We start from the raw sequence: 142989 nt of genomic DNA, 5'->3' as shown, positions 1-142989 counted from the left end.
CCAGAAAAAAAATTGAATGAAAGAAACAGCCTCTAGAGTCTGAATAAATCATTACAAACATGCCCAGTCTCAAAGCACCTGAAACCCAGTTAACAGTTTTTACAATTTTCTGCAGGTAAAAAGACATTTAGCCTAAAAAAATACATTTGGTGGAAAAATGAAAGTTTTGCAGGTGTCTCCATGTAACTTGTTTACGTATAATGATTGTTTCAGCTGCACTACAGTGAGTTTATTTGTCTGTGGCATGTTGCTCAATTAAAATTAACTTAAAAGCTAATCAGCAGCACAGTGTTTGCTGGGAGAGAGTGGTGCAATATTTAGTAAGAAGAGAAAAATGTCCACATAAGTATTTATTTGACTTCTGTACTTCGGTACACGTTGGGGAGACTTTATCCTTTCCTCCAATACATTTATCTGAAGCCTGGAATTAGTTCTTTTATATTCAATACAAGATAAGCTCAGAAAATGTCACTGTTGCCGGGTAGAAAATCTATTTGTCTCCGAAATGTCAACTCTTTGGGTATGAAGCAATGGAGCCTTATTTTAGTTTGATGGAAACATATTTTTGACAGTTTCAGTGAATTCCTCTAACTGTTTTAAATGAAGGAAAATTACCAAAACTGGTGAAATCTCATGTGTAAAAATGTGAAAATTTCATCTGGATAAAGAGTTGAGATGATAAATGAAATGTGAATATTTTAATCCAGTTGTTTTTCCAGTTTTAGTAATATCATAAAATTTTCACTTGGCAAATTTAGTAATTTCTACCAGTTAATTTGACTCTGACAGGGGCTGTTGTTGACAATGAGCACTTTGAATGCTGGAGTTCATTTTACTGCTTCTACTTTAAGTAGACCTGACCTCGTCTCCACCGCCTGTCTTCCCCACAGGGTGAATGTCGGCTGCGGGCCAGCTGAGGAGCGGGTACTCCTCACAGGTTTACATGCTGTGGCGGATATCTACTGTGAAAACTGTAAAACCACCCTGGGCTGGAAATATGTAAGTCAGTCGGTCCTCTAACTTTCACCCGAGCCCTTTTACTTCCTCGTCTTAATGTTTCCTGATGCACCACTTACACCTGCTGCTGTGTTGTTGTGCAACTGTGCAGTTACTCGGCTTCCGAGTAAAAGGAAAAATTATGCAGTTACAGGTCAAAGGAACAGGGTGGCTCTCATTAAAACATTGCTTGTTAAAACCATGGTGACATTTTTTTTGCTCAGGTTTGTATTTAGGCTCAGAGATTGAGCACACTGTGGTCTCCTAGTGCGCAAGATAATTACAGAGCCGAAAGGTTGGCTGCAGACAGCCAGACTGGTACCTCTGAGAGTCTACAGTGATTAAATGTCAGGCCATTTTGAAGAGGCCTGTCCCAGTAATTGTCTGAAATGACTATAGATGGGTGTAAAATAAGTGAACAAAGTATAAGACGGGCACTCACTTAAAGCAGCTCATTGGGTAACAAAAACAATTAGAGCTGGTTTACAAGGCAAATACTCACAGACACAGACGCTCGTTGACGTCCCGACTCTCCAGACGCTCAGCGGGACTGTGGCACATGCAGCTCTTCACTCTGTCAGACAGACGGTTTAGACATCTGAAAGAGGTGATTTCACTGCATCTCTAAAATCCTGCTTTTCTCAGATGGTAATGAGGCCAGAGAACGTGTTTGATCAAACTGCTGCAAGTGAAAGATTAAAGTAGAAAACCTTTTACTTTTATTTTACATCAGGAGTAAGGAGTAGACACTCAATGGCTGCACCACACAAACAGAGCCAAACACACCTCTGATAATAATGATATTAAAATAATAATAAAAATGATAATTAGATGAAGAGCAGACTGTGCACCAGCAGAATATTGATCCCATCTTCCAGAGTACTATAGGTGCATCATTTTAGACGTATCACCAAAGAGTTTGTAATGAGTGATCCACTGGCAGGTCACCAGGAGTTTTAATATGTGTACTCGTGTTTACTATCTCCATCCTAATATTCTTAGTTTATGTGTTTTTGTAATTAAAGCCTAATCAGCCTAATCATTAATCAGCCTGATTATTATTGTCAGATTTGTATTATTCTCAGGTTTCCACGTCAGTATCAGTATTGGTCAGGTTCTGAGTGAAAGTTGTTCTTGTAACTGAGGTTTTTCTCTTCCTCTGTGTTTTGTGTTTTTCAGGAGCACGCGTTCGAGAGCAGTCAAAAGTACAAAGAGGGAAAGTTCATCATCGAGCTGGCTCACATGATCAAGGACAATGGATGGGAGTGACGCTCCGGTCGCTCTCTTTTATTTTTCTGACCTTGGAATGCTCTTTATTGAACTGCGTGGAGCGACGACCATCGACCCTCCCCTTCCAACAACCACTCCCTCAGAGAGAGAGAGAGAAAAAAAAAAACCAACCCTCCTCCACCAACCTCCACCCGCTTGTCTCCTTTACGTGCACACACCCACCTGCTCATCGTGAAACTGAACAGAACAAATGAAACGAAAGAAAAAAGAAAAAAAAAAACGACGACTAGGAAGGTGGAGCGACTCTTGAAGAATCACGTCACAGGAGTTTCTTTGTCGTCACTTTGAAGATTCTTGCGTTCTCCTTCACAGCTCTGGAGCTTTTGGGTTTGACCCCGCCCCACCCACTCACACTCACCTCGCCTTCCCCCTCCCACCTCCACCCCCCCCCACCGAACCACGCTTACAAGTGATTGTGGTGATATGGCGACCACTGTGCATAAGGAGATAAACTTCACTGAAAGAACATTACTTTGTTGTCCTTATTCCGCCCGCCCAGCGAGACGGACGACTCTGATGACTTTGGTTATTTTAATGTTATTTGCGATAGTTTTAACTTCTGGGTTTGGTAAGGTTTTATGGTTTGATGGCAGATGGATGTTACTGGTTAGCATTTTATTTCCCTGTCAAGTCTGTCATGTTTTGTTTTGTTTACTTGTCGTTGGCTTGTCGTATCTCTGCCTATAGCTGAGCATGCTTTTCTTTGCTAATGTCCAAATGAGCAATCAGGGACGGGTGAGGAGCGGAGGGGAAAGGGAGTTTATTGTAGTTACAAATATGTAGCAGCATTTTGCTTTTTTGTGTGTGTTTTTTTTTAAGTGGCAAAGGATGGGAATTGCAGTAGTGTGGGATTTTATACCTAATATTTTTTTCTGTTTTTATCTTTATTCTTTCTTGTGAATTTCCATTATTTCCCCCCTTCTGGTACTTCTCAGCACTCAAAAAAGCATTGAAAGCAGCACCTAGTATTTGTTTGATGTAAGTATATATATATATATATATATATATATATATATATATATATATATATATGTATGTATACACAAACATATATGTATATATATGAATATTTGTAGTGTTTGGCTAAATGCGATTGTGGCTGGTCCCATTTTGCAGCAGAATCATAAATGAAAGAAACGTGAAAAGGAGCAGAAATAGTTTCTAGACTGGGGAACCTGACATCAGTGTCCACTTGTCATAAAACATTATGGCACACTGTATTATTTCATTGTCTAGTAATGAAATAAAAAAGAGACACAGATATATATATATATATATATATATATATATATATATATATATACATATATATATATATACACACACATACTATGATTACATATCCATAAATACTATGAAAACGTTCGTAGTACATAGATATTGGAACATGGATTCTATATATTTGCTGTCATGCACATATGTATATATGCATATGACTGTGTGTATATATGCACTGTGTGCGGTCAAGCATTACACAGTGGCATACTTGAACAACGCTACTTCGTTTGCACTTTGCAGAGGCCTTCGGTTCATCTCAGTTTAGAGGCAAAACAAAATTTGCTCGCTCTCGTCTGTTTAAAAAAAAAAATGGCCTTCTCACAGATGAACGACAGATTGTTGGAGACGGAGAGAGAAAAATTTTGAGCTTTGACGGTTTGAGGGTTTCGTCGACTCCGTAAGGGACTGTAGTGTGTTTAGCAGCTTTCTGATCATTTGGTTTGACGTCAACAAATTCTGCTTTTCCTCTCAGTTTCAGCTCGATTTCGGAGAGAAACATGTAGTTTCCGATTCTTTGCTACTGTCCTAGAAATCCCGCCATTTCCTCCCCCTCGTGTAGGTCTTTTGCACTTTATGCTTATCCGTCTCTCTCTCTCTCTTAGAGCGTTTGAATTGTCTCATTGTGGATGCCGTCTGCGATTTGCCTCTAAGCCGTATGAATCTTGTGCCTCTTCAAAACATAAACGGCCTCCCCTCTTTTTTTTTTTTTTTTCTGTTGTGCAGTGCATAACTCCGAAACCATGTGAACCGATGTGTCTTCCCCCCCCGCCACCTCTTCTGGTTCAAAGTGGCCCTCGAAATAATGATATTCACCAAAATCCTCATAGAGCTCTGCCCTGTTATTTTGGACAACAGAGACTTGGTATAAATAAACGCATATATTTTCTATGTTAAGATTTAGAGGTGCAAAAACAGATGGATATTCAGTATATTATTTCTAGAAGCATAGAGGAAGGAGGTGTGGACTGTGAGGGAGGCCCAGGGCTTGTTGTTTGACTTTTTTTTATTGGAAGGATAAAAAAAAAGATGGCAGCAGGTCGAGATGGGGCAGGGTGAGATGAGATGAGAGAGATTTAAAAAAAAAAATCAGCAGTGATTGATTACTTTGCCGGCAAGGTCAGTCAGATCACACGACCTTTTATCCTAAAAACAATGACAATGCAAACCCTTAATAGTCAGCAGTGATACCTACTTGAAAATATAAAGGCGTAAACAGCTGAGATATTGGCCCGTGTTACAGTTTTTGTACATAAAGTAACATATTTAAGGTTTTATACGTATTTCTACTGGGTTAGTTCTTTTACTTCCCCAACTTGAAGCACTTTTGTTCACTGTACCTCTGGCTGTGTGCGTGTATGTGTGTGTGTGTGTGTGTATGGGTGCGTGTGGGTGGGGGTGTGTGTGTGTGTGTGTGTGTGTGCATGCATGTGTATTAGCCCACATGCATGCCTGCACACCAAAGTGAACGTTTACTTCCTTTTCCTCAGACAGTTTTATTTCTCTTTTTTTCCCTCTCTTACGTTTGGAAATTTTTATTTTTTTTGTCCTGTTTTCTTTTACAGCTGTTTGGTGTCACTGTCTCTCCCAGTGATCTGAGAGGTCGAGAGCCAGGTTAGTTTGTTTGGAAGTGATTTATCCCCATTTTGTTTGGTTTGTTTTTTCTGTTAGCTTGTTTATTTAGCTTGTGTGGTGAGAGCCCGTTAGAGGGCCGGTGTTTAGGTCTCTGCTGAGCCATGTAGACGTTGAGGGCGAGCTGGAATCTCCCACCATGTCGCAGGGAGAGCCTTTACAAAACCCTTTCACCACCGCAGTCAGTGTCTCCTGTATAGAGGGCTTTCAGACTGATGAAATGCGCCCTCTGGCAGCCACGTTGGAGGTCCTGAGCTGTTGGCAGCGCTGGCTGTGAATATCTGATTGTATTTCCTGAGAACTTTCTCATTTTTGTGCTGGTTTGACGGAAAATTAACTGTTATTTCTCTGATCTATCTGACTTGATTGATTTTTGTGATTATGTTAGCTTCTTTGCTACATCCCAGTTGTGGAGCTGCACCAAGATTCCTTCAAATGCAGGTTTCTCTTGCCCTTATTTGCAGTATTCGGTGTCCCACAATCCACTGCACATCCCTTGTTTAAAGAGCACCTCAGCAGCTAGAGAGGACACTGAGATAAAACCTTTCAGCCTAGAGTTAGGTTAACTCTTTAATGGTGCATTCAAGTGGTCTTCGTCAGTTCGTTAAGTCGGGAACTATGATGTGACCTCATCTGTGTTCCTGTGGTCATTGGTGCTGGTAAACCGGCTACATTTCATGAACAGGAGTTTACTGCTTGGTATCCACCACTCTGTCGGCCATTTCCTGGTGATAAACTTGAAAACTGCTGAGACTGAAAGTTCATTCTTGGCCTTGGAAACAACAACTGACAGAATAATCTTTGTACCAAGGTCCATTTGGTGGCTGTTTCGGAGTGTTAAGTCATATTACATGAGTCGCTCAGTAATGGAACTGTAGATGTTCAAAGTCTTCAAGACTTTTTTTCCTGAGCACTTGTTTGTGTTTGCTTAGAAATCCTTAAAGTGCTCAGAGGAATAGAAATGTGAACATCTATAGCTCTGTGACAACTGTGCAGCTCTGAAAGGTGTTGACTTTAGAAGCTGTTGAGGATCACCTGAATGCACCATTATGGGAGGATGTTGGTCCTCCAAGAGACACACTTTCAAGTGCTGTTAAGGTTGCAGCTCCTGAACTGGGATGAAGCTTCTTGCATCAACACTAACAACAATCAAAACCTTGATGTTTGTCCCAAATCCATAGAGACCACAGCTAAATTTGGAATCTGATCTGCCTTAATATGCAAGTCGCAATTACCAACCAGGCAAGGCGGGGAACTACAGAGGGGCTCTAGACTCCTAGGGGGCCCTAAAAGCCCCAGGTTCATTCCATATTATTTGGGTCTACATACCTTGATTAATCGCATATTTGTCCAAAATTTGAAACTATGACTGGTATGACTGGTATGACTGGACCTCCATCTGGTCTAAAATGTTTAAGCTCGATATTATTTTGTCAGATTGCTTCCATTTTTTCTGCATGTCAAGTAATTAATACACAGAAAACCTCAGGCAAGGCAGCATTAATCTATTGTCTGACAACAACCTTTTATTTTTATTATCAATACATCTGACAGTTATTTTCTTTAATGATTGTCTGGTGTATAAAATGTGAGAAAACAGTGGAAAAGGCCCATTTTTATTTCCTGAAGCCCAAGTTAGCATATTCAGAAAGATATTAAATTTATTATCATAAAAAAACTATGAAAATAACAAATATTTATATTTAAGAAGCTGGTACCAGTGATTTTTTTTGGCATTGCTTAAAAATGGCTGATTAAAAAAACAAAAAAAAAACAATAAATAACTAATCAAAATTGTGTCCAATAGTGGCCCAACAACAAGTCTTTGCCCCAGGGCCCCTAAGACGATAATCCTGCCATGTTACCAGACCATTAATGTCTACTTAAATCGTTACTGAGTGGGCCTACACTGGTCCGACTTTCTTCTCATTACACGCACACAGCCAGTTTCTCCCAAGGGCCTCCAACGTGGCACCAGCAGTGGTTGCTGGGAGATTTGTGACCCGGCTGCAGATCCTCTATACACTCCCTTCAATCAGTCAGTCCAAGTTGAACCAGCAAAAAGCAGTTGCCAGTGTCACCGCCAGTGTGTACCAAATAAGAACCAGGTTCTATCGAATGCGTCAGTGTCATGTGTTAGACGGCAGGAAGGAAGCCAGGGGTTATGTTTGAGTGTCTCCTGGAGATTCAACTGTTAAACCAAAATTAAAGAGGAGAAATCCTGTCACTAATGACATTGTCTTTCTGTAGAATGTTTTGATTCTCTGAACTTAATAGCGTCAAAGCAGCCTGGATGAACAGTGTAGATACTTGCTGCTGAATACTGTTTACTTTTTATTGTTATTTTTGTTTTATTGTGACACTGGCTACCTACTTTTTGAGCTCTGTTACTGTCTAAAACATACCTGAAAGGATGTTGATCAAAGGCAAGATGGTTATACAGGGGAAAAGACTGTACAAGTTCTTTTCTTAGGACTGTTAAAATACAGTTTAAGGTCTAAAGCATGTTGTATTTATAATGGCTATATGTCGTGCCTGTTTTATTATTATTTTTTCCTAAATTTAAAAACAAAAATATTATATGCTTTTTATTTGACTACATTGCTTTGCATTCTGTCTTAGTAAAGCCATGTCACATGTCTGTTTTCACTCTAATGTAAACTATCAAATATCACAATAAATTTTCAATGGCATTAAGTTGTGGATTGTGTGAAGTTGTCATTCATTTTTAAGGTTTTAGCAACTATTTGGGGTGTCTGGTCTTTTATTGAGGGACTGGTTTCTAAAGATGTTTCTCACTCTGTGGTACAATAAAGTTAATCTTGAATAAAGTGAACTAAATAACTTTGTCTAAAGACATATTTCAACTTTTATATTTAATTTAGATTTTTTATGTATACATTTTATATTTTTTATTTATACATTTTCATATGAATTTGCAAATATATTTAAAATCATCAAATATCTTAAGTTCATTCTGAAGATTACGCAACCACGCTGATACTAAGGTTTTACATTTATTTTGTTTTTACAATCATCTTAGATAACTTCAGTACACAGGCATGTCAGTAAGTGTTTAAACGGCTATTACACAGACTTTTCTTTGATTTTGTGTGGTAACTAAGCAAAATGTGTCTGCCTTAAAACTGAATCATTTGTCTTCACATAATTTTAATTGCACAAATAAACAAAAACAAACTGACCAAAAAGTGGACCCTGGATATATAATTTTAGGACATTATGTTATTAGATGTGAGGAGTCATAATGAAAATAAAACAAGAACATCAACATGTTACAGTTTAAAAACAGGAACACAGAGCGGAAAAAAAGAGGAACTTGTCTGTGGCTGTCGTGATAAGTGTGAAAAGGTGATGAAAACTACTTTGACAGTTCACCACAGAGGCTGAACTTCTGATTAAATATTACAGGCCTGGCAGAAAATGTGCCAGAAAATGCCCTTTAAATGTAAAACAATTACTGAAGCATGAAATTCACTGGTTGCCCTGCTGTGTAAGTCTCAGACAGAAAGTGGAGAGAGTGTCAGGCTGTCAAGTAATTACTTTAAAACTGAGAGACTTGCAGAGTTTTTCCACTGATGGCATTTTTTGTTATGTTTTTTTTAGGACTGACCTAGAAGTCATGAGTCAGCTGTTGTGTCCTTCATTGACTGCAGCCAGACTTCCTCTTCACCAAGGCTGTCGCTTTGGATTAATGCCAAAAATAATTGTACAGTGCTATGTTTTTATATTTTGATTAAAGATTACTGGGCTTTAAAAATAATCTTGGTGCCTAAATGACACCTGAGGTGTCAATAAATATTTAATATTTATTTTTTAACATACTAGCATATGCCAAAACTGTTCCATGTCTGTTCCATCAAATAATATACAGTCTATAATATGTTAGAGAAGATTCCTTATTTAGATTTCAGCATTCAAAAAATATTCAAAATTTATATATTTGACATTCTTGATGCTAAAAACAGTTTTCTGTCATTTCTCAAATCTCTAGTCCAGTAAATGTCACAAAATCATTTCATTATTTGAGACTGTCTCTATGTGCTGTTTAAATAAAAAATATTTCAGGTGCCACCTCCAACATAAACAATGTTCTCACAATGCATCATATGAATTAAACATCAGAGCACTGTGGCCCTGTGATTGTCATCTTGCCTTTTTGATCAGTCTGCTCTTATATTTTCTGAGCTTTGTAACATGTGGTGCACCTCAGGGCTCGATTCTTGGCTCCTTTTTATTTTATATCTGGTAAACAATGAACACACTGTAATATTCACAGACATATTTAATTTCTCTGCGGATGATGCCCAACTGTTTCTCTCACTTTAACATCACTTTAGTTAAAGATAAAACACTGTCACACTGATAAAATAAAATAAATGTCCCCAAACATCCATTAGAAAAAAAATTAAATCTACACAAAGCATGAAGAGTCGGTACCAAAAATATCACTATTTAATTTCTGCATATAATGTAGACAAAGTTATTGAGAAGAAAAAAGGAACTAATCCGTCTCTACTGTTGGTTGTCTACTTTGTACTGCATTCATTGCTTTTGATTCAATTCTTTTTCATAATTCAGTTTATAGTTAAAATCTTTAGAAAAAGCTAATAAGTTGAACTTTTTGTTTTGTTTTGATTCACTTTGATGTTACAAAGTGAATCATAACCAGACCAACAACCAAAACCCACCAAGAAAATCTGAAATTCACAGGTGAACAGGTTTAACTTTGGTTTGTTCAATTAGATTCATATAAGTGACACTTATATCTCGTCTGCTGTAAAATGTTTTAAAGTCTGCTTTCCTTTCATTACATCACTTCTGGCATTTATTTTCCTGGTTAATGATTCTGTATTTAGAGGAGTTAGTGTTGCACGCAGCTCCCAAACCAAACAGAGAAGTTCCTCTTTGATAAATGTGATATAAACTTGTCTTAGAAGCCTTTGTACTTCAAATGTCTAACATGATCAGTCATGTTACGTTTAATCAAATTCAACTGCATCTGTTGTTAAGGAACTCAATGAAACTTTTTACATGTTTTTAAATAGAAACAGCAATTTTAAAATAAATCATGTGATTTTAGTTGTATCTACACTAAAAAAATTTCAATTTTGAATTAATGGAAATAGGGGGAACAAATTTGATGGCATCACATACAGATTAAAACTGAGTGGCGCAAAAGATTGAACAAATATATTTCTCCTACCTGATGAAAATGTTCTCTTTATATTTTTATCACAGTGTGAAGGCCTCGGTTGACGACTGAATCTCACCTCTGATTTCCCGGGAGCTTCTCAGTCTGTTCTCATTCTGCTTAACCTGCAGCTGCTGTAAGAGGAAAGTTGAATATTAATTTCTGTATTATGAGAAGATCTTAGCATTGTTTACATGAGGTGTGTGAGGAATAAAGCAGCTGGGCAGCCTTAGGGGTTCACAAGTTCACACATCACTCTTGATAAAGTGAAAACAGGAATAGAATTGCAATTAAAAATCATTAATATTCCATTAGCTTTTGCAAGATAAGAGTTTAAAAAGACTTATTAATACCATAAACCTCACTGAGTGACCACAAATAGTATTTGCACTTTCATATTAAATCTTCTTGTTCATGTTTACGCGTAGGTTTCTTCATTACCTTTAGCTCTACCTTTCCAGCCTCGGTCTTGTTTAGTTCTTGCTTGCTTCGAAAGGTGACCAGCTTCACACCGGCCTCTCTACGAGCCTGAGGCCTTTGGAAGAAACACATAGAAATATCACTACTTTGATCACAGGAAGCTTTCAATTTTCTCTACTGGTTATACAGCATGTCAACAATAATGTCTCTTGTGTCTTCTCAGGAAGTCCCATTGAGATTAAAACAAAAAAAAATAATAATAATCTTTTATAAGAGAGACCTGGCCAAGATAGCAGCCATACGAACACACCACATATTAATTAGCATTAAACATAAAATACCACATATACGGTCAATGATGTCCAGTCCACCAATTCACAAGGAGTGCAATGGTGAGTAAGAGACTTATAATAATATTGATGCATGGTACACTGAATCATATTTGATGTTCTACATTGGACAAAAGTAATTCATAATATATAAACGTTTAATCTTATAGAATCTATTCTCAGTTGCCAGTTTATTAGATACAGGTGTATTCATTTCTACCTCCATGTTGATTCAGTTATGGTCGTTTTTGAGACTGGAGCTTGTGGTGCTGTCAATGAACTGAATTGCTTCATACTGAGAGGTGTTTCTAATATTTTGACCACCCAATTTATATAAGTGAGGGCAGGTATTATAAGCATGTTACTATTTATGGTAATTAAAAAACATGGATAGTTAGGGTAAGGGTTCTTGTAGGGCTGTTGTATTTGACCCCATAAGTTTTGGCCAGGTAATAAACAGGCAACTGAAAACCAAATCATGATGTGACTCAAGTATTATTATATTATATACCACAGCAGCTCAAAGTCGGCTGAGACAGAGAAGACAAAACGTAAACAGTTCAAGGGTTCGTTTAGCCAAATTACAAAGCAGCTCCAGTGAAAACAGTTTGTCCGGGAGGTCCGTGGAATATCCAAAATAACTGAAAGACACAGTCCAAAGACAAAACACAGTGTAGAATACACATCCAAACAAGATGAGAATCTGCAGCCATGTATAAGGTTAGCTCATGCAACACAAAGTACAGCTAAGGCAGGCAGTTTTCCACAAAACCTCATGGTGACGCAAGAGGAAAAGGTCAGGGGATCACCAAAGTCAGTAGGATTCATCCTCTGGGAATCATGACTGTCTGTACAGAATTTAACACCAATTCATCCAGTTAATGTTGAGCTACAGCGCTGTGCAAAGGATTAAGCCACTTTAGATGTTCAGATTCTTACAACAAGGAGTCCTGCAACAGATGGTCTGGCCCCCACAGAGCCCTGATCTGAGCATCATGGAGTCAGTGTGGGATCACATGAAGAGACAGACTGAATCCACAGAAGAACTGTGGCAAGCTCTGTTATAAAGCATCTTCACTTTACTTTTGCACAGTATTTCACAGGAAAAGTGACAACTTCAACCTGCTGGTGGGGCTACATGAAAAACCAGTAATGAACAGAGTCAGTAGGAGTCATCTTCTGGCGATCATGAATATCTATAACATATTTCACGGCAATCCATTGGATAGTTTTTGAGGTATTTCAGTCTGGAGGAAAGCAGTGGAATGACATTGACCTACACTGCCCCCCATAGGTGCAAGCATGGCTGAAAAACCTTTTTCAGAACAGAGACTGAAGACAGAAGTCAGAGAAAAGATTGGCAACTGGCTGTGTTGTGGCTCTCAAAGAATTTAATTTAATAGAGCAATGCTTCGAGATGTTTGTTGGGCATCGTCAGGTGACTTGACTTGATTTTCCAAATAGCATTTTGTTCCTGCATCACAAACAAGGTTATAGCAGAAAAATTCCTGGAACAACCCTAACCATAAATAACTTTAGCCTAATTACTTGCATTGCTAGATGCCACTAAGGATAAGGGACACAGTTTTGGGGTTTTTTTTGGGGTGTTTTTTGGGTGCACTGACCCTTTACAAGGTGCCACTGTAGATGAGCTCTGCAGCTGTTCTCATGTCTGATTCATTCTCTCATGTGAACATGTTTTACAGCGGTGAGCAAGAACGTGATGTACGGTATGGTGAAACATCTATAACTGTAAATTCATGTTAAGCTCTGTGATCATCAGTCAGCACAGAAATAAACAATTTCACTGAAGGATTATCAGACCTGCCGCAGGAGCAGCTAATCAGACATGAATCATTTTGATAAAGTACAGAGTGTACATTTGTTGTATGGACCGGAGTTGCTATGGCAGTACACACTTAGATGATTCTTTTCTGCACACTGCTCTTTATCCGACTCCTTGCTTGTGATGCTGATGCCCACACAGCCTCGTGTTTTGATGTCCTTGAGGTGGCTGGCTTGTCTTCAAGCACAGCGCAGCCTGTCAGCCTCTAATTTATCTCACACTCCCTGCCTCGCTCCTAACGCTGCAACATGCAACATTTTATCGTGAGCGCGGTGAATAAACAGTAAAATGTATTTTTTGTCAGTCTGTGTGGACATACTGGACCTACATAGAGCCCCTGTTTCCCTGAAACAGACAAACTTGCTGCATTCAGAACCTGTGGTAGCCTTACACACACTTATTACTTAAGCTTTAGAATTAGACAGGTACTCTTCCTGATTAATCCATAATCATTGCCAATGAGAAGTAATTGTTTTGTAATTTTGTTTTTGTTCAGCCTCACAAACACACGTCATCTTCAGACTGTTTGCAGTGAAAAGATAAACTGTACACTACCTGCTCAGCACCAAACCACACACAGACGCAACTAGAGACTCCTTTTTAAATGGAACTATTTTGGCTGTAATGCTATAGCTACAGGTACGCTTCCATTTTGAATTTCAAACTTTGTATGTTGTCCACAGTGTAAACGCTCTGCTTAAGTTATGCATGAACATACAGGTTGATCTTCTTGGGTTCATGCTGAGTATATGTGATGAAGATTACTGAGGAGGCCCCGGTGCCCCAGCATTTATCCGGTGTGCAGGTGCTGTTTTCTAGAATTGACATTGGCATCTTATAAATAAATATTCCTCTCTTGATATTCATGCAGGTTACAGATGGTTGAGTGCAGACGTGAGAAACAGAGCTTATTCCTCATGGTGGACGCTTTTATCCAGCACACCTCATTCTACTTTTAGTGCATACATATTTCAGAGCGGCGGGCCCCAGTGTGAATCAAATCTAACCTTTACTTTGTAAGGTCTATTTCCTGTATACTCACAGTGTGACGGTGTGCGGGGGGGGGGGGGGGGAGTAGGAATGAGTTTGTTATTGGTGTTGTGACGGCTGCAGATAGACAGGATGTAGTGGCATTGGCTGTTTATGTCGCTGTGTGTTATTCTCATGCTCACAGTCCTCATGTCTCCTGACCTACTTCTTTGCGACGCTCGGACACACAGGAGGGTCTCTCTCTCTCTCTCTCTCTCTCTCTCTGTGTTTGGGGGGGTTCACACTGGGAGGGGTGGTGGTGTCATGGTTCAGGCATCCAGTGGTTGGAGGACCATATCGTCTTTGCTTTTGTTTTCTGTTGTTCGCACTCCATCAACACAGACAGGTCCTGAGTGTGAGACAGGAAGTAGACAGATAAGGATAAACAGTAAGTGCCTGGGTGTGAGGGAAGCATGAGGAGTGAGAGGTAAACTGAGAAAGGGAGGGGGAGAGGGGTGAACCAGTGCTCATCAACTGGCCTCATTTAAAGTCATCTATACTAAATATTTTAGCTACAACAGTAAAATGCTGCTTATACATTAATAGATGAGTAATAATGATCTAATGATATAATATATAATAGCATAACAGTTACTTTTAATACTCTCAGTACAATTTTCTGATTATATTTACATACTTAATTTAAGTAAGATTTTAAATACAGGACTTATACTTGTCATAAAGTATTAAAACATTGTGATAATAGTGGCTAAAGGATCTGAATACTTCCCCCACCGCTTTTAAAAGCTGATCTCTGTGCAGAAACACTTTGTAAAATGTGCTACACACACTAAAAACATATTTTTGAGAACGTTTTTAAGAGAAAAAGGACGTCAAGATTAGCAGTTCAAAGACATTTAACATTCTACAGATTAAATGAATGCAATTTCTTCCAAAGTCGGTTAAAGTTGATTAAAGACCCACACAAACTGCAGGAAACCACCTACTGTACACGCACAGCTACAATATGTGTCATATATATTCTAAGCTTTGATTATACAGTAAGAAAACATGCGAGACAGAGGAGATCCATTGGTGAAAAATGCAAATTATTCATGCCCAAGTACTTCATTTGACAGAACATAATTGCTGCTCTCGCGTTGTGCTCCCCCCGTACGTGTGATATTAGCTCTCAAAGGATGTCGAGCCAGTGACCCCCTTTGACTTGTTGCTCCTGTCACTTCATTATCTCCTCTGTCTCTTTGTTTGTTTTGTTTTTTTTTTCCTTTCTTTCCACCCCCATCCGTCCCTCCCGTCCTCGCTCCCCCTCAGCTGGAAGTGGCTGCCCTGGGTTGCAGGCCTCGCAGCAGGCTCCCATGACTGGAAGCTTTAATGCTGCTGCTATTTCAAGCCTTCTGATGTCATCTGAAGGAGGGGCTGGCCATCATCCCCGGAGCAGTGAGTCAGAGCCAGAGAGGGAGGAGAGGAGAGTCAGTGAGGAAGAGGTACACAGCATCCAAACAACAATGGTGGTACACTATTTGTTCCAATGTAGTCACCTGGGAAATGGAAAAAGTGAACATGTTGTGAAAAACAGCCACACAAAAGACAACCAGTAACTACACACTGGTGTAACTGGGCTGATATTGGCCTTTTGTCAAATGCTGGAAAAATCTGTTTTGTTTATGAAACAGTCAGTAAAGCTGAAATGAAATGTTACTTTCTTAAGCTTTATTCATTAATTATTTATTCATCTTGATATCGATCTAAACATTGTCTAAAATATAGCAAAACATACCAATTTTTTGGGATATATTTGTGATTTTTTAAAAAGTGTTTTATATATTTCTTTCATGAAAGTTCTTCCAGTGTTTTTTTCCGTATATTTGTGTTTTTCATGTTTTAAAGTGAGTTTTTCCTTTAAATTTTGTTTTGTTTTTCTTGGAATTTGTAATGTTGTATTAATTCTACATTTAACAACTGAAGCTTTTCCATCCATTTAATTTGTGTTATTTTGATGCTTCCATTTCTAATATCTATAAATCATTTTTGGCATATTTTGAATTTTTACATTTTAAAATGTATTTATAAATACATTAATCTATTTAGTTTGGTATTTTAAAAATATTTTCTGGTATATTTGTGACTTCTTTTTTTAATGTTCTTAAATTGAGGTTTAATCTATAATTTTTTTTATATTTCTACATGTAGCCTACACAACCAAAGCTTGTCTAAATATCAGGACAAAACCAGTACACAGAATAAAAATATCAGGGCTGGATTTCATAAACTGTCACTGCTTAAACCTTTGTACACACTACATGATCTGTAGAGATAAACAGTTGTTGTCCTCTTTAGCCCATTTAATTTCCAGGTATTTCTGTTCAACAAAACAAATGTCTTTGGTTTTGCATCAACCTCCAAATAACATTTGGTGTTATTGTCACTGGCAGAAGAACAGACACAGGAACTGAAAGAGATGTTGTTTTGCTCTTGTCTCCCTGAGTGATGTCATCCCCATTCAGACTCTGCCTACACAAAGTCGTGGAAGTGCTGAGCATCCACTGTCACCATGGTTACAGCACTGCATCTCCCTCGCTCCCCTCATCCAAAACCACCAGGCGCCCGAGCAGGAAGCTATTGGTCAGTGAGTCAGACTGACAGGCGCTTTATCCAACGAGAGAGGAGGTGAGTGATGTCATCGAACGGACGGTACTGAAGCAGAGATGTGTTTCCAAACGCAGAGTGTCAGAGATCTTCTGCTGACGCACCAACTTAACAAGGGAGGCTGTCACATTAGCAGTCATCTGTTTGAAGGAAACAGGTGAGGGCGGACGTCAGGGTCTGGGATGTGTTGCAGCTGTCTGGGGATGCTGCCAGTCCTCTTTTAGTGCTAATATCACCAGTTAACCAAAGGCTCATCATGGTGGGGGGGGCATTTCTGGGTGGGGTTTAGCACTGTGCTGGAAAGTCCAAGACTTGAATGTCCAAAGCTTTTCTGAGGCCAGATCTATAAAAAAAAACCTTTTACACCCAAACAAATGCGATGCAAAAAACAAAGTATGTGGTAAAACCTATGATTTTAGATATGATGTGTGGGGGTGTGATTTTTATGGATGGTGCAAACATGAAACATAAGCTTAAAAAAGCTACTCAAATCAATACTTTTGAATTAAAGTGGATGTGAAGGGCATCACTCATGACTCAGCAGTTTACTTCAGCCCTATGGAGCATTTTAGTGTCCTTAACTTATTGTTTTGTTTGTCTGGCCCACAACTTTATCGTATGGCAGGCAGCTGTTGTCAGTCACACAACTTATATAAACCCACTGTACATTACCTGTTGAGGATTTCCTTATTTTATTCCTATAATCCCTAATTTGGCTCAATTCTCTAAAATCTTTGTTAAAACAAATTTGCAATGGCCCCCCCAGATCTTAAATTTTAGTATAGTTCCTCAAAAGGTTGTTGTCATGGATTTAGTGCCAAATTTTGGACCCAAAATTTTGCATAGGTACCCTAAATTTGTTATGTGTTACAATCCTGAAATTTATTAACCTTTTAAAACATATCGTCTAACCTATAAGATGCCTTGGTGGTACTACTTTAGGTGTGTTTTGGTCTGTACCGAACCCAAACCTCACATGACCATGACAAATTATACATTGTCAGGAAGCTCTAAGTCTCCTGATTGTATCTCTCCATGTGTTTTCAATACACAAAAGGTCCTACTACAGGCCTTATATTCCTTTTTTTTATGCCAAAAAATAGGCAAAGCAAAAATTAAATTTACATTTCTACCATGTTTGTGCCTCTATATATTTGGTTCAGTTGGTTATCTCTTAAACTCTTTCTGACTTTTTGGTTATAAAATTTAAGTAGCCGAACCTTTGAAAAGAGGACTGTATGAAGAATAGTAATCTTTTTATTTGGGTACATTATGATTGGGCTTGTGCACAAAAATGGGGGTGTATGGAAACTGGTTAAAGCAAACCTAGATCCTCTCAAATGATTTAAGCATTTGAAGCTGCCATTGAATGCCATAAAAATACTGTATATGCATATAAATAATGGCAATAACCATTTTGTTTAGGGCCTGTCCTAAGTGGTGATAAAGGGGCTCTAAGTATCCATTTATAATATCTCTGTTTATTGTACAAAAAAAGAGGACAACAACTGAACTACTTGGGTGAGTAAGAGGTCTAAACATTTCTCTTCCGATGTTGCATGACAATAGGAGCGACAAATCAAATGCCATCCACTGGCAATGTATGCACATGGTGGCAGACAGCTCAGTAGCCAGATATCACTAGGTCTGAGTGGGGAAATTTCCATTCGTTGCTTTCTTGTTTCTAATCTTTTATCTCCTTTTGTTTCCATTTACTACTGCAGCTGCCAAATTTTCCTGCAGTAATCATGATCCTTTTGTTTGATCTCCTTGTGTCTGATGTGTGGAAAGGTCTGGTGAATTATGTTAGAAGCGTCCGTGACCATTTTGATAATTCCCTACAGTCCCTTTCACAAAGAAAAGCCAGTAAAATATCATATTTGGAAATGCAGGATTGTTAATTTCAAACCCTTTCATGTTGTCCCTTGAAAGCCAGCAAATTGCCTGGATCGTCTCTTTCACACACAAAGCCAGCTGCTGCCTTTGTTGCTTAGCGACACAGACGAAGCATCAAGACCAATTCTACTTTCTAGTAAAAGTGAAGTGAAATTCACAACAACAAAAAAAAAGCACTGGAACAAACAGGAGAGCATTTAAAGTTCATTTTCAGAGAAGAGCCACCAGTGAGGCCGCGTATGATTCAGTCCCATCTCTGGAACAAATTGTTCCATCTGTGAAATGTGATGTTACATAAAAAGACGTGCTCCTTACTGCAAAAAGTCAACATACTCGAAAGCATTAAAACGATTTAGAGACATCTGGAAAAGACTCACTACAAAATATTCATTAATAAAAACTTGTATCTCCTTATAACTACATTAAAGAGTGTTATGAACACTGCAATATTAAATGTTTACTGTTATAAATGCTAAGGGACTTCAAGTGGAGATTTAGGACATATTACTAAAATAAAACTGCCTTCACTACACGTTGGTTAAGTAGAGATTAGTTGTTACGAATTTGCAGCCATGAAAAGTTAGCTTGCTAATATTGTCTAGAGCGAATAGTAAAAAAAAGTAATGGGATACGGTTGACACATATGACCTTAATTAAAATGCTACTAAATAGTGTTGTACATAGGAATGTTAAAGAAATGCCTCCTTCTTCTAAACTGTGTGAATACCACCAACTTTGACAAATATACGAATGTAGAGATTAGTAAATATATATAGAGATGAGTTGTTACTAAATAATTTGAGGTCGTGATGTTGTACTGAATATCAGCGCAGCTCGACCTGCGGCCTCATTTATATCATCATTTATTAGGCTACGCAAACAAATAGTTCCACATCTGGACTGGTACTGGACTGTTAACGCCTGTTAATGTAAAGCTAATTAACGGTTAAGAGAACACCTGTAAGGCGGAGTGATACATGTAGTTGGAAGTCCTAGAGTCCTCTATATGAGCACTCATGGCCTCTAGTCCAATCAAATTTCTTGGTCGGAACTAACTGTTGTACTTAACAGTCAGTGACTGATCAGCCAACGCTAGCTTGCCAATATACTGTCAGTTGGGTTAGTGCAATCGTATATCTGAACTAACTGACAAAGCTAATGTTAGCTTGGTAATAATATCACCTTGTGTAATGAGATATTTATATCTTAGCTGACTGCTGACTGCCAGCAAGATTTTCTGTGTGTGCGCCAGAAGTGGTCCAGATGTGGAAGTAGCAACTAACAGTCATGTTGTACGTGGGCCAGACTCGGGGGACGGAACCAGGCGTGTACTGAGCCAGAAGAAACCCAAACAAGTATTTTCTGTCTGGGATATTTCCATTATTATCCATGTGCGCATATTAAAAATTTAGTGAAATTCAAGAAACCATGTGGCTTCATAAAACTGTTGTTTTTGGAAGTTATGTTACAGCGTGTGATGCTACTTTTACCCCTCTCCTGAGAAGCTTTTATCACAAATATGACTTCATATCAGCAGAATTCATACAGCTGTCGTGTTGTAATCAGATCACTATATGATACTCCGTTAAAAGCTTTTAACTGCGCCTGCAAACGACTCAGGACAGATTTTTCACCGGCACGTATTTCACAAAAGTATCTGTATGGGAGCTTTTCTGGTAGGGGAGAGTTTCTGTGGCTCACTTCAGCAATTCTCTCTGGACTGTGTAACATCATAAATGTTTTAGATTAAAAAGCTACAGCTCAGATGTAGCTAAAATAAACCCTTTGCCCTTGGTGCGGTGCAGAGAGGAAGGGAGTGTTGAGAGTCACGGATTACCTCCTTTTCCAGGATGGGTGATTCATTTCCACGTCTTCAAAAGTAACAAGTGATCTCTATTACTTTCAGAACAATTTCAGTGAAATGGTTGCTGCATATAAAATGGAGGGCTGCCCTGTGAAATGAAAGCAGACAGACAGCTGATGGTTGTAATTTTAAAGAGGGGAGATATAAAAAGGCCTGAACACTGGTGTTGACAGCAGGTCCCCCAGGGGCCGGTAAGACTGAAGGTTGGATGTTTGTTTGGGCTCTGGAGGGAACATTTCTATAAAAGACAGGCGGTTTTGGCCAAATTCACAGATGAGAGAAATTATGTCGTTCACTGTTATAACATAATTAGCTTACAGTCGCTACACTTCAAATTAAAATAAAATCGGTGTCCAATGAAAGGCTGTTTACCAGGTTTCAAAACAGCAACATTTCTCTGCTGGAAAACCCAAAATTAGTGTCGACATAATGTATTTTTGGCAGGTAAAAAAAAACAACAAAAAAAAACCATAAATATTCATCCTTGTTGTGTTAGATGGGAAAAATGCTAAATTACCTACGGTACATAACATGCAGGTGATGTTAACCTTTTGGAGAAGCTAAAATTCATGATGGCCTCATGAAACCATGTGAAACACATTTTATTATAATATCTATCATATAAAACGTTTCATTTTAGAATTATAGCCCATTTTTTTCAACCCTAGCTAATTAATAAAATGAAATGCTTAATGTTAAACACCTTTATAAAAGGTTAAAGATAAAGTTCTATCTGCCCAGTCATACCTGCACATTTCACTCTTTCGGTACATTTTTTGACTTTTATTTCACGTCCAGCTGATGTTTTACACAGAAGATACTGTTATTCTGCACAAAAATCAACTGTAAAAGTAGAGGCCTATTTACTTTATGCTTTTGTGGCAGAAAAGGAAGGGGACTACTTTATCTGACTTGATAATGGTGCTAGAGGTAAAGTCAGACGATCACCAAAGTCAGTAGGATTCTTTCACTGGGAACAATAAATGTCTGTATGACATTTCATGGCAGCTCATCCAACAGTTGTTGAGATATTTAAAACTAAGTCCTGCATCAGGAGCATTAGAGAAAGAACATTGAGAATAGTGGAATGACAGTATCATGATTTATATTGTCAGGTAATGATTACACTTTGAATGTCTATAAATCTGGAGGAGGATGCTGAACTAGTAAGAAGCTGACCGCTGAGTAACTCCACGCAGCGTACACCCACTCCCTTTCCCTACAGTATCTCTGCTGATGTCTATTCTCAATGGCCGACTTCAAAGGGAGGCCTGAAAATAAAAAGTGAGAACTGGAGTTGAGAGATGTGCACAGATTCACATTGCAATTTTATGCACGCACGCTTAGAGATTTCTGCTCATTTTTTATTACAGCTCTGAAGCGCTGGGGTGATGACTTTATTAGGAGCGTGTCCTCTACTTGGCCTTTTCTATGAGATAAAACTGGATCCAAGCAGGGCTGATGATTATAAGTCCCACATTAAAAAACTGTGTACATGATTGCTAATAACCGCTTTGATTGTAAACAGCTGTTAGCTACTTCTATCAAAGCTAGAATTTGCCTGGGGAGCAAATGCTAAATAATTTTCTCGCCTGGCTTAGTCCAGAGGTATCACAATCTGCCTACCAGCACCTCTAAAGCTCACTAATTAACTGGTTGTATCTATTTTGTTTAATCCATTCAATTAAATCTATTTCTTTACCTTGCAAACAATAGAAATTACTCTTGTTTATTAGCAAAAATCACCTCTTAAATAGTTGGGCTCTGGGCTTATCTGCCCAACAAATATAAAGCAAATGTGTTCATAAAGTATTGACATATCCCACCGACAGAGACGGGCACAAATCATTACTAGTCTTCTAGAGAGGAGACTGAATGAACAAACTTTTAATAAGAGCATCAGGACCACTGCAACAAACACACTTATCTATAGTAATACACTAAAAACTGGCACTTGAAGTTTTAATCTGTCTGGAAAACAGCCAATCAAGAAGAAGTGCTGTCTGTGTATAAAAAAACGAAGCTGCAAAGAGCAGGACAAGAGCAAAAAGGGGGTGCTTAAATGTTGTGCAATAATCACCTTCATTTGTATTAAAAAAAAAGACTGGTTGTGCTAATTAAGACTTTAATCATTTAATGCATTAATTAGCAATAACTTTTCTTAAAATTGAGCCATTGTGCAATGTGTAAATTAGATGTGGTCAGACTTTGTTCTCGCAGGATTTTTCTTTAAAAAAAAAAAAAAAAAAAAAAAAAGTTTATTTAATTAAAAGTTGTTGTTTTGTAAACTACAAATGCTCAGTGGCTCACAAGGCTTTATTCTGTAGGTAGACAAAAACTCAGGTTTACCTTGCTGATAAAACACCACATGCTAAATCACAGCACCTCGGGCACAAACTGGCCACTTTACTTAATTAGTTTTTCAAATTAATGTGAGTGAACTTCTAATACCTATCCGCATAGACTGTACAAAATCAAGTGAAAAAAAACTTACCTAAAAAAAAAAAATCAGACTTTTGTCTTTGAGATCAGCAAACGTGCCACAGGTTTGGATTCCCCTCGGTGTCCAAACAGGGAGGAGGAGGAAGAGGAGGAAGAGGAGGAGGAGGAGTGAAAACACTAATTTGCGAATGGAGAAAATCAAAACGTTAAACAGACAGCTGAGCAATCTTCATCCACAGAGGAAGACAGTGGGATGTGGTTGAAAGCTCTGGAGTTTACCTTTCCAAGGCCAATATTCAAAATATCTCTATTCAAGTCATTTGGGTCGAAACAACAAATCTAATGAACTACATCTCACCTGAAGACGGGGATAAAAGTGACCACGAAATCTCATCAAAACAAAACAAAAACCTGCAAAAGCATCACAAAGACAGAATAAAGTTTATTACACGGCTGCTGCATCGAATGACGCTTTATCAGCTCGTCTTGGTTTGAACACTTGAGCACATTATGTGAGCAGCTTACCGTCTAAAGTTACTGTTTGCTTGTGACTCCCTTGTTTCAAATCACCCATCTGATGCTTGTAAGAACCGCAGACTTCAATTATTCATTGAATTAGCAACTTCAGTGTCCCGCGGCCTGTCTGAACCCATTTCCTGCCGCTGCGCTGACAGGACAGTTCGACAAACGACTGACTCTCCTCCCCGCCACCATGCCACAGCTCGGTTTTTTGCACTCCATGTGTGAAAAGGCTAACTGTGTAGGTCAGGAACTTCAGTTTTGGAGGACACCAACTTAATGTTTTTCACCTCTGGCTTCCACATCACTCAGGCAGCGGAGACGCTGAGGACACTGAAAGGGCGCCTTTCAGAGGACAGCTAAATAATGAGGCAGAAGTGGAGAAGCATCAGGGCCACAACCAAGCATCCAATAAATTATGGGTTATGTGACACGAGGGTGCTATTCACCAATACCACAGTTTCACCAGAGCGATGAGGATCTAAAAAAGGAAACGCTCCCACACAGCCTCGTGTGGGAAAGGCCTGAAAGGCCTGTTTTGCCAAACAGTTTGCACAACAACTTCAAATTTGCTGTCCTGAGCACCTGCCCCTTTTCTTTTTAGGTGAGTGATGCCTTTCAATGAACAAGAGATTGTTTGGAAATGTGTGTCATGTTCATTGTGGCAGTTGGAAACTCCACATGGAAGGGTTGTTGAGCTCTGACACTAACGGGTCTCTTACACAATCTTTAATCCCTCCTTGTTTTTTATTATGAAAACAGGGAAACGTTAGCAGCTTCTCATTTAAAGCTGGCCCTGACTTAAAATGATCACTGGGAGCTGTTTGTAGTGTAACAGCTCCACTGAAAGGTTAGTCTGTTGGTTAATGTGCTCTCCCCCAAGCCACTGACTGAACACTTGAACCCACATACAATGAGTTTCTACTGTCTTTACCTTTTCTGGATCATAGCATTATTCCTATGGTACAAAAACAATGGCGGTCTAACATTATAACATTTCCCTGACAGTGACGGGAGGATTGCTCCAGAGGAGCAGAGGATGAGAGCAGATCTAAAAACTACTGAAGAAAGAAAAAAAAAAGATGTGATGCTGGTTCAACACAGACATACAGACTATGAATGTAAAAGGAAAGAGAGCGACAATCAATGCAAACAATCCCACCCTTCACTGCATGCCACAGTCAGCGACAACAATAGCGCAATTTCTTTCATTGTTGTTCATTGAAACTGGAAAATTGGAAGCATTTTCACATGATTTTGTCACTTTTTCTTTCTTTTTTTTTTTTTTTTTTAAGTTCAGTGACGTGGAATGAAAGTTAAGAATAAAAACAGCCTTTGTTCTGGTAAAACAATCAAACTCTGAAGTGCGCCTCAGAAAAAAGTTGTTTTTTTTGAGAAGGAACAATGAGGGTTTACGTTAGGAGAGGAGAATCAGAGTGTGTCCTAACATAACCAAACCACCACTGTGGACATAAAGTGACCAATCTTGAGATTAATTTTTCATGTGTGGGCCACCAACTCAAGCTTCCTGTGAAGCTCTGTGCTAAAGGATTATGGAAACGTGACAAGCACATCCATTAAAACACTTGGGAGTCGAGCCAAAGTGTCCGGCTCAGAGCTGCAGTGGCTGCATGTCATCATTATTTACCAGAAAATAAACCTTTACATCCTAAAGCCTCTCCCTCTCCTTCAGTCTGATGTTTATCATGTTCACAAATTCTGATTCGCCCGTCCTGGATCATACATCGATTAAACTGCCCAGGACCAAAGATATCAATCAGATGGTTTTAGCCCACATATTGATTAGACTGTCTCGGATGATGGAGATAAGATTAATTACTTCTTACACTGAGTAGTGTTTCCTCTTAATAAGTGCTGAAATCTTTACACTGCTGCTTCATCGCACCAAAACTTTGTCAATACACAGTCACAAAATCAATAGTCACACGGTGTCTTTGAAAGAGGAAATGAAACGGTCACACTATCTTTGAAAAAAAGTAGCTTTAATTTATAGTTTCATAAGACACCGAAACTACTGAGAGATGATAAACAATACAAAAAAATCGAAGTGTGAATGAAATTAATTTTGCCTGCACTCAGCCTGACCAGTAAAAATACACAGCTGCTACCAGGAGCTGAAGTCTCCGAAGCTGGTCTTGCCTTTGGACTTCTTGGCTGCCGCCGCTCCGCTGGTGGACGGTCCGCTTTCATCTTCAGCGGCCGAGCGTTTTCTGAAAGAGGGAGAAGCAGAACATCAACGCACCGAGGACCTCCACAATCAGCTGTTTCCTCGCAGACGTGTGGGTCTTGCTTCTGGTAGATTGTGGGTTTCTCTGATCTGTTCTAGTGTTTGTCTGAATTCGCCCTCACAACTCTATTCTCTTTGTAAATGATGTTGTTTTTGCCTTTGTGTACACACAGTATCTCAGCTTTTCAGATATTTTTTCTTTTCTTATTGAAAGTAAAACAAAAGTCCTTTTATATTATGCTATACTAAATTATATTATATGACATTTGCTCAGAGTGTACTGGACGTGTAAATAAGCAACTGAATATAAAGAAAACCATTCAAAAATATTAACAATCTAAAATTTTATCACTTCAAGGGTTAGATCATAACATTGTGGAAACTAGATATTCGGGCTTGGCAGGACAGTCACAGTTCATCATGACCATCAACCACTTGAGTTTGTTTGTGGTAAACCACTCAAGGTGCTCCTGGGAAAATAAACCAATGAGCTAAAAGGGGATGAAAGATGTTAAATTGATTAAGTGTCAAATCCAAGATTATCGACTAATGCAAAATAGAAAATGTTTAACAACAAACAAAAACTCTTTAAGCCAGAATCATGAGTTACTGTAATTGCACAGCCTGGTCTCTGATCCACTGTATCATATCAGTTCAGAGCTCATGTCTACTATGACTCATATGTTTTAAGCTAAAAGGCAAATTTTAGACAAAATTTGTGTATTTCACTAAGTATCAATAGCCATTTTCCTACGACTGATACCTTTAAAAAGGACCATTAACGACTGCTGAAACAGCCCTCATGCACAGGTAATCAAGGAAGCATTGACACTGACGCGCTCTTCGTAAGACTAAACATGTGAACATGACGTGATGACAGGAGAAGGATGAGACGGGTTCAGTCAGAAGACAAAACACCAGCAAGGAGAGAAAAATCAGTCTAATTATCTCTTAATACACACTTCAGCTACAGTACATTAATTTTCAATTTAGTTAATGCACCTTAATTGTGATAATGAAAGTAATTTCAGTATTTGGTCAAATGCTACAGGGTAACACATTGTGTAAAGTAAACTCATTATTTTATTCCACTTTACTGAACAGATTCTACCTTGAAAGTTAAAAGTTTGACACAATGGAGAAGTGGAAAAACAGCGCAAATCAATTCCATTTAATACCATAAAACCACAAAGCACAATAAAAGCCTGACATGGGTGAATCTGATCGGATGTCTTTGTTGTGTTTGATATTTGACTGGCAGGCCATGTTGAGTGTGTGTTGTCAGACAGACATAAACCGGAAACTAAAAAGAAATATTTTGTAATATCACAAAATACAATGCAATTTACATAATCTCAGCAGAAATATGCTCTGGATAATAAACCTGAATTATCCCCGTGGGGGGAAAAGGGTAATCTTCTCTATAATTGACATTTTGCACATGATGCCTCTACTCATTTTGTGCTGCTGTGTAATAATGTTTTATCATCCATTCATTACTGTATTGTTTCTCAGGTCGCTCAGAGAAAACATTTTATGCAGTTTGTGTGGGGGCCAGGAAAACTTTTTAATCCGAACTCTGCAGACAAAGCAGAATAAATGTTCTTTAACTTCAGGTTTGTGCATGTGCAGCTTTTATATACGTCACAGCAATGCCCATGGATGAGTCACTACTACTTTAAAAGCAGAGGAGAGAGTGCTGTGTGTGGAATAGCAAATTAGACAGAGAGAGAGAGAGCGAGCGTGTGTGTGTGTGTGTGTGTGTGTGTGTGTGTGTGTGTGTGTGTGTGTGTGTGTGCTCTTACATTGTGGACGGGTTGATGTATTTCCCCACACCTTGTTTGAAGGTCTTGGGCGCCTGCTCCTCCTTGGCTTTCTTCAGGGTGATGCTGGCCTGCTGCCTCTCCTCCTCCTGCTTCTGCAGCTCCTTCTCTCGCTCGGCCGCGATCTGCAAAAACACAAACCAGGGAAATGCCAAACCCAGAGAAGCGTGTGTCAGATCAGGGGATACAGAGGCCATGCTCACACCGGAAGACTTATTCTTGTGTCGACGCTTTCACCCCTCAACCCATGTTTCAAATGCAAGTGTGTTGCCTTGTAGGACACTGGACAAAATCTTTATTCTGACAGAACTGAAATGATTCCATTAACTGATTGCTGGGGTGATTTTTTCCACACAGAAATACTCGACCATCCGTCGTTCCAACTTATTTGATGATTTGCTGTTTTTCTTTTACTTTAAAATAGTAAGAATCAATAGTCTTTTAACTGTTTATTTGGAGACATCATGGTTTTCCACGCAGACATAAATACTGCGATATTGTTTGTCGTCTTCACTTTGGATCTAAAACTAGAACTACTGCCTCGCGGTTGTTTGCCTTTGCCAACCAGCCAAGTTGCAGGAAAAATGGTGTTGAGAAGAAGAATATCCCACACACTGCAATATGGTCCCAATCTCCCCTTCCTGAGTTACAGCACTGAATAATGGCCAGAAGTGTTTTTGCAGACTTCATCGTTAAATTTTGTCATAATTAGCGAGTATGAGCTCTTGAGTTCATCCTTGAGTCCAAGTTTGAAGAAATTCTCTCGAGGCGTTCCTGAGATATCACGTTCATGAGAACGGGACAGGAACGTAACGGCTGTCATCAGCATGGACGTATAAAAAGAAGCTTGTTCTGTCATCAAGTCAGTATTGTTGATGGATGCAAAGAGACGGAGAGATACAAACCTGAGCATCGGCCTCTTCATACGGGTCCACGAACACAGTCGCACTGATGATCTTGATCTCTGACTGTAAAACAGCAAAATGTGGGATGGGAACTAAATATTGTGTGTCATCTCTAAATGATCGAAAATATTAATCATAAACTATCAAATACAAATCTCTAGATCTCTATTATCACATTTCTGTTCACCGGTGGATATAAACTTAATAAAATGACAAAACAGTTCTGCTCCCATCACTGGCTTTTCTAAACACTTCTCTAATAACCTCGCTTGGTTTCTCATCTTAGCACCTGATCTTTAGAAGATCCACGTAAAAAGGTCAAATTACTGTCATGGCGCTGCTGTGGAGCCTTGTACTCCTCAGCTCCTTTTGATGTTTGTGATAGAGGAAACTTAACCTTACTCCACAGTTGCTCTCTGTAGTTTGCCCAGCTGCAATATTAGGAGTGTAAAATGAAATGTAAGAAGAAAAAAAAAAAATACCTGTGGAAGAATATTTCTCTCTCCTACTTTTTTAAAACAAAGTAAAATCAAATTATGATTAAACCAACTGAGACCTTAAACAAGATTCCCACCTTTGGTTTGTCTGTTTTGGGATCACTCTCCACATTCTCCATGGCTGTGAGTGCCTCAAATCCGCCAACAACCCTGCAAGAAAACAAACAAAAACATCCTTCATTTGTTACTATGACAAGTCCTCAGTACATCTAGATAAGACCTGGGATCCCCACACAGGTCCCACGTCACTTTGGGAGGATAGCAAAGCATTTTTAACCAATCAGAATCCAGAATCAAATCTACTCTTAAATCTGAATCCTTTCAAATCCCTTATCGAATCTCATTAAGTAGATTTAACCATTTGCAAGTAACTGAACAAAAAGCAGACTGTGGTGTAGGGGCTGGTTGGACTGGAGGTAGCTGGGTGCTGCCGTCATGTCACTGTGTCCTGCTGCCACCGATTCAACATAGACACCTTCAGTCCAAATATTCCCTCTCTTTTTGCTCTGTTTTTGGTCTCTACCAACTCCTGAAGGAAATAACTGTCTCCTTAGCTGCTAAATCCTCCGCTGTGTTCACCAGCTGGTCTCTAACTGGGTCTGTCTGATGTGTGACGCGATGAGATTGGTGAGGGTCACCCGAAACGGTGCGGTCGTAGCCGGTCTGCTAAAACAATGATCTGAAAGTTGCTTTAAAGCTCCATAAAGCTGAAAGGGAGCTGCAGATTCAGGGGAAATATTCTCTGGAGGTTCGTCACACTGTCTTTACATTGTTTATATAACTTATATATATATATACCTAAGCCTTTTAAAAGACACAGTGTTGCAACCTAGCTGATTAGAAATGGAACAAGCAGCTTAAACTTAACAAGATGTTTCATTGGTTCCCATTGGGCGATCAGAACAAATCTGTGTATTACCATCTCACCCTATAATGTTTTACTTCTCGTATAATACGTATATAATTTAACAGCTGAGGGATTTTGAAGACCTCACTACGTTCCTCAGACAACAATGAACAGGAGTTTTATAGTGTTTGTTATCAGCACATTGGCTTCATGGTGTAAACACGGCGGAGAAAACAACTGCTGAAAATATAGAGTCTTTCAAGCGTTGAGGGCCAAGAGGCGATCTGTTAGCAACTCCCCTGCTGCAGAGCACTTTAAGAAGTCGCTCTCACTTTGCTCTTGTAAAACTGTAAACTCTTTGTCCAGCTGCTCCTGTGGGGGCCCCTTGATACCATGTGTAGAGTGAGAAGCTGCACACACACACACACACACACACATACATACATACATACATACAAACGCTACACCCAATAGCTCACAGGGGATCCTACTGAAGACACATGTGCTCTGCTTCCACATGTTCAGAGGAGGACTCGCTATCAGGTTACCTGCTAGAGCAAAGCCAGTGTCCCAAACATGTTTTCATGCCAAGATTTGTCGGATAAATTTGCCTCTAACAACTCATTCTGATCGGAGGAAAGCACGATTTCAGCGGCGCTCTCTCTCTCTCGAGGTGAAAGACAGAAGAACGTCATTAATCACGCGCCATTGGAAAGGTAAACGCTTCATGTCTGAACCCCAAAAAAACCCAGATATTTGATCCCAATGAGGCAGGTTCCATGTGCTGACAAGCCTAAGAATATTTTTTTAGCCGTTTAAACAGTGGGATGGATGGATGTTGCACCATGGCGGCCAAGGGATTTACCGTGCTGCTGAGCATGAACTGCAACGCCTCTGGTTGAACTCCAGATTGCGAAATTTGTTTTATTTCGTTTCCCCATGAAAGATGGTGAAACGACAACAAATATCTTGTTGCTTCTATTGTCAGTTCTCTAATCAAAAGGCATAAAGGGGCCACCACAAATATAAAAACGGGCAGTTTAGATTATCAAAAGGTAGAAAAAACACTAAAAAGTATGAAAGCTGAAGCGATTTTCTAATTAATCGATTAGGGAAACAAGTAAAAATGCTTATCAAATGACAGGGTTCCCTGCTTTTCTCCATTTTCTCTCATGCTAAATGAACATATTTGGATTTTGGACTGTTGGTCAGACCAAATAAGACACCCGAAGACGTTACCTTTGGCTCCAGGAACATGTTTTATCTGTTGATTCGTTGATCAATAATGGAAATGTAGCAGCCTTAAAGCTTAAAGAAGATCCTTTCCAAGACCTCTGGTCCCGACAGAGCCACAGTCAAACTACTCGGCTTAGCAACCAGACAAAAAAAAAAGGCCTGTCTCACATTTACTTTGAGAAAAACCTTCCTCTCACATTATGTACAGATCAGGTTAAGTACACCGACAATGCCATTCCCATTAAATGTGCAGCGACTGCAGTGTGGAGAGGATGAAAAGCTGGACGCCGTGTTAAAGCAGAAGCTTTCTAAGTGTGTTGACCATGTGAGGAATCAGCCAATTGAAAGCAGTCTGAATATTTTTAGACCATAGGCAGGTTTTTCTCTGAAAAGACAACCAGTGGAGATCATGCATGAGAGAGAGAGACGGAGACAGAGAGAGAGAGACATCAGTTTAGATTCAGCATCTACTAAATTTTTCACTGCTCTTGGCGATGAGTCAGACGTGAAGTCACAAAGCTGTTGGCTCTGTCTGGAGCTCCAAATGAACCAAATATGTATTAAAGAATAATATGAGAGGATGAGAGAGAGAGAGAGAGAGAGAGAGTCTGTCAGGACTTCAGTCAATTCAAAGCCACCTGCCTCAGCTGCTGAATTACACAAAACACTGCCACTAAGCCACAGTGGAGTCAATAAAAACAACAAATGAACAAAGGTTTACCTTCCAAATACTGTGTGCTTCCTGTCGAGGTAGGTGCACGACCGGAACGTGATGAAGCTGAGAGAAAACAGACCACAAAGCAACATGAGTATAAAACATTAAAAAAAAAAAAAAAAAAAAAAAAAGGGGGGGGGGTCAGTCAATTAATTTGTGAAAAGTGTAAACATTGTGTTTACAAAGACAGCCTCGGCTTTACAGTAGCTGTCTGTTTTGGTAAATACACAGAATAACCTTCAAAAAGCTCAATAAACAGCAACCTTTTAATTTTCTATTCAACTCCCCCCTTAATCACTTATAGAAAAATAAGCAGCTTGTCTATAAGACATTATATAGTTAAGCACATATGGGGATATTTATGTACAGCATTTCCAACAAAATTATATTATTCAACTTTTATTATATTGAAAAGGAGGAAAAAAAAATGTATTGATTATTAAGTAATGTATAAAAAATAAATTACTTAAATGCCACAATGCATAAAATGTCTGTTTGTGCATTCGAGATCTGACTTTTGTATCCTGAGGCATTAAACGTCTGGTTTTATTCACCTGCGGGACCTCAGCAAAGAAATCGAAGGATGGAAGAGACGAAAAAAAAACCAAAACAAAACAACCCTCTGTTTACTGACTTCCTAGAACAGAGCGGTAGTTCAGAGTTCAGGAAAGACTGCTTCTTTAAAAAATATTTCTTACAACTGAGACTTGTTGGTGTTTGGACCAGAGTTGGCCATGCTGAGAACCCCGCGGCCCGTGTGGGACAGGTTGGGCCGAAACTCATCCCTGAAAGGTTTCCCCCAGAACGACTCCCCTCCTGGGATGGGAGAAAGTGGGTGAGGGAGGAAGGAAAGACAGAAAGAGTGGAAACGGGAAACAGCAAAATGTTTCATTTCATTAGTATAACAGTTAATGTGGTTGACAGACATCGAAACATGGGGGGGGGGGGGGGGGGGGTTTGACACCTCCCTTCCCACTAATGAGGCATTTTTGTCAAGACTTTCAGTAGAAGACATAATGTGCTTCTGTGGGTAAAGCTCAAATATTTGTTCAGACTATAGAGCTTTTTTCCTGGAGGCATTTTGACACGTCATAGCAGTCAGTGTCAGTGTCCCAGCACACTTCAGGACGGGCTTTTCTATCAGCGGGTTTTCACTTGAAGGGGAACAAATTACTCATGGCTCAGACCACATTTCAGTATGATGTACGACGTGGGGATCACAGTTTGATACGCTTGGCACAAAAATATGGTGTTTCTGTACTTAATCTCTCTTGGGCAAAAATTGTGAAACAACCCGTAGATTCAAGTTAAACCATCTTTCACACATCTAGATAAAACTAAATGAATATCTTCATTAAAGGCACACTGTGAAGTTTTCCACCACTTGTGGCACAAATAGATAAATGTTTTGATGAGCAGGTGCCTGTTTGGTTTGTATCTTGTTACCACAAATACAAGGATGCACTTGCACTTGTAAAGGTCTGTGGGAGATAAAATAGACATTCCTGTTGACTGCAGGGAGGCCGGTAAAACAGATGTGTAGAGCATGGGAGCCATACAACATGAAGAAAATAGCAACAATGTGATAAGATGCTGAGGACCATAGGGTGCCACAGGGATGACGTATTTTTGTACAGCACCGTCACCTCTTAGCGCCACCCTGTGTCCCTTGATATAAAGCCAATGGCATTTTTTACATTGGCTTTTAGATTACTGCAGAAAATAAGATCTGTAACGAACAAAAGTTTATGATACTTAAGACGTTTTGTTTCAGCAGGGTAATCTTCACAAACCGACACCACTTTCATGATTTTTGAAGCCTAAATACAACCGGCGAAAGTAAAAGGCTAATGTTAGGCTTCAAGCGAACTACACCACCACCGTCACACCGGCTTCAATGTCACCACCACTCAACTTGTAATTTGATTTAGCTCTGACTAGCTAGCTATTCTACTGATAAACAGGTAACCAGGCCAAGAAACAAAAACACCAGAGAAAAGCGACTGGTAGCTGCTATAAACATGACTGTAAACAATGCAGGTTTCAAACATTTCAAAAAGCTTTGCAAATGTTTGAGAAAGAAAAATGTGCTTAACACGTTTGTGAGGCCTCAAGGACACATACAATCCATCCTGCTGTGAAACTCTGAATGTAAACAAAACCGTTTCTTCACAGGAGAACTTTTAACGTACCAAACAAAAATGTCCTTGTTCTTGTTTGGACAGACTCTCAGATCTAAACATCTTCAAAGAAAGTGAATTTATGGGGCTGGACAAGGAAACAACAAGGAAATCATCACGTCGGTCCTAATCTGTCATTTAATTGCACCATCTGGGAGTTTGGATAGTTTTAGATACTTTAAAACTTATAAGGCTGAGTTCATATAGTGTGTCATTTTCAGCTCTACAGTGCACAATGTTAATTCTTTTCCCACTGTGGAATATCATAATCCTCTTAGTTTGTATGAAAACCACCGGCTCTACCAGCACCATTTATTCAAATGACTGCACCATTAGAGAGACGGGCATCATGTGTTTTCATAAGAAGCAGAAGTGAACCATGTTTGCCCTTGAACACGGACCCATGTTGAGAGCCTTCAGCTGTGAGTCATTATTTAGACCGACTTCATCATTAAGAATCATCAGGATGAGTATACAGGAATATGCACTGTTGGAGATTATTGGCTCACAACAGGGGGAGAGGATCTGTCGCCCTGAGGTGTGTTTCACTGTCCTGCGTCCTGCCAGCTGGTGTACATGCACGAAACTGTGTGCACATATATATTTTATATATATATATATATATATATATATATATATGTTTAAGTGATGCGCTGAACGGCTCCGATGTCATCCACATGTACGCATAAATAATCCACCCAAGCGAATTACTTTCTATGATTTAGAGACCCGCACCCGATCACACATTCCCATTATCAGTGGGATATTACATGTGATGATATGGTAACATGTTACACTGAAGGAGGCTGGTTTTAAATAAATAAACATTCATTTTGAGTAAAAGTTCTTCCTTTTTGGTAAAACAAAAATGGCAACAGGTTTTTCCACAATCGCCTGAACAAAGGTCGACATTTCCATTCANCACTGTCCTGCGTCCTGCCAGCTGGTGTACATGCACGAAACTGTGTGCACATATATATTTTATATATATATATATATATATATATATATATATGTTTAAGTGATGCGCTGAACGGCTCCGATGTCATCCACATGTACGCATAAATAATCCACCCAAGCGAATTACTTTCTATGATTTAGAGACCCGCACCCGATCACACATTCCCATTATCAGTGGGATATTACATGTGATGATATGGTAACATGTTACACTGAAGGAGGCTGGTTTTAAATAAATAAACATTCATTTTGAGTAAAAGTTCTTCCTTCTTGGTAAAATGAAAATGGCAACAGGTTTTTCCACAATCGCCTGAACAAAGGTCGACATTTCCATTCAAACTAAAAATCCTGAATGTCACTGCGACTTCCCAAACAGAAACCATTTAAAAGCTCATGATAATATTTGGCAATACACACAGTATATAGGTGCTGTATGTGAGCGTATATTCTGGAGTGTAAACGCATACAAGCAAGCAACCAATCAGCTCCTCAGAGGTTTCCTCCAGCCGTCATCTTCCCCTGGTGACATTTTTGCATAATTTATCAACATGCTGACATTTTACCTCAGTACGACTAGATCATAAATGAAGGGAGAGAGAGAGACAGAGAGAGAGAGAGAGGGGGATGAAGAGAGAAGTTCATTCTCGCCAAACAGTTATCCAATACATCAAACAGCATTCCCTTGATTTACAACACAAATAAAACCTCAAACTTAAACCTGCTGCTACTGGTTTTAACAGGAAAGAAAGAAGGGAAATGAAAATTTACTCCACTGACTGACGGCGCACAGCTGTGAGGCTTTTCTACTAATGAACGCAATGGTCAAGCTAATGTGGGCATTTCAAAATACAGTAGCATGTGTTTTTCATTTCATATCTGGAGTACGTGTCTGCGATTTCATTTACAAGTCGATGTTTAAAACATTTCTTTCTGCTTCTGAAGGATTTCATATAAATGAGGCTCCTCTTCTGAACTTGGGGAAATTGTTAACGCTACAGTGAGCAGTGTGCAGGATGGGTCCCTTACCAATTTATGTGCAGGCAGTGAGAGACAGGGACTCGCTCAAAATGAGTGGGTGATTTTCGTAGGATTTTCTTCGCACTTAAATCTCAAAATTCAACAGTCAAGAAAAAGTATCACGTCAAGCTTCAATATCTTATTTTGTTATCAGCCTCCTCAACACACAATACGTGGTCACTTTATCTCACTGTTCCTGTTTGTTGTCTTTATCTAGATCAATGACGGTGAGCAAAATAAGCTCTTCAACAAGCAAAACACCAAACTGAGAATGAATTTCTCAGCCCTGCTTTGGTTCGCACGTGTTTTAGAGCAGTTATGTCAACATTCATACGCTGACATTCTCAAAGGCATACAAATTACATGCCAAAACCCACACTAGTGTATGCTTTGGGGCTGCAATAAGGAGGAATGATCTTTTAAAAAGCCAGTTGAAGGTCTGTTCGTGATTTGTGTGCACACGCTGCTCAGTCCAGGTGAGGAGGAGAATTTTACCCACAGGCCAGGAATTCTGCACCTTCATAAATCTGTCATGGTGGATGCATTTTGCGTAGTGTTCAGAGACGCCCACGGACACAAAGCACACTTTGTGCTGTAAACTCTCACAGCGCCATGACGGCAGGAAATTAAATGTATGAGGCCTCGCAGTCAATTACACTTAGCTGCCTTTTAAAACTGGCTTTTCAAAACAGGGAAATTACACCAAACGCTGGTTGATTGGTTGTTCACCACACCCACATTCTGTACACTCAGCCCTCTTCCATCCACGTAATCTCTCAGACTTTTGTGTGTGTGTGTGTGTGTGTGTGAGTCTTCTGTACTCCCATGTGCCTCTGCAGAGTATATTTAGTAACACTCTTGACTTGCATCGTGAATTTCAGGCGGTATTTACGCAAAGCTTCCAAAAAGGAACCATCAATAATTTAACAGAGGGGTGTTATGTAATTCAAAATGTGGTTTAAGTGCAGTCCTCATCTTACCTGTGCCAGTGCCAGTGGGGTCCCCTCCTTGAATCTGGAAACAAACAAAAAAATAAAAAGCCCTGTTAGGTTTGGGTGACATTAGCCGCCTGTACTGCACATTGAAAAGCCTGTGATAATAGAGGAGTTGTTCCTCAGGAAAATGTTTAGTTTCTGTAAAGTGGTCAAACAATACTTTTGTACAATTATTTCCTTTTGTGAAAGTCATGTCCTCTGCAATCGTTATTATCCTATGTCAAAGCTTTCCAGGATACAGGCCTCCATTGTTCACTGTTAAAGCTCAACATTCCTATTATTGTTTCTATGGAAGAGAACTTCTCTCAAACTCTGCTGGTTTTCACCACTGGTGCTGCTGCGGAGCAAGTTTTCTGTAAGTTCCTGTACTGATTGTATGGAGCACAAGCCTGAAAAAAATCCTTCCTGCTAACAGGAGAGGAGGCAGCTGATTATTTTGAAAGTATTTTCCCACCAGAACAACAGTATAGTGGCGCGAGAAGAAAGCAAGGACAATCACTGTAGACAGCAAGACGAGAAAGAGCAAGAAAAGATGGAAACATTGATGAAACTCTTGTTTTTACAAAGCTGAAGGTGGAGACAAGGTGTTGAACCAACATGGTGTTGATATAGTTTTTACTGGACAAGTTAAAAGGTCCCGGATTTTACATTTTTCCTGTGTTTTTAATTTGAAATGTTGATCCATAAAAACATATTTGTAGTTTTAAGAAACAAAAAAATCTCTCCAGCTCTAGTAAAAACAGGTCAGTCAGCCAATCAGAAGAGAGGAGGCTATGAGCCTGTACTTCTGATTGGCTGACTGTTTTCTGAGTGATTGAATAAAAATACAGCAGATTTCAGGTAAACACTCAGAGAAACCAAATCCTCCAAGGTTGGATGGCGGGTCCAGGTGGGCGGGGCTTGGGGCATGGCTGAGAGCAGTGACTGCTTTGTTATGACATCACAAAGTAACAGAAGTCCTGATGGCTCATTTTCGATTTATTATAGAACCTAGACCTGCTTTATGGGACCTTTAAGTTCTTCTATAGCACACTGTAGCTAGTGACAGTGTGGTATAAAAATCCAAGTAACACTGGGTCTGAAATAATGTCCACATCTCATTACACGAATTTCCCCTTGGGGATAAATAAAGTATCTATCTATCCATCCATCTATCTAAGGATCCAAAAGGTAACTTCAAGATGACGTAAACATGGAATTAAACCAGCAGCCATTCTGACGTATTCATAAGAAGGGTGTTTTATGTGATTGGACAGAAACACAGTTGATCTGCCAGGTCCTGATAAACTGTTTTAAGGGAAGCAAGAGCCACGTTTATGTTCCCATTAAGAAACTGTTTCATGTTTGTTTCTATGAAAATATTCTCTTCAAGGCCATCCTCGTCTCCTTTAGAGCTGCGGAGGATAAGTCGAAGGCGTAAGTGGCACAGTAATTATGGATAAACAATTCACAGCTTGCCACTGTGTATGAAAACCAGGGGACAGAATGGAAAAAAGGTAAGGATCCTCTTGAGACCAGATGTCCACTCAGAGCCACTTTAATTAGAGGAGAGGAAGCTGCGAAATACACAGACGAACTGCTGATCAGAGACCTGTCATTTCAAATTCTCAGTCTGGGTTAAGAAGCTTCGGTTGGAGAGCGAGTTACAACAAAGAACTGTTGCTATGTCGGCTGCTTTGCACATGTGACTTAAGAATAACGTTTTCCTTTCCTGCGTGAGCCCCCGGTTTAATGCAACATGGAAATTTCGCCACCATCGGAGACAGCGATGTGTCCTCCCTTCCTCAGCCGCCATTTGCACAAGTGGTCCCTGCACTTCTGCTACGACGCCAATATGGCAACCGTTGAGGGTGAGAAGTGTCCATTGCCTCACACTCATCTTTATGACTGTTTTGAGGGCACCATCTGGGTACTTCTGGAGCACTGCATGTTGCCGCACTTACTGTCAAAACAGCAGGTGGAAGTACGGAAGTAGGCGAGCTGAGATGCAGCGTGTGCGTTTACTCATCTCTGAAGCAGGAAACACTCAAATACATAACTATTTCAACAAAAGACAAGGTAACAGTGAATGACGCTGTGTAATTCATTGATATTTTGGGTTAAAGCTCGTCGGTCACCCTGGTTTCTCATGATATGAACTTTATTCACTTACTTTCATATGAAATGTCACAGTAGGGAGAATCTGAGCTAAGTTAAACCATGCTCATCTGAAAATAGATTTTTGTGATGGTGGATAATCAGAGTAATTCACCCACCTTTATTCAACAGCATGTTGCCGTCTTGACAACATACATGTTTGTCGTGAGCTTTCAACCAGTGACATTTCCAGTAACGGGACTGTCTCTTAGACACTAGAATATTCCAACCCATTCGCAAAATTGCAAAGATTAGATCTTTTTTTTCTTTTTTTTATCTGCGACGAACCTGGAAACTGTCACTCATGCTTTTATTACATCTCACTTGCATATTGCAATTCTCTGTATTCCTGTTTAACCCAGTATAACCTGTCCAAACGTTCAGTTATAAATGCTGCAGACTTCTTTTAGCATCTCTGCATTGGCTACCTGCTTTAGATGGAAGTAGAAAAGAAGAAAAGCATTTTAATCTGGATTAATTCCTCACCATGAAGTTCCGGATGGACCTGTGGAAGACGGTACCATCGTAGTATCCTTTTTTACACAAACGGATGAAGTTCTCTCCAGCTTTGGGAACCTGGAGGAAAGAGCACACAGAGATTGTTTATAAGAACACCCATGATAACAATTTCCTGACACTGATTAGTGTCTCAGTTGGGCTCTTGACAGCCAATAATATCAGTTTATTATTACTGAAAACAGTGACTTAAAAAAAAATTAATAAGAAGCATTGAAACCACAATTTAAATATGAGAACAGTGTAGTCAGGAATCACTGCTGAGTCGTCTCTGAATGTTGTGTGTTGAAATTAATCGGATGTCTGATGGGAGGAGACCTTTTGATAAACCCAGTAACACACCCACACTCAAACATAACATTTAGATAAACTGGATAGTGAATGTCAATACTTGTCTGATGCTGCTTTAATGTTTACAACAGCCTCGCCTGATGTCATCTAATATTCACCAGACATATAAAACATTATCCCGTTTTAATTAAGTATGATTAAAAGACAGGTTAAGACTGACAAAGCCTTTTTTTTCCTGGTTGGAGAAGTGGAGGAAAGCAAAAAAAGGAGCATCAGTTCTTGCATACATCTACAATATTAGACATGAATTCTTGTAACATAAATTACAAACATGCTGCTCTTATTCATCCGTGTACGTCATGGCATTCATCAGCTGCCTGACAAAGGGATTTTATTTCCTGCCGAGTATGGAATGCAGCAAATGATCCAATCAGGGAGTTGAACCAGGGACTCGCGGGGACACCCTAACCATTCGCCTGGTGACTAACCATTTTTTAACCTTAACCAATAATAACAAACAAAAGACAAATACTAATATGTCAAAAACCCCAAATTGCCCATCATTCAAGGACTTATTCAATTAAGCAATGTGACTTGGAACACACACCTGGCACATTATCCATGCCCACTGCCTGGGGAAACTCACTATCATTACCATGTGTTTGAAAACAAATAAAATTTTCAATAAGATTTTCGCTCCACGGTCAGAAACGACATAACAAGCCCTCAGGGTGTGGAGAGATTGAGGGAGCTTGATAAATTTAACGCGACTGGTTTTCCTCGCTGCTTTCAAACTTACCACAGACGGATAAATCGCTGAGTAAACAAGGGCCCCTGATAGCTAGAGGTGTTCATATCATGACAGTTATTACCCGATTTCCCTGATTAAAATCTCCAGGTAATTTCTCACCCATAGTAGACAACAAAAATTAAAACAGGAAGCTGCTGCATATAAACACTGAACCTATACAGGTGATCGAAAGCATCATTAAAAGACATCTATTAACTACAAGCCAGTGCTGATTTGTAGTTCATCTGTGATTCTCTAAATAACACACTCACTAATTCATACCCACACAGACAAGGGATGACCTTGCCATTTGACTCTCATCTTATTTGCATACAGTTGCCGACTGAAAGCGGCATCAGAAGACACCGAACAGGTGCTGAGCTGAAGATACAGGTTATATTTCAAACTTCCAGATAGAGGTGACTGACAGCATGAAGATTTGCATTCATGTAAACAAACAGAGTCACACACTTGCAACTCTGTCTGACCTGTTGGAAAGTGTTTGTTATGCATATAAGTCTGCAATCAAGTGGAGTTCAACTGTTGCCTGAGGCGGTCTCGCATATCTCTATAGCTGGAAGCCAGGTTTAGTACTGCGCTCCAACAATGAGGGGTTTTTTTCTCTTTTCTTTTTTATTAAAAGAAACAGACATCTGGATTTTCCCTGTTGCTGAAGTGCATACTGGGTCATAAAAACTATTAGACTTCTTGTAAATCATTACAAAACACCAACTCAAAGAAGCTCATTTTGCCTGGCACTCTGAAATTTTTTTTTTTTTCCAAAAAAAAATTTTTTTTTGGAAAAAAAAAAAAAAAGTCTCCCAATTCACATTTGCTTACAGGCTCTTCTGTTTTACAAGGATTTCCCGGGGGGGGGGGGGGAGAAAAAAAAAAAAAAAGTCTCCCAATTCACATTTGCTTACAGGCTCTTCTGTTTTACAAGGATTTCCCGGGGGGGGGGGGGGAGAAAAAAAAAAAAAAAGTCTCCCAATTCACATTTGCTTACAGGCTCTTCTGTTTTACAAGGATTTCCCGGGGGGGGGGGGGGAGAAAAAAAAAAAAAAAGTCTCCCAATTCACATTTGCTTACAGGCTCTTCTGTTTTACAAGGATTTCCCGGGGGGGGGGGGGGAGAAAAAAAAAAAAAAAGTCTCCCAATTCACATTTGCTTACAGGCTCTTCTGTTTTACAAGGATTTCCCGGGGGGGGGGGGGGAGAAAAAAAAAAAAAAAGTCTCCCAATTCACATTTGCTTACAGGCTCTTCTGTTTTACAAGGATTTCCCGGGGGGGGGGGGGGAGAAAAAAAAAAAAAAAGTCTCCCAATTCACATTTGCTTACAGGCTCTTCTGTTTTACAAGGATTTCCCGGGGGGGGGGGGGGAGAAAAAAAAAAAAAAAGTCTCCCAATTCACATTTGCTTACAGGCTCTTCTGTTTTACAAGGATTTCCCGGGGGGGGGGGGGGGGTAGAACTAAAAATAATTCAATTGATGTGAAAATATACAAATGTATTTTTAACTTAAACATTTCCTCTTGTGTGCATTTAATGAGATTCCTAATGTACGTACTTTTGTACTTCCTTTAATTTCATGTTTTTATTCTTTTCACCCAAATCTAACATTAGAGCATCTGAGGAATAAACTACTTCATATTATTTAGGTAGAGGTCATCAATAAAGCTCTTTGGCACATTTTTTATTCTTATTTGTAGGTTGTTTTTTTTATATTTTTTATATTAATCTCAATCTCAAAGAAATAATTGGAATATTTGGATTTGCCTGTATCTAAATATATATCTTAGTCATGCAAGCCCTTTTGAAATCTAACACAGTCATCCCATTTTATCCCACTCAGGTGAAGCCTATTTATCCACCGTGCTTTCAACTATAATGAAGCTGGACCTTCCTCCACATTATGTGTGACTAAGGTACAGGCTGTGTCATCTGATCTCCAACATCTGCCCCCTCACATTTCATCCAAGTCGGGGACAACGAGGGCAGGGGCGGCTGAGACATCCAAAGCCGGGCGAGCAAATGGGCACTTTACAGGGAGGAGGGCTCTGGATTTGTGTGACTGAGAGTGTATGTGACAGTGAAGCGGCGCTCATTAATTCATAAACAGCAGGCCACGAATAGAGCAGCAATCCTGTGTGAAAACCACTGGGGAGGAAGGTGGGGAGGGGGAGGATGTGGGGCACAGAGGGCAGGTTGTCTAACCGCTGCCACTTTCCCCTCATTATTCTGATTCGACGGCTCAGAGGCCAATGAAAACCAAGCACACGAAGTGCCTGGTTACCAGGGCAGAAATGTGTTCCTGGAACTCACGCTGTCTCTCTGGAGCCCCACATCTAACCTTAAAGAGGAGGCACACAAGAAACACATTTTTGCCAAGATGTAAACTTGGCAACCTGGGGGACAGACTCTGCAAAAGGCTGATTTCAATGTTTTGGATGATTCTCCCTCATTGCGATTTAACCACCTGCTCAGGCAAAACCTACATCACGACAACATTATTTGAGAACCTTGTACCAGCAAGTTAAATCAGCCAAGTCTGAATTGGAGTGTCAGGCCTCATTTATAAAATATATATTTTATATATATGGTATGGGTCAGCATTACCAATCTCTTAACATTTACTTTTTTAGTTTCAATAAAAATGACATCAGCTCCTCTGTGCTTTAAGTATCGTTTTAAACTGCTTTTTTATACGTTTTTATCTTTTCAACACCATGCCAACATTCCCTGCCATATTTTACACCAAGTGTTGATTCATGAGAAGATATACTTATGGTTTTAAAAACCAAAAACAATCTCAATGTAGTTTTACATCTCCTCTCTCAGGCTTCTGTCTGGAGCAAGAAGAGGGCGTTTTGTGTTGTTCTCTGAGCCTCCGGATCTGATTGACCGTTTTCTGAGTCACGCACGATTAGGACAAGTAGCCCCCCACTGTAGCTTGGTTAACTCTCACAGTCACAGTTTCTGAATATGGGCTGTGTGCATTTCTCTGTGGACTGAACATTTTAATACTTTCACAGTATCAAAGAGACTGATCTGACATTAGAACAATCTCCTCAACAACTTAAAATCAGCTAACTGACAGTTTCATTATTCATTAAGCTGATCTCTTCATTTCTGTGTGTGTGCATTTAATCTTGTGCTGCTGTGGCCTTTACATTAATGTGACAGTATTCAGCTCAGACGTGTGATGTGTTGGAAGTGTCATGAAAATGTTATTAAGGCATTGCTGCCATGACTTTAATGTAAAAGTGACACAGCTGCTTATTCAGACATAAGATAAACATGTCTAACTGCCATTTTGCTAGGCTAATGACTTTATATTGAATGAATGTGTGAATGTCATTACCTTATCACAGTGTAACTCAAGATTCAGGTCTCCCTTGTTGGTGTGTAGACGGACGTAGCCTTTCTTCTTCACGTACTGGTAACGCACGGTGTCGTCTGCAATGGCGTCTATAACAGAAAAATACAAATTCAGTTATTGTGATGCGTCTTTACGGATGGCAACCTGTGAGATTATGACTGGAAAAAAAAAAATAAATAAATCAGACAGGGGCTGTTATTTTGAAAAATGATCTTAAGATTTTATTGAGTGTTTAGTGATTGAGTCTCGGCTTGATGCAGCAGCAGGTGAGACGCCTGACCTTTAAAAACCCTCAGAACCTCTTCAGTGCAGGCTGTTATTTAGATCACGCAAGTGTTTTTCTCTTTCCTTAAATCCAAATAGCTTTTTTTTTTTTTTTTAATTATTGTTTCACCTTTATATAAGAGTAATATTTAAAAAAGTACAAAATCTGACAAAAATTTAAATCGAGGCAAATGATTGAAATATGAATATTAACACATTTCCAATTATATAGAAAGTACATGACCACACCTCCTTAAATATATGGCATGTCATCCTGTTTTAAAAAACCTGAACTAGGTCACTAAATCCAAAAACTGTCGTCCTCTTCTGAAGTGTACTGAACCTACTATACTGTTGCATAACAGCAAATCTCTCCCATGGAGCAGCTCAGAGGCTGACAGGAGAAGCAAACAGTCGAACCGAGCAGCTCCCACTTGCAGCTGCATGTAACTCTGCGAGCACGAAGTTGCACTTTGCTGCAAAAGAGGAGGCATGACTAGCCACTCTTCCCCAGATAAATAAAGATTAAAGAAGTAAAAGTAAGGAGAGGTGAATGTTACTTTCTGCTGGGAATCCACAGACGTTTTTGTGTGTGTGTGTGTGTGTGTGTGTGAGAGAGAGAGATGTTCACTTGCCTGCTTCGTGTGTTGTTGCAGGAGTCATGGCCGTGGACGTGAAGGAGGCAGAGACTCTGCCTGTGGAGTAGTGAGCCTGGGGAAAATAAAAAGACAAGAATAAAAAGTTAAAAATGGCAGATTTTAAACACCATTTCTACTGTTAATGTACATGTTGATGATGTTCGTTAACTTGTTGAGACGGTCTTTAAAATCTATTACTTACAAGCTCTGAACAGCAGAAATCTCTTCATATTAGATTTTAACAAGTTTTATATTCCTATGAATTTTTATCAGCGCTATTTCACTGCCCCACAAAATCAAATCTACTGGGTCCTCTTTAAATCTGTGCCATTCTCCAGAGCTTTGAACCACATCTTATGATCTTCACCGGTGGACGGAGTTCTCACTTATCATCATGTGGCCTCTGCACTAAACATGTGAGACGGTTGAAAACAGCGGGTCGCGTATGGTTGGGATATACTTCAAAGCTCTGGAATAAGCCAGTAAGTGGACATCTATCTACAAGGTTACGAATGAGCTTTCATAGCTTTCATGCTCAATTATTTAATGCTCTTTTAAGTGTAATAATGGGTTTGCATTAGCACTGACCTGGGTTGTTTGAGCAATCAGTTGAAGAAAGGAACATTGACTTGTAATACTCACTCATAGAAATCGTTAAAGTCAAGCAAAAAAGGCCAAATATTGATTTCAGCTTCTTAAATGTGAGGATTTGCTGCTTTCTTCTTAGTTCTGGGATCTCTTTCTTTGGGTTTTAGATGACAATTATGACAATTTGAAAACATGTGACTGGTAAGTTTGTGAAAGGTAAATAGATGGTTAAAATAATCATCATTTTCAGCCCGTATTTGTGTATTTATCCCTGCTGTGAAATCTTCCACCGGTGATCAGCATCAGCTAAATACGCCCTGCATGTCTTCTGCTTCAACAGGACAGAGACTTCCCCATTAAAAAAGGGGCCTGAAGCGCTTCATCCTCCAGGTGGAGAACAACCTTCTTCACTCCACACTTCTTTCCAGCCAAATAGTTGGCTGTTCCCCTCGTTTGCACTAGGTGGTCCATCAAGTGCAAACCAGTTTAATGAAAGCCTCTGCTGCTTCTGTATGATTAAGAGCACAGCCCCCCCCCCCCCCCCCCCCCTTTCTCAGCTTAGAGAGATTTCTACCATCTCATAATTAAGGGGCATTGGAGATGCTTTAAGGTTGTTTGAGCTTAAATTATAGCAGAATACATTTGTTAAATAGCAGTGTTCACCTAGAAATACCACAAACAGTGCAGTGGAACTGGAAGAGCTATTTAAATCAAGAGAACAACAACTGAGTGAAGATGAAAGCAGAGAAATGAAAATGGATTTCTAAAGCTCAAAGTCTATTCTACAGTCCCTGGTTTAGCATTCTTCTGCTCTAGTTCTTGTGAAGACGCATGAAAGCACAGACTTTACCTTGTGTGCTCTGTCTGACCTATATTCCCTGTTCTTTCAGATGCTGTCAGAGCATCACCTCAACTGTGAACTGGAGATGCAGAGCAACCGAGGAGAAGCTCTGGCGTGAAAACGAGACACGGCGTAGCATCAAAGGCGATCTGATAAGAGAAGAAGTGACGGTGTCGTTCAAAGCGAACCGGATTTCATCCCTCCCCCCTGGTTGTTCAAGGACACAGTCACGGTGGTAACATGACCGCAACTGACCTTTGTTAAACATCTGTGTGTAGAGCTGTAGGAAATGGTCATCTCCACTGGAGCCCCACGGGGACAGGGCTCTCGTCACGCGGGGCACTGATGACCGCAGGAGCTCAGACCCAGAAATAACCTACATCAAATACTCCGATGACCCGGTCACCGTAGTCACCACTAACTCTGGAGGGCGGTTACAAGCCGAGACAGGCATATTCTCAGAGTGGTGGTGTGACCTTAAGGCCTCCAAAACCAAGGAGCCGGTCACGGACAGTTCACCATCCCTGCACTGATGGTCAACAGCTATAGAGAGAGAGGAACCATTTCTAATACCTCGGCAGCACAACTGACCACTAACAAACCTTCAGACCTAACAGTGAAACGACTCCAGCTCCACTCACCAGTTCAATTAACTTTCACTGAATCAATCATCACCGCCAACTAAACGGCCTGGTTTGGTGCTTTGAGTAACACCCACCTTAATCCTCTGGACAAATTCACCAGAATGAGCAACAACAACAAAAAAAAAACAAAAAAACAAAACATCACTGGAGCACAAACTATTAAACAGCATCTACACCAGATGGACTAAAGTGAAAGGACTACAAATACCCTTCAGGCCAAACCGTGCCACGTCAAACTTTGTGCCTACATCCATCACACTCATTAATACGACACGATAATAATTATTAACACTCATTGACCTTATTCATTTATTGCCATTTATTTGTGGACTGATTTATCATCTTTAAGCACATTTAAAATTGTCATCTTAAACTGTTCTAAGCTGTTCGTGAATGTTGCCTATATTGCGTTTGCTGTTTGTCTGCTCACCTATTGTGTATGCACTGACACTGTTACACAAATGAAGTTCCTAATGGATAAATAAAGTTATTTGGAATTACACACAAATATCCAGAGGGTGTTTTTAAATAAATAATATAAACCTACTGCTCATTTAAGGAGACCTTCGTACCAATTTCATCTCTCACTCGGGCCAACATGATATTTTCATTAATATTTGCTTAAAATCCTGAATTCTAAGAGTGAAATGTGATTCATCTTCCTCACAGCACTGTAAACATTCTTTGTTATGTTTCTGGATTCTGTTTTTTTGTCTTGTTGCCAACAACACTGTTAATCTATTAATGTGTGTTTGGCTCCCTCCTGTGTACAAAGAACGAACTGCACTTCTTCACCAGATAAATGCCATCTTGAAATGCTGCAGCAGAACTGATTAAATCTGACAAACCACGTTTTAATCAGTTATTCACAGAAATTACATAAAATTATTCTCGTTCAAATTATCTAAGTGGATTTCTCTGATCCAACAGCAAAGACGCCTGGACACTGTGCGGCTTGACGTAGAACTCCAGAAAAAGTCAGTAAGTAGATTTTAAGACGGAACTGTTTTTGTAAAAATTACAATTCCCAAAGTCAAAATTGATCTTTGCTGCTAAACTTTTCAGCCACTGTGGACCAGACGTCCTAGAAGGGCTATGGATTAAACAATAAAGTTGGCACGTCAACAGATACGTCTCCATGACAAATGAGAAAACAAAAGGCCGTGTGACATGGGGAAAAGCCAATGCTCCTTTTTTTAGTTTCCCTCTTCCACGAGGTCGTCTGTTATCTGACCCGATTGTCTCGTCAACGGGAAGTGGTGATTTTTGAGAAATCTAACGAAGAATACTGAGAGTTCATGATGAAAACTTTAAGACATCACACACGCGCCTTCTCGTTCAACTTTTCTTCAAGCGTAAGACGAATTACAGAATTCCCCACGTATTTCAATGTTAATGTAGGTCTCTGAGCAGACAAATATAACAATCAAATGTTGTCGCACACAGTCTGGGGTTTTGACCCGGGAGTCATCATGTGATCAGCTGCCATTACCATTGCAAGGACACCATCCCCTCTAAGCTGCGAGTCTGTGTGCATATGTTTTATATTTTTCCTTCAGTTCACTACCCTCTTTTCATATCTTGCAATTTTCAATAACTATAGCATCATGATGTTTTTCCTTACAGCGTTTAACTTGTCTGTCTTCTTGGCCTCTGGCTCTTTCATGGTGGAAGCCAGGAGCTGGTCCCCCTTGTAGTCTTTGTACAGCTCGGCTAAGGTCTCCCTGGTCTCCAGATTGGTGGTCCTCAGGTGATACGCTGGGTCCTGCTTGGCCTTTTCCTCATCTGAACCGTCCCAGGGGGAAAAAAAGAGAATGAGGAAGGACACTGTTTAAGCATCTGTAAATTAATTTTAACCCTGATTCCTGATTCGAACTGAACAAAAAAAAGGAGAATTCTAAATCACAAACAGTTAATTTACAAATGACAACTAACAATTCAATAACTCACCTGGATCCAACACCTTCAGGTTGTTTTTTACATGGAAGAAGTTGGAAACATTGAATTTATCCAGGTTTGTGGGGTCCTATGAAGACAAAACAGAACAAATACACCATTAGAGTTAAAGGCTGATTTTCCCTAAATAAGGTGCTTTAAACTTTGGCATACCAAAATGAAGCAACAACCCACCTGAAGTGTTATAAGGTCCTTTCTGGTGAAGGGTTCGTCTGTCAGAAGATCTTTAAAACTCTTGGTCTTAATGTTGAGTTGCTCAACGGCCTGAGTGAAATATTTTAGAAAACAAAAAGCTCTCGTCACTAATTTGGGTGAAAGGGAAAATGAAGATCATCTCGGGTTTCGGTTTAGCTTAGATGATTATGAAAAACATGTTTTTAAAAAGGCAGATTCTACTTGGTCAAAGTTACGTGTAAAACCCGAGGGACTTGTCCTGTACAATATATAATCCATTTTGATGTATCTAACTAATTCAATGTGATGCAAGGCAGCATCTTGTGACCATGTGGGCCGAGCATCTGCACTGTATCACACTGAAACCAAAATCAATAACAGCTCTTTGCGTGTGTGTGTAATTTTAGACACTGGTCTCTGTTCCAAAAACTATTTGTATGAGGATCAATGCGCGGAAGGTGTGCATGTTCACCGACCTCATTAGAATACACATTGCCGGTGACCTTGTTGGCAACGATGTGAGAATTATTTGTGAAGACGTTGTACAGAACAGGGCAGTGATACTTTCCTGGAACAAAATCAGAAGGAAAAAAAAAAAGTCAGAAGAAAGCAAAGCAGCAGAGTCACTCTCAGTCTGCTGGAAACTCATCTCCCCCAGAAGTCAAGAAGTACCTCATGTAATGTGCCCCCTGATGAATTATATCACCTCTCCCACATCTTCCTCCTCCACTTGCTTTAATTTGCTCTTGTCCCTCCCATCCAACACTCTCTAAGTCTTTACAAGCTGCTCTCACGCTGTGCTGCAGTAACATCAGTGTGGCTTTGACCTTTTTATTCCTAACGACTTGCTGATTGGGAAATTAAGCTTCTTCAACCCTAATGTCATTATCGACCTATTATGTGGATCTTAAGGTTTAATCACACTGAATCATGTGCATATTTACCATCGTTGTTTTTGGCAAAGTTGAGTTTGATGAGAGACTTTGCCTCCAGTTTCTGTGGGGAAGAATGAAAACGGACGTTTATTTACCAGAGAACGACATCTCGAGAGCATTTCACACAGGTCATGCTCTTGATTATTTAAATTTTGATGATATGGTGCCATCTACATGTAGCGAGCACTTTATAAGGAACACCATACTAATACTGGGTAGTTCCTCTCTTTACTCTCAACCAGCCTTAGTTCTTTGTGGCATGGATTCCAGAAGATGTTGGAAACTTTCCTTTGAGAATTTTTAAACTATTTTCTCTATCAGTCTGTAAAAAGCTCCCAAAGAAGTCTAGTTTACAATGACATAAAACATTTGGTGAGCTGGAAACTGCTGACAATATGTTTTCAGTTCAAGTGACGAATCATTTCAGCAATATTCTGAAATAACTTTATGATACAGCTTAATATTTTGACCAATAAAGATTTCTTGAGAATTCTTGTTTTCTTACCTCTCCAGAGATCGGATTAGTACCGTACTTCTTAATCCATGGAACAATGCTCCTAAAACAGAAGGTAGAAAGGAAGTGACTGTTACGGTCAAACCAGCAGGAAGCAACCACATTGTTCCACCATCAAAGTCATCCCCACAGTCCGACCACTAGCAGGGCAAAACAAGCACTAGAACACAGCTGGTATTTGTTTGGTTTGTGTTACAAGTTTAAGATTAGCACAACCAGTGTTCCTCGTTTTTCCTTCATGGGAAAAACCCAAATACCCAGTGACAACCAACAATCAAAAGGCCACTTATAGTCAGGCAGAGCTCCTTTTAAAAATGTCTTCTTCTTTTTCACTTATAGTCAGGCTACTTACAGAAGGTCAAAGACGACTCCCTCTTCAGTGCAGACAGGATACTCAAATGGCTGAAGGGACAAGCTGAAATGTTTCAGAGAAAACATTTATATCAAAGTGAGACACATCTTATATAAATTACAATTACTCAGCAAAAATACACCATGCATCTTAGTGCCAATCCAGTTTGTCCACATCTATGCAATATACAGTATTTGTTGTCAAGTATTCTATTAAACATGGACCAGCAAGGCCAGAATTTGTTAGTAGTGTATTAGTGAATCTATCAAATCTCCTGAGGATGGAAAACAAGACTCTTCTCACCTGCAGTGGTCAAATGGAAGCCGTCTGAAGTTTGCCTGTGGGATAACTGAAAAGTAAAAACATAAAATGAAACTTATATTTAAAAAAAGAAAACAAGATGATTGCAAAGGAGCTGCGGGAAGGTTTAACTGACGGAGGGGTGGTGGTGTACTGTTCTACTGTGCTGCGCTAATGCACAAACAGGGTCTACATGGAAAAGACATCAGAAGCAACCTCATCATGAATGTCAACATCTGAAATCTACAAAGCAACATCTGGATAAGACAGAGTTAAAACTGAGCTGTTTGGCTACAATCACTACAGGTGAGTTTAGAGAAGAAAAAAAGAGCAGCGTTTAATGAAATGAACAACCCACAACATGGGTATGGAAATATTAGGAAACACTGCTTGAATAGAATATCAGCAAATTCTGTAGATGGATACGTCCTACGGTCAGTCATGAGAGTAAAACTAAAGAGGAAGGCTTAAACAGGAGGATAATGATCCAGAGTAGCACTCAAAATCCACCATGAACCACCTCAAGAAACACAAGCCGAAGCTATTGGTATCTGAAATTCAGTAGATCGATCCTAAACATGCTGTGTGTACATGCAGACCAAAACTATCTCAAAACTTGAAGTGATTTGCAGGAAGAGTCAAAATACAAAGAGTCTCAGCTGCTACAGAAAGTGTTTGCAAGCTTGCTAAAGTTGGAAAGTGCTGCTTAATTACTGTTTAATTAATATTTTTACTTTTCATTGTTATTTCATTTTAGCACAGCTGTGACTGTTCACGTTTGTTTTGACCAGGTAACGTTCAAACCGCTGCGAACGAACGTCGGAGAAATAACAAAAAAAACAAACGAACCTGTTCGTTTCCCTCCATAAAAGTTTGTGTACTCTGTACAAGTGATGTACCTGCCGGAATAAAACACATACACACACAAATAAAAGACAAAGAAACGATGTTAGGTAAAAGTAAAGTAAAAGTAGAGTTCGATCGCTAGCTACTTTACGAACAGCATTAGCTTGCTATGCTAACAACAACAAACATTACAGTGTCGCTGTGTATTGTTAAGTATCACTGTAATACTCACATTTTGTCTTTTTGGTGCTGTCGCTTCCCCATTTTGAAATTTTGTGTGGATCTGATGGATTATCAGGGAAAACGAAAGACTTTAACGACAGACAAACACAACCTGTTCGCCTTTTCTCTTTCCTGTATATGTTCTCGATCGTCGTCCTCAGTAACGGAAGTTCAATTTTAACTGCAACACTCTGCTGCCCCCTATTGGAGGGATGATTTAAACGGTTTACTTCCACAGAGCCCCCCTACGTACCCAGAAATCAAACCGTATGATAAAGCTGAAATGAATAAGTGGATTAAATGATTAGTCAATTGACAGAATATTAAGTGTACACAATTTTAATAACTGATTTGTCATTTTAGTCCATTTTTAAAAAAGGTAGAAATTCACATGTAGCATCTTTCTAAAATGTGAATGTTTGCCAGTGTTCCCACTTTTCTATGACAGTAAAAAAAAAACAAATTTGGGGGTTTTGACAGCTGGTCAGACAAAACAAGACATTGGAATACGTGATGGGACTTTTGTACTGTTTTCTGACAAAAAAAAAATCAAAAATTATTTAAAAAATAAATAATTATCAGATGTATTTCTAATGATTATTCATTTTTGGTTGAGGCTTTACAGTACACCTATGATGGATAAAACTACATTGCCTTAACTACTCGACAGTGAAAAAAACAGCAATTTGAACTTTTCATCAGCGTTGTCAGTAGATGATTTAGACCAAATTTCCTGAATCAGATGAACAAATTCGTTTTGGGTTTTCGTTAAATTTTTCCAAAATGGCTGAAAAATTTAGCATTTTTAGAACAGAAGACCATTTGAGCAAAGATCAAAATCACAATTTTGAGAAAATTTTAAAAAAGCATTCAGCATTCACTGCTTGGACCGCTAATAAAACTGAATCCCTCTATGAGAGAGGGGCCACAAGATGTAGATGACATTGTACTTTAGTGGTGCATTTAAAAAAAATCTGATTGAAATTATTCAAATTGTTTAGATTAAAATAAAATGGATTAAACATGGGATGGGGCTTTGTCACTACCTTAATGTTCGTATCTTCTCTCTACCTGCACAAGATGACCTCTGAAAATCATGAAAATAATCTTGATTAAATACCGTGTATGAGATGCTCATTTATCATGAACATGTCATTAATCATAAAACCTGTGAAAACTTTTAATCTGATCCTGTCTGATCTTTGAAAGTTTTGTCTTTGATCATGTGTAGACCAATTAGTTTGCTTTCTAACACGCACACTTGGCTCTTTCTCTTGTTAATTTGCAGGTATGCAAATTAATCACACCAAACACGGGTGTAATATTTATCATTAAATCAATTTTTACCATCATCGTCTACACTGGGGACTATTAATCCCGTGATATTTAGTTTTTGGAACCACGTCACTAACTGGACAAACATGACAAACAAAACATTGCAGAATAAATTCATCTACAATACATTTATTTTCTCTTGGCATTTGATTCATTCAGGGTATTCTCACAATTATGGCTAATCATTTACTTCTTCTAACAAGAGAAGCGAGCAAACAAAATACGGTTAGAGGCATGACCATGTCCAGGTGGTTAGTAATCTGTAGTAATGTGTAGCAGAAGGTACATTCAGTTTGCCTGTTGCACACATGTCCTCTGAAGGAGGGACAAATATTACAGGTACCCCCCCCCCTTCCCTCAAAAACAAAGAATAAGAAAATTAAAAAACGTGTAGGTGGTGGATCCATCATAAGCAGAATTAAACTTCTAAACTTCAATCCAAACCCAGTAAAGATAAAGGATACTGTGGAGTGATGGTGTTTGTATAGAAAAATATAATACAGAGCAGCAACAGCAACACTGCCTGCATACCTGAGTTACAACTGGTTTTCATTTCTCTCTCCACTCGTAGCACATCAACAGCTTATGAAGGAAACACACCAAGTCAAACAACAAAGACGTACTTCACACTTAACTTCATGTTGCACAATGAACAACTCAACAACAGGTGAATGTTCTCATCCTTGGCACTTTATCTGTCAGGCAGAACCAAACTTTTGACATTTATGAAACAAAGGCTGGGTTTCCAGCCACACACTTAGCGGTTACTGACAAACATACATTTTTTTTTAATCAATGACAAAAACAGAAGTTGAACAGGAAGGAAGTATAGCACATATTCACAAAAAACAACAGGGTTGAAGAGCCAGATGTTTGCCAGTCCGTTAAGTGGATAGAAGTCAATTTGCTTGAAAAGTGCAGTAATATGTAGAATTTTTCTTACAGAGCAAAAAAAAAAAAAAAAAAAAGTTCACAACGTTGTTCCCTTTGAGAACAACTCAAGTCCATATAAACGGTAAACTCGTGGCCGGCGTTTGCTCAGTACCGTCCTGAAAATAAAATGAGTGTTTTGTCCAGTTTGATAAAACAGTCTGTGAGTGTTCTGGTGAAAAAGAAATAAATCACCGCAAATCCATCATGGACACAGTGTCATTGGTGATGGTGATGTGTCCCGCGTGCTGAGAAGGAGACACAGGTTTGAGTTGTTAGAGTCAGACTCACATGGACGGAAGAAACTGCTACAATAAACACTGATTAATGCTGGTCATTACTGAAAAAGTGAAAAGAAAATAAAGGAGAAAAAACAAAACAAATCCCTTTCTTTTTTAAAGAACTTATCTAACTAACAGGTTAAATTTGAGACTTTTTAAAACCGATTTAATACTATAGATAATACAGTTTAATAGCTTCTTCACAGTCGTATGAAAGTATGATACAAAACCAGTGGGGACAATATAGCCTCTAGGATTTATCACTATAATATAGCTTTTTTCAGTACTCCCCAGCAGTACATTACAATAATTCCTAATTATATATTTAATTAAAGTAACATGACCTACAGAACATCCTGTCTGCAGACTTCAAAGGGATTATTTCTTCTTAGAAAGTGGATTTTGAGATTATTTGCGTGAATTCACCCTCAAGATTTACTCGTTATATTTACTCTGTTTTGTGAAATTACCTTAAAAATCTGGCACTTTTGGATATTAGTTCATGACTGGACACAGTAATCAATGGCGAGGAGGTCTCCTCTTGCATCTGTCCACAAACTATACAAAAAATTTGATTTCTGTTTGTTTGGTTGACTTTGGTTGACTTTTCTGGAAAGAGATATTATTGTTGAGTTTTTCAATACTGTAAACATCATTAACAAATTTTAATTCACCGTCAGTGGACTCTACTAAAAAGCTGGACCTGGATAGGCCACTGGAAGTAAGTGGGATGAGATATTTTTGGGGATTTGTGTGACGAGACAAAGCTACAATTATCAGACTTGCTCCCAGTGCAGTTTCCCTTGAGACAGGTAAATTGTGTACTAGTATCAAGAAAATGATACTTGACTATTACATTACCAATATAAACCAGTTTGTATAAGAAACATGTTTTTTTCAACATGTTTTCTGAAGAAAAAAAAAATATTTCAGTAAAACACAGAACTGCACACTGGCCTCACAGCAGAGGTGTACTCACTGTAAATAGAGGGGGGTCTTTGCTGTGAGGGTGAAAGCCTTTCTGTTTACATGTGGAGATCTCGTCTGTTCCTCGGTCCGTCAACCTGAAGTAGCCGATTCTGGGACAAACACAATCACACACCGTCACACTTCAACATAGAGAGACTTAGGAAAATACAATGGCAGTACACTGACAAACACAGCTAACAGTGGGAAGGAGACCCCCGGGCTACAATCGACGCCTTGGTTCCAGCTGTGGGGGACAAAAAAATCTCTCCCCACATCTGATTTTATAATGAGAGGACACCAGCAGGTTTGTGACTCACTCATTGAACTTAGGCGAGCAGACGATGGCAATGGCCTCCGGCAGCATCATCTGGTAGGAGCAGTGTGTGTGGAGGTCGACGCTGGACAGGAAGGCGGTCTGTGTGGGGTGAGTCTGCAAAGAAAAAGCCCAGAGTTCAGTTAGTTTCACGCTCCGTTGGTTTAAAGTTACTGTTAAAAAAAAAAAAGAAAAAAGATAAAAACAGGGTCAAAAGTTTAAGACAACTCAACATGATGTCTTATTCTTGTGAGCCTTTGGATTACCAAACCACATTTTGCACAAGTTTGTCAGTTTGTATGATCCACTAACACCACAGACCTTGACTGTACAAGTGTTACGTCTAAATATACATATACTGATATGATGATATGATATTATAGCAACACAAACCCTGTGGTTGCTAGGGCTGGATAATAGTTAATAGCTAACAGCTCAATGTTTTTGCATATTAACATTTGTGGAATTGTATCATAACAATAGTATTTAATCATGTCATAATTTTACAAAATTATATTGCACCAAGAAGCGTTTTGTTTTACATGTGTGAAGAGTTTTGTCTAATTTACTTTTGAATTCACTGCAATGGATCAGTTTGATTAATTCTCACAACCATGAATTGTTTATTTAAAACACAACCTATCATGTTCCTGTATCACATTATTGTTTAATGGCAACGCTTCTCCAGTCAAATACCACTGTAGCAGCAGTTAGAATATCTTAATTTCTCAAAGCAGGAATACAACGTCTTCATTACCCTTAATGTTTTTTTGTTTTTTTTTTGCTGGATTTTTCCTTTAAGGTAGAGCAGCATCAGCTTGTGCCTCTGAGAACAGCAGCAGGACAGTTGCTGCTTAAGTTGCCAGTGTTGTAATCTTTACTCACATGTATCCAGCCCAGGGTGATGAGATCAAACTGGTCCTGTATGAGGAAGAGTTCCTCCTCATTTTCCGTGTCACAATAGTCTGGTCCGCCACTCTGCTTTGGTACGATGACGTGGGTCACGGTGAACGCATTTCTGGTCTGGAATAAACACACACACACACACACACACACAAAAAAAAAACGTTGCACTATTACGTTCCTTTAAATTATGCAGAGCCGCTGCCTGCCAAGAAGCTATCCAAGGACTCTGTCTGAGTTGAATTAACAGCGCGCTGGCTGGTTCGCTGCGGGTGAAAACGCCCAGTCATGCTCATAAAAAAGTGAAAAGAGCTTTAAGTTAAGCCGACCAGCACAAATGAGCCTCGTACATGTCAAACAAAAGCCACGGCAGATCTGGGACAGTGAGAGAAGTGTCAGGTTGAGTTCTACTCCTCCGTGGGTGGGAGGTCAGCTGATGTCTCCATTTCATTCATAATCTACCAACCCACATTCTTTACACATTCATAGCCTGATAAATATGAATCATGGACAAGATCCTAAAGCAGCAAGTTATGTTTTTATTATTATCAGCACTGGAACAGAGAATTCCTTTATTTAACAATCTCAACTGACTGAAATCAACAACACAAAAATTCAAGTTTCACTAATGGTTAACATGATTAACCTCTCATTTATTCTTCATCTAATTTTTGTACTTCCTGTAACAGATCTATTCAGCATTACTGGTACAACACGCACAGTCTGTTCCAGAGTCTTACCAGTTTGCCACACAGGATGCCACAAGTCTCCACAGCTCGGCTTGTGTTGGACTCGGCCAACCTCAGAAAGCTCCGGCACAGCTCAGCGGGAACGGCCAACTGCCGAAGGGCATCCACCATTGTATCTGCGCAAACCATGTAGAGGAATAGACAAAAGCTGAATGGAAAAGTTAGATTCTGGAGATGTTCTGAAACAAGGCATGGTGTAAAAACAGGAAATTAAGTAGGTCAGGGGGAAAGAAATCAGCTCAGAAGAATAAATACTTTAAAGCAGGAGTGGGGCAGTATTTAAATCCTCTGAGGGCCGGCCCCCTCCAGTCACAAAAAGATTAACTTACTGTTGTTCCCTGGGCTGACCAGAGAGCCGGGCTTGAGCGACCGGTCGAAGCTGGGTGGGGCGGTGGCAGGTGTGCCGATGGATGTGGGAGGGTGATTGTATTGGTTGTTGGTGCCACTGGACAGGTCCCCCGGGCTGTGTGGAGGGGTGGGGGAGACCAGCGGGGGGCCCTGGATGCCTGGAATGAGGGGCATGTCGGGGGAAGGCATTGCGGGCGTGGCGAACTCGAGGAGAACGCGCTGGCGTTCCTTCTCCAGCTCCTGGCGGCGGATCATCTCCTCGAAGGCACTGAACTGCTCCTGCTCCCGCTGCCGCCGCTGCATCTCGGCCACGCGCTCCCTCTCGGCGTCCAACGCTCGCTGCTTGGACTGCTCCTGCGCCAAGGCAGCGTCCTCCGCTTTCTGAAAGCACATCACATACGTACATACATACAAGTTTGAGTTTCAGCCAGTGGAATTACATTCAAAAAAAAATTGTGTGACATGAGATTTCCTGCAGGTCTTTGATGACAAAAGCTGATCTGTTCGACAATAATTCATGTGAGCTGTAAGTGGAAATGAATAAGTTTCATTCACTGTAATAAACAATGAGACTATTCAAGGTCAGTGTTATTGTTTTGCCTCCATTTAGTGGGATAATGAATGACTGCCTCCTGTCGTTACAACCATGGTGTGCAGTTCCTGTGGTGCTGGTTGATGTTTCACCCCATTTACAGTATAGAAGACACACTGTAAAATCTGAGTACAATGATGCTGCACTGTAAATGTGTGTTACAAACATTTTGCATACTCTTCGCAGTAGTTATTGTTTCTGTCCCTCCGTGTGTATTCACGTGAGACTTCAAATCAAGAAAGTAAATTTAAGTGAAAACACATGATAGTGTTTGAGGCGCTGACAGACACTTTTACCTTTTTCACAACATATTGTGCATATTCTTGTTCAAATCTCCTCAAAAGAGCTTTTTTCAGAATCTCTGCTTGAGGAAACGCAACATCCTTCAGTTTCTGGAGGAGAGAGAAAATTGAGCTAAATGTTAAGTTTAAACATTTTCTGGAAAACAATTAAAATATGAGTTTAAGAGAGTATAAACACTACATACCTTTAGTGTGTCCTTCTTCTCAGGGATGTTAGCGGTCTTGTAATCCCGATGCTTGGGAAGTTTTTCTATAAAGAGCCTTGGTAAAAAGAGAATTTCTTGTTATTATTGGATGAATATTTCTATATGTCTTAAACTTTCTTAGGCGTCTTAACCATCTTGAATATTTCCTCTCAACTTGACAAACATCAAATTTATTGTGTTTATTTGTAACCTAAAACTCTGCGAGAGGTGAGAAAGTAGTCTGAAGGACAAATTGACAAATACTTAAATAAATTTAGCAAATACAGTCAAATAAATATACTTACGTGATGTATTTATTGTAAAGGACGAAGGCGTGCTCGATGTTACCCTCGTCTGTGTAGATGTTCGCCATGCGGATCATCTCCATGCCTGAGCGGAAGTAGCGGCGTGGAGGCACGTCGTCATTAACCTCCACCGTGCTTCCCTTCTTGGTCAGCGCACGGACTCGCTCCTCCGGCTGCAGACTGACATCATTGTGGTCCGCCATCACGACAGCTCAACCTGGGACACTGGGACAAGACAAGCCAAATATTTAACACTGCTGTCGGTGGAATCTGCAAGATGTGTTGGTAAACCTGAAGAAAACCATGTGCACTGCCTGACAGAAAGTTTTTGAATGCCATATTATTTGGCAGCTTTGGTTTGTTCCTTACTTAGAATAATAAATAAATCATAATAAATGTGTCTGTTCATCTAAATCACAAAAAAAAAATGTTTTCATTTCTGTTTTTCAAGTTTTTAAAGTACACTCCTCAAAGTGTATAGCCATGGAGATATTTTCAGTTTTAAGTGCTGAAAATTTGAGTGCTCATTCTCTAAAACTTCTGCTACCATGGAGGTGAAATTAACTTCTCTACGCACAAAAAATACAGTTAACTGTTTTTTAAATAAAGATTTCATCCAAAAGTGAAGCAGGATCTCAAAATCTCTGCAGGAATCACAATTTTTGGTGTGTGATTTGGGTGAACTGCCCCTTTAAGCACCTGTAGCAGACAACGGACTTTGCATTTGTCTTAGAGTGGGCGTCAAACACCGTGTGTGTTTATAAGAAACGTTTTCTTCGATTTTCAATCATTTTCAATCACTTTCAATGGTGTAATTCACATGAGTTTCCTATAAGGAAATCATGGTTCCTTACAATACTAAGAGCTTGTGTTTTCTCTGTTGTGAATGTGAACTAACATTTTGCTTCCATCATGACTGCTGGGCACGAGCAAGCACTCCAGTCCTGAGGGAACTTTAACCAATAGAATTAAAAATAAAAGTTAACAGCTAAAAAAAAAAAATCTTAAAAACACAACAAAATCTAGGCCTTGTCCAGTTGGATTTCAGTCATTTTCAACAAAAAAGGAATTTATCACATTATTAAGAATTCACACTTACATTGCTGGAAATCCGACAAATCATGCCAAAATATTCACATTCAAAAAATATTACAAACTGAATATGTGTATGAGTATGATCTAATATCCTGTATAAACTAGAACAAGAAGGCAGTGTCCCTCTCTTCACACCCTGTATTGAGGCCACAGCTCAGTCTGAAACACACTTGCTGAGTATATTTAGACAAAAAGCAGCGACTCTGCTGGGAGGCTCCATGACTTGGGGTTTTCTACTCTATATTGATCAAATGAAGTCAAATGTGAGAACACTTCATCAGCATGCTGACTAACAGTCAGATAGCTTGCATTGATTCGACCATGACGGCTTCTTGGCTTGCTCGTACAGCCCACAGGAACAGAGTGTGTTGAAAGAGTTACCAGTATAGATACAGAGGAGTGGTAATGATAAAAAGACAGAGGGGAGGTGAACACACTTGCAAGCTGTTTATGCTTTTTTTTTTTTTTTCTTTCTTTGAATTGTCAAAGAAACTTTTTTAGTCTAAGATGTTACACCATTAGTCTAGCCAACAAAAGGATCACAAACTGGACATTTACATATTTCCCCAAAGTAAAATATTCTATTCTTAACTCTGCTGTTGTCCTTTCAAAACATGAGACTGATAACTCTGAACAGATCTCTGAATTACAACAGTTAATGACAAACAGTAAATGTAACCAAGTACTATATTTAAGTATAGTTTTGACGTACTTGTACTTTACTCGTGTGACTCCATTTCATGATACTTTATACTTCTACTCCACGACATTTCAGATGGAAATATTATACTTTTCACTCTGGTACTTTAAAGATCAAGATTTTACAACCAAAACATAAGAGCAGCTTATAAAATGCATGGCTATAGATTAAAATAACCAACAGTAGTCTATATATTATAGTTCAAATCAGCTAGACCCCACCAGCTACAACATTCAAATGCTGCTTACACATTAATGCATCAATAATAATCCAGTTTATAATAATGTAACACTTGAAAAGAAGCCATTCTACCTAATAAATATTTGTGATTTTTGATACCGTTTTTACATTTTTCCGATAATATGTGTGTACTTCTTTTCTTAAAACAATTTGGTTTGTTAATTTTTGCCAAACAATACACAAACAAATGCTTTAGCAACCAAAGCACATACTAAACTAAACATTCCTTTATACATTGATAATTCCTACTAGACTATGTTTAAATTGATAATAAACTATCAAATACTATTTTATTAAACTTCACCTAATAAATGTGTAGAGCGCTTACCTGAAACATACTGCATGGTTCACACTGAGGAGTATTCACTCCTCCTCTTCATCATCTGTCAAGTCCATCAACTTAACTAAATCTAACTAAACCTTTTTAAAAATAGAAAAAGTAGAAACCTTTTCCAATCCACAAGACATCATACCAGGTCAACCACCTGGATTTGTCAAATCAGGACTAGATTAACCCAGAGAAGCTGAAGGCCGTTTAAAACTTATTTATTTACAAGTCTAGGTATAGTGATGTTGTCTGGATTGTAAGTAAGGCGGTGAAATATCTCGTGTTTTCACTAATAGAAAAAAAGGGTTTGACAAATCTTAAACTGCCTTTTGATTCTTGGTGATGCTGGACCAAATTTGACAAGTGTGAGAAGAGAAGTCTTTGAGCTGGACCTGATCTGACGTGCTGTGGTTGGGAAAACTTACTGCCGAATTGGAAGCTATTGTATGTATATTTATATTTACACGTATTACCAATATAAGCTGATAGATAAGGGTAAAATACAATATGTGGAGTCAGAGTTGCCTTAAAAACCAACGAACCTTCGGCTAACTGTCACTCCAGTGGTGACAGACAAAATGCCAAACTGTGGGCCCTTTTCAGCTCAAATGTTGAGTGACACAGCGTGTATTAACCTCATTTGGAAACCTCCCTGTCCACTGATGTGCTCTGGGGGAAATGATAAAGATAAATGTATATTTCAGGCTCCTGGTGTCCTCTTAAACCCCTCACTGTTTGTGTACTACTCCGCGTTAGCTGTGCTAACTCGGCTAACTTAGCAAAGCCAGGCTATGAGTTTAAAACGGTGAAGTAGCTATAGCGACCACCGAGGAACTTATTGTTCATTCTTACCCGATCGAGCTGTAAACCGGTCAGCTGACAGAGGTCTACATACAGACCAGACCGAAACCAGAGCACAGTAAAGTCCCGAACCGTATCGTCTCAGTCCAGCGTCCGTACTGATCTCTTCACTTCCGCAGTCACAACAACTTCCGCCTAACGAGTCACGCCCCAGATGATATCGATATGATGTGTGATCGATTAAGTTTTACAAAAAATCAAAACACACACACCACACACACACCACACACACACACACACACACACACACACACACACACACACACACACACACAGAGGTTCAGGTAATATATTCCGTTTCTTTTGTACTCTAATGAATCAGCGTCTGCTTCCAGGACCTTTTTTCTCAGACAAATTGCGATATATGTCTAAGCTTTTATAAGTTTATATGGCTCGTTGGTCTAGGGGTATGATTCTCGCTTTGGGTGCGAGAGGTCCCGGGTTCAAATCCCGGACGAGCCCGTCGTTTAGTTGAAGCCCACTGCAGAAAAGACGAGTTTAAACGGAATTATCAATTGTCTTGTAACACTTAAAGTTACACGTTTATGACAAAATTGATGGGTTCACAAATGTAATGAGGTATATGTAAATGTGTATGAAAAGTTGAATCCCTCATGCATTCGATGAATGATTGGGTTCTGGTTGTGTACGTGTCTAAACTGTAAATGTTAGTACGAATACATAAGTGAATGAATAAACAAGTAAATGAATATAACACAAAAATCTCAGGACTCTGAAAAATTATAGTTAGAAAAATATGTGTAAGAGTGATGGAGGAGGTATTCAAAACCGTAACCCAAAAAAATTAATGTAAAAATACCATTACAGCATTTTAGAAAAAGTCGATGAAAAGAAAATGTTCGGCATTCAAAAGTGTACTTCAGAAAAACTAGTATCTACAAGAAGTACAATATAAAACTGAGAGTCGTAAGATGATTAATGGGAGAACAAACTTTTTGGGAATTATTCACAATAGGTCTCCTACTGAACTGAAGCCTTACTGATGCTCCCCACTTAATAGTAATGGTTATAAAAGTTGAGATCTTTAATGCCATAAATGTATTAACTGGGGAGGCTCGTTGGTCTAGGGGTATGATTCTCGCTTAGGGTGCGAGAGGTCCCGGGTTCAAATCCCGGACGAGCCCTGTCTTTAGAATAATGCAGTCACATGTTATGCAAAGACATATGTTATGTCACCTCTATGGTTATGTCTCCTCCTATGATACAATAGGATCTCATGTCAGTCTGACTTACTTGTCGAGGGAAAACGAGTTGCCGACATATTTCTCCCCTTTGGAGTGGGGTAATATATCAAATAGCCACCTCTATCACTGCAGAGTACTAATGCAATTAGCAAAATCAGTCACAGCAGGAAGAACTACCAAATAAACCATAATGTGAATAATGTGAGTACAGACCTGTAGTTTCACACACCGGTGCAATTTAAAATTTGTGTGTCTTATTTGAAGTGTGCAATAGTGTAATAATTAAGTTCCCTTAAGTGTGTAAATCTATTTGTGGAATATAATTTTTTTTTAACCATACAAGCTAGAAGCGCCACTGGTCAGGCCAGCTTAAATCTTCCTTGGCCTTGGTTCTAAAAGTCTCTGGTACTCCACTGGAGGAATGGAGCACCATACCTTATGTCATCTCTTCATTTTTTTTTGCTCAATTTTTATTGTACAAGCTTGGTGCGCTGAATTGAATTTCACCCTTCATTCAATGGGACAATAACAACTGAAGAATTATACTTCATGCGCCGACCCTTAAAACAGACATACAGATAGTCTGATTATATATGTCACAGAACGTTGTGGTGCGTAGTTTTGCAGTACCCACTGTTGGCCGCCTGAGGGAGACACCGCCACTCTAAAAACCCGAGTCACCGAGCTGTAGACGTCACAACTGCCGACGACTTGACCACAGCCTCCACGGCGCTGCTGTGTTGTGGCTCGCCTGAATCTGAATGGGGGGGGACGACAGATGGTAAAAAAAAAAATCTTCTCCCGTCCTTCTGTGAATGAATGAACATACCAGAGACATTCTGCCGCTGCCCACATCCTGAGATTTTCTGTCTGTGAGAAACTGAGGGACGCTGTTTGTTGAGAGGAGTCGACGCCGAGGCTGCTTTTCTGCCCCCAACAGCATCACCGGGTAAGCTAACTGTCACACGGCTAACAAGAAGCTATTCTGTGTGTCCCTGTACACGTTATCTAACCATTGAAACCGGCTCATATTTAACCTTTAAGATAATAATGTACACATTGGAGGACTTCGCTTCATCTTACCTTTTTAACTACGAACTGAAACAAGGACTTGCTATAGAAGCTAACATAAAGCAGCTAAATCAAATCAGACTAAATGTTGAGACTTGTCCGTTCAATCTTTACTGTCATTTTTGTATCTTTTTCAGAGCATGTGCGCTAAAACATGTGCGTCCAACCGGTAGATAGAAAATTGAGCAACATTGTCAATGAGAAATCTCAGCCATAGCGCTGTAAGGCTGCCACAATCACCCTGAATGACTCAACCTATCCAGTTCCAGTGAAGTACACACAGTAAGATGAGTGTACATAAGTATAATTTTGAGGTACTTGTACTTTACTTGAATACATCCATCTTATGCGTCTTTATACTTCTCTACCAGTACATTTCTGATGGGTATCTTATACTTTATACCACCGGTATAAAACTACCTGTACATACTGACGGACATAAAAGGACCACTTGTGCTGACAACTGACCTACACGATGGTCAAAGGACCGTGAAGTCCATGTTTTTTCACTGTGTCACTTTTTACAGATGAAATAAATGTACGTTTTGCCTCATTAGAGCCTCTTTTAGTTTTCTGTCAGTGTGCCTGTCACTACCTTCTGTAATGCAAGAAAAAAAATGGAATTTGGAATTATCATGGTTAAATTTGACGCCACATTATTCTTGCTTTTCATGGAGAAGTCTATGGAAAAGCTGTGGAAATCCACCGGCTTAAATATGTGTGAACCCTTAGAAATGCGTTGCTCATGCAGCCAAACATAAAAAATATAATTTTCAGGGGTATAGTATTTAAATTTTTGTGAGTGTTTCAACCTCTCCACATATGACTGTTGCCTTGGCTTGTTTATATTTCCAGAGCTTATCATATGTTTATTCTGCAGCTGTTAAATTTATTTAGCTTGTCAAGTGCCTATATTCGTCTCTTAAAATGGAAAGAAATATTAATGAGCACTTCGAAGTCATGTTTAGATATGGTACTTACTTCAGTACATATGCTCTGTGGCTCTCTACTTCTGGATCTCTGAGACCTCTAAGTTGGCCTGTGGGTAAAAGTGAGGGGTCGACAAAGACCAAGTCATGTCTGAAACCCTTTAATTTTATGGTTACTGCTCCTTTGTTGTACACTCAGGATGAGTGAAGCACATTGACAATGTGTTCGGTGAACCAACATCATACCCACAGCCATCACTCTCCCATCTAATGACAGTCTTCGTTGATGATATCAGCCCTGAGGGCTGAGTAAAACAGCAATTAGGGGCCTTGGGTGAAGGATGATGAGTCAATGCACACCTTAACCTGCCCCTTGCCTCAGAGGTATATAAAGTGACCCGGGATGAGACAGTGTGAGTGTGGGGATATGAGAGGACAAACCAGAATCTGCTTTGAGGGACAAGCTGCTTTGAATTAAGAAGGATCTAGCGAGGAGAAGTTGCTGTTTCTGTGTCTCCGGTCATAAAAGGTACGGGATGCTTTATGCTTTAGAATTAGCAAGAGAAACAGAACCAAGAAAAGCTGACAGGAAGTTTAAGGAGAATTGTCTGAATCTGAAACAGATATACTTGCTTTGTTTAGAGTGTGTGTAGGTGACCATGCTGCAGTGACGTAGTCGACCACTTCCTGTTGAGTTGGGATCAGACCTCTCATAATCATCATTAAATAGAGCTAAAAGAATTAGCTGCTACTCTGCCTTGTCTTTATAGTGCACTGAATTGTTTTTTCTGGGAGCCATTTTCCCTTTTTTCTGGTATTTTAATAACCTAATGATTAATTAATAAATCAGTTGCAGTATTATCATTGCACAAGTCAAAATTCTATATCGTTGAGATTCGAAATGCTTTGCTGTTCTGAGTAATTTTTCATGCATTATCCTGTTCGACTGCAAATCTTGTCCCTCATAGGAAAATTTGTGTTTATCTGATAATCTCTTTATTTGTCTTGCACCAGTCAAAGTGGGATTATTAAGTAGCCAGAATATACATAAAATCAAATACAATTAAATATAAACTCAGTTATACTTTCCTCTTTATTAATTCACACATTCACAAGATCACAGCACTCAAGGTAGTACTCTGTATTTTGAGTAAGTTTTTGTGTACTTTTAAAATCTTAGTCAGGTAAACAAAATATATGATATATTGATACACTACATGGTATTACAATGCAGCTCTGTGCACTTCTTTTCATCCAGGTGTAGTTTGACTCCATTTTCAAACATTGACTTTTAAGACTTCTAAGGATGGAGAGTTAAATTAAGTTCCTATACCAGAAGTAAAAAAAAAACTGTGAGGTGAGATGCTCTATAGACCTGTCCATGAAATCACTGGATACCTTTCACCTGTCCTCCAACACAGCACATTAATGATTTATATGTATCAGCCTGAGAATCTTTACATACGCAGCTATTTTAGTTTATGCAAAGTAGAAAGTAAATGAGGTTGGCTTCTTTTTGAGAGTCCAAAGTGTGTTAAGACTGAGAGTAGGTTTTTGGGGGAGCCTATAAGCCGTGATTGATTGTCAACAAAGAGACACCTAGAGTGATCTAGACTAGAAGAGTCAAATAAATGTTCGGTTATTTCCCACCAGTTGAAAGTATGATGCAAGTTTATTTTAGAGTGACAAATGCAACTAAAGATTTTCCATCAGCAGTTTTATCAGCCTTGAATGAGTTTGTTGTTCCTTCTACAGAACTGTGGAGGGCTGATTAACAGCACTAATAAAAGCACTTTTTCATGCTGACAGTGAAACTTTTGAGGGTGTTGTTTAGCTCACCATTGTGCTGAATTATTCACTACTTTATTAAAAGGGTGTGGGTTTGGAGTGGTCACGCTTTGTTTGGATTCATAAATCCTGGCTGAACACGTGAGCGACCCCTCGTGTGATCCTGCGTTCAGATATTGTTCCGAGTGGCGTTCACAACCTGGTGGTGTTTGAATTGGCAGTGTGTCCTGTTGATAATGCTTCAGCCTGCATTCTTTGTAGACTTGTGACCAGTCAAAGATTTTATTTCTGCTCCGTCAGCTGGTGAAGTTGATGATGACAAGGGAAATTTCTCACAGAGCTGTGTTTACACATGGGTGTTGGAGCTGCAAGATATCAAGGTAGTTACTCACTCCCGGTGCTCAGATTTCCCGGTGACTTTGGTGATAGATATTTACTTGTTTGCTTGTGGCTCGACTGCCCGTCATCTGTTTGGGGCCAATTTGTTTGTAGGTTTCTTTATCATAGAAGAAGGAAATAATAGACAAAGCAGGGCAAACTGGTGACTTTCTAAGAATGGAGAAGGATGTGAAAGGATGGGCAGAGGAGGAGCTGCTGCATGCCTTTGGGATTGGAATCCAGCAGACTGTGACTAAACATTTTCCCGTCCTGCTCTTCCCTCCTTTCTCCCCTGCTGCCAGCTCCCTTGTAAACCTCATATTTAACGTCATGGCAGAGGCCTTCGCTGTCGTGCTGAAGGACTAACATGTCTGCAGCAGACTGCCCGTCTCTTCTCAGCACCCTTTATCTCCACAGCTGAAAATAGGCCTTGGACTCTAAAGGCACACATGCACATCACAAAAACGGACATGTTGATTGTGTGTGTGTGTGTGTGTGTGTCTGAGTGTGCACGTACATTGGTTTAACCTGACATGCTGACATTTAAAAGCAGTTTCTCCTTTTGTTTTGATTGGACTGTAGCTGCATGGAGGCCGAGGCAAAGGTCTGCCAGTGAAGGCTCCATCAGTGTTTATTGTGTTTCATGTGTTTGGCTCTATATACTCTGCAGAGCAAAAAAAGGACTTGTTTAGCAGCACAAGTGCATGTGTATATTTAGTATCCATACCAAGTTATTATCACAGCCACAAAAGCACGATGACAGACAGCAATGTAACTGCTATTCTTATTCACTTGTTGTATTGCTATGTACTTGGAATAGGCCGATAATGGATTTTTGAGGTGTGTGTGTGTGTGTGTGTGTGTGTGTGTGTGTGTGTGTGTGTGTGTGTGTGTGTGTGTGTGGGGCCATGTGTTAGATGGCAACATAGTTGTAAACAAATTACAAAGGTGCGTGTTTATCCAGGGCTTATGTGCTGCTTCCTCTTGTCACCCCAAATATTTTCTCACACTCGTTGTGTCTCCTCTCTGTCTTATGAAAAATAAATGTGGAAGAGGAGAGAGAGAGAGAGAGAGAGAGAGAGATATCACTGTTTCTCTGGCAGCTTTCCTGCGTGTTGCAGGGAAACGAGCAGAGCAGGGCTTATTGTTGTGCGTTCATCCACTTGTGAAACTCTTGACCAGTGTAACAGCGACACTACGAGAAGCTACAAGTAGGCTTTTCCTGAAATGACTCTACCTACTCTTGAGATGATAGCTTTATATTTATCTTTTTATTTAACCCATTATCTGACCATGTAAGTCCCATCAATATGAAGACGCCTGGTCAAGGCCGTAGCATAAAAAACAATATAAAATCAGCCAGACAAAATACTAGACCATGCCATCATCACTTCCAAAGATCTTCCATTAGCATTAGGTTTGGGTTATCAGCTTCCTCGATTAATTAAACATTAATAATCCTTTTAATATTTGTGGTTGTGTTAAAGCATATTCTGACACTGAGCACAATAATTTTACATTATTACAATAATTTTCATTACAGATTAATCTGAGTTATTTATTTGATTGAACAATTAATTAAGTCTTTTAAAAAGTCTGAAAACAGTGAACATTTCTTAGAGCCCAAGTTGATGTCGTCTAAAACATAAAATAGTAGTAAATCATCATATTTGTAGAGCTGGAAGCAGCAAATGTTTGTCATTTTTTGCTTGATAAATGAAAACGGTTGACGATTAATGATCTGATCCAGTAGGCTTGGCTGATATGACTCTACCTACTCTGAGATCATAGTGATTTACATCTTCTCTCTATATTCCCAATCAACCAATCATTTAAAGCATCATTACCCACCTCTAATATCAGCCTGTGTTTCACTAACAATAGCAGGAAGGAGGCCAAGGTTCAGAGCTCCTGCAGCTTTTAGAAGGATTGTGTAAGAGGTGAAGTATCGGAGAAAGAAATAATTGAAAAAAGGAGCTAAAGAAGCTTATGAGGGTTTTTTTTTCCTTATTTTCTGTAACTTGTTTTCACCTCTGTTCCCTGTGCTTTAGAATGAGGTCTCATTAGAGCAAGTAGAGGAGGAAGATTTGGGGCAGAGGGAACAAATTTGTTGGGGAGAGGGTGACTTATTGAAGAGGAAAGTCTTCGCCTCCTCGGCTCAGAGGCGTAGGCAGAGACAGATGGAGGAAGGTTGGTGTCTGAACACAAATTAGAAGTAGGTTGTAGTTTATCTGCCCGGCACAGACACAGATTTGCATTGTCGGCCACTGAGCAGCTGGAGCGTAGTGCCTTGCTCAAGGACATCTCAGCGGTGGAGGGGGGAGTTCTGTATCTTGTTATTTTGGCTCTCGTGGCCTGTGGTGTTTTTTTTTTTGTTTTTTTTTTAAGCATGAAGTTTTCTGGTCACGAGTTGGTTTCTTAGCCTTCAGGGAGTGAAACGGGATCATATCGGCTGGCAGTGTTTTGTTTTCCTCTACAGCAGCTGAATTGGATGTTTGCAGCTGCAGTATTTCCCTGTGCGATGCCACTGGCAGCCAACAGAGTGGCCCCCTCTTTGTGTATCCAAATGGGAATCAAGAGGGAATTGTCATTGCAGTTTTAGAAAATGAATGATGTGGGTTTGGGTTCGGGGCTGGATTTTGTGCCCTGAGTGTCAAATTAAAATTTTAAGAAAGCCATTTCAGGCTTCTTTTCTTCTTCACTGCTTCTTTCCTTTTCCTCCATCCTTCCCCATTTCCGTAACCTTGGTTTTTCTCTGTCTCTCTCTCCTCCACAGTCCACTGCACTCCTGAGGAGCCCGCCGCTCTCGTCAGGCATTTCTTCTTCTCCGCTCTCTACTCCCCCAACTCCATCGCTGCTCTCAGGTAACCTGTGGGCATCACTCAGAGCAGAGCTCAAGCGAGCCTCAGGGCAGACAGACTGACTCAGGCACTTTATGCGCCAGCTATCGTCGTAGGCTCGGTAGGAAAAATGTTTCTTTACAAAAATGAATGGGTGTGTTTATTCACCTCAACGTGGCATGTGAAGCTGCTGGTTGTACTGAGATGAATCGGCGCTCTATGTGTTGGAGCAGGGGGATGGGAAAATTACAGTTTGTCCTGTGTGTGGTATTTGTGTGTGTGTGTGTTCATGAAAGTTTGTGTCAGGGACGCAAAAAATCAACGCCCTATGATTTTATGTAGTTGAAATGCTTGAATAATATTTTCCCTCCCACTGATTTTAAAATATGAATTTCTGTAATTCCTGTGTAAAATTGGGGAGAAAAAATGAAGCTGGTGTCACTTTAAAACAGTATCTGTACTGATTATTGATGGTCGATTTAATGAGTGCATGTCTGGTTTGCGTTTAAAAGTGTTTCTGTATTCCTTTGCAGGTTTATTACACTGGTGTGTTAGGTGCTTAATTTGCTGTTATCTACTAAACAGTTGGACTTTCACATACCTAAAGCTGCACCATGTAAAACAAATTCAGTCCCCACTAGGGCAAGACACCAACCCACAGCACAGAGTATTCAGAACAGTATTCAGAACCAGACGTTGGCACCAAATACTTATTCATTATTTGATCAGATTTCCCTAATTCAAGTAATAACTGTATTAATATTTTCCTTGTTTTTTATTTATGTAATGCTGTTATCAAGTTGTATGTGTTGAGATGGGTTTAAACCCATTTTATTTCTGGGGAAAAAAGTTATGCCTACATTCAGTGCGTCTCACCTAAATGCATTGTGTGTATCATTGAGGCTTAATCTTTTCAATGTATTTCTTTCCTCCATAAAAGCTTCACAGAGCTGACTTTGAGAGGACTTTATAACCTATATAGTTAACATACGTTTTAGCTTGCAAGCAGTCTTCTTCTTTCCTGCCTTTGTCGGTACGTTACTGCATTTCTTGGTGATGCTGAGCCCAGATAACTTGACATAATTTGAAATTAAACTAATGTTATGCAAGGCCCTCACCTATTCTCTCTCTGCAGTCAGCACAGATTTTCAGGGAGCCTTAAGTTTACTTATTTAAAATAAAACATTCATTGGCACTTGAACTTGGCTTGGGTCCCCTCCTTGTCACGCACTTTAAGTTGGTTTACAACAACAATTAAATCTGCCTACTGATGGGAGCCAACAGTGAGCAATATTGCAAAGTGCAGCGTTTATAGAATAGAGGTTATCTGTCAAAGGTTATAGAGTCTTTTTATTTCTTTTTGTTCATGCCGCCTCCTCCCTCCGCAGATCAACGTCCTTCAGCCAGTGAAGAAACAATGCTTATCTGGTCTCCTCATGGCCGTACCAGGACCACCATCACCGTCCTCCAGTCACAGCTGATGTTCATCCTGGCCCTGGCTCTGCTGTTCTGCCCCTTGGGCTTGGTGACAGTTCAGGGGGAGAGCCAGACCCAGTCTCCTGCCCAGGTGCTCCAGGACCTGCTGGCCCGCTATGGCGACAACAGCACCATCACAGTGCCCCAGCTGCGGTCTCTGCTGGCCCTCCTCAGCCAGGGCCAGGGTGAAGGTGAAAACGACAGCAGCAATGTGGCTGAGACACCTACAAGCACACCTCCCAAATCCAACAGGTCCAAGGTGAGAAGAAAAACGTCATCTTACCTTGTGTTAGCGCTTTGAGCTGATAGGTTGCTCTGTTGTGGCTGCTAATAAAATCTATGCACATGGAGCAACCTGCCTACAAGTGTCAATTAAACATTTTTTTGAACATACTGTACATTGAACACACTGTACCAACAGTGACAAGAATGGATAGAAATGGGGATGGCTGTGACAACAAATCCATATAATTTCAATGTAAGCATAATTTCTGTGTTGTCACATCTCTCTCACATCTGAATCCAGAGTGCACTGAAACAGCTTCATAAATCAATCTGGAGTTGCGGTTTTAAAATTTTGTTTATAGGTTACTTTTATTGCCTCCTTTTTTTATAACTGCTCCTGACTTTGACCTCCAGCAGCTGCTGAGCTGGTTTCATCAAGAGTGTCTGGGCAGGTCTAAACTGTATTGAGTGTAATTGGTTCTGGGGAGGGTCTGATTCTGTTGGCATGGTTCAGCTGCAGTCAGTGAGTTGCTGAGTCATGGATTCATGAGAACTGTAAGTACTGATAAGTGGTATTGTAATGACAATGGACAAACCAAACATAGCCAAACCAAAGAAAACAAGCACACCTGTCACACTACGTTGATCCCAGACAAGTGGGGTCCTATTTGACTCCAAACCTCTGTTCGGCAGGTGTGGCTAAAGACATTAGGCAGGACTGACCTGAACAGAATCTTAACTAACATGGAGAATGATTTCTTCAGTTTGCGCCATGTTCTCGTCACAGTCACCATCTCCACCAGCGTTAGAGTGGTTCAAGTAGCATACACCATCCGTGCAATATACCTCATATGCTGCTATCTAAATATTTCTTACTGGCATTTTGCAGTATTACTTTCTTGTACCGTCCACTTTGCTGCTGTGACACTGCAGATTTCCCCAGTGTGGGACTAATAAAGGAATATCTTATCTTATCTTAACTCTTTAGTCCCAATGGGTATTCACATTCGGTATTCACATGTTGGTTTTTTTTGGGGGTAACACCTCCGGCAGAGCCCCAGAGCCTCTGAAACACCCTGAAGCAGAAGGGTAAATCCAGCTTTAGTCCTATCTGGAAGAAGCAGGAGCCACCGGTGCCAGATAGCTGACATATTTAACATATTTCCCATACTTAGTGTCATGTATGGTTGACTCACCTGCTGATCTGCTTTTTTCTTTTACCCTGAGCGATTGTGGGAAAGTAATAAACACTTCTGAGAAATTGATTAGAACAGAGGTTTAGGGTCACATGTAGTTTAGATGTTGGATTAGATAACTTTCAGGAGGGATTCTGTATTTATTTGTTTTGTATGAATACAACAATAGAAACAGGAAATGTCTGTCTTTGTGTGGGTGTGTGACTTGGAGAGCAGTAGTAAAAGTGCAGCTCTTGGCCAACAGCCATCACTGCTGTCCCTCATTAGTGAAGCACAGATATTCAGTCACGTGTGTCACCTGCATGCTGTTAAACACCTTTCACCAAATGTGTCGTATTCATGGCTGCCACAGTGGAGAGAACAGTTCACACATCAATGAATGGCATGTTGAATATGTTTCCTTCTGTTATGATAGGCTTGAATTATTGTTAACATTTTGGAAAGTGATGAATCAGCTGTAATTATGTAAGTGAGTCACTGTCAGAAGCTCCACTTCTGTTTGAGTCAGATTCACTTTTTGTCCCCAGGAAATGAAATTCAAACTGGCTTCTGTGTAATAATACAGGAATGACATATTTACCATAGACACAGTTTCTCTGAATGTGACCCTTTTTTTTTTTGAGATTTTGATTCCTGAGATATGATGTTATTTTTTTTTCATGTGTTGGCATTTTAATGACTGTGGGGCATCTGTATTTGTCCAGTTTTACATTGTTCGTAAACCTTTTATACTCTTAAATTCTCTTTTTAGTATTGTTTTTTAAATCGCAAGCAATCTGATGGCAAACCCCCAACAATTAGAAACCCCCAGCCGGGTTCATCAATTTTTAGTTGTTCCCTGGAAACACTTCGGTCATCGTCTACGCTACTTACAGCACGATTCTGTATTTGGTTGTGGAGCTTGTGAATTTGACATAGAAAACAGTCAAAATGTCGCCGTCACAATTTACTCAAGCCCAAGGTCATGTGTTCATATGTCTTATTTTTTCCAACCAACAATCCAAAAACCAAAAGACATTCAACTGACAATATATAAAACAGAGAAATGCAGCAAATCCTCACATTTGAGAAACAGGAACTAGAGAATACTTGGTACTTTTGCTTGAACAATGACTTAATTAAGAATTAAGTTTTTCTCTAAACATCTTCTGATACAATTTTCTGTCTGTCAACAAATCACTTAATCAATGAATCATTCCATCTTGTTGTTTCTAATAGTGTCTGTATTGTGCGTGCTGCTTATTAAGTCTGGATCTTTGTCACTGTTAAAACTGAAAGTCACCTGACCTGTCACTGAACGCATCATGGGTAATTCAGCTGTTTTTACGGAAGTTCAAACTTCTTTTCGCCAACTGACAGGTGGGTATGTTTTCACTTCCAGTGCTTGCCTGCAGACACGTTGGCTATTTACAGCATTAGCGAGCAGTCACACCTGGATGGCCAGGGTCTCCAGGAGCTTTGCCCCACCATGCTGCAGCAGTTGGACGCCGGCACCTGCAGGGGGCAAAAAGACGAGACACTGAACAGTGACCCCTCCCCCAGGCCCTCAGACGCTGAAGGTGAGGACTGACTTGTTACACATGGTTAATATAATTTCTTTAGCTATGTCAATGTCTTATTAACACAGAAGGTATTTCTCACATTTTAAATTCAGATGTTAATATATGATGGTGCGTGAATGTTGAACGTTTTTACATTTTGCGGCGGGATCTGTTTTGTCTGTTGATCGAACTTGCTTGAGATGTCTTATTGCAGCTTCTTTATCTGTCTGTATATTTGCAGTATGTGGGATAAACTTTTATTTTACTCCTGTTACAGTGAGGACATTTTGTGGCTCCATTTAGGTTTTCCCTGCGCTCTGTTTTTACAGATGAATGAAAACTTAGAGACCTTGAGAACAGGTTTCTTCATCATATCTGAGCTCCAAATGTGTGTTTTGTTGCCTAGAGATAGTGATATCATGATGTCCCCAAAGGAGATCAAAGCCAAAATAAGCATGCACAAGGCTTAGCCAAGGCTGAGATTGCATTTCTCAGTTTGGCTTAAAAAGCAACACATCCTTTAGACTCCACAATCCTGCCTCAGTCAGCATAACCAGTCTGCAGCAGAGATCTCATCCAGGTAAAGACAGTACGGACTGGAAAGCATCTCGGCTACAAACTGCTCCTCTTTCCTTGGCTGCTGACCCACTGTAACTCCATACAGACTGCTGACTGCACACACCCAGTGGGACGTCCTTGAGATCCCTGGAAGCTGTTTTGGCATCTGCATTGAATCTAAAGCTTTGGAAATGTGCAGTGCAGTTTAGGCTGTTGTTTAACAAGCCTTTGAGTTCCATTTTAATGGAAATTGGCTTTGGACTATGTGGCAGGAATAGAAAAAGGTAGTTAATGACAGACTTGGGAAAAGTTGGTGACCTTAAGTGATCTTCTGCCCTCAAGGCTGCAGCGCCACTGACATCCAAAAGCAGCACAGCTTCAGTTTCTACAAGGAGAAAGATAACAGCTTTTATTATGTATGTGATGTCTGTGGGCATCAGTCTTCATCTTCTTTTTAAACTAATGACGCGCTGTGGCCTTGCTAAGCCAGCTCACCAATTTCACCTCTTACTTTTCACCCAGTTTATCTTATCCTTGGCAGGTGGAGGAGAAATGGTTTACTGGCCCAGAGCTCTGACTCTATCTTTTTGACAAATTTGTTTTCCCCTATCATCCACTCATATGCCCTTAGCTCGCCTCATACTCGCCCCTGTAGGCAGCTTATTTTGGCTTGAGAGCTGTTTTTCTTTGCCTAGGCTGTGGAGATGTGCCAGCAGCAGGGAGGCAGATGCGCTGGAAATTCATCCCTACTGCAGATCTCACTGACTTATATATCCTGACCTTTTCTCGCTATCTAAATGTAACACTGTTGCCGCTTTTTACAGAGATAAAATAACGTATTAGATCAAATATATGATCATGTTGAAGTCAAACCTGTCTCTCCTACAACCAGCAAATTTTGTCATTGATGATGATTTAGTTGTGTCTTCTCTCAAGTCTTGTGCCATTGGCCTGATGCCTGGCAGCTTTTAAAGGTGGTCTTTGACTGCTTATCAGCAGAACTATAATACAGTTTCAACATTTCCCTGCAGGCTGGCTGATTTCCAGTGGCCACTGGTTTTACCAACTTTGAGACTACTTGTATTATGTTCAGAGAGTAAATATTTCTTGTGGTGTGCCCCAAGGATTAGTCCTGGGGCTCAATCTTTTCTGTTTGTCATGAGGTTATTTCATTTGCAAACATGAATGTGGTTTCACTGCTACGCAGATGATACACAGCTCTATACATCTGCTTTGCCTGATCATCTGAACCCAAATTAGTAATTTTCTGGTGTTAAATAAGGATTAACAGAGATTTTAGTTGTCTGGGCACAGGCCAAAAGAAAGAACCTCATTTCACGACTTGGTGCCCAATCTTTCGACACTGCATCTGTCGCTAAGAGTCAAGGGTTCATTTGTGATTGTATTACAATTGAGTTACAATTTTTTGATATATATTTTATAATGTTATTTGCCAAGTCTTAATGTTATCACAATCTGTAGAGTGTTGTTTGTTCACTTCTTCTTTCTGTTGCCTTGACTTGAGTTGCACCCACATCTGCCATCACTACTCACCCTTATGACCTATTTTTTTTCCCCTTTCTCAGCATAAAGAGATGATCTCGCACCACAGAAATTATCAACAACTCATAACTTAACCTTACTTTCATTCTGACACAGGTGGTGCAGCTTCTGACAAAAATGGCACAAAAATCTTTTATGTAATGTCTCCTAGTCTTATCTTGTTACTGCATGAGTCGATTAAGGCAGTTGTTCTCAACTGTTTTGACTTGTGACCCTTAAAAGCAAACCAAACAATTAAATTTCCTTCTCAAAATGTTTAGTTTTTAGAGGCCAGAATATTTCACAAGATTGAAAAATAGAAAGAAGTCAGAAAATTAGACCTGATTTGTGTGGCAGAAATGTTTCCTATTTAGTTAATCATCTTGTGAACCTCTAGATTTATCTTTCAATCCTTTGGCAGGGTCGAAACCTTTGGTTGGGATGTTTTTAAACCAACAGCTAACATCCAATATCACGTCAATCACATGTAAATTTGTGCAACTAAATACTGTTTTATTTGCTAAAATTTCAATAAAGTTGATACGGATAAAATGCTGTGAGAGCAGCATTTGATTTTTAAGATGATTTTAGGTATCAGAATTTAGCACTGCACATATTTGATCACCAATATGTTTGTACTGAAAGGGAAAAAATGTTTTATGATGCAGTGCTCAGGCTGCAGTTACAGCTGCATCATGAACACATTATGCATGGCATTTTGTTTTAATGTGACTCCTATCTGTTTCATCCAACCTTCCCGTCACTCCAACCCTCAGTGTGGGGCTTCTCTTTCCTGAGTGTGACAGTGATCAATGCCTTCTCCCTCACTGGAGTTGTCATCATGCCGCTGATGAAGACGCGCTATATGAAATACGCACTCATCTTTTTCATCGCTCTTGCTATCGGCACGCTGTACTCAACTGCCGTCCTGCAGCTCCTGCCAGAGGTTTGCCATCTATCCATACATGTTTTTTTATCCATACATCTTTTCACATCCCACGAACCTTTTGTTTTTTAATAAAAACACAAACACCAAGGTTTAAAACCTCTTTAGTTCACTGTAGTGCTGTTTACAAAACTCGTGCACCTTTGGCCAAGCGCTATCTCTTCCTTCCTGCCTTTGTTCTTCTCTGGTTTTCATGGGCTCTAATAAGCACTGGAACACTTTGTGGTGTTGTTCTACCCTTACTGCGTCACAGGTGATCTTGCAGTGTGTTAGTGTGCGTGTCTGCTCTGTATGTTCGTGTCTGTGTCTGCACCTTGCATTGAGATCTAGGCCAGCTACGAGGTAATTTCGTGGAAGGAAAGTTCAGTTCTCTGTTGTACCGCAGCAGCAAGTAGAACAGCTACACAGGCTTGATGACTGTGTTTCACTCAGCTCAGTTTCACTCAATTTAGTCTCAGGGATTCATACATTTCCGTCTGTGTAAGACAGTCCTGGAGAGAAGGAGCGTGGCACTGTTGAGATGTCCTTCAAATTGAAATGTGACCCCTCTTCCTCCGTGCTCCTTCTGCTACTGTCGGGCTATTTAAAGTTCATTTGCTCCCTTTTGTGTCTGCAGTCATAGCTAGTGTTTACCCTGAGGCTAGGACAGTAGGACAGATACACCTTTGTGGACTAGGACAAAGTGTCTGTGTGTGTGTGTGTGTGTGTGTGTCTGTGTCTTTGTTCTTGATATTTAATTGCATCCTGTTTCTTATCAAAAGAAATGCATGGGGTTCGCACACTGTTTCAAAGGACAGCTAATTATTATCTTCACATGCAAATGGAAGGTGGTGTCACTCCTGTTAATCTGCTCTCAATGGAAAATGACCCTGTTGTCTCTGGAAAGACTTGCAGGTATCTTTTGAAATCTCTTTTCTCAGGTTGATTTCATTCACCTTCATCTTTTCAGGGGGATAACTGGTTGGTGTTCTCTAATTTTTTCCTCACCTTGGTAATTAATCTGATTAAAATCATTTCTGAACTAACTAGCTTTTTGTTTCTCACCTCCCCCCCCTTCTTTTCCGTGCCTCCTCTCCATTCGATCAGTGTGGGGTTATGGGATCCTGTGTGTGACACTGATCTCTCTGTGTTCGCTGGTCGGGGCGAGCGTGGTGCCCTTCATGAAGAAAACCTTTTACAAGCGACTGCTTCTCTACTTCATAGCCCTGGCCATTGGCACTCTCTACTCCAACGCCCTGTTTCAGCTCATCCCAGAGGTAGAGTCGATGCTGCTGTGACTTACTTAGCTGCGTCTCCTTCACAGTGCCTCCGTGCAGGGTTGCTATGCAGTTTATACAAAGAGCATTGAGTATTGATTTTTACATATCAGGGGAAACTCCAGAAAAGCATCGATAGTATTTGATTATCTTGTCCGGATTCTTATGTCGCTACATATTTTTTGTCATTGTTGTACCTCAGTCATCTCACACTCTACTGTGATATAAATACATATTTACAGTCACATTGCTCAGCCACCAGTGCCGTAAACTGAATTGAGCCCTGGGCAAAATCTCCCCTGTAATTAATGACATTGATGTTTGTTTGTTTAAAAAAAATAAGTTTTGAAATGCATAGCAATCCTTGTCACTGGAAATTAGGGCTGTGTTCAGTGTGGATGAAGAGCATAAATCAACCACTCTACTCACTTCACTTATCAAATTAGATTTGTTCAGATATATGAGAATTTGGAAAAAAAACAAAAAAACAATGTCAGCTGTGAGCTCTCCTTCACAAAATATAATACATTCGTAGCTGACTCATGGTATACTGTGTGTAAATTTGTATTACAATAGCAAAACATACTAATATTCTTGGAACTCAGTTGAGAAAATGCCAACAGATAAAATAACCAAATCAGAATCAGTGAGATAAATACATGAACTAAGTTATATCATCAGATTGATGCAAAAGAATTACATAAAGCTGATGCTCTTTGATTTGCAGCATCACTAAGACTGTTTTCATACAGTCAGAAATATTAAAGGGACAAATCTGTTCATCATCATATCACCCAGTCCTTCCACTCATAGGATTTCTTTAACTAATAAGTTGGTTGATTAAAGTTGAATGATGGAAAATTCCCTGTACTAATGATATGATGTAAAATAATCTCTTACATCTAGAATTTACAAAAGACAAAAGTGCATTTGAGAATAAACTCTTAGTACCCAGTTATAGGTAATGGGTAATAATTCACATTCACACATTGACAGCAGGGACTGAGGAAGATTTGCTCAACAACTGAAACTGTCTTTACTGGTCCAGGGACCTATTAATCATGTGACAGGCAGCTCACAGTGTGTATGTGTGTTTGGGGAGAGGAAATGTTTAGTTCACCAGCCACAAAAACGCCCACAGTGTAGAAAGATGATATATATACATTTTTTTTTAACCAAAATCACAGAATACCCGTTAGGAAAGGGGGAAAGGGGGAAGTGGTTTCTGGCACAACTTCATTATTGGTATTATTAGTTTCGGCTCGTTGCCTATGACCCTGATGAAGGCGACAATCTGAAAACACACTGGTCTAATAATAAAATTCTTCTGTTTACTACAAGTCTTGACCTCTTTAGACATGCAGATGAGAAACCGGATTATTAGAAGGAAAGTGAAGGAACATCCAGCTAATCAGTAACACGCTGTCTCTCCTACATCAAAGCTGGCGTATTATATGTCTACTGATGATAAACAGGACGATGCTGCAGACTACTTTTAGTTTGCTTACCCAAAGTCTGTATACTCTTAAAAGCTATAGTCTAATTTCTACAACAGAATATAATACAGTTTATATTCTTTTACCCTCATTAATCAATTCACTTCTCTCATGTGTGTGAAATTTACTAAGTCAGCTTACTGAAGGAAGCTAAGGTGTATGTAAACACACTGAAGTACAAAGTCAACCCAAATATGAGCAGTTGTCCTTTAGGTTTTTAAACGCTGTCTAGACGCTGCGCACACCCGTCATTGCCAGATTCAAAGCTGTTGCTCAGAGCTGTTGTGTAATTCACAGCATCAATTCACCTGGGATGAATAGTAAAAAAAAAATGTATATACCTCGGAGGTGAAGTGATTTTGATTTATGGGGTGTTTGTGTCTTCTAGATGCGGGACGATTACATACATAATTCAGCATGTCTCTCAGATTTGAGGATGCTGTGAAATATCGCTGCAGTCTCCTAAAAGGATGTCGCCTTGAGTTGATGTCGTCGTTTACTTTACTCATAAAACGATGGACAAAAGACAAAACCTTACAAAAACAGCAGCGTGAAGTTTTTCTGTTGAGATAAACTTGGTCTCGGTCAGTGTCTGACCCTGACGGCGAATGCAAAGCAAAATGTTCATTCACCCTCTGACAGAAAGGAAACTTCACTCTTGTCTCCAGACCTCTGACTACACAGCCTTAGACTTCAAAACACACACTTTAACAAACACTAATTGCTCACTCTGAGAACCTGCTAAATCATGTTCCTTAGCTGTGACATTTTTTTTTTAAATAACACCTCCTTTCAAAAATATGCACAGTGAATGATGTCAGGCTACTATAAATATTTATGACAAGCTAACGCCGTCTTCTGTCCTGCGTGGTAGGCCTTTGGTTTTGACCCCATGGTGGATTTCTACGTGTCCAAGTCTGCGGTGGTGTTTGGAGGCTTTTACCTCTTCTTCTTCACTGAGAAGGTCCTCAAAGTGCTTCTCAAGCAGAGACACGGGGTGAGTACACGGCAAGAATCATGTGAAATTTGCCTTTATTTTGTTCTTTTGGTGGTTAGGAAATATTTAACAACTTCCAAATCTGTCATTACGAAGTGTTAACAAACAAGTTTTTCGAGCAGGAAGCAAGTACCAGCTCCAGATCTAAAAAGTTGGTGAAGCACAACATTTTAACAATAATAACATTGTCATCCAGCAATCAGAAGCCTCCCAGATGGTACTGCATGATGGATAAAAATCTAAGGCACCTCAACCTCTCGCACTGTACTGTATGTCTTGATAATCACAACCACACAGGCCAAACACAGATGTCTGCAAACCACAGTTGTTGAAGTTGAAGTCGACCATCAGGGATAGACAAAAAGAACCGATGTGCGTAGGATCTGAATCAACATCTGTGTCATAGTCTCAACAAAAACTGTGAGCCTCAGAGTTGGTATTTACAGCTGAAACGGTTCGTATCCAACATCACTGCACAAACACACAACCCAGTATGATGGGAATAAAACCAGGAGTCTAAAACAGAGGAGAAGCTGCCCCTCAATCTGTAAATTGGAGAGATTGTCTAGGAGACGAAGAATATAAGTGTTTACAAGATCTGATGAAAAAGCTCAGCCTCTAGAGCTGATATCTATGGATGAAACCACTGTCATGCTTTTGCTAAGAAAAATACTTTTCTGATATCATACTGTATATTACAATAAGGAAAATGTATGCAAAAATACATTTTAATAAATAGATTCATTATTTTGTTTGTAGAATGTAAGAAAATACAAAAAAAAAAATGCCTGTTAAATATTCTCATAGCACAAGGTAAACTGTGTTAAACCCAAAGATATTCAGTTTACTGTTAGATATGACATAAGAGCATCATGTCCTGGAACATATTTGGCATTTCTGCTTGAAAAATGAGTGAAACAATTAATTGAATATCACATTAGTTGTCGATTTTTTTTTTTTTTTGTTAATCTCCTAATCAAATCTACATCAGACAAAACTCTTTACAGATGTAAAAATAAAATATTCAGCCAGCCATAATCAGTTCTAGCTGCCATAATCAGTTATCAAAATGACGAACAGTAAACTGCTAAAAACAAAAATACAAGAGATTTAATCAAAAACCACTGAGGCTAAACGGGAGATTCAGTATTGCGGTGTACATTGCAGATGATTAAAATGTTTTGTTTTTTTTCCTGCATCTTCATTTGTTCTCTAATGTTTCTTTAACTTAAAAATACAAACCATAGCATTACATCATCACCGGGCAAGCAGGTGTTTTCCACAGATCAGTATTTGCTCCAGGCATCATCATCATCATCATCATGACGTACGATTAAATTTCTCCCACTCGTTTTATCTGTATATCAATGGCAGGTTTAACCAGCTGGACAGGGTGTTTGCATTTTAGTAACTGACACGAGCATCAGAAACGCATCTGACCGTTGAATTACACCTTCAGAGAGTAATGATGATAATGTGTTTCTTTTGTTTGATGAGGGTGTTGCACAGTCTCTGTGCTGACATGCCCGCACTCATTGTCAAATATTTTTGTTTTTTTGCGTTTGGGCGATGTGCACCTGTGATTCAAGTTCACACCACAGCCCGCAGGTGTTTACATAGACTTTGCATAAACCCCCTCTGTAGTAGGAAGGTGAGGAAAAGTAAGATATATGTTATTGTCCCACAGGGGAGAATTGTCTTGGGCTCTTATTATCTCATGCTGAATGTGAGACAGAGTGGTAAAAACTGTGTTTACAATAATAAGACCAAGTATAATAATAAATTGTGATAGAAGACAATAGTTCTTCTAATAAAACCAGATATAAATAGAAGAATAAAAACAACAGTTGTTTCAATAATAACCCAGATATACAATGTATTTAAACCCTTCTTATTATTTAATATCTGGATGATTGTACCTGTTCAATCTACAATTCGGCATCCTGAACCGTCGACCTGAGGCCAGTGTCCGGGATTCTGGGTTCAGGATGTGTGTTAGATTTGTTCAGAGTCTTCTCATGAAGACTGAAGATGGTGATGTTCTTTTCTCCTTGGGATCTTCACGGCCGTCTGTATGAGACGAGGGAGCTTAGACTTCAACTGTGCCGCCAGGTTACTACAGCAGACTGGACCTCCACTCTCAGGGTTTCATAAAACAGAAACACAAGTTTGCAATTTACTCCATAAAATCTGAGCCTTCTCAAGAAGTGCATCCTCTGCCGTAAGCCTGGAACAAAGGCTTTCAACATGGTAGTAGTAATAGTCATTACCTGCAACCGTAACTGTAACCCACCTGATCACGTAGTTGGTGACGTGCTACAAAATTGTATTGAAGTCATGCGTCTGTGAAGGATGCTCTTTTGTCATTTTATTCATGGCTTCCTTCCACTGATGGACTTTAATCCTGGTTCATGCCTGTGTGTTGAGCAATCATTCATCACTAAGGTGTCATCTGTTTGAGTTGCATGTGTGTTTTTGGTTGTTGGACACCTGCCGACTGCGCCTCCCCTTCCTATTTGCATAAATCCAGCAGCAGTGAATGTGGCAGTTATTTAACGGTTTTATTTATTTTAACAACTGTAACACAGATCTGTGAGTCACTTCCATGAAGATACAACTTGCAGATGTCCTTCTTAATTAAATCCTAAAACTATGTTGATTGGAATTAGAAGCTGCAGGTGTTAATTCAGCCTTGCAGTGCTGCTGATTTCATTCACAAAAAGCATTCACAGTTGGTGGTGTAGGCAGGTGACTGTGGGAAAGTTGCTCCACCTTGTGGTTACTCTGCTTTGAGCCATATGGTTGAGCCAACCTAATTAACAGCTAACACAACGACCTGCTGATCCAATTACAGACGCTCTTTGACCCATGCCGTCAGCCTCCACGTTTCACTGCAAAAGAAATGCCTCTTAACAGCTCTAAGACTGTCGGTACCAACCCATTTTAAAAATGTTGAGGGGACGGGTATAATTTTTGTGGTGTAGAAACTGTTCACTCAAAGATCTGGTGAAGTGTCCTTGACTTAAACACCAAATAGTGTTTTACACCAACTGGCCCTTACCTGTGACTTTGCCGGAGATGTGGGTCGTACTTATAGTCACTGTTTTTGCAAACTTAGATAAAAATTCACACAGAATCTTCTGGGCTTTGTAGATATTTTCAGTTTTTGTTTGAAGAACCTTTGAGTAAATGTTGTCTGAGAGTCTCAGTTCAGGGCAAGAAAGTCTGTGTATTATGGGAATAGGTCAAAATCACAAGCCTTTGTGTGTGGATAATTTGGCCATTTGGTTGCATTTGTGTTAAATTATATCTGTACAGACCTTGATGCTGTTTTGTAGTCCTCACAGAGGCAATAAAAACAGCTGGTGTGTATGATTTAAAAGGAAACTCCCAAGAGGAAGTAGAAGTACAATTCAAATGGGACGAATGCAGATCAGGATGTACTGAGGAAACGCTATGTTTAGACCAATTTTAAGTCAACTTGAACATAAGTTCCTCACTGCTCCTTCGCTTTAAAATTCACCAAAGTTCAGGTTATTTATTTTGTCAGGAAGGACATTTCCAGCAGTAATGGTTCCATCTAAGTCTGTTCTATCTGCTTTCTCACTGTGTCTCAGAGCCACGGCCACAGTCATTACCCCGGTGCAGATCGTTACTCGACACCAGACAGGGATTTGGAGGAGGGCGAGAAGGAGAAGCTGCAGCAGAACGGAGAAGCCAGCAGTCTGGCTCTGGGCAAGGTGGATGCAGGGGAGGGAGAGCTCATGCTCAGCCCTGCACAGACGCCACAGGTGGGATTTAAGGGGCGGTGCAGAGGATGGAGAGGGGCAAGATCCAAAATTTGTGCAGCACATTTGAAACATTGTTACCTGAACCATTTGACATAATCAAAGCAGTTCAGGTGCGGACAGCATGTGTATCGTGAAGGGGCTCAAGAGCGGGTGGTATTTGCATGTTGCTGCTCCGTCCGCATGTATTTGCCTTTTTAAAGGGTGTTTCATACTCTGTTCCTCCAGGACTCCCAGAGCCCAGACAGCGGGGGGCGGTCTGGAAGCAGCGGCGGTGGCTGCTATTGGCTGAAGGGGACGACCTACTCTGACATCGGCACACTGGCGTGGATGATCACGCTAAGTGACGGCCTGCACAACTTTATCGACGGTTTGGCCATCGGCGCCTCCTTCACCGCCTCCGTCTTTCAGGGCATCAGCACCTCCGTGGCCATCCTGTGTGAGGAGTTCCCCCACGAGCTGGGTGAGTCACGCCGGTCACTGACCTTTTGTTGCCTTTTTAATAGTTTTTTTATCTAATATTGGTTTCAGCTGACGTCAGTGCTCTTATTTTCTTTTTGACCATTGACTGTGAGTAATCAAATTCAGGAGTCATTTTTTATTTAATTTCCATGGGAATGATACAACTTGCTCAGCTCACAATAAAATGAAAACTGCTCCCCCTGCTGGCGTAGACCTGTGGTGCCAACCAGACATCTATAATTAACTGCACCTTTGTCTATTGATTGTGAAATTGCCTGTGCACATGCTGAGGAAGGGCGGCTCTCCTGAAATGTCCGTGAGGCATTTATAAAGTCTCTTTGGAGTTTTTCTTTTTCATTATTTATTTTTCAAAAATCTCTTGTTAATTCATTGCAAAGTCGGTGCTTGGCTGAGACCTTTGATACATTTTCTTCTCTTTCTGTCACCAGGAGACTTTGTGATCCTGCTGAACGCTGGCATGAGCTTACAGCAGGCCCTGTTCTTTAACTTCCTGTCGGCCTGTTGCTGTTACCTGGGCATGGGCTTTGGCATCCTGGCTGGCAACAGCTTCTCTCCCAACTGGATCTTCGCCCTGGCTGGAGGAATGTTCCTCTACATCGCTCTGGCAGACATGGTCAGTGTTTGGGGGGGGTGGGGGGGTGAGATCAGACGGGTGTGGTTGTCTCCTAATACAGCAGACGGCTATGAGAGCTTGTCAAGGCCTCGTGCCAGTTACCCGCACTGGCAATGGGTCGTTTTTAGTTGGAGAAAGTAAAAACACAAATCTCTGATCCTCTTTACTCGCTACAGCTGAGTTGTCCTTTAGCAAGCCGCTTAAAAGTGAAAACATTTTAACTTAGCTGTAAATATGACATGGTGATGTCACAGCGTCTGGGTTTGGTGAGAACCACTCCCCAAAAAGGAGTTGTAGCCGTCTGTGAAGGGTTTGATGAGCTCTCTTTTCTTAATACAGTACATCCACATTCATGTCTTCTCGTACATATAGTATAAAGGAAGAGTTACCTGTTTAAGAAGGTGAACACAGTGCACACAGTTTAATAATGTAACCATGTAATTACCTGCTTTTTAAAAGGTACTGCAGAAAAGCTGTTATCTGTATCCTGCTCAGTTTTGGCCAGAAGTTGTGTTTTGATACAACATGATACGTCTCACCGCTGCAGTTAAACTGCTCTGTTGGAAGCCCCGAGGCGTGAATGTGTGTAATTAGATTTAATTGTTAATTTAAAGATCCACTCAAACGACTAAGTGTTGCACATTAGTGAAACAGGGATACTCATGAGAGACAAATCAACAAACTGATGTTCCAAAGGGGCTGCAACAGAAGCTGAGGTACCCTGACGTTTAGTTAAAAGTGAGGGTCAAGCTTCAAGAACACTGCATCCCCCACTTCTAGTGAGGGGAAACTCGATGACATCTTTTATACCCGCTCTGCCTGGTGAATGCCCACGTCTTTCAAACGCCATCTGCTCACTTCATAACCCGGGCTTTCAGTTAAAAAATATGTCATATCATAAAGATTTAGTGCTCCACATAGTCGGAAATTGACTTTGACGTGTTAAATTAGTGGGAGAATTGTGGGAGATTGTTCAATATCTTTATTGGACTTATTCACACAAAAAGAAATACAAAAACAGGACAGACAGCATCAGCAGGGACTTCAGAGAAACAACATCCAGTTCTAGAGTTCCTCTGTTTTTATGTGTTTCAGTTCCCAGAGATGAACGAGGTGAGTCGCGAGGAAGAGGACGCGGGCGGCAGCAGCTTCCTCCTCACCTTTGCCATCCAGAACGCCGGCCTGCTGACGGGCTTTTCCATCATGCTCCTCCTCACCACCTACTCTGGACAGATACAGCTGGGCTAGCGCCAGATTCCTCTGGACCAACACCAGCTGTGACCAGTGTGGAATGACTCTGGGACGTCAGCTGGTTTGTACTGGTGGAAACTGGCCCCAGGAGGAGGGAAGGAGGGGGGAAGGGAGGGAGGGACTCGGGAACTTCTATTCTCTTTATCTTCCTTGTTTTGTTTTTTTTTTTTTAAGTTTTCAGGACCCTAGAGTCTGGGAAGTTTGGCTGTGCGGCAGGTACGCACACTGCTCTATAGAAAATATTTGAGTCTGTCATCTGTTCTTGTGCAGTTCCCACATGCAGTAGATCCCAGGCAGGGGGGGGGGGCAGCCTTCTTTCTTCAATATTTTCCCAACAGCTACTCCCTCCTCTGAAGCAGCATTCAGCCAATAAAGGTGACTTAAAGATGTGCGACCCCTGCGCCGAACATGAACTGACGTGCAATACTCACCCGGTCACTTAAACTGCTCTCCATTCCCCGAGACTGCTGATCAGCCATTTTGGCTCCTGCTCTTATTCTCCCTCCTCTCGTCCTTCCCTCCGTGGATGTCACTGAGCCTCAAGCCGGGCCCGTTGAGATTAATTAGACGCAGAGTATTTATATCACTAATCCTCTGTGCCCACAACATTTCCTCAGGAGGTGAGAAAAGCACAATCAGGTAACAGCAGCTGTATTATTGACATTCTTGAGTCTTTATCCTTCTGTTCCAGACTTTAAACCCCCCCCGCTCCCTTTTTTTCATTCCATACCAAAAACAAATTATTACGGACCTGAACTGGAGTTTTAATCAAACTGACTTCCAGCTGGACTTTGTTGTTTGTGTGTTGATGTTATATTTTTTTACACATGAGAATCATGAAAAAAAAAAAAAAAAAAAACTGATCAGACTTTTGAAGACCAAATGTGGGCAGACCATTGAGAATGGTGAAGGGCTACACAGTGACGTCTGGAAGGGCACACTTCAATTCTCCTGAGTGTGGACTTGTCTACATCCTCGACATGCAGGTAGAAGCTCCTAATGAAGCTTGGGTCGTTTCTGTGACGATGACATAAAGTTTGACTTGTCCAGATCGGACGCAACAACACCCAGCGTCCACCGCAGCATTTCTCCATAGTTAACCATCTGTGCCCTTCATTAATATAGCATCGAGTAGTTGTAGCTGTTTTTTATTCATTGTATTCATGAGCTCTGGTCCTCATTAATCCCATAGAATATTTTTCCCAGAATTGTCTATTCTTTTACAGTCCTGTCATAGTTTTAACAGAATACTGTAACGCTGACTCTTATAACCACGCACACTTCGCCTACTGGTCTGATCTGTGATCTTATCTAATATTATCTAATATTAACAGAAAGATCATGTTATATACTGTATTTAGCTACGTAGGTTGTTCTGACAAACATCTGGTTCTCTCTGACTTGCACTGTATGGCCAAAAGTCTGTACACACTTAACGTTTTCTGTGGGGTTTTTTTGGTAGAGCTGTTTTTCAGGACTTAACATTTATTCAAAATACAGAAATAAGCATCTGTTGTGGATAAAAAAATAAATACCCAGCGATCTTTTTGAAGAGTCAGTAAGATCAGTTAAAAACACTTATTGCTGCTCTGATTGTCATTAAAGATTCAAAATCAACAAAATATTTTTAACTGTTTTTCCCCAAGTTGTGGCGCACGCTGGGACTGCGTTTGACTACGACCCCGTAGTTCCAACAAAGGGAAACAATTAGTTGATTAATTGTTAACCTAACCTGCAAGTATTTCAGAAATCGAGTAAATATTGAAATGATTTTTTAAGCAAAACTGCTCACTGGTTCCAGCTGCTCAATGTCTATTTGCTGTCTGTTTTCTACTGGTTGTAGGGTATGATAGTAACTGAATATCTTTGGGGGTTTTTTCCATGTTCATTGAACAAAACAAAACATTTGAGTATTCGCTTTAGAGAACTCATGATCAAGAATCTTTTTTTCTATTTTCTGATATATCATGGATTAGATGACTAATCAATTAAACAAGAAAATGTTCTTTTCCTGATTCAACATGACGATGCTGCCGTGCACAAAGCCAGGTCCATAAAGAAATGGTTTTCCCAGTTTGATGTGGAGGAACTTTAGGCCACATCTGTGAATGGGAAGCCAGCGTCCAAAAACCTGGTAGAGTGGAGGCGGATTATAGCAGCAAATTAATGCTAACGTTTTGGAATAAGTTGTTCAGCATTGATCTATTGATACAATGTTTGGGTGTCCACATACCTTTGGCCATGTAGTATGATTTAAATGTGAGGGGAACTGGTGAAAAACGGTTTATGATCTGTAAAGTTTGATCGTTAACCGGAGCATTCAGGGGAATGTGACTGGTTTCACTTCTGTGAACTCTTTAACACGTGTTGTTGAGGATGAAACGGACGTTTACATCATAGTTTGTGCCACTGTGTACACTACACATCAGTGTAAGTCTGGTGGGTCCACATTTACTCATATCTCACAGATCTGTACAATATTCAATCTTCAGTGCAGGGTGAGTGGTCCGTTACCAGAAGCCACGAACTTTTACTTAGATTCAATGTCAGTATAGATTAGAGCTGTAGAATATTATTTATTAGAGATAGAAACTGGAAGAAATGGTTGGCTGTCACTTAATATAGGCCTACTGAAAAAAAAAAAAAAAGATTTCTGTTATTGCTGGATGGAAAAGGCAAGCCATTAAAATGGGTACCATGTGGTACAGTATTACTGCTGCTTGATGGGTATGATGTATGGGAGTTTATTTATTGTTTTTTGAGCCATAAAATATTTATTTTATGCTTTACACCCAAGAGAAAGTATTTGTGTTAGCTTTACACCACAAGCCATGGAAGCAGACAAAATCCATTCTTTGTGTTTGTCGTCATTTATTTTTGTTTCAGTATTTTACTTTGAATAAATGGGACATCTGCCAGATTATATACTAAGCTCTTATTGCATTGCACATTTTTAGCTTTATGTTAAAAACTGAAGCAAGAGCATTTACACAAAGGGAGAGATGGAGTTTCTGGTCAGTTATGATAATCTAACCTTGCAGTGTTCAGTTCAGACACAAACCAATAAACCAGATAATAAATTCATGACTCACACAAACAATAAACAACAGCAACATTAGTTGTTGCAAAGCTTCAACCAACCAACCCAAAAGCAAACCAATGACTGACTATCTGAAGATTTTAATAATTTATCGATGCTCTTTCAGACATGCAATGCATAATTTTAAAGAATATTGTACTTAATGTAAATCATGTCAATCCTCATCAGCCTTCTCTGTGTATCATGGGAATCCTTTTTTTTTTTATAAACATAATTTTCCAAGAAAATCACATGTCAAGTGTCATTATTGAATGATATTGTGTCCAGTTACAATCTCAGTAGTTTAATGAAGATGTGATTAGATATTTACTTGGATATATCCTTGTGCAAATGAACTGCTCTTCATATAGTCCTCTGTTAAAACAAATCTGTTTTCAGGTCTTTTATTCAATATTGACATTTTTAGGTTATAAAGTTGGGAGATAAGTTATTTCAAAAAGAGATGTTTCTCAGAAGTAGATGTTAACCCTAACCCTAAGAGATGAGCATTTGTCAGCATTTAGTCCTGCATTCAAAATTATATTCAAGTAAAAGCACATAAGTATTTGCAAACAGTGGTGGAAAACAACTTAATACATTTACTTGAGTACTCAATTTTGAAGTACTTGCACTTTACTTAAGTATTTCCATTTGCAGCTCTATACCACTCCACTACAGTCCAGAGGCAAGTATTGTCTTTTCACTCCACTTCATTTATTTGACAACTTCAGTTGCTTTGCAAGTTAAGTTGAACAATTTAAGTGATGTACACATTTATAATCAAAATAAAAAGATATATTACTTTAAAATGGGCCTTTTCGGTTTAATGAGTACTTCTACTTTTGGTATTTTAAGTGCATTGATAGTACATGACATATTTTGTATTGTTAATCTTAATCTGCAAAGTTTGAAGTTACCAAACAACAACAACAAAAAAAAGACTGGACTTTCATTGTCCACCACTGTGGATAAGGTGCAGGAGATGGATGGAAGCAATAAAGTTTTGTCAGTCATGTCTAAAGTCTAGACTTTGACTTCAGTTTCACTGTGGTAGTCTCTTTTTCTTTTCTTTTTTAACCAAAGGAAATATACAGTAATCCAGGTAAGGCAACAGCACATCAAACCTGAATTTAAATGACATTATAACAAAAGGTGAATATAAAAACAATGAAAATGTTAAAAGATAAAAGAGAAAAACAGGCACGGGAGTACATAAATACACAATATTAGCATACTCAGTCAGAGGTGATAGGGGGGAAGAAAAACATAATTTTCTAAAAGCTTATTACTCTTTTTGTTAATTTAACTGGGTGATTTGAATAGAGAGGGAGTAAAATTGTGAAACTTTAGGGATGGATTTGGCAGATGTCTGCTTGAATTATAGTTTCACTGTGGTAGTTCATATAATTCTCTTTTTTGTGTCATATAATTTTACGTAAACACTTGGATAACATAGGCACCGCGCTGGTGCTGCCCTGCTCCCTGGTGTCGACAGGGGGCGGTAAACACAGCCAGGTGTAATCTTATTGCACCTGCGTCACTTCCGCTCCCAACAACACAGATGATGAGGAAAACGTTTGGAAATTGAAACTGTGAAAAGCTACGACGACATCGATGAGATGGCTTGAAAGAGTCACAGATAGTCACATTCAGAGGTGAGCATATTTATTAACTATTTATTAACTCGTTACAAGAAGACTGACGACACGATTATAAAGTCAACGGCTGGTTAAGTTAGCCACGTTATGTCAACGTTAGCCGCTCTCCATTCATTAACGTGCTGTCGCGTCTGTTGAGCAGGTTACCTCAGCTGAAAACGCAGGTTTTAAGTCAGAAATATGCAAATTAACTACACGCCATTAAACTTAATGACCTACGAAAGCTGTAGTCTGTAACAGGTTACTACTTGACTTTGCATACCAGCTGTTAACCAGCTAACTAACCAGAGTGGCTGTTGGTAGCTGAAGTTTTTCAGACGTTGGTTATGGCTGCTGTTACGTGGTATCTGCAGATCTTGAAAAGACCTCAGGAGATATTCAAAAGGTTTAAATTTCATTTACTGAAGCCTTGAATGTTTCTTCTAGCCTCCTGTCGACTGTAGCATTTTTAAAGTGATTTTTAAAGCTGTCAGGAGACTTATACACTCATAAACTTATAAAGTGAAACTGGTGTGTGAGGTGTGTCATGCCCCCCCCCCCTCCAAAAAAAATGTAGTACCAAAACAATGAAAGAATGGTGAGAGTGGATAATGTTAATTTTCTTTCTTTAATAAAAGGTCTTTAGTATAGAGCTACAAAAGTCAAATAATCAATCCATAGAAGATTAATCAGCAACTATTTGGATAATTTTTCAAGCCTAAATGATCAAAATCAGTAGTTGAAGCCCTACTTGAAAATTTTTCCAGGCCTGCTGTCGACAGTAAAAATTTTATTATGATTTCTTAAAAGGCTGTCAGGAGACATTATACACCGTTATAGACTTAAAGTGAGACTGCTGTGAAGGGAGGATATTCTTATTATTATCTTATTATTATTTGATCTTATACCTAGTAATACCAAGATGAGGATCACTGATGTCAATACTCATATCGATACTGAAGCTAAATGAAGCCAATGATTCATAATTTTTCAAGCAGAAAGTCTAGTCGAGTAGTCCTCTGGTTCCAGCTTTCCCAATGAGTGGGCCTGCTGCTATTCTCTTTTTTATATCATTGTGAGCTGAAGACCTCACCGTGGAACCTATGATCGGCATTTTACCTGTTTTATAGAGAAATTAATCAGTAATGGAAATATCCATCATTGTTTAGCTACTGGTGCACCTTAGTTATAAAGAGTTACTAAAGCTTGTTGTGGTCTGTGATTGAACAGGTACAATAATTTACTATTTAAAAAGTGTAAATGTAAAACAATGCACCTCAAACACCTACAATTACACTGAAATGACTTATATACAGAAGCATAATCTAGTTTGAATTTTGTTGTGTTGGAATGATTTGGTAGAAAAAAACTAGAGAAGGTGAAGCCATGGCCTGTGCCCGAGTGCCACTGGATGAGCAGCAGGTGACTGAGCCTGGCCCGCTGGGAAAAGACCACACACTGCCTGCGCTGGTGAGTCAGCTCTCCTCATGCTGCTATGCAAATTTGTCAGTAGACTCCCGACAACAGTCTGCGGTGCCACCTCCCAACCACCTCGCACAAAGACCAGTTTATTAGAATCAACCCCTGTGCTTTCTGTTCCACATCAGCACCCAGACCGGAAGGAGGATCGCTGTTTTGTGCCTTACAAGCCTCCACCAGAGGACGGCTCTCCTGCTGAGGTGGAGGAGTTTTTGGAATATGCCAGATTCATCATAGAGGACCTGGAGTGGCTGCTCGCACTGCCCCACGATAAGTTCTGGTGCCAGGTAAGGGACTGTTAACATGTGAGCATCTCGCTGAGCCGTATTTTCTTTTCTGGTATTTAGCCACAACTTTCTACTGAAGCCAGAAATAATGTAAAATCCTATTTAGATTCAGTGACCAGAAGCCTGCAGGAAATGGTGTGGATGGATGCAATGGGTAAAAATCATAATGCAACACAATATAACATATTATGTAAATCAATGAAGAACAGATAATACAACAAACAGAATAAAACAAATGTGACCATGTGTAGTAGCTGTTTTGAGTAAAACAAGCATACCCTGTAGAATAAGGGAAAAAACATGAAAGACAAACAGGACAAAGTAGAAATAAAATAGAACCTTATTATAAAATACATGGGGTAGCTATTTTTATTATAACATTATTAGGAATATTTTTGTTATGCTATATATGTTTCTTTATATAATTCCCCTTAGTAATTATTAGTTGTAAGACTCAAAAGAGGAGATTTATGTCAGTAATTTTAACCACTCAGTCAAAACAAGCTTTATTTGACTCTTCCAGTGCGGGAGAACAATCCTTAAAACGGCAGTAAAGCTTACCAACGCATCCACGTTTGGACGGAGAGATGGCTAAACACAGCTAGAGAGATTCTGGTGGTGATTTATTCAACTGCTCTCCAAGTGCTCTCTCTCTCCCTCTCTCTCCCTTTTCTTCTTGTAAATGATCTCCCTCCTTACTCTGCTGTGCTTTGTCTTTTCCTCCAGGTGGTATTTGACGAGTCCCTGCAGAGGTGCCTCGACTCGTACCTGTGTCACGCTCCTCGGAGCCTCGACCTCACTGCCCTGCCCTCCTCCCCGACAATGGCGGAGATGCAGCGCTCCGTCCACAGGTCGGTCTTCTTGACTTTCCTGAGGATGGCCACACATAAAGAGTCCAAGGTAGGAGCATAAAAAAATAATAATCTACTTTTTCACTGCAATTACTAGTTGTTATAGTAGCATCTGTCAACTGATTTGACGTTACAGTTGCTTGGGAACTTTATGCTTTTCCAGCAATAGTATTGTTAGCGTGAATTCCAAGTGTGAAGCCTTGATATACAGTAAAACCTGTTGCCTTCCCGTGGGTTGTTGTGTGCTTTTCGCCCCTCAGGATAACTTCCTCACCCCGGCTGTGTTTGGAGAAATTATCTATGACAACTTCCTGTTTGACATTCCCAAAATTTTGGATCTGTGTGTACTCTTTGGAAAGGGCAACAGCCAGCTGCTGCATAAGATGATAGGTGAGCTGCTTTTGCAGGCTCTCTACCTGGGCAGTGTAGTATGTTACGAAAAGAAATGTATCCAATATATTGAAATTTAAAGTTGTTTTAGCTGTTATGTCCTGTGTTTGTTAATCTTGTTAATTCTCATGTCCTTTCAGAGAACATCTTTACCCAGCAGCCGTCATACTACAGTGACCTGGATGAGACAGTGCCCACTGTGTTACAGGTGAAAAGAAAGTTTAAAGATACAACTTTATATTTATATGGAAAGTGTAAGATTGGTTAAAGATATGTTAGAGTTATTGTTAGAGTTATTTTAGGTTTTCCAAAGAGTGAATTGAAAACACTTCAGACTCAAAAATGATATAATATTTAGAGTAAGTTGTAAATGTTTTCTCTGAGATTATGGTTTATTATCCTCCTCTCTTTCTGTTTCCTTTTATTCCTCATCGACTTCAGGTGTTTGACTCAGTCTTAGACAAATGTGGTCTTCAGTGTGAAGGAGCCACTGCCATGGAGCCCATGAAGCTGAATGCACATAAACAGCCCACTGCCATGACCATGAGCCAGCAGGTCAGACAGACACACACATCTATGTAGCAATATCCAGGACTAATGTCTTGGTCTGAATCCATTCTTGAATATTAATGTCTACTCCAGTTAAGCTAAAAAATACTTGGCCTGTTTCATTAAATTCTCCTTTAAGGTAAATGTATAGTATTTAAAGGTGAATATCCTAACCTCAGACAGGTAATCTGTATGTTTATTAGCAGTCTACAGTTAATAAACATACTGTATAATGCTGATTTAGTCTGTGCTTGTACCAGAAATAAGAAATCTTCCCATAAAGGGTAAAAACATCAGCGTAGTCTTTATATGTAACGGGTTATTTTGGCTTTGACGCACCTTTCTTATACTGATTAAACTTTTATGTAAGATACATCTTCAGGTCTCATTTTTCGAAAATGCGGAGAGATGATCAACTGCTCTACTCACTATAATCAAATCTCAAATTTTGAAAATCCCAAAATCTTGACTATGTAAACTATGTAAGTCTTTCTAAATGGAGGAAAACTTTAACCTGAGTATGTCTGCTTGACTTCTCTGTGTTTGTAAATGTGTGAGTGACACTGGAGCTTCATGCACTGTCATTGATGATGTGTTTTTCTTTTCTTTTCTGTCCCAGGAACTTGCAGATATAATTTTGTACCTGTGTGACTCGACTACCACCATCCATGCCTTCCTGGACATCTTCCCTGCAGCCTGCTCCACCTTCCACTCCCACGGCTTCCTCAGCAGGTAGATGCAGGGAGAACGTAGCTCTCAACCGACAGCATCACCTCTCAACTCTTGACAGCCTTGTCTGCATGAAACCTTTTCACGATAATTTTGTCTTTCCTCCCGGCAGACTGACCTCATTTTATGAGACCACTGTGCCTGACCTTGAGAAGGCGCTGAGGAAGAGAAACTTTGATGATAAAGGGTGAGAATACATTAAATACAGTTAAAAGAGAAATGCACAATCCAAAAAGACCCACTGGCTGATGATAAATAAATTCCCAAACCCTCCTCTAGTCTTCAGGACGACTTGTGGAAGAGGTTGTCCCACTCCTGTCGCAAGATGGTGGAGACAGCTCACCTGCTGCTGCACCACACCTGCCTTCAGCCGATCCTGGAGGGGTGAGCTCTCAACAGCCTCTCAACATGCATCGTAGCAGGATTAGCATTACACGTTAATACAAATATTAATTCTGCACGTTTGTTGCCTTGCAGGAGAGAAAACATGCAAACATTTGCAGAGGAACTACTACAACATTTCACATCTTTTTTACCTGAGAAAAGGTGAGACCAGTTAAGATCTGTGAGGCCATTTGTTGTAGATAGATTTATCATATTTGTAGCAGTAGCATCTGCCAGTTTTTGCCCTTTCATTAAATTGTACACAATGTCTAATGTGAATGTATCTGGAATTCCTGACATGGAGGATGTATTGAACATGTCCACTTGACTGTTTGGTTTTCATATTGTAGCTTGAGTGCCAGACTTAAGCTCAATAGCTATACTTATTTATTAGCATGTTTGACTTCGCTTGTCACAGAGTCTTAATGAACAGGAGAATAAAATGATAAAATGTCTGAGAATGAGAGTTATGATGCACACAGGCTAAACTTGACTTTTGAGCGGCTGGTTGTCGTTTCAGGTTCTTGTCGGACTACGATGAGCAGTTCCCGCTCAGTGACGACATCAGCCTCCTGCAGCAGGCTCTCCCTGTCATGTATCCTTCAGCTTTACAGCACTAACTTTGTACAAACAGATTTTTATGGCTAGTAACAGTCTGCAAGAAGTGACACCTACAATTAAGATTTCTAGATGAAGATGGGGAGTAAACTCTGTGCACCTATTTCCAATAATATTTATAATATTTAATGCATGTAGCCAAAATCAGCACACACATCACATGGAAAGAATTAAAGGGGACTCATGAAAGGAATAAATTTATTGTTTTTGTACCTGAAGAGCCTCTTCTACTTCTCTGTTAAAGTGCCATCAATTTTTCTATGAGATGGTTTTAAAGCTAATCAGAAATGTATTCCTGTAAAATGAGTAGTGTCACTTAGTTTCTTCTTTAACCCCGGGTTTCTATCAGTGATGAGACCAGGACGTCCTACCTGCTCCAGGGGGTGGAAAGTGCCTGGGACAGCGTGGGACGACGGAGAACACAGAGCCAGATTCAGCCTAAAGCTCCTTCGTTGTTGTCAGCCAATCAGGGAGCAGTGGGCTGGGCTGGAGAGAGACTGAAGGGAGCGGAGGCCATGTTGGATGTTCCCGGAAAAGGAAATAACGTGAGTTGTGTGATTATTAGTTAATGTATTACAGGCAGCTCAGTGTCCTCTATTCATCCTCACTGGTAACCAGCTGAAGGAATCACACACAATGTTATCTGCTTATTAAGATACGTTGAGGTAAAATGTAGGTCGGCAGTTAGTTAAAACAGTTAGTTTTATTATTGATTAATCTGATTATTTTCTTGATTTATCATTGTATTTATAACATATTAGAATGTAGTGAAAAGCACCTGTTTATAATTTCCCACAGATCAAAGTGACATTTTCAAATCTTTGACCAGTGGTCCAGAAAGCAGACATGTTCAGTTGACTGTCATGTATGATGAAGAAAAGCTAAAACCAAAATTTGGAGTTTTGGCTTAAAAGAAACTGACGAGCTAAAACAATTTTTTCTACTGTCAAGATAGTTGCTGATAGATTTTCTGTAGCTCTACTAATCGATGCAGTTTTACCAAAAATGTTGCAGCAAACAACAACAACAACCATTATTTCTGTAGCACCTGCCATGCATCAGAGTACTTTACACATAAAATGCATTAAACAAAATTGAATTAAAAAAGAATTAATGTTTGCAAACAAGCAGTTTAAGATGCATTAAAACTGCAGAATAAATGAAAAACTTTTCAGTAAGACTCAATAAAACTGAGCTGCAAAAGATACAAAAATTTAAACACCAGACAGTTTTGATGTTGGGAATCTCCGTTCCACAGTTTTACCTGCTGGGACCAGTGAGGAGACAAAAAATGGCTCAAGGAATAAAACAAACAGGAGCAGTTTGTTAGGACAGGAAAGTTTTTTATATAAGGCATAAAAAACGTAATAAAAAAAGAAAGAATACAAGTAATAGTTTCAGAGCATTTACAGGAAGAAATCAATGGCCATAAATTTCAGCTGAATGATATAAGTGTAGACTTCAAACTAGCTACAAATCTTGGGAAAAACAAGACAGAGAGACGACTCAACCCGACTTTGACGGTGTACTTTTTTCATTGTGTGTGTGTGTGTGTGTTTTCAGGGCGTGGTGTGTCCGCTGAGCGCGGCGGAGCTGGAGTCTCTGCTGTCGTGTATCAGGGACCTGCTGCCTGACTTGGGCGAAGGCTTCCTGCTGGCCTGTCTGGAGGAGTACAACTACAACTCTGAGCTGGTCATCAACAACATCCTGGAGGACCGGTTAGCGCCCAGCCTGGACAAACTGGACCGATCCATGCCAAGGTGACACAATACACTGAGCTTCACATATAATATGGAATATATTTTTTGTACCAAGTGGATAGTTAGGCTGAGATTCTCCTGTGTACAGTTCCAGTAAGTGTTTTAAATTTTTGTTCGGCTTTCAGTGACAGTATTAAGTAATTTTCTTTAAAGGAGTCTGTTATTCATTTTCTTTCATATCACACCCAGCATTATCCTGCTGAGTAACTAAACTAAAAAAACATGATTCAAGCCTTAAGCTATAGAAGCTTCTCTTGAATACAGACATAGTTACAGTCACCACTTTGTAATGATAAACCTAGACACCTGACAAATCCTGCTGTATACAAACATTCGTTGTGTTTTTACTCTCTGTATCTTTGGGCCACAGCTTTAGTTGACTATGGATTACAAAACTGTGCAGATCATTTCGGGTAAACGGAGCAGATACTATCAAAGTTTATACCATCATGTTTGACCATGTGCTTTTTTTTCCTCTTCCCAGGCCTGTGAAGGAGGAGCTTCCAAGTGTCCTGAGCAACAGATCCGGCGTGTTTGATGATGATGAGTTTGACATCTTCCGCAGGGACCAGGTGGACATGTCCCGCATCTGGAAGGGCCGGAGGTAAAAAGCACAAACGATATGCTCACTAATCAAAAATTAAAAATCCCTGGACTCCTTTTGTGTACTTGCGGTTGCACAATTTGCCTTAAACTCAGCTTTAAAACTTGAAAAGAAAGTGAAGAACAGGTGAGATCGTATTCAGTCGAGTCTCCATGTTTCCTGACTCCTGCAGGAAAGGTGAGAACATTCGAGAGATGCTCAACGACAAGCAGCACATAGCGGAGCAGAGAGCTCGTTATCAGGCCTACGAGACGGTGGTGGACGAGGTCGTCATTGAACCCGGGGAGTCTGCAGCCACGTACGGCCTGGACGACTACGACGACGAGTACGACGACACCTACGACATGAACCAAGTGGGAGCTAACGACCTGGACGGAGACAGCTTACTGAACAGAAGGTGAGTCACAGTTGGGTTTTTGGTGTCTGTGTCTTTAATCATGACACAACAAAGTAGAATTTAATTAGCACCTTTTAATTTTGACAGGATCTGTTCTAAATTTGGAATTCCTCTTGTAGAGGATGCTAATTGCATTCAGTTCACCTTTTTCATTCTCACTTTGTGTTCCCGTTCTCCTGCAGGCCTTTCACAGTCCCACAGGTGTTGAGAAAAGGAAACAAACCAGAGGATGAGGAGGAGGGTGAAGATGACGAGGAGGAAGAGACTTTACAGGTACTGAAATTGTTCCAGAACAGTGTTTTTGACCCATGATAAGGTTTTTTCTGTAACATTTATTTATTTTTAACCACTGTTTCAGGATTATTTACAAGATTATTTTTGTAGATTGAATTGAAACCCTTTGAATAACACACTTAAAAATAAAACACTTAAAACAGTTTTATTACACATTTCTCAATGATTTTCAATCAGCGGACAGCGCATGCTTGTCTTCACCTCATGAGAAGTCATTGATTTCAGTTGGAAATTCGGACTATTTTACAAGGGAACCTCTATTATGCCAAGTTATTACATATGTAAAGATTTATTACATTTTCCAAATTAATATTTAGCAGAGAATATTTGTTTTTCAAACGTTACCTGACAAGTTTCAGGTAACTTTGTGATCCTGATCTTTTGGAATGAAATACTTTAGCTACAAATGTGCGGTGTGCATGTTTTGTAGTCTGTTTACCTTTGTGACTTTGGGACTGTGTGTTTACATGTGAATCCATTTGATTTCAGAACAACGTAAACAGGGACCAGTTTGTGCAGGACCCGGCTCTGCTGAGGGAGAGAGCTGAAGCTAGAAGAGCTGCCATGCAGCAAAGGAAAGGGTAAAGACTGAACTCATCTGGCTTTCTTTAGCTTCAAGCTTTTTCTGCTAAAAATAATGACACATTTACACATTTTACCAGCCTGTTTTGTTTCATGTGGACTTTTTCCTTCTGTAAATTGAGGGTTAAAGGTTAGAAAGTGTATATTGTATAGTATCGTATATCAAATGGTAAAAACTTAATGGTAATGAAACAAGATTTGTTTGTTTTTTAAAGAAATTTTGCAATTAACAGATAGAAAAGAACTGAGTGAACAGGGTCTGATCTGTCCATTATAATATAAAGGAAAAAGGAAACGTAAATGTTGTTATTTTTCATGTTAAATGTGTTTTTTTCCCCTAAATTCAGAAGAAAATTGTGACATTTAAAAATTCAGTGGGAAGTTTCCTTTATATTTTTTAAAAATGTTTGTTGATTTCCATTCATTCTTCTCTCCCAGTTTCCGACCAGAGCGTAGCAGTAACGTTGTCGGCCGAGCCAAAGGCCAAGGTCAAACCCTGGAGACGTTCCTGGACCGGCGCAAGAAGGAGGCCAACAAGAGCCGCGTGTCCAACCACAACCGGCGCACCATGGCTGACCGCAAGAGGAACAAAGGCATGATCCCCTCATGACATGTGTGACGGCCTGCTGCTCGAACCAACCGGACTGATGGTAGAAGGGAGAGATGGCAGGAAGGTGGAAGATGTGTGTCGACTGAGTGAATCAGGTTCTGGTGTTGTTCTGGGTCGATCACGCTTCAGCCCTGAGGTCACTGTCTTTGCCTGAGAAGGGAAGCCCGCTGAAGGTTTTCAGTTGCTGGTGAAAAATTGAATTAGTTTACAGACTTTCTTTGGCACTTTAGCCTTTTGTTTTCAGAGGTTGTCAAGCAGAGACTCTGAACATCTACTTTTAGTCTTTGGACTAAATGATTTTCTTTTTATAGCTGATTAAAAACCAAAGTTCTGAGTGTGAGCCAGGGACTGAGGACAAAGAGTAAGACCTTTTATTTTTGCCAAGTAACAAATCAATTTATTATTAAGATCCAGAGTGACTGAATGAAGTTTCTTTGACATCATCATCATCATCAAGTAGACAACTTAGGAATACAAAGGATGAGGGTTTTAGAGAGACTGCCGTTCCTTCTGTAGCTGGAAGAACAATTACTGACCTGGTGATCAAGTCTGGACATCAGCGGCAGACTGTGTTGCTCTCACTACTCACTCTGTGCGAGTAGCTTGTGTGACAGCTGCTTGCATGTAACGTTCAATTGCATGCATGTGATGTCATCCACCCAGTTCACACCACTGTTGTCCAGCCTTCGCAAAAACCAAAACAAAAAATAGTCTAGAGACGCTATGACCATCTCGTTATGATGCTGTGGTGTTTGTTTTTGGAAGCACATGCTGTACAGAGGCGCCTCGCGTCTCTCACACTAGCTGTAGGGAAACCACCTACATGTTGCCATGCACAGACTATTTTCTATGAAGAGAACAGATCTATCGGAGCATTTTGTAACAAAAAACACACATGTAATTTGCTTTTTGGAGTTGACATTGCAAAAAAAAAAACAAAAAAAAAACAAACCATAAAATAAATACCATAATACTATGTTTTTGACATCCTTTGTCTTTGGCTCATCACTCACAGGATGCAAAAAACAAAAAAAAATCAAGTGGATTTGACTTTTTCCTTTAGCAGTAGAATGTGTTGACTTCAATGTACAGCTGCACAGTTAGACCTTAAATTATTTTCCTCAATGTTGAGATGACAATTGTTTATCTTGATTGTTGACCCACCTTTGGTAAGTTTTAAATTGTCCTGCACAAGGACATTTGACAGAAAATTACCTCCGATTTCACACAATTTTCCTGTGCTGTGATGTAGATTCTTAACTGTATGTAAACATATAGTTTACACATCCTTCTGCAAAATTCTGATATTTTGACAGTTTTTGGAGAAATTTGTTAATTTGCTCTTATTTCTTTAAATGGAAACTCAGCACTGGAATCAGGCAGTTGCTTTCAAGTACAAAATTTGAACTTCAATTATTATGATCAACTGTGAAGCTTTATGTCAGAGGAGTAAGAGAACGCATCATGTTCGTCACATGATATGAGATGCACATTCTTGTCTGTGTGACTCTGCTGTCAGAAACAGACTTCTTCACACAGACCTAAAGATAAAAATAAATCAAAGAGGTGAAAATCCAACGAAGCTGAGGCCACAGACTCCACAAACTACTCGTGTAACACCTCTATCTCTGTCAGCGCAACTACAACTGAATTAGCTACGGTTCCATAAACATGTCAAGTTTCAAAGTATAACTCAGGAGGTGTGTTTGTGGTTTCTCTCAGTCTGCATTGAAGTAATAAGGCAAGTTAAGGACAAGTGCAAAGACTTTTTTTTCCCCACATCTGCTACCAACTGTGGCACAGTTAATTCTGCACTACAACTACAGAACCTCTACAACTAACACTTAATTGTGAATCATGAGTTTGGACACGAGATGATATCAGTCACGTTTTAACTCAGTTAGTCCACTTAATAAGTTGGTTATTGACATCATTTGGACCTAAAGTGAACGTTGACACTGGCCAGTCATTCAATACGTACGTGTTTTAAAATCAGAAAGCACTGAATGTTTGTGCACAAAAAGCTGAGTCATCGTTACCGATTAAAAGCCAAACGATTTGTTGCTCAGCTGTTTGAACAGAACAGAAGGTGTTGGTGTGAAGAGTCACATCTTCACGGCTGTACATCACACATACAAACAAATATTTACACAGCTGTACAGTAACATGATCCCAGGAAGAAATACTGTTCATACACAACAGTACCGGTACAGTAACTTCATAGTATTGTGTTTATACAACCACTGTATACCTGCGAGACCCATCCGAAGGTCAGAGGTCAAAATCCAATTGCTCCACAGTCCGGACTGCCAGTCAACTGCGGTGAAAAGTTTAGATTGGCTCCCACAGTCCATTGCTGGAAGGAGGAAGCGGCGAGGTCAGTAAAGGGGGAAAAAAAAAAAAAAAACACGGCTACTGGAGTGTCACCGAAGACGAGAGCCGATTCCAGAGCTGCTGCTGCTGCTGCTGCTGCTGCTGCTGCTGCGACGGTGGAGGAGGTGAGGCAACCGTTAACTGTCTTTGCAGACGCTGCCTGGGGACGGTTGGAGAAAAACAGATTTTGAGAAACTCATTTGAATGTTGAGCTGACACAATATATAAACTTCTAGATTAGAGAGTCACAGAAAGTTAATCTGCAACAGTTTTGGTAATTGATTTGATAGTTGATTGATTGTAAATGCCAAGATTTTACTGCTCCCAGCCGGTCCATATTTTCTAGTTCTCTTAGTCTTCTATGATATGAAACCCAATACCATAAACCAATATTGCTTTTACCGTTGAGATATAAATTGTGATCATAATAACATGAAAAAAAATTGTTGATTTTGGTTTTGTTACGGGATTAGTTATTAAAAATATATATATATTGCTATTGTGTTTGAGGATTCCTCTTTAATGGTATTTTAAGGTGATAGTATAGTTACGGATGATAAGTTTATTTGCATGAAAACAGTGGTGGAAAGTAACTAAGCACATTTACTCTAGTACCAAACTGAAGTACAATTTAACTAATAGAAATATTAACCAGTGCGTTTTAATGCTAATCATTCTACACTTTCACTTGCAATGGAGTATTTTACTATTCCTTCAATTTCATTAAGTCATGTGTGACAGAGCTGTGTAGCAGTGTGTGATGCTGTGGCGTGAACTCACTGAGGATGCTGCGTTTGCACAGAGGACAGGTGTGTTGCAGCAGCAGCCAGGGGTCGACACAGTCTCTGTGGTACTCGTGAAGACACGGCAGCACCCGCAGACACTGGGGCGACAGCAACACAAGGTGAAGCCAACAGTTTGTATCATACCACATATTCACAATTCATGAGTCATCATATGGAGCAGGTTACAGAAACTAAAGTCGTGGGTATATATTATCATAAGAAATTTGTACCTTGTTTTATTTTATTACCTGTTTCAGATTTAAAGACATGTATTTATTTATGTTTATGTGATCTTATTTTCATTTTCTTTTCATTTATGTAATTTATACTCATTTCATTAATACGTAGTTGTAGCTATCCTTTTATTTAGCCCAGAAAGAGTAGCCGTTACTGGGGATCTAGTTAAATAAGTCACTGCAGAGTCAACCCTGCACTTAAACTGTTATAGGCTTAGTGTCAGGAGTGTCAGCTGACCTGGTTGTTGTTGAACGGCTCCAGACAGACGGCGCAGTTGTCCGTCTCTAGCGGCTGCGACGTGTCACACCAGGGTTTGGGCTGACGATATGTTTTGGTCTTCAGAGACGACATCGTCTTCAGAACGTCCTGTTTGGGAAGGAGCTGAAGAACACAACAAAGGAGAACATCACATGATGTCTTATTGAAATGTCTGAAGGTCAGTGCGCTTCTGTGTGGACACTGACTTCACACCAGTACATGAGCGAGGCTACACTTACAGGACGAGTTCTCCTTTGAGAACTATATGATCTGGTTCTATATGTGCAACACTGGAGAGAATATACTTACACTTCACAGCTTACAGCACATATCAAAAACATCTAAATGTTTCTAACAATAGTGAGAACAGCAGCCAATAAAGAAACAAACTCTCTACCAGTGTGCTTTAATCTCATGAAATGGCTCAAAAACATCCTGAATCTTTGTGCACAGACGTTCAAAAATTACAACCATTATTTATTAATTTTCAGGTGTTCCTATATTTGTAAGTGATTTTAAAAAATGTATTAATTGTATAAAATTGGGAAAAAGACATATGTGCAAAAGTTAATTTTACATATTTATGCTATTCAGCTTTAACTGCACGGGCGCTTCCCTTAACCTTACCTCCAAGTCGTCATTGAGCTGGTGGTCCTGGTGTTGCCAGCGAGCCTGAACGATGACTCCGGTGCTGAGGATCAGAGCCACCAGGAGGACAGTGTCCCACAGCTGCTGCAGGTATTTCTACAGACACAGAGAGAAGAGAGAGAAGCATTGGTACTTGATCATCTGGTGACTTTGCAGTTCATTTGAAAACCTCTCTGTTTATCAGTCTGTCACACACAACTGAGAAAATGCTTCTGGCAAAAGAGAAGAGGAATTGCAAATGAGCCTCTGAGTTCTCACTTTAAAAAAAGTTTAACCACTAATCAGATTTCTGAGAATTGCTTTTCCGAAATATGATTTCTACGATAATCATCCAAATAAACTGATAAATTACTCAGTTTAAACTAAACAAAAACAATAAACCTTAAATTCTTAGCTTCATTCTTGACCTTAGACAAAAATGTGACAAAATCATTTTGACTCAAAAGCCTGGTTCCCAGCCTTTTCCAGACCTTTCAACCACGTCTCACAGTCAAGTTCTCCATGAAAACTGAGCAAACTTCATCCACTAATGACGACTGTGAGATGTGGTTGAAACTGCGGAGAAAACTAGTATGTTGATTATTTTGTCTATACATATAAATATACTGTACCAGTCAAATGTTTCACATTGTGTGTCCAAACCTTTGACTGGTACTTAAAGCTGCAGCAGAGAACAGTTGAGCATTAACATTCACTCAGAGGGAATTAAAAAAAATCTGCATTGCTGTACATGAAAGTAAAATCTACATGACCACTGTGTAGAGACTCCACTAGGACTTATGAACAACACCTCTGTGTCAATTTTAGACATTTAGTTTTGTATTTATTTCATGACGCATTTTATTTCTCACTTGTACGAGTGCCTTCAGGTTGTTTCCCTCTGTGTGTCAGTTTAATTCCTCCTTTAGATTCATGATCATGATAAAACAGTTAAAGAAAAATAAACGTTTCACACACAGCAGAGCAGAGTTCCCTCAGTCCTACAGCAGCTTTAAGAAAACCTGCTAATGAAGCTGATGTTGTGTCCGCTCTGCTCCCCCCACCTGGACCTGTGAGTTGGTCTCTCCCGTGCAGATGACCCCCTGCCACTCTCCGTAGCGCCCGCCTCTCGATCGGCCGCAGCTGGACCATAGCGTGAGCGTGGCTCCCTGCCCGGACACACAGCAGCATGTGCTCACTGTCAGCTCAGCCTGTCATCTGTTCCCTCACCACTGGAGGGTGCTAACAACTGAAAAACACACTGATCAGCTGATTGTTATGGAGCTCACCAGGTTGTCCTGCAAGATGGTCCTGTATGTGATTTTCGCTGTCGCCTGGAGACCCCTGAGGAGAGATCAACTGATATTTAGTGACAATAAAAATCCTCCATCACTATATTTAGAGTTGATACACAGTATAAACTGATAACTGCAAATAACCAGATTAAGATTAAAACATAAACTGAGTTTGCACAATTTGTTTTGATAATGGGATTCATGTACAGTATGAAAGGATGTATGGTGGTTTGCAGGAAACATGATTAACTCCACAAAATACATCACCCTGAACTTGTGGGTTTTTATCACCACTTCATGTTTGGATGACTTATTTTTTTGGACTATGTGCAGAATAAAAACACTAAAACATCTGACTAAGGTGTGTAAAGGCCTTGGGCAGTTGAAGGATTAATCAAAACTCGATTTGCGATTGCTCTGATTTGACATTAACTAGAAAAGGAACATGGCTGTGTACAGACACCTGCTATATCTATAATAATCTACGTAGTTTATTTATTTAAAATTTTTAGACAAAATAAGGTAAATACATCTACATATGTGATTAAAATAAGAACTTTACCATCAAACAACATAGAACTACATTAAAATACAAATTTTAAGCTAGAAAATTTAATACACAGTGGAAACTACATTGTTTAAGTGAATGTTAAAATGCTAAAATCTGGTGCATTTCAAAGCATTGTATGATTCATTAAATAAACTGTATTATCTTGTTTTTATCAGTGATATGAGGGAAAGGTGCATCTGGAAGCAGCAGCAGTATCTGTGACAGTCGGGTGTTATGTACCTGAGCAGAGCTCCAATCAGCTTAGTGACATTTTCAGATGTCTGGATCACAATGATTGGTTTGGAAAGCACCTGAGAAAGGTCCATCTGCAGCAGAAATGACAAACATGAGCTGGACAAACTCCACCTCAGAATATTCTAAATCATCTTCATGTAAAAGCTTATATCTGCACTACTAATACACCAACTGACAGACACACCCACAGAACAGAGCAAAAGACAAAGAGAAAGAAATGAGATCCAAACAGTTACTCTATATTTTCCAGTTACGTTTCTGAATTTTTACCTCACTGACGGTGTTTTGGTTGAGAGCCAGGATGATCAGCGCTGAAGCTCCTAGGACCAAGGCTCGCTTCATCTGGAACAGAGAAAGGTGAATATTACGTTTCAGGAATTTAACTAATTATCTCACTGCTAATGAAGGTCTGTTCTGATCTTTGTCCTGTTGTTGGAAAGGCAGTAAAACATGGGTATAAATAACTGCCAACATGCACCAGCCAAACTCACTTTATTGACCATTGCATCAGCGAAGGACTCCTGGTTCCCAGTGGAGGCTTTGCTGTCATCCATATCGACAGGCACCACCCCGATCCACAGCTCCTGCTCTTTGGCGTCATCCTCCTTTATTTCTCCACTCACCTGCGTCTCCTCATCTTGAACCTGAGGACAGATGACAAGTTAGACATTTCTATTGCAGGGTGGAATTCCTCATATTGTCACATGTAACTTCCCCGTGCTGCAAATGGGTGTTACCTTGCTTTGACAAGTCAAAGCCTCAAAGCAGAAGTTGCCTTGCTCAGGGGCTCCACAGCAGTGACAGTTTAGGGAGGTGAGAGTTGTATTTAAGGGCTGCAACTAACAATTATTTTTGTTATTCTGTTAATCCGCCAATTATTTTGTCAATTACTCGATAAATCATTTGGTCTAGAAAACATCAGAAAGCAGTGTCAACAGTGCCCTCCACTATTTCTTAAAACACAAGGTGACATCATTAAATGTTTGTTTGGTCTGCCCAGTCCAAAACCCAAAAGTATTTGACTGAGGGCACTATACCAGAAAAAGAGTAAAAGCAGCAATATTTGGCATGTTTGCTTGAAAAATGACTTAAACGACTAAACTAAAATTGGGGAATTAATATTCTTTTGATAGACTAGCTGAATAGTTGAATAATCATTGCAGATCTATTGTACTTGTTTGCTTTTTCCATCCACGTTTGCGAACTTCATTAAGAAAAAAAACACTCCACTAAATCGAATTCAAGCCAGAATATTGCCACTGTATTTCCTTTCTTTCTACTTCCAGCTGTGTATCATGCTTTTCCCGTGCAGAGATGTGAATTTAGTGTAATATAATGTTTTTCAGGAGTAAGTATATTTAAAATTAATTCATAAATTGTTTATTCAATTGCAGTTTTATCATGATGTTGAATACTTCAGGTTAATTGGAAAAGCAGAGGTCATTACCTTCAGCTCTGGTAACTTATTTAAGTATGCCGTATTTAAACTAAATTATTGATCTTTTAGTCACAAATTAACTGTTAATGACAATAACCCACTCAGTACTCTATTGTTGGTCAATATCTATCGGTTTTCATCCATATTTACCAAAACATCCAGAACAACCACCCTCAAAACCTGACCACAAAATAACCTCTGCTCTCCGGCTCACCAGGACCAGCTCTCCCTCCAGCTCCTCTCGGTCTTCGGAGCTTCTGCTGCCCCCGCTGGACCCCACCACCTCCCCCTGGAGCAGAGTGCTGACATCGGGTGGCTGCTCCAGGAAAACCTCCACCAAAGCGACCTGCTCCGCCGTCACAAGCAGCCCCGGCCACCGCAGCAGGAGGAGTGGTAACGTTAGCCAAAGACAGCACCAGCAGCGAGCTGAAGCCATGGTCCCAGCGACAACAGAAAGCAAATACAGCTAAAAACTGTAATAAGTACACAAACCTAATCAACTGTCAACCATAATTTTTTGGAGAAAAGCTGCTAGCGTTTTCGTTCGCAAGGTAGCTAGAGCCGTCGAAGAATGTAAACAAGCGAAGGCAACTTCCGGCTCCAACCGGAAGACGAGAGCGGATTATTTTCTCGTCTTCTATTATACCTTAGGGATTTACACGAAGTTATTTTCGACAAAGTAATGTGATTTGACTAGAGGCTCATTTAAAGTACAACAGCACTGGGACGTTTAACCACATGTATCACTCCGCTTTACATGTGTTATTAACCGCTAATTAGCGTTACATTAACGGTCGTTAGCTATCTTATATTGTAACAAACTTTGCAAAGATGAATATATTTGCTCAACATGCTCAACGGCACATGTTTTAAACTACACGGTGAACGTAACCGCTGTAAAGATGAAGACATCATGTAAGTCATTATACAACAGTTAATTCTGACCAAGTAATTTGATTGGGCGAGAGTTTTTTCATGAATGCTGATATAGAGTACAACAGAACTGGGACTTTTAACTACATCTATCACTCCGCTTCACAGGTGTTCTAGTAACCATTAATCAGCGTTATATTAGCGGTCGTTATTTATCTTTGATTGTAACAAACTGCAAAGATGAATATATTTCCAGAGATAACATTTGTATGAAATGTTGTATGGTTGTCAGATGGGGGTGAAGGGAAGGAAAGAAGCCTGGATACTTAGGCGCACTCCTGAGGTAACGAGTAGACAAAGTAGCAAGCTATTGTGCACTGTGTAGGTCAGGAAAATGTTTATCTGTTGCTTGGCAACAGTCCAGTTGCGGAACTATTTGTGTTGGCATTGCCAAATAAATGATGAAATTACATTACAAATCATATAATCTGTTGTTGCTTATTTAACTAATATGACGCTCGTAGAACGGCTGTATAAAAGCAGTATCACAGTCGTGCTGATATTCAGTACAACATCACTGTCGTGTGATACTGCTTAATTGAAGAATTGGAATATGTTCCACTACCAGTTTATACAACCGAAGAAGAATGAAGCAATTTGAGAGAGTACCATCTTGTACTTCCTTCTTCGCTTTAAATCCGTGACTCCGACCTGTTTCTTTTTGCGCTTGCGCACTGCGACACTATCATAACCGCTCAGTAACCAGGACATACGGCTGTAATATGTTAAATTATTTGTTATTATTTGAGCGGCAATAGGACCTGATGGGAATAACTCAATCGCTTAATCAAATTAAAAACAAAACGATTTTTAATGCTCCTGTTAGTGCGCAAATGCGGGATTTTCGGGATTATTAACAAAGATTGTCTGTTGTCTTCAATCGGAGTCACTCGGTAGTTAAAAAACGTGCCCCCCAAAGAATAGAATAGTTTCTCAGACTCCGAGCTCACATTTCTACAGCAGGTTTTAGTCTAATTCATCTAAGGTGCCATTCATAGATGAAGGAATTTTATTCTGAATTATTTATTACTTGTTTACAGTGTGTAAACTTGAAGTTACTTACGCTTGCACAGGGGGCGGGGCTTCTCCTCTCCGTGGTTCCTCTTTTTTCATCTGCCACTCATCCCTCTCGTCATTTCTCCTATCTTTGGCCGAGTCAGCCGGTTGGACTGGACGTCAAACGGGCGGTGCGAGACTCGTGTTTACATTTTTTTCACTTGCAGGCAGCTGACAGCGGGGAGGACAGGATACCGGAGCCGTGCATGAGCATCACGGGGAGGTGACTAAGGCAGGTACCCACTGCCGGATAACGGTTAACGGTGACGGTGCTGTTTCTCTGTCTATCAGTCTGACTTTGAAGGAGCTCTGTCTTTTTCCATTATCATCCGGTTGCAGACATGAGCGGAAGAGTAGGAGACCTCAGTCCTAAACAGGCTGAAGCACTGGAGCAGGTAAGTTTTGTAACAACATCAACAACTTCAACAATAATATTATTATTATTATTATCAATAATAATAATAATAATGGCCGTTTTATAAAGGAGTTTACTTGGGGTGATGCTGCTTTCACAGTTGCCTTATCTCACTGGACAGTTTCATTTTTATCACGTGGTTTGTTCAGAGTGATGCTCCAGTATTATCTGTGGTTGTGAAGCTCACAGCTTGTATGGTGACATTATCGTACTTGATACTATGTCACCATACGATCTCTTCACTATAGTTCCCTTACTTGCTATCACTGTAACATCAACCACGCAGCAACCCCTTTCTAGTGAGGTGTTTCTAAGGGCTTTCATATTGGTTAATAAATTATTATTGTTTACTAATGTTTTATAGATAGATAGCTCGATAGCTAGATAGATACTTTATTTATTCCCTAGGGGAAATTCAGGAATATATATAGATCAGTAATGATCCACTATCACTTTTGGTCTCTATAAGTGTCAGAATATAGTGAATAATGTGACAAAGGGAAGCATCATTCAGCATGTTTGGCATTTTTGCGTGAAAAAAGACTAAAATGAATTGATTTTCCAAAATAGTTTAATTTTTTGTCAATTGATTAATACATTAAATGTTGCAGCACTAAACTGTCACCTGTTCTTAATAATGGCATATTACTGATCTATAAAGCATTGGTCATTTTTTTTTTTACTTTATAATATAATTAGTAGTTTTAAACTCTGGTTTAAACCAAAAACTTTGGTTTAATAGTTGGCAGACTGTTTTGCAGCCCTTGTGCATGAATGTCTGGATACTTAATTGGCCATGTAGTGCAGTTTAAACCTAAAAGGTGTTGACTGTTTTTCTCTCCATGCAAGAAAAATGGCAAACATTGTTGAACATTGCCATTAAAGTGTGTAAAATAATTGGTCACAGAGTCACAAGTTAGTTAGTGAATCAGACGTGGTTATCTGAAATGAAAAACTCTACAGTGAAAATATAAACAGTGCCACACTGTATTTCCAAAAACTGCCTTTTATCTCCAGGCTGCATAACTATAACTGTAAAGATTGATTAAAGATTTCCCTGAATTCTCTTTCAAGTATTGAAATCCTCTTTGCTCGTCATGTGCAAAACATGTCAATCAAATGTCTGTTCCTCCCTCCCGTCCTCTGGCTGTAGTTTCGAGAGAGGATACAAGACATTCTTCCTCAACTTCCTGCACAGCATGACCACTTCCTGTTACGCTGGCTCAGAGGTGAGTTATAAAGATAAACAAAAAAAAAAACAAGTGGCACCTGCTGCTTCTCCCTGACTGCATCTTGTAGCTCTCTCATAATCCCTCTCCTTTGTGGTAAATTAATGATTTGATTTTCCCTGTAATCGTTCTCATGCATCCACAGGGAAAACCTATTGGCGTCACTGTACTTGTGCGTTATGCAGAAGCTGCAGTGGTTTATCACATGTACATGATGCAACACGTGTAAACAGTCTGTTTGCAGCAGTTGAGAAAGAGACTCACATGGTTTTCAGCTCTGAACACGATGCTCAAACCACTGAAAAACCAAACCTGCTCTGACCTCTGAGGTTCTGCAGTCACTGGTAAAACAAACCAGGAAATCTTAAAAACTTTTCAAGCTCAATTTGTCTGATTTTCTTTGGTTAGGTAAGGATGACGTTGTGCAATTAGACTCTTGAGGAAATGGGAGGCAGTGATTAAAGGAGGCCTTGTTCTGATTAGTTCTGGAGCAGAGGTCTAGCACTCCATGTATCAATCTAATCCAGGGATAATCACATTAAAGGTGCACTACGGTGGACTGCAGCCCGTCTACCAGGAGACACTCAGCTGCCGTGTTTCTGTTGCTCTCAGGGTTCAAGTTTCTTGGATTTTAATAACAGTGAGAAATTGTTTCATAACAAGAATTCAGAGCGGCAGTGAGGGAGTATTGTTCTCTGTAATTAGGCCTTACGAGATGACCGTGGCAGCTGTGAAACGCTCCCTTTGCCTCTCAGAAAGGTCGGCGTCACAGCTCCAAACACAGACAGTGAGGCCCTGTTTGCACGCTCTGAATGATTCGAATTATGAATGTAAAGATGGCTGCCATTCAAGCAGAGGGAATAGCCTATTCATTGATCTATAGCAAACAGCCTGAAGTGGTGCACAGTGAGCAGTAATGATTGACCTTATAATAATCTGGATCAAACCAAATGGTGGATAGTTTTGTTCCTCATATATACACATTTGTTTGTATTTGTTGTTTGCAATTTTACTCAAGCACATTTGACCTGAACATAAACGGTGACTCTCACACCTTTAATTTGAGGCTCTTTATATCGATGTGAGATGAACAGTTTTGCACTTTTTATGCACAGTCCTCCGGGAAGTAATTGGGGAAGTTAAACATTTATACATTTAAATCAATTAATTCCAATAAGAAGTGCATACACTGAAAAGGTTGACCCCATCTACTTCCTACCATGTGTGCCCATAACACAGGGCACAAAGGGAAAAGGCTGTTTGATGGCAAAATTTGTTTTTCTCTGTGGCCATTTTTTTTTAAGTGGCTAAAACATGTTTTTGTGGATGGCCCTGGTCCTGGCTGCTTCTGTAAACTCAAAGGGTCCGAATCTACTGCAGGTAATACACTGACTATGTCCAAGTACCTCACACAAACCCGTGTCAAATAATCCAAACTATCTCTTTAATATCAGGCTGAGCCGCTCACCACTCACATGAAAGCCTTTGAATGATCGTCTCTTGGCTTTTCCATATATCAGACCTAATGGTTTCTAACAGCATTTTAATGAATGTGTGGGTTGTCCAGGAAATGTTCTTCTCGGTTTACAGCTGTTTCTCTTGTACTGGATGTGAAGAGAAAAAAGCTGCAGTGTAACGAGTCAGTTAAACTGTGCATTGCTTCTCTGTCAAAGGATTTTCTATTTATGCCATATTTATTTCTATATGTTTGAGTTTTTTAAAGATGGCAGCGCCTCTAACAGAGCAGCAGAAAACAAGAGGATATACTGTGTGAGAGACAGGGCACTGATACACAACCTAGGTGCCTTGAAGAATCTGAGCGGTTTGTTAAGTGCATCACTTCTTGTGCAGTAGGCCTCACAACAGATCCAGTTAGACTCTGCTTCTCCAGAATAACAGAAGACGGGTCTTGTACCAGAGGTCAACGACCCTCCTCCTCTTCTTCAACTAAACAAACAATTTCCAACTCTCACTCCAACCAGGAATACGTTTATCTTTAAAGAGCTCCACCTTGAGAGATAAGCAGCAGAACTCAACAGACACACTCATTCATTCTGTGAATATCAGATGGTATATCAGATGCACTGGACAAAATGTTGTCTATGTTTTGTACCAGATTTCAGGGACAGGAAGCTTTGTGACAGAAATGTCTTCCTCCTTTTTTTTTCGACAGAATCTGTTGCCTCTTCCTCTGATTTTGGTTTATATTCTCTCCTAAGATAGAGATAATAACGAAATAAAAGGAATTTTAGCATGAAACTGAAATAAAATAAATTCATGATGTCTAATTAGTTCTTGAATATTCCTATGTATTTTTCTACAATTATTACCTGCTGATCTGGTGACCACTTCTGTTCATTTTGTCTGTTTCTTATTCTCATTTATTTTCTTCATATTCTGTAATTTATTAGTTAGGTGTGTTTTCACCCTTTCTTTTTGGAGTTGAGGGGAGGTCTGTGGCTTCTTCACCTCTCCTCTCACATCGGTTTTATTTCCATTGTTTGGTTTTATGCTGTTGTGTATTGTGAGCAAATGAAAAAAACTATTTCGCACCTGATCAGTCAGTAACAAGATCTTTTTGTCGCCCAAAATGCAAATGCTTTCCTCTTGAAGTTATTATTTTAAGTTTAAATTCATCTGAGGGTGTAAGAAGTTTGAAACTGGGGGCCGTCAGGGTGATCACAGAGTTCATTGCCCTTCCAGGTTTCATTACACCTGGACCTGCAGTGTGTCAGATACTGATTCCTAGCTTGAAGGCAGTGTCATTAAATGTTATCAGGTACTGAGCTGAGTGGGAAGTTCTCGCACCAGCCATGAACTACGTTATAAACCTTTATCACAGCTTGATAACATTATCGGAAGTGGCAGGAGTGTCCATTCATACCCATCATCCTCTTTGGGGTTATTGGAGACCAAAGCCGATCTAAACATTCATTAGTGGTTACTGAACTGAAATCAGAATAAACATCAATCTAAAATCTTATAGTGGTGAGAATAACACTTATTACTGATCCAAAATAACAGGCGGCCCAGTCTCCTGTCAGATCCCGCTTTGTGCTTTTGTAATTGTGGGTCACTCGGTGCAGACGAGGCTGCAGTTCAGGTGCCAGACTGGAGCTTTAGCTACAGTTTAATCCACTGCTGGAGTAAGTTGTAAGTCTCACTCACTTCACGGCAACAGCTCTGTTGTGCTTTTCCACTGGACTGTCAGCTGCAGAGCTGTAATCACCTTACACGGAGTATTAGACAGTGTCTGCTGTGTTCTGGATGATTCATACTGACACAGTGGTTTTAATACTGTTAGAGAAGAGGAAGCGGGTGTGGGGGATGTTCTACGCATTTAGCGATGAAAAGAAAATTTTATAATTTAAGATTCTTTTATATTTGGGGCGACCCAATGGCCGAGTGGTTAGGGCACATACCATACAGGCAAATTGAGCCCTGAGCAGCAGGTCCCTGGTTCGGCTCCTTTGGCTCCTTGGTTAAAAACCTGTTCACATTTCACATCACTTATGGACCACAGATCTCTGTGCTAATCATGTTGGCCTCCTTTTCTCTCTCCTTTCTCTCTTTCAGCCAGAAACTTCAATGTGCAGAAGTCAGAGGCCATGCTGCGAAAGGTAATAATGTTGGATTATCTGTTTTGTAGGATATAGTATAAAATGAAAGGCAGTACAAATCATGAACTGAATTGAAAGCGGAGGTAAAACCATAATGCCTCCTCTTTCAGTGACCAGTCTATACTGTGTGTGTGTGAGCGCAGTTACCTCCAGCACAGACTGTTCAGTCCATCAGCTCAGGAGTGGCTGCACATTAGAGAGGAGCAGTGTGATAACGTTGCGCTGTGGGGAAACTGAGTCATCACAGCAGCCTGAGGAGATAAGATAGAGGTAAAAGGGATTAAATGACTGCTTAAGATGACACAATAGGATTTACAGCCACCTAACTTAAAGCTGCATGAACTGATTTTTGTCCACTGGAGGGGGTGGACGAACACCACAACAAACTGACGGACACAAAGCCCGAACATACCGTCGACTTATCAACTTGTTTTGGTTAACCAGCTCAGTGCCACACAGCAATGGTCACATTCATTTAAACATGAGTAATGTTTTTACGTCCACCTCATGAAACGTCCAATATTCACTGTCCTTATGGCTCTGATTTGATCTCCACCAACTCCTGAGAAAAATATCTGGATCTTTAAGGTGGTGAATAAAATATTCACAGTTCCTCCTCATTACCTGCCCATTCTATGAGCCTCTCTCCTGCAGGCTTTAATTTTTGTCCATCATTGTATGATGCGTTTTCAAACAGTCTTATATGCTGGTTATGAGCAAGTTTCTATATGTCAGAAAAGCAAAAGCATCTTTGAGTACAAGGATAAGAACAAGCCGCTCCATAGATCCACATTAAAATTCAAAGATGTTGCTCTGAATTGACTTTCAATTCATTTCTGTAGGTTCACAGAAAAAGTATTAAAACAGGGTTGATGACATCACTCAGACTGACCCACAACAGGAAATGTGCCATAAAATCAAACAGTCAACAAGTAGATGAGGCTAAAAAAGAAACTTAAGGAAACATATGCAAAAATTCTAAATGCTGCACATGTGGCGGTCACAATGGTGAAGACGTTTTCTTCATTTGCTTGTGTTTTGTGTGTTTGCATGCATTTGCAGTGTGTTGAGCCCTCAGGGCCAACGCTTTTTATTCAGTTAACTGAGCCGCCTTTCAGCAATTTGGAATAGAGACAAAAAGACAGGACAGTGTTTACAGTGACTGTAACTTACTTGTTTGGTTTATCTTCTGTCAATTCTTAAATCTATTAATCAGGGTAAAAACAAACGTGTGAATTTATTTATCGAATTGGCCTGTGAGCCAGTCTGAAACATTTCTTTCCCTTTTGGTGCGTTTGTGATCGTAGGCATGTGTTCGCATGTATGTGTGTACTGTTGTGTATACACAGCGGTACACAACTGATCCCCTTCCTGCTGACAGAGCAGGTTTTACATCATCTTCCTCCTGTCTAAAACCTCCTAAGCCACTTAATTCACTACCTTGTGCTCGGGTGGATCTGCTGCTGTACAAGCGTCATCATACTTCTGTGTTCACCACAAACTCACGAATCCTTTCATGAATAGTTTTGCTGAATTTGACATGCACTCATCTTCTCTTGCAGCATTTGGAGTTCAGGAAACAGATGAAAGTAGACACAATCATCACTGAGTGGCGTCCACCAGAGGTAAAAAAATATATATAAACAGTCACTTAGTATAGGTTCAGTCTACTTAAGAGTAATTGTTAGGAATATTTTACTCAAATAAATCTATCCTCTTGACAAAACCCAGCAGGTGGCTGATTAACCAGTTGTTTGACATTAAAAATGGCTGCTGTTTGCAGGTGATAGAGAAGTATCTGTCAGGAGGGATGTGCGGCTTCGACCGCGAGGGCAGCCCCATCTGGTACGACGTGATCGGACCGGTGGACCCCAAAGGCCTCTTCCTGTCGGCCTCCAAACAAGACTTCATCAAGTCCAAGATCAGAGACTGTGAGATGCTGCAGAAGGAATGTAACCTCCAATCACAGAGGGTAAGAGCGGAGAGCACACAGATGGTGAGGACAGAGATCCAGCAGCCCAAACCCTCCCAGAAAGCTTATTACATTTTTAATTCATTTAAATTTTAAAGTATTTTTCAGTATTAAACCATAACCAGGAAATAGTATCATACAGAGCAATCCCTCTCTCTGGCTCTCTCTCTTTGTTCAGGCACGCTAGCGGCTAATGGATAGCTAGCTGTCTCTTGATCGGTCCATCCCTCTTTTTAAGCTTACTGATTAATAACTTTATTGATCCCCTGACTTTTTCTTTAGTGCCGTCATCCTGTCAGTAATGTTGTGTCTGTCTGATACTTTGGTTTAAACTTTGAAGAACTTCCTGAACAACTAATGAAATTCCCATCAGCCTCAGCTGCACTGTGTGTTTAGTGCTAATTAGCAAACATTAGCATGCATCCCTGCGTTTTCCCTAATGAAGTCAGATGTGACCTTAAAAAGTTTTTTGTTTTGTTTTTTTATTTTTGTCTGGGAGAAAAATTGCCTCAAATATATTGCCTGAATTTAAATTGAACTATTCTAAACTTAGCATTAACACATCAGTATCTGTAATGCTTTTGCAAAGAGGTGCAAAAACACTTGTCACACCTGTTCAGTATGTTTTAGTATGACTTCTCATTTTCAAATTTGTGATTATGTTAAATTGCTATTTATTTGTCAAGTTTATTTTTCTATATAAAATTACATTTAGCTGATTATCCCTTGTGGCTTCTTTTAGTGATATTGTATTGATCCTGTCTTCTTGTTTACATTGTTTTTGTTTTAAATCACTTTTTCTTCTGTCAGATGGATGTGATGAATTTATCACTTGGTTACATTACATTTATTTAGCAAACACTTTCATACAAAGGGACATGGATTCGGGGGAACCAAACTCGACCACCTGCACTAAAGCTGCTGGTATTTTTTTTTATCTTACAGGCTATTTTATAGTTTGACAGATTAAAATTCCCTGTCTTCCTCTCACTCTGTTCTCATCTAGCTGGGGAGGAATGTGGAGTCAATCACTATGATCTACGATGTTGAAGGTCTGGGTCTGAAACACTTATGGAAGCCTGCTATAGAAACATATGGAGAGGTATAGTGACACACACACACACACACACATAAACACACAGTGTAGACACACACCTCACAAAACTAAGACGTGAAGCAGACTAATGAGTTGGTCTGCATCTTAAAATCTGTTCCTGTGCGTCACCAGATCCTCCAGATGTTTGAAGACAACTACCCAGAGGGTTTGAAGAGACTGTTTGTTATTAAAGGTACATTTTCCTTCCCCCATAAATGCTTGTTTTCTGTCATCCCGTCCTGCTTTTTCAAAGACAGAGTTTCGACTGTTGCTGGTTTACGTTTGGTCAACACCTTTACTTATTTTTTTCTCCTGTAGCCCCCAAACTCTTTCCTGTGGCTTACAACCTCGTCAAGCACTTCCTGAGCGAGAACACAAGACAAAAGATCTACATTCTTGGGGGTGAGACGTGCTTTCGTATCATCGCGTCTTATTTTAGAGTACATTTCCTCCAAATACCCGGTTCTGACGAATATGAATGCGTGCTGTTTGCTCCTGTTTTGACAGCTAACTGGCAGGAGGTTTTACTGAAGTACATCGATGCAGAGGAGCTGCCGGTGATATACGGGGGCAAACTGACGGATCCTGACGGAGATCCTCGCTGTCGGACCAAGGTGAGTCAGTGATTCAGCGTCCTGCGCGCCTATGGGTGCTGTTTGTTTGGTGCAAAAGAGGGCTGACAGTTTGGAGGAGACCGGTATCCATGAGGAAACAGTCCCTGAGATATAGTGTAAGAGACCTGAAAGAACTTGTTTATGAAGTAAGATATTTAATACAGTCATGTTAAATTAATAATAATCGACCACTGAGTGTTGATTATGTCAAATCTTGTTCAATATCTTGTTGAATTCTGTTTTTCAAAAAGTTTTCATAGTGTCCTTGTGAAGCCTTGCACCAGTGGTTTTATTATCTTTAGCTGTTACATCAATTTTCAGCATGTGAGAAATGACTGTAGGTGCACAAGAGAATAAATATTTGACGTCCTTAATCATAGACACTGAAATCCTGATTAACTGTAAAATCTGACCTGAAGCTGATCCAGATTTCAGCTTTTTAACTCTGTCCACATGACATTACATTATTTACTATACTTAGCTTTATTGAGTCAACAGAGCTCCACCTGGATGGAGATGTCTCAGGTGCAGTAAGATGTATGCTCCCTAAGTGATATTTAGTCCTAAAATTATTTAAAGGAAAAGCAAAATTGAGCACCAAAGTAATAATTTAAGTATATTCAAACGTATATTTACCAAATCCATCTGTTTATTCCTTTTTATGACATTGCTCAAATTTTTGTAAATATCAAATTGTACTTATTATATTATATCTATATATCTATATATATTATAATGCATTTTTTTTCTTGTACTGTCCACTTTGCTGCTGTGACACTGCAAAATGTGTAGGACTAATAAAGGACTATCTTATCTTATCTTATCTTATCTTATCTTATCTTATCTTATCTTATCTTATCTTATCTTATCTTATCTTATCTTATCTTATCTTACCTTACCTTATCTTGTCTAGAGTAATGATTGCTCTACAGACTGTAGATTAGCTGTTTTGAATGATATGAGGCAACAACAAGTGTTTCATGTTTAACAGTCCTGCACTGGACACAAGTCTGGTCTGAACCAAAACTGATCAGCCCTCCTATAGAGTTTAAAAAAAAAAAAAAAGTAATCAGACCTATAACTCAGAGCTGAAATAGTCGACTGTCCACTTGCTTTGCAGTAGTTTCTTATATGTTGACTCCTGCCCTGTAGTTTTCCTTCACTGGCTCGTATCCTGTGTTCAGTTTGGCAGCTTGCAGCTTTGCTTTAGAGAGAGAGGCGCTGGCTTATACGCACACTGTGCATTTCAAATGTTGTGGATTCACATTTGACTTGCAAACTATGTTTTATGTGAGTTTCCATCCCACCAGTTTTGCCTGTCACATCCATCCTGACTGCAAACAGAGGGCTGTTTTCTATAACACTGGACCATAAAATGTTGCCGACTTGAGGGACTAGATGCGTGAGGTGATCCTGTTACACGTGAATGAGCCGGTTTGATCACAGTGGGTCATTGACAATGGAAGGACTATTCTGGACAGGCTGTCTGTGGCAGAACAAATCAATACAGCTGTACACAGCTTTTTTCTGCTGTACATTTACCATATAACAAGGAAACGATGCAAAAAGGATGTCTTTTTTTTTTTTGCACTGTGAATGATAAACAGGTGATGACAGAGGATATCTTCCTGTTTTTGCAGACAATCCACATTAACATACAGTAACTGCAACTCTGCCCCGCTGCATAGAGAGAACAAAAGGCCTCGGCACAAGAGATGCTGTCGTAGTTTTGAGCATCTAGAGCAGAAAACAGCAGCTTGAGTAGTTCTGCGCTAATAGATAATACTCTAGATGAGTAAACTGACGTGTGTACTTCACTGTTTCTGTAGATAAATAATTGGGCCAAGGACTGATGAGCAACAGAAGGGGAGAAATTCATTTTCGGCCACATTCAGGATTCAAGGAAACTGTGATGCACAGCCTCAAAGTGTTTTCTTTTTTTCTACCTTTTTTTTTAAATTTATTAATTAACTTTTTTTTTTAGTTAGCTAGCTGTGTGTCGTTGACATTGTACTGTATTGTTTTGGTTAGATTGTAGGAACTTTTCACTTTCTTGCCGAGAGTTGAAGGAGGAGATTGATGCAACTCTCATGACTAAGCAGGAAATATGAAGCTAAAACCAGGAGACAACTTCACTTAGTTACTGCACTCAGACAAGAAATAGTCCAGCACATAAATTTTTGTAAAACCTCAATGAATAATTTTTACACTTGTTTTTTTTGTACAGATTAAACAAACAGGACATAACGTGCTAAATATTGATCTTCAAAGGAGCTGGTGGGCATTATTTGTTACCATACGACAGAGCCAGGCTAGCTGTTACCCCCTGTTTCCAGTCTTAGTGCTAAGCTAAGCTAGCCTGCTGCTTGTTGTCAATCTTACTTTCTAACTCTCCACCAGAAGAAGAATTAAACATCATTTACGGGCCTGAGAGAAACGATTTATTTGCAAATCACAGGAAACATTTTTTTGGAGTTGTTAATGTCTGTCCGATTTAAGTTGCAGGGATCTGTGCAGCAGGAAAGAACTTTTGAGCCTTATGTATCTTGTATATGAGGTCTTTCCTCACACTTTTACTTAATAATTAATGTCAAGATACAGAAATCAGGAGATGCCTGATGAAGTGTTGCTCTCTAATGGAATATATAGTTTGATAATGTGTGTTTTTTTCTTTTAGTAATGCCTTTCTGTCTGTATCTTTTCCTTCTGTTGGTGGAAGTTTCCAAATAACGACTGATAAGTTTGAAAGGGCGTTTTTGTAATATTTTTAGAGAAGTGGTTTCAGAAGAGGCTGACTTCCCTCATTATAATGCTCACCTCCCAGAAACAACAACAACGCAGGTCGGAAAACTTTCCGAGGCTTCCAAAACACTACTGAACTTTCTGTTGAACTATTTAAAGTTTTCAAAAGGGACACAAGATGAGAGTTGTGTTAGTATAAACTCTGTCTGATAGGTTTGATTCTATGTGAATAAACAGGAGAGTGGAAAAGAGCCCTTGCTGTTTTTTGTTTTAATGTTTAATAAGACAGTTTTGTGAAAACGTATAAATGTTCATAGATCTATAATGGCACAGAATCACAGTAAGTGAAACTTTTGTCTTTCCTCCCCCGTTTCCTCCCCCTTCAGCCACTCACATTTCATTTATCAGGTGTCTGACACCTGTATTTTGGCCCTTTTTTTTTTTTGGTCTCTGTTGCAGATAAATCACGTCGGCCCAGTTCCCTCCTCCTACTATGTGCGGGACCACGTTATGGTGGACTACGAGCAGTGCATGACCGTCAGTCGAGGATCCTCCCAACAGCTGGACTATGAGATCTTGTTCCCAGGCTGCGTCCTCAGGTCAGTGGTAGCAATGGTGTTAAAAAGTTATTTAAGTCATGCTGGTGCTAAAACAGCTCTTTTATTAACTGATTAGTTGATTGGCCAAAAAGCAACTTCATCATAATGTTATAAAATGTTTATATTATGGGTGTTTTATAAAGGTTATTAAAATGAAATCTCAGGCGACAAGATAAATATATATATAATATATATATAATAAATCAAATCCACAAAAAGACTTTAGGCCATTGTTTCCTGTCCTGTCAGGTGGCAGTTTGCCAGTGAGGGGGCAGACATCGGCTTTGGGGTGTTTGTGAAGGCTAAAAAGGGTGAATGGAAGAAGGCGGCTCAGATGCAGGAAGTTGTGCCCAGCCAGCGCTACAACGCCCACTTAGTGCCTGAAGACGGATCACTGACCTGTGAACGCCCCGGAGTCTGTGAGTCTGCTGCTCAGTCGGCCTGAGTGAGGAGAATTGTTAAAGATTGACGGTGTAAATAATCCATTCTGTTTGTCCTCCATAGATGTTCTCAGATTTGATAACACATACAGCATCTTCCAGGCCAAGAGAATCAGCTTTACTGTTGAGGTGCTGCTCCCAGACCGCTTACAGCCCCCACAGACCAACGGAGGGTCCAGCAACCACATGCAAGCTGAGGGCAACAGCCAGTCATGAGCTTCCATGTTGTCACAGTAATGTTTAGCTGCGAGTAAGCACAGCCTGAGATACTTGATTTGACCGAGAAAACGCAACATGCTGCCAATACATACAAATAAATAATATATCTAAATGTTTAATGACCTAATTTATGTGATGTTCATTTAGAAACATCTCCTCACAGACTCCCCACTGAAAAACATCTGTGAAACACACTGATCTCCAAAACATAGATTCATGTTTTACTTACCTTTGCCAGGAGACACGAGACATGAGAGACACTGGACACAGCTGGTCAGCTGGTAATAATCCTCCTACAGAGCAAAGGGATGACAAGCAGGTTAGCTGACAGTACAGGAGCAAACTGAATGCTGTCAGGGTTTGTTATTAGCGAATGAATCCATGTTGTTTGGAGGCTTATTAACAAGTGAGCTGATTAACTTCCCTGCTAAATTCAAGTAGTGTTATTCTCCAGATAGACTCCTATGGAAAAAGGCCACCAACTGAATCATATTGGTATCACCATAAATAAATATGGAGTGAAGTGTAAGACAAGCCACACCTACCGTATAACATGCAGCACAAGAATTAAGGAGTTTTAGTTTTAGATGTACAAAGGACAAAACATTTGAACATTTCCTCTGTTTTTTTTTCTGTGTATTTGATGTTGGATCTTTCGTGACAACAGAAGAGCAGTACAATTTATTTAGATGGTAACAGAATCCTAAGAAGACACACAGTATCTGCGATGAAAGGTCCCAGGGCAAATACTGCGAGTAAAGGAATTAGTGAAGATGTTTGGCTTTTACAGCCAATAAGGTTTTGTCTTGTTATGAACTTGTGTCGCCTGTGACATCATTGCCATTTATATGTCAACATCTACTATACTCGTTTTTCTCCCTTCATGTTGTTGCAGAATTATTGACAATAGATTTGCCACACTGAACATCAAGTCATAAAGGAATCATATGTAACGAGGTCACTGGCTCATTGGTTGTACCTCTGATGAGCACGTGAAGGCAAATATTTATTTTCTAATTTCTAATTTATTTCCAGAAAATTGATTAAAACAATATACAAACTATTTAAATATTAAAGCTTATGTGAGATTTTATCAAGTTATCACTGATTGTTTAACTGATTGTTTAAAAAATATGCAGTATTCCTACATTTTATTCATGTCAAGTCATTTACAGTGGATGTGAATGAGAATATTGTATGTTACTCTCACTAGACAGTAACTGAATGTAGATGGATGAACTTTTCACATTCATATATATATATATTGTAACTGTACTGAGAGCCCCCCCCAACAACCTGTCAAAATAAAAATCAAAAAGATCAATGATATAATAAAATAATTGCACTTAAAGTGAATGTAAGTGGCAGATCTTCAGTTTCTAAACACTGGAAGAGGCAAGTCGTGCTCACACTGTGTGGACTGTATGAAAACTGTGTTGATAATGAACTTTTCTCTTATGATGAAGTTTTGCAACAATTGTAAAGAAATAAAATCAATATTAGACAAACTTTAAAATGGCAGTTGAATGTGTTTTCCCCTCAAATTTGGCTTTGATCACTGTCAGAGTTGCTCTCACCCTGACAAACCAACACGAATCTGCTCCCCTGGTGATATGTAACTGATTATTTTCCTAATGCCAGAAAGTTCTTCCAGACAGCGAACACTCTGCAAAAGCTTGTGGGTCTGGACTTATTGGATGAGAAGAAAAGCTGCCAGTTAAAGAAACACATAACTACAGTAAGACAATACTTAAAGATGTCTAAAGGCAAACGATTGAAGAAAATGAAAGTCTCGAAGTAACAAAAATATGATCATGCAACACTGGGTGTTTCCTCTCTGCTGTGTACTGTCCTGTCTCTCTTCTTCTCCTATGCAGGTCTTGAGGGTGGCCTCTTGAAACATTAATGGCGGTAGAAATGCACAGAAGAGGGCATTAGTGTCAGAGGTCCGGGCTCGCTTCTCTCAGCTCAGCAACATGGATGCACCGACTAAGTTCTTCTTTAGCCCGGAGAGGACGGTGGCCCGGAAGAAGCAGATGGTGTGTCTCCGCCTGCCTGATGAGAGGCTGACTTCTGACCAGGCAGAGATTACGATGCATGCAGTGGCCTTCTACACTGACCTGTTCGGAGCTGAGAGTTGTGATGCGGACGCTGCTGCTGAGCTGTTGCAGGATCTTCCACAGCTGAGTCCGGAGGAGCGCCACACCCTGAGCTCAGAAATCTGTGTCGAGGTCCAATGCTGTGTCCCAAACGGCCTCAGGAAAGGCTCCAGGCATGGATGGCTTACCTGCGGATTTTTTTTAAACACTCCTGGAGTGAGCTGGGGCTGGACTAAAGGTTTTTATTGACCTGTTGATTTGGGCGGAACAGTCCATGCTGTCCATGCAGACAGGTCCATGCTGGACAATTTGTTTTTAATGAGGGATGTTTTTGACATATGTAATCTGTACAATCTTGATGTGGGTGTAGTTTCCATAGATCAGGAGAAGGCGTTTGATCGTGTTGACCACTCTTTTTTGTTTGCCACACTGCAGGCCTTTGGCGTTGGGGAGCACTTCCTGTCCTGGGTGAGGTTACTGTACAGTGGTGCGTGTTGTGTGCTGAAGGTGGGGAGAGGTCCTTAGTTGTCCTGTACAGTCGGTGGGGGGGGGGGGGGGGGGGGGGGATGACCAACATTCAGGTCGTCCCGAGTGCTGCAGAGGTTTGTAGATGAGGTGAGGCAGTCTCTGTCTGCCTCCACTGAGGGCTTTTGTTTGGGGAACCGGGTGCTGGTGCCTGAACAGTGGTGTGACGGCCACGAGGTCGTGTTCCCCTCCCTCATCATCAGTCCTGCTGTGGGAGAGTGGAGAGAGAACAGTGGCCTGCTTCTCTCCCTGAAGACTCCAACTTTGGGAAAATTCATCTCCTGTGGGAAGAAACAACTGTATCACAGCTGTATAAAGGTCCTGAACCTTGGCTCTCTAGCTGGACTCTGGGAGACAAAATGGACCGAGGTGTTTGATGCAGACTCTTCCTCTAAAGGCTGCTGGCGGCTCCTGTATAAGCCTCCTGTTGAAAAACGGATGGCTGACCTCCAGTGGAGGATCATACACGGAGCTATAGCTACAAACAGATACAGAACTCACCTGGACCCCAGCACTGGGGAGGGCTGTCCTTTTTGTAGACAGACAGAAACTGTGGAACACCTGGTGATTTCCTGTCCTCCTGTCTGATTTATTTAGGCTACTGCACGGGTGGGTGGAGGCATTAAGGGAGGTTTTTTCGTTTTCTTTTTTTGTCTTTGGCCCAAGTTACACTGTTAAAAAGAAAGACACTGGTTCTTATCAACTTTTTGTTGAGAGGGGGGAACCGGGTCTTTGCGAGGGAGTCTTTGTCAAACAGGTTGGCGAGGTTAAGCCACCGCGCTCGTTCCTGTAAGACCATGGTTCCCAGTACTTTCCCCGTGGCCTGGACCGCGAGGCATAAGTCAGAGATGACCGGTATTTCCTGCATTGAAGCTGGGTCCTGGGTTCTCTCGTACTCATCACATATAAAACGAGCTTGTGAGAGGCAGCGGCAGTCCCCTGCACCCGCCTGCCGGTCGGCCCTCCCACCGGCTCATGCCAAGGAGCTCTGCCCCACGGTGTGTGTAGTGACCACTTTCCTGGCCAGGACGGAGCCAACAGGCACGCCTCGGGTCAGGAAATTCCTGAAGTTCCTGAAAGAGGAAGAGGAGTCCAGACTGGCAGCTCTGAGGGAGGAAGAGGAGCAGAAGGGGAAGACTATCAGCAGAGAGATGAAGATGATTCAGGAGCAGATCTCCTCTCTGTCAGACAGTATCTCTGCTGTTGAAGAAGACCTGCAGAAACACAACGTGCCGTTCCTCAGCAGTTATAAACCCACTCAGACCAGAGCCAGAGCCCAGTGCTCACTGTCAGATCCACAGCTGCTCTCAGGAGCTCTGACAGATGTGGCCAAACACCTGGGCAACCTGAAGGGAGAGCGATATGCTTCACCAAAATATGGATTCTGGTGTTTATTACATCGCAGTGGAAAATACACTGATGCTGTTGGTGAGACTGTCACAGTGAAGAAGAGTCTCCAGAGGATCAGAGTCCAGCTTGACTATGACAGGGGGGAGGTGTCCTTCTACGACCCTGAAGACATGACTCCCATCTTCACTCACAGAGACACTTTCACTGAGAAACTCTTCCCATTTTTTGAAATTGGAAAGTCTGGTGACGCCAAAACCTCTGATATCAAACTGTGTCACTCTGAGATTTCTCTGTGATGTTCAGGGATGTTAGTTTTTCTCTCATGATGGTTTGAGGTTTATTACACTCTAAACTCATCATCTCACTTTACAGCCAACCTGCTTCTACACCTGCTCACCTGTCATTTAGTCTTTAACCTCGCCAACCTGTCTGAAAAAGACTCCCTCTCAAAGTCCCGGTCCCCCCCTCTCCTGTGCAGCGGAATACCGGTCATCTCTGACTTATGCCTCCGTGTTCAACGTTCAGGCTGCTTCTCAGGTGCCGCCTTTCAAAATCCCTAAACGGCCAAAATTAAAATTAAAATCAAATTAAAATAAAATAAAATGAAATGAAATGAAATGAAATGAAATTAAAATTAAAATTAAAATTAAATATAATGTCTGTGATTGTTTGGTGCCCACACCGATTATTCCCCCCTCCCAAACGAAAAGCTACGGAGTTTTCCGGGAACCAGCGATCACACACGCCCAGGACTGACCACTTGAGGACACACAGCAAAATCTCCGACAGTAAGGTGAACAGCAAACACAACAATAAAACCATGATTCGACCACCAGAGTGTCACTAATGTCCCCAAGGGATATTCACAAGGCGGGCAGAGCGCCTTGACCTGAACCGATGGGTTTCATTCCGTTGCTGACCGGAGGGCGGAGTAGCGGGCCGACCCGCGGGCTGCAGCTGCCTCTCAGATGCCCGTTCTGGCTCCCGATTCCTCCCTCTGCTCGTCTTCTTGTGCATCTGTCCGTGCACTTCCTAGACCATATGTTTCAAACTCAAGCCATTTTATGTGGCCCGCGAGAGTTTAAAAGGTCTGATTATCTTATAATAAATAAGTCAAAAGGGTGCATTGACCATAGACTACATTTCCCATAATGCATGCCGATCATGTTACCCGTGAAGTGACGGCATCCCGCCACTAGATTGCAGTGTTTCCACATCAGTGCCATTTTCCGAATCAAGAAATACAAACAATGATCCCAAAATGTCCAGGAAGAGAAAAATTGATGCAGATGGAAGGCTGTTTCAAGAAAGACGGGAAGGCGAATATATGTTTGTGCTTCAAGGAGAAAACCCGGTATGTCTTTTGTGTTATGAGGCAGTGGCGGTTGTCAAAGAGTACAATCTACGTCGGCATTTTGACACCAAACACGGAGCTAAGTATGCCAAAGTGAGCCTTCAAGAAAAACAACAAATGGTGCAAGAATTAAAAGGCAAATTGCGATCGCAGCAGGATGTGTTCAAGAGAGCCACAACCAAAAACAATGCGGCAGTGAAAGCTAGCTTTATTGTGGCTGAAGAAATTGCCCGCGCTGCAAAGTCTTTTTCAGAGGGTGCATTTTTGAAGCAGTGCATGCTGAAGGTCTGTGAGCAGGTGTCTCCCGACCAGATACAGACTTTTAAAAAAATGTCAGTTTATCAAGAAACACCATTGTGGACCGAGTTAAGGAACTAGCAGGAAACCTGGCAACACAGCTGGACGAAGAGACACGCAGCTACATAGCTTTTGCATTAGCTCTTGATGAAAGCACAGACAACACGGATACAGCGCAGCTATCCATTTCTATTAGAGGCGTCAAGTCGGACCTTTCTGTCTCTGAGGAGCTGTTGGATGTAGCTGCCATGCATGGGACCACAACAGGACGGGACATTTTTGATGCGGTGGAGAAGTCCGTAAGTAAAAATGCATTGCTCTGGGAAAAGTTGGTGGGATTAACTACAGATGGTGCACCTGCAATGTGTGGAGGAAAAGCGGGCTTTGTTGGACTAATGAAGGAGAAAATGCAAAAAAGTAACTGTCACACGCCTCTGATAACGTATCATTGCATTATCCATCAAGAAGCTTTGTGTGGGAAGGTGCTGGGGATGAATGATATAGTGACCACAGTCATGAAAACAGTGAACTTCATTCGGGCCCGTGGCCTAAATCATCTTTAGTTCCAGCTGTTTTTGCAGGAGATGGGCTCGGAGCACGGCGACGTGCCGTACCATACAGAAGTACGGTGGCTGAGTAGGAGCAAAGTCCTCAAACGATTTTTGAGCTTAGGGAAGATATTGCTCTTTTCATGCAGAGTAAAGGAAAACCCTTGTCTGAACTGTCAGATCCAAACGGACTGTGTGACTTTGCTATGTTGTGTGACATAACTGAGCATCTCGCCCAACTGAATCAGAAGCTGCAGGGACGCAAACAAGTCATCACGCAGATGTCCGACATGATCACGGCTTTCCAGCGTAAACTTGATCTATGGATGTACCAAGTGAAACAGGACAATCTTGCCCACTTTCCTGTTTGTCAGAGCATCTCAGCCGCATTTCCTGGTACTTTTTCATGTACTTAGCTAGCTACCAAACTGAGCCGGTTAATGAATGAGTTTGATCGGCGCTTCTCTGACAGCACTCAGGCTTTGCCATCTTTGCCAATCCTTTCACCACCGACGTCTGCACTGCACCCCAACATCTTCAGATGGAGTTAATAGAGCTTCAAAGCGATAGTGGCCTGAGAGCAAAGTTCCAGGATGCTGCAATCCAGGACTTTTACCGTCAACTGCCCCCTGGTTTGATGCCACAGCTTCGACTTCACGCTGCCCGTGTCCTGTCTATGTTTGGGAGCACCTATCTGTGCGAGCAGATGTTTTCAATCATGAATCTAAACAAGACCAAGCACAGATCACGCATCACTGATGACAACCTCCATGCTGTTCTACGGATTGCCTCAGCACAAGACCTAAAACCAGACATTGAGACACTGGCCATGGAAAAAAAGGTGTCAGATATCTGGTCGGAAAACATATAGGTAAGCATTTTTATAAACCTAATTAAAATATAATAAAATGTATTTCAACCAAGAACAAGAATAATTAAACTGTGTGCAATTTAATGATTGTGCTTGCATTTTGCTTTGTGTTTGTTATTTTCAGAACATGATCAATGGATGAGGATGGTGGAGAGGGGATTCATGTGGTGTGTTAAAGGACAGGCAGCATCTCCTCATCAACTTCACCTTAAAACTTGACCAATATAGTTGTGAACTGAGACAACCCTTGTGTTGTTATTGTGAGTTTATTACATATACTACGTTATATGTGTAGCAATGTATTTAGTGTTTGCAGGTTTATGTGTTTATGCAGACAAATGTTCACTGTAATCAAACTGTCTCTCATTAGTTGGATGTATCCCCTTGCAAGGCTGTGTGCAGCAATTTGTTTGTGTAAAATGCTACACCTGTCACACATGTTCTTAGCAGCTCACAATTGTTGGTTGGACCGTTATTCTGCCCCCCCTCAACTATGACAAAGTTAATGTCATAACTTGTTATTTATCCTTATTCACTTGGATAGTTTGATCGTTGATTGATGGAGTAATGTGGGTTTCATAAGCTGACAAATTAAAAGGATTTATGTTATAACAGAGCAACAAGCAAACATTTCTTTTTACATTTATGCAAATATATATGTAATATTTGTAAGTTGAATAATAAAAATCCAGAGTTATTTAACATTAAGGAGTAGCTGCATTTATTTTACATTACATTTAGTTACATTTAGCTGCATTTATCCTGCCTCAAAGTTACATCTGGCCCTTTGAGGGCAACCATTATGCTGATGTGGCCCTCGGTGAAAATGAGTTTGACACCCCTGAAGGTTCAGTGTTGGGATTCTTTTTTTTAACCTAATCTTTATTTACAATATTCCACTGAAGTGACCTAAAACATACAGTATAAGCATTTGTGATTGAATATCATACAGGTTGTATACTGTGTCTACTACTTCTAACACTGGAGTGAAGCTAAGGTACACTAATACTAATACTAATACTCTCCATTATTTTTACTTCACCAGTGATGTAGCTGCTTTACATTGGTGCTCACCTTCAATTTGTACGCGGATGTACAAGCTTGATTTTGTAACATCACAACTAGTTTGGGAAGCAACTGTGGCAAAGTGTTGAAGTATTTTGTGGAAAAACCACATCAGACTCATATTATTATTCAGAGCAGAGTGTTTCTTTTAAAAATATATCTTCAAACATTTCATCTCTGGAGGGGATCTTTATTTTAATCATACAAATGTGCTTCACGTGGATGCATTTTCTCTTTCATAATCAGGATTTATGATGAAGTTCTGCAGGTTTAAACATTGCTGGTCTGGTTAAGGATGATGGACCCAGTGAACAGTGATCGAGAGGTTTTTGATGGAGAGTTGTGGAGAAAATCATTAATAATTAGAATAATAGAATTGAAAGTAATACTGAACAGAATAGGGAAACGACAAATGTTTCTTTATATTCTTAGAACCCATTGTTTTTTAAACCGAATTTGCAACCATTTGCATATGTAAATGTAAAAAGCTTATAACAGAAGAACTGTACGGCCAAAATGCATTTATGAGATCTCATTTGAAAGGTAACATATTCTAGTTTCTGAAAATGTGCTTGTTTTGCATGTGACTACAACCCAACCTAAATTACATCAGCTCATGCCTGGTATTTGTTTTTAGTATTTTTCAGTCCTCGCCTCTAAAAAAAAAATCATATTACATAACTACGAACAGGATATACTTGATACAAGAACCTGGGGTGGAGTCAGACATTGTAAACATTCGGGGCTTAGCCCCAACTTAAGTCGATATTCAGGGGACATGCTCCCCTGGGGAATTTTTTCCCCATTCACAGCAGCTACGTGCACTATTTACTTCATCAGGCCATTTGTGCATCATTTAGGAAAAACATGAAAGTTGCCCAGGAAAAAAAAAATCATCGTAAGCCTGCGTCATATTTTGAATCTAATTGTTCTCTGTCTCCATCATTCTGAAACCCCAACACAACAGATTTTTGACAATGATTAAGTTTCACTACTGTCACATAAAAAGAGGCAAAAATCATCTGATGTGACTATTTTGAATTTACATGACATAGGTGGGGAATGAATCTGGCATAAACAGCATCACTAATCTTGACACCTATTTTTGTTACACTATGCTAGAGTAGAGTTCACAGATTTAATGTTGAGATGACAAACATTTAGATCCAGACCATAATAATACGTGCTGCTCTAACTGAGCAGTCATGGATTCACAACGAGGCCAAGTGAATGTCTTCACAACTCTGAACTGAATATGAGGCCAACAGAAGAACATTTACTCTAATGATATTAAATTTCTTTAAAGAATAGCATCATAGTATTAACAACATGGACATGTACTGTAATATTATCGTACAGTATTTTATTCGATCTACTCCGGATCACTCTGTTTTCATTCCCTCCTCTTTTCTTCTTCTTTCACTCTCTCAGCTCCACTCATCCATCCCTGGAAATGTCCTGCTGACTGCTTCTGCCACTTTGCTCATATTCATCAAGTCAAGTCCAGTATAATCCTAGAACACAATAAAAATTACATTGCTACCATGGAATCACGTTTTCATTTTCAGCTTTACATGATTATCTTAATAGTCCCCAATAGGCTTCTATAATGACTTTAATATTTATAATTTAAGCCTGTTATTTTTCCAGATGCTTTGAGGATGGAACACTATATCATAATCCTGGATTGTGCATTTAAAGGAGAATCCAACCCTTTTTAGGAATTCTGATATTTAATCAATATTTTACTTGAAATCACATCTGTTGATTCTTCACGAAGTCAGTGCCCCTTGTGTTAATCTGTGGATTCTCTCTGATTTCTAGCTTTAGGACAGATAATTCAGACTAAACTGTCCTTGGACCCAGCAGTAACACATGTGACATTCAAGCTTTTCATTGAGTCAAAATTGCTTTCAAATTAATGAACTGTATGTTAATGAACGTTGTGATTAGTAACTTGACTTCATGCACAGCTGCTGTTGGACTTATACCTGCAATTTACCTTCACTTACAGCTGTTTATTGATTTTTGCTGATGCTTGTGGACTTCATGCTGGTTTACTCTGTGCCCATGAGAATGGTGTTGTGTAAATGTGTCTTTTAATAAAACAGCATGTTATCTAACCTGATTCCATCCTGCATCTAAGGGAAGGGCTGGCATGGGGAAAATAGCAGGAAATTAACAAACGCCGTTCAGGCCCACTTCCAGAACAGTAAGTTATGGGAAACCATAATTGTAGTTTATATTCTAAGCATACATTTATAGTAATTACTGTAAAAGTATGGAGTTATTCTGTGCCTCATTCCTGAGTGAACAGTGGGACTTTTCGTGCACAGACAAATACATTTTGCGAACACAGAAATTATATTTTGAAGAAAAAATATAGTAAAAATAATACCGTAACCTGACCAAACTAAAATCTATTCTGTGCTCAGTAAATCTATTTATCAGTTTGCTTTGTGTCACTCAGTTTTACTCAATTTTCTGAGAAGCTTCTAGGCCAAAAACTGGATACTTGCACATACAAATATACTGGTACTAAGCTCTTGCACATACACGCATACTGTCAGGCTTATACTGTGCATGTATACATACAGTTATGCATGTGTAGGGCAGTAGCCTAAATGGCCAATGGGTGTCCCCAGGTGAATCCCGGTGTCATGCCAAAAAAGTGACTGCCTGCCAAAAAGTGATTTCCGTCTGCGGGAGCGCGCGCAGCCTGTTAAAGCTGAAAAGCACAGTTTCTGTGCCTCTACAGCTGCTTTCATCTGGATCAAACAGCCATTACGAACAAATACACTAACTCTATGTCCGAGCTAATAGTGATGTTATGTATGTGTGAGACGATAGCAATTATTTCAACAGAATTTGCAGCCATAAACGTGTTTGCTGTTAATAGTGTAATCAGGCATGATATTAACGTGATTACAGTCAATAATGTTATTTTCATATTTGTGTGTTTGTTATATCTGATATCCTTGTTACTGTAATTAACATGATGTATGTCTGACTTATGTATGCAATAAAGACATTTGGGACTGAAAGGGTTTTCTGCCTCAAAATGACTTCAAATCACTCACCACAATTATGATTTGAAGATTATATCATAACCAGTACTCTTTACCTTTTGAAAACTCTGTAAAGGGCCAGTGCAACACGTACAATGCAGTTTTTACTTGCCAAAAATTGATTCCTGCTCCCAATTTGATACTGAAAGGGTTTTTCTGCCACAAAATGACTTCATATCACTCATCAGAGTTCTATTTAGAAGATTATACTGTAGCGTACATACCTGGCCTGGCATCAGTCACAAGCCATTAAGGAAGTTCATTGTAAGGACATGCAGAGTTACGGACCCACAATTGACACTTTGCGACTCTTCCCACCATCAAACTATCAAATTTATAGGAAACAGAGACAAAGGACCCCTCTTCCACAAACAGACCATGCTTTTAGCATGTCCAAGGGTCAGCTCCAGAGGATTAACCAATGGACACCAGACAACTGGAGAATATAGACAAAATATCTGATTATCACTAAGGTGTGAATCCTGGCCTGTCTGTGCCATGCATGAACACACACACCAACCTCCCTTCCTCTGTCCCTCTCTGGATAAGAGTCATAAACTACGACCCACATTCCAATCCTGGGTAGTGACCAGCAGAGCTCTCTTCACAGACATAGATCTCAGGAAGAATGTAAAATTAAATATCTAGCTGTTCTGTAACTCATGAGATGTTCCTATGTAACAGTTTAATCCCAAACTTCTATCCCATAGAATGTTTGAAAGGTAACATGTAGATCTTAAGACAATGTCCTTCATGTGACCATACTGTCAGCATCCTTCACACGAGGTAACACACACTACATGACATCCAGCATGTCCATATTATTATTATTACAGTCAAAGAACTGCTGTGTAATCCACATTTATAGACTATTAGCTTTGGGAAATGTTTATATTGTTGTTTGATCAATTAAACACTTGTATCATGATTAATTCCAGGTTTGAAGGATGTAATATGAAATCAGCACTTCTATTACTCCTCTCTGCCATTATTAGCGCAAGTAGTTTTATATGTTATTTCACTTAATGTTTTGTGGTCATGGTGGAAGACAGATGTGCGAGTTTATAAGTAAACTCTAGAATTAAATTATTCCAAAGTTCAGTGGAAAATTATTCTCTTCTGCAAGTGGAAACACAGGAGAAGATGAGTGACGCCAGCCCCCAGGGGATAAAACAGTCGTGATCAATTCACACATTGGTCAGATGTCAGTTCAGAAAAGTCAGAGAAACCCAGATGACAAGAAGATGTGAGAAACGAAGCTAAAACCTAGAGGCTGAAAAGCTGAAGCTAGAAAATTATGCAGAAACTAGAAGCTGAGATCTTTGCTCAAAGCTCAGAGTCCCAGCTCAAAGCCCGGCTCTGTCATTTTTGTCGACATGCGCGATCTTTTATTTTTATAAGCCAAGTCAAGACCAACTGAACCAAAATAACAGAAGTGCCTCAGAGTAATTTTGTAACTTTTAATCATCATCAAGTTTTCCTTTTTTAAGATTTTGACAACTTTAGAGTCATCTGGTCAACACCAGTCTCCTCTAAAGTTATCCAGCCAAAGTAAAGAGCATTAGAGTTTATTTTGCATCAACCCGCAAGAGACACCAGCAGAGACACCTCTGCACGACCGCCTGCGTGACGCTCATGAAATGTAGGTCACATTTTATGTAATTTTATTTGCTTTATTTTGAAAATATTATTTCTGTAAAAGAAATATGTTAATATGTGCCAAAATGGTCAAATATTGTCTCTTGGTAAGGGCAAAAGCCTTCTTTATATGATGCATTTACAGCTATTTAGTGTTACCAGCAGGAGGCAGTGTGGCGGTTTGCTTCTCCTCTTGGACTCTCCTTGCGAGCGGGCTTTTGTTTACTCCCTCATTCTACTGAGCGAAGCTGCACTGAACAGAAGCAATGGTCGCCTTTCTCATTATTTCTCCTGTTTTACAGGTTGGTGGTGTTTTAAAATTTGTATATCTACCTACATGTGTCACTATACATTTAAATAAGATGTCAGATCGATTTTGTAAGGATACTGAATATGTTTGAATAGTTTTCTGAACAGGTGGCAACCATATAAGTTTTCTGTGTGTCGCGGGTGAGCCAAAATGGCGCCACATATATATTTTTTGTGACCGAATTACGTCGTAGTTTATGGCTCCAGCGCATTATATTTTGGGTTAAAAACTGTTCGGTTGGTACAGTATTTTGTTAATGTGTAAGTAAATTGAATGTTACAGTCATTGTTGGTATATTTGCATATAGTAAGCAGTTAAAATTGTTAAGTCTTCAGCTCAAGTCTTCAGCTTATACATTTATCTTGAACCAACAGTCATTAAGAGTAATATGCTAATTTCCTTTTATTTGCACTATGAGTGAGATTAAATGAGGGAACATGTGAGTACCTATACATTTTATATTTTATGGTATTTCAGTAGTTGTGAACTAAATGGTAGCTCAGTTAACTAACTGAATGAGGATGTATTACTACAGTTGTACACTGAACTCAGGATTACTCCTTTTGAAGAAGTGGAAAATGTGTGTTTGATTGAGAAGCAAGAGGATTGTGTGGTAACTAGCCTATATGTATTTTGGTTTTGTTTCTGATATTCTGGATGTTGTATTGTTAAATGACATTTGAATATGAAACAATAAAAATACAGAAAAGGGATAACAGAGAAAGGTAAAGAGATTTTGCACATTGATAAATAAATTCTACTGAGCGAAGCTGCAATGAACAGAAGCAACGGTCGCCTGTCTCATTATTTCTCCTGTTTTACAGGAACCTTATCTGTCAACCGGTACTCAGCCTGAGACCTGTTACACCTGCAGAGAAGCCGAGCGGAAATCAGAAGTGCCCGAGACAGAAAGTCTCCTGGCAAGCTCCACCAGAGCTGAACCGCTGAGACACCGGCAGAATCCGTCATCGTGATAACGGGACACAGCCTCCAGGAGAATCCACCTAGATCCCGCGTCTCCGGGGTTACCACGGCAACCACAGCCACCTGGGTTCCAGCTGAGGGTCTTCAGCTACAGCGCAACTCACAGTAGGCCGGTCTTAACACTCTGCTCATGACTGGGTTGATGTCGAAATATAGCAATATTTAATCATCAAACCTAATTCGTAGATGTAGCATCATTAGCTGTATAGCCATAGTGTATAGCCATAACATATTCTCTCCCACCATTGCCAACTCATCACACTGCTCATTTACTTATTATTTTCATCTTTATGATTATTACACCCTGCATTTACTCTGTAGATAGTAGCTTAGTTAAATAAACTCCTTTATTTACACCCAGTTGTTGTCCTGTTGTATTCTTTTGACGTAGAGACTGGAGATCCATTGAATCGAGAAGTCATGGCTTCCGATATGAGACTGATAAATTTGGCAATGAAGTAATTCATTGTTGTCCTCCTAGAGGACTGGTGCCCCATTTCAATGGGAGTAAATTCTAAAATATGGCGTTAACACTACATATTTAATGGTGCCCTGTGTGAGGCGATTTTTAATATTACCGTCTCTACTACAAAAGAATATTTGATTCAGCTGCATATTGACTTGGCTGCCTGTTGCTTGTTGTGTGTGAGCACTTAATGGTTAAACCTGTAACCTTGTCTGTACCTTCACGATTCAAGCTTAGCTTTAAGATTGTGAAGTTGTGTCTATAATTACGTGGACGCATGCCGATTATAAATATTGTTGATTATAAATATTGTTGAAGCGAGTTACTGTGCCGACAGTAACACCCAGACCAGTGGTGGCTGTAGTGTAGCTCTAAGCAACTCCACTAAAAACACTGATCAAAGTGTTGAGGCTACAGCCCGTAGCTTTAAGCTATTTGTCAGAAATTGCATGCAACAGCGTGATGAAACACTCATAGAAAAGGCCTGTTGGTTGGTACCGGCTATTGCGTGTCCCAATAGTCGTTAACCCGCCCTGAGTGTGGCTAAATTTATCCGCGTGTTCCGGTGAATTTAGACCGTCTCAGACCCTCTGTGCTAACCAGTCAGATTAGCTACCTGACCCGCTAGCAGCTGTAGCTGGCGCTGCCGTTACAGTAAAGAGGTTATCTCCCCCGTGTGATCAGACACACAGCGTTTGTGTCCCGAAAAGGGTGAAAATACCCGTGTTGCTGCACTTGGAGAGAATAAAGTATTTGAACTACTTGTTCGGAGTCCTTAAGCGGACCCATGTTGAAAATATCTGTGTTGAAAAATAGCTGTTTTTCAACGTAACTTTGTTACTGTGTGAATACCCTGTGGTCTGAGTAGTAACGCAATATAATTGTGTTTGATTGCTTTAAGTCCCAGATGATTTGTGTTGCACACAGCGGTTACTTGAAGTAATCCTGGCTCTGTGAACACCCCCTTTGTATAAAATGTGTTAAGGAATAAAGTGCTTGCTTGCTCGAAGTTCCAGAGAGGACTTTTGTTAAAATGTTGTGGTTACTGAACGTAACCGAACCCGGTGAACACTTGTGCGGTTGAAATTGTGCATGAAAATGCTTGTGCTTTACTGAACGTCCCAGACCGGACTTGCAGTGATGTTACTCGCTGTTTCTTATTTGAAACTCAGCAAAGAATTTCTCTGTCTGCGCTCTGAGTGAAGTGAATCTTTTCTCACCTGGCCAACGCAGGTCTATCAGTGGGCGGTACTAAGGTCGTCATTACTGACATCACCTCACCCCCTCTCCTTGTAAAACAAGCTGATAAAAATCTGGCGTCACCTGGTGGCCGATTTGGTTAACTGAGTTTGAGGATTGCATTATTCAAACAATAAATGTGTGCATGCAACAGATTGAAATGTAATGCTGCTAGCTTTGTAAATTCATAATTTGCTATGACAAAATCTTGCTGCTAATTACTCACACTATTGAATTAACTCAAATTCTTAATTCTACATTTAAAGTGATTAATCTAACACACTTGTAGTTGTTAAACTTAAAGTTTTGATTCAATTGAAGCCTAATCGTTTTAAAACTGCTTGTGGTTCTATGAATCTAGTAAGCTAACACACTAGTAACAGAATTAAGGAAAACTATTTTAGACAAATAGTTTCAATTTAGCTTTTCTTCTTTTAGTATAAATCCCTATACTAACCCCAGATTTAGATTACATTATCAAATTCTTATCAAGTGCCAACACTATTTGAATTTGAGATTTCACATGTACTCTTATGTGTCATATTAAATTGTTCTCTCCTTTTAAAGGCATTTTTCCCACATTCTAGTAGGCTACATCAGTGAACATCACAGACTGATTTTAAGTTTATTGTAAAACTTGCCAATATCTGAGTCTCTATTCAGTGTGACTGCCCTTTTGCTGATGCTATTCAGTCTGCAATGCTTTCAGCTTTGATACTATAGGGTGGGCTTATCAATTGGATGCTCCAATTTTGGAAGTTATTGCACCTGGATCTGTTCAATTTTGAGTTCTACCCATAAGGTGATCACTGCTCACCAGTGACATCTTAGGAGGGGGTTCCACTTTTGACAGTAACGTGGGTCTTTGACCATCCAATTTTGAGTTCTATCCCTTTGAGGTCCAACTACCTTAGAGTTACTCACTGCTGAGGAATGCTTCCTGTGTGATAAGGCATTAGGGTGGCACAACTGAGACTGTAGTTTTAAGAGTGGCTTTTTTTTGGTGATTGATTCTCTCCTCCAGAGTAACTTTTCCTGTTGCCTGTGCACCTCAATCTGCTCTGCTCTCAGCTTTGACACTATAAGATGATCCCTTCAATTGGAGGTTCCAATTTGACAGTTACTGTACCTGGACCTGGTAAAATTTGAGTTCCACCCACACAAGGGGTTCAAATTTTGGCACAGTAACGTGGGTCTTTATCTGTTCAACTTTGAGTTCTATCCCTTTGAGGACTAACTACCTTAGAGTTACTCACTGCTGGGGCTTGCTGATTGTGAAGCAAGGCAACTACAGGACTAGCTCCCTCTGGTGGCTACTATTATAGCTTAATACATCGCTAAACAAGAACAATTTAGATTGGGTCTCTCATAACCCGTGTGGACCCCAACATTTGTGAGAACTAACAGTAAAACATACACAGGCCCTATGTAGTTGTTTACAGAACATCTTGAAGGTTATACAGAACCTACTAATCACTGCCTTTAAAATAACCTGCTTGTTCACTGTTTTCTTTCTCTCTTTTGAACTTTGACATAATAAATTAAACTCAGTAACCAAACCACCTATATGTCTACCCCTTGCAAATCAGACATAGCAGCCTCAACTGCATTGAAAGCTTCAAGCTATGATGACTCCTTTGAAAACTTGGAGATTGCATTGGTGGATATGACTGAAGAGTTGCTACCTGACTATGCAACTAGAATCCAAAGCACTAACCTTTTGGACCTTGAACAAATAATGTCAGCACTCGTAAACGAGTCCCCGACTAAGCCTCAAAATGTCTTCATGTAACTCATCAGTTATATTTAGAAGATTATACCTTAACTAGTACTCTTCACTAGTTCAAGACACAACAATGCAGTTTTTTACTTTCCAAAAATTGATTCCAGCTCCTAATGTTGGACTTAAAAGGTATATATAAATATATATATATATATATATATATATATGTATGTATGATTATGTATAATCTTCAAATTATAACTCTGATG

General features: G+C 39.9%; 7 protein-coding genes and 2 non-coding genes across 16 annotated transcripts; 6 read left to right on the top strand and 3 right to left on the bottom strand.

Annotated features, from left to right (window-relative positions):
- Positions 1-890: 890 nt before the first annotated feature.
- Positions 891-2568, top strand: LOC111227351 (protein yippee-like 1; the record flags this gene model as incomplete). Its single annotated transcript, XM_022752800.1, has 2 exons — positions 891-999; positions 2176-2568. Coding segments are annotated over 2 exons (199 nt in total), but the record flags the coding sequence as incomplete, so codon positions are not given.
- Positions 2569-25343: 22775 nt separating this feature from the next.
- On the bottom strand, positions 25344-52313 carry ppil2 (peptidylprolyl isomerase like 2). Its single transcript, XM_022752777.1, has 20 exons — positions 52176-52313; positions 51947-51996; positions 51101-51146; positions 50798-50860; positions 50437-50488; positions 49941-49992; positions 49473-49564; positions 48997-49086; positions 48817-48892; positions 48491-48651; positions 44791-44866; positions 43874-43980; positions 39403-39492; positions 36766-36799; positions 32327-32444; positions 31635-31691; positions 28908-28980; positions 28334-28396; positions 27411-27553; positions 25344-25588 (listed from the first exon to the last, which is right to left on the bottom strand). The coding sequence occupies exons 1-20, from the start codon at positions 52205-52207 to the stop codon at positions 25483-25485; spliced, it is 1581 nt and encodes a 526-aa protein (XP_022608498.1). The 5' UTR covers positions 52208-52313; the 3' UTR covers positions 25344-25482.
- Positions 52314-53624: 1311 nt separating this feature from the next.
- stambp (STAM binding protein) lies at positions 53625-62703 on the bottom strand. Its single transcript, XM_022752773.1, has 10 exons — positions 62593-62703; positions 59378-59602; positions 59073-59148; positions 58882-58977; positions 57975-58374; positions 57637-57761; positions 56879-57016; positions 55998-56110; positions 55691-55790; positions 53625-54678 (listed from the first exon to the last, which is right to left on the bottom strand). Exons 2-10 carry the CDS (start codon positions 59578-59580, stop codon positions 54622-54624), a joined length of 1308 nt encoding a protein of 435 aa, XP_022608494.1. The 5' UTR covers positions 59581-59602; positions 62593-62703; the 3' UTR covers positions 53625-54621.
- Positions 62704-62991: 288 nt separating this feature from the next.
- trnap-ugg lies at positions 62992-63063 on the top strand. Its single transcript has one exon. It is a non-coding gene; the product is annotated as a tRNA-Pro (tRNA).
- A 611-nt stretch (positions 63064-63674) lies between these two features.
- trnap-agg lies at positions 63675-63746 on the top strand. The gene has a single exon. It is a non-coding gene; the product is annotated as a tRNA-Pro (tRNA).
- An 833-nt stretch (positions 63747-64579) lies between these two features.
- LOC111227344 (zinc transporter ZIP14-like) lies at positions 64580-88268 on the top strand. Of its 4 annotated transcripts, none has more exons than XM_022752792.1 (10): positions 64580-64755; positions 70749-70836; positions 72201-72547; positions 75091-75268; positions 79383-79552; positions 81923-82045; positions 85663-85836; positions 86062-86296; positions 86745-86929; positions 88025-88268. In XM_022752792.1, the coding sequence occupies exons 3-10, from the start codon at positions 72230-72232 to the stop codon at positions 88175-88177; spliced, it is 1536 nt and encodes a 511-aa protein (XP_022608513.1). In that variant the 5' UTR covers positions 64580-64755; positions 70749-70836; positions 72201-72229; the 3' UTR covers positions 88178-88268. The 4 variants fall into 4 exon arrangements, with proteins under 4 accessions (XP_022608513.1, XP_022608511.1, XP_022608512.1 ...); XM_022752790.1 differs by lacking the exon at positions 64580-64755 and adding an exon at positions 70508-70586; XM_022752791.1 differs by lacking the exons at positions 64580-64755; positions 79383-79552 and adding exons at positions 70508-70586; positions 78127-78296.
- A 4553-nt stretch (positions 88269-92821) lies between these two features.
- ascc2 (activating signal cointegrator 1 complex subunit 2) lies at positions 92822-104824 on the top strand. Its single transcript, XM_022752817.1, has 19 exons — positions 92822-92914; positions 94259-94366; positions 94504-94662; positions 95389-95562; positions 95774-95903; positions 96044-96111; positions 96345-96458; positions 97072-97184; positions 97294-97368; positions 97461-97565; positions 97659-97727; positions 98086-98160; positions 98533-98728; positions 99747-99943; positions 100428-100547; positions 100720-100944; positions 101127-101217; positions 101728-101819; positions 102259-104824. The coding sequence occupies exons 2-19, from the start codon at positions 94283-94285 to the stop codon at positions 102428-102430; spliced, it is 2259 nt and encodes a 752-aa protein (XP_022608538.1). The 5' UTR covers positions 92822-92914; positions 94259-94282; the 3' UTR covers positions 102431-104824.
- A 71-nt stretch (positions 104825-104895) lies between these two features.
- Positions 104896-110824, bottom strand: rnf215 (ring finger protein 215). Of its 3 annotated transcripts, none has more exons than XM_022752786.1 (10): positions 110445-110824; positions 109302-109454; positions 109081-109152; positions 108796-108881; positions 108000-108054; positions 107775-107879; positions 106711-106827; positions 106063-106206; positions 105584-105686; positions 104896-104963 (listed from the first exon to the last, which is right to left on the bottom strand). In XM_022752786.1, exons 1-10 carry the CDS (start codon positions 110682-110684, stop codon positions 104941-104943), a joined length of 1098 nt encoding a protein of 365 aa, XP_022608507.1. In that variant the 5' UTR covers positions 110685-110824; the 3' UTR covers positions 104896-104940. The 3 variants fall into 3 exon arrangements, with proteins under 3 accessions (XP_022608507.1, XP_022608508.1, XP_022608509.1); XM_022752787.1 differs by having other exon boundaries at positions 110463-110824; XM_022752788.1 differs by lacking the exon at positions 107775-107879.
- A 1435-nt stretch (positions 110825-112259) lies between these two features.
- Positions 112260-125421, top strand: sec14l2 (SEC14 like lipid binding 2). Of its 3 annotated transcripts, XM_022752784.1 has the most exons (13): positions 112260-112469; positions 112577-112632; positions 113806-113881; positions 117458-117501; positions 119064-119126; positions 119285-119473; positions 120480-120575; positions 120702-120762; positions 120888-120971; positions 121077-121183; positions 124385-124524; positions 124774-124943; positions 125029-125421. In XM_022752784.1, the coding sequence occupies exons 2-13, from the start codon at positions 112579-112581 to the stop codon at positions 125178-125180; spliced, it is 1236 nt and encodes a 411-aa protein (XP_022608505.1). In that variant the 5' UTR covers positions 112260-112469; positions 112577-112578; the 3' UTR covers positions 125181-125421. The 3 variants fall into 3 exon arrangements, with proteins under 3 accessions (XP_022608505.1, XP_022608503.1, XP_022608506.1); XM_022752782.1 differs by having other exon boundaries at positions 112260-112632; XM_022752785.1 differs by lacking the exons at positions 112260-112469; positions 112577-112632 and having other exon boundaries at positions 113833-113881; positions 117462-117501.
- Positions 125422-142989: the final 17568 nt, after the last annotated feature.

The sequence above is a fragment of the Seriola dumerili genome, unplaced genomic scaffold (genome assembly GCF_002260705.1).
Source record: "Seriola dumerili isolate Sdu_G_001 unplaced genomic scaffold, Sdu_1.0 BDQW01000177.1, whole genome shotgun sequence".
Lineage (NCBI taxonomy): Eukaryota > Metazoa > Chordata > Actinopteri > Carangiformes > Carangidae > Seriola > Seriola dumerili.
This window is presented reverse-complemented; position numbering and strand designations above follow the sequence as displayed.

What these genes read in the sequence shown, in the direction of transcription:
- ascc2 (XM_022752817.1), top strand. Translation starts at nt 94,283, where the DNA reads ATGGCCTGTGCCCGAGTGCCACTGGATGAGCAGCAGGTGACTGAGCCT. An exon ending in TCTTTTTTACCTGAGAAAAG is followed by an intron (nt 97,728 to 98,085) that starts GTGAGACCAGTT and finishes TTGTCGTTTCAG; the next exon opens with GTTCTTGTCGGACTACGATG. An exon ending in GACAGCTTACTGAACAGAAG is followed by an intron (nt 100,945 to 101,126) that starts GTGAGTCACAGT and finishes GTTCTCCTGCAG; the next exon opens with GCCTTTCACAGTCCCACAGG.
- LOC111227344 (XM_022752790.1), top strand. An exon ending in TTCTCAAGCAGAGACACGGG is followed by an intron (nt 82,046 to 85,662) that starts GTGAGTACACGG and finishes ACTGTGTCTCAG; the next exon opens with AGCCACGGCCACAGTCATTA. An exon ending in ACATCGCTCTGGCAGACATG is followed by an intron (nt 86,930 to 88,024) that starts GTCAGTGTTTGG and finishes TATGTGTTTCAG; the next exon opens with TTCCCAGAGATGAACGAGGT.
- rnf215 (XM_022752786.1), bottom strand. Translation starts at nt 110,684, where the DNA reads ATGGCTTCAGCTCGCTGCTGGTGCTGTCTTTGGCTAACGTTACCACTC. An exon ending in CTGATGCAATGGTCAATAAA is followed by an intron (nt 109,153 to 109,301) that starts GTGAGTTTGGCT and finishes TCTCTGTTCCAG; the next exon opens with ATGAAGCGAGCCTTGGTCCT. An exon ending in GTGCAAACGCAGCATCCTCA is followed by an intron (nt 104,964 to 105,583) that starts GTGAGTTCACGC and finishes AACCGTCCCCAG; the next exon opens with GCAGCGTCTGCAAAGACAGT.
- ppil2 (XM_022752777.1), bottom strand. Translation starts at nt 52,207, where the DNA reads ATGGGGAAGCGACAGCACCAAAAAGACAAAAT. An exon ending in CTTCCATTTGACCACTGCAG is followed by an intron (nt 50,861 to 51,100) that starts GTGAGAAGAGTC and finishes GAAACATTTCAG; the next exon opens with CTTGTCCCTTCAGCCATTTG. An exon ending in AACACCAACAAGTCTCAGTT is followed by an intron (nt 31,692 to 32,326) that starts GTAAGAAATATT and finishes GTTTTCTCTCAG; the next exon opens with CTTCATCACGTTCCGGTCGT.
- sec14l2 (XM_022752784.1), top strand. Translation starts at nt 112,579, where the DNA reads ATGAGCGGAAGAGTAGGAGACCTCAGTCCTAAACAGGCTGAAGCACTG. An exon ending in GAGACTGTTTGTTATTAAAG is followed by an intron (nt 120,763 to 120,887) that starts GTACATTTTCCT and finishes TTTCTCCTGTAG; the next exon opens with CCCCCAAACTCTTTCCTGTG. An exon ending in TTCCCAGGCTGCGTCCTCAG is followed by an intron (nt 124,525 to 124,773) that starts GTCAGTGGTAGC and finishes CTGTCCTGTCAG; the next exon opens with GTGGCAGTTTGCCAGTGAGG.
- stambp (XM_022752773.1), bottom strand. Translation starts at nt 59,580, where the DNA reads ATGGCGGACCACAATGATGTCAGTCTGCAGCCGGAGGAGCGAGTCCGT. An exon ending in CACAATATGTTGTGAAAAAG is followed by an intron (nt 58,375 to 58,881) that starts GTAAAAGTGTCT and finishes ATGTGCTTTCAG; the next exon opens with AAAGCGGAGGACGCTGCCTT. An exon ending in GGTCAGCCCAGGGAACAACA is followed by an intron (nt 57,762 to 57,974) that starts GTAAGTTAATCT and finishes TGGTTTGCGCAG; the next exon opens with ATACAATGGTGGATGCCCTT.